The following is a 138,250-nucleotide window of genomic DNA, read 5'->3' on the forward strand; positions in this document are numbered from 1 at the left end:
CCGCCACCGCCATTTCCAGGCTTGTGAGAAAAGAAAAAAAAAAGACGTGATAGGCTACATAAAGATTTACGTAGCCTATCATGGCTAGGTTTAAAAAAAAAGACAAAAAAGACGTGATAGGCTACGTAAATCTTTATGTAGCCTATCATGGTTGGGGGTGGGTTTAAAAAAAAAAGCGTACGTATTTTTTTTACGCCGCCATTTGCATTCCTTCTTTTTACTGTATTAATCTATGTAAATATTTACGTAGACTATGACAGCGAAAATCAAGGGGAACGCAAATAGCATAGTGGGCACTATTTGCGTCCCCTTTTGATTCGCCGTTTTAGCCTACGTAAAGATTTACGTAGGCTAAAACGCTGAATGAAAAAGGGATGCAAATAGCACCCGCTACGCTATTTGCGTTCCCCTTTCTTTTCGCCATCATAGTCTACATAAATATTTACGTAGATTAAGACGGCCAAAAAGAAGGAACGCGAATGGCGGTGGCCGTAGCCGCCGCCATTTGCGTACGCAGTTGTTGTTGTTTTTACCCAGAGCCCTCCGTGGCCGGAAATCCGGCTGCGGACGGCTCTGTCCTGGCCGGGGCGGGCCTGGCCAGCTGCTCCGTGGAGCTGCTGCGGAGCACAGCCAGCCATTCGAGGATTCCGGAGGGAGGAATAGAGCGCCTCCCCCCCCACCATCAACATAATCTGCGAAAGGTAAGTCACTTTCATACATCCCTACGTGGAACGAAGCCCCCGCCTCTCAACCCACAAAAGGCACGCGGGACAAAATGCCCGCCGCCCCCACCCCACAAAAGGCGCGCGAAACAGAGCACTTACCTGCTCCCATCCACGCTGCTGTGTGAATGGTGGCCGTCCTGTGGCCGCCATTCACTTCCTCCTTATTCAGCCATGATAGGCTACGTAAATACTTACGTAGCCTATCACGGCTAACGCAGGGACACCATTTGCGTAAGTATTTACGTAGCCTATCACAGCAGAGGGGGGGAAACCCCAGCATACACAAATGGCAGTAGCCACCACCATTTGCGTACGCTGAGGTTTTTTCCCCCTGCCGTGATAGGCTACGTAAATATTTACGTAGCCTATCACGGCAAGGGGGGGGGGGAAACAGCCTATGCAAATGGCGGTTACCACCATTTGTGTACGCTGGGGTTTTCCCCTTGCCATGATACGCTACATAAATATTTACGTAGCCTATCACGGCTCAGTACAGGGACGCAAATGGCGGCAGCTACGACAGCCGCCATTTGCGTCCCTGCAGGGCTGCCCAGCGGCCAAATGTCCGGCTGCGGGCGGCCGGAGCCGACCAGCAGCTCCGCAGCTTGGCCGCGGAGCAGAGCAGAGCCGAGCCAGCCAGCCAGGATTCCGGGGGGGAGGCGCAGAGCGCCTCCCGCCCTGTCGAGGATTCCGGGGGGAGGGACAGAGCACCTCCCCCCACCAGCGAAACCCAGCGGAGCCAGGTAAGCGGGGTTTCGTACACCCCTAAATGTACCAGAAGGCTAAAAGATATGACGCCGGAAGATAAGACCCTCAGGTTGGAAGGTGTCCAATATACTACTGGGGAAGAGCAGAGGGAATTTCCAAGTAGCGCCAGCAAGAGTGAAGCGGCTGGGCCAAAGCCAAAATGACACTCAGCTGTGGGTGTGTCTGGTGGTGAAAAGAAAATCCGATGCTGTAAAGAACAATATTGTTTAGGAACCTGGAATGTCAGATCAATGAATCAAGGTAAGGTGGAGGTGGTCAAACATGAGATGGCAAGATTGAACATCAACATCTTGGGAATCAGCAAACTAAAATGGACAAGCATAGGCAAATTTAATTCAGGTGACCATTACATCTACTACTGTGGGCAAGAATCCCTTAGAAGAAATGGAGTAGCACTCATAGTCAATAAAAGGTGGGAAAAGCAGTACTGGGGTACAATCTCAAAAACGATAGAATGATCTCAGTATGAATCCAAGGCAAACCATTCAACATCACAGTAATTCAAGTCTATGCCCCAACCACTGAGGCCGAAGAAGCTGAGGTTGATCGGTTCTATGAAGACCTACAACTAGGGATGGACGACAGTCACTTACCTGATCCTGAAGCTTGCTTCGCGGTGGGGGGGAGGCGCCCCATCCCTCCCCGCCGAAATTCTGGCTGGGGGGGAGGCGCCCCGTCCCTCTGGCCGTGAAACGTTGTCTCCTGCTGGGACGCAAATGGCGGCGGCCATAGCTGCCGCCGTTTGCGTCCCTGCAGTCAGCCATGATAGGCTACGTAAAGATTTACGTAGCCTATCACGGCTAGATTTTTAAAAAACACCATGATACGCTATGTAAATGTTTATGTAGCCTATCACAGCTGACTTTGGGGAAAAAAGAAAAGTGCGTACGCAAATGGTGGCACCCATGGGCGCCGCCATTTGTGTTCCTTATTTTGGCACGTGTAGTCTACATAAACAGTTACGTAGACTACGGTGAAAATAAGGGCAACGCTATTTGGGTTGCCCTTATTTTCGCTGTAGTCTACGTAAATGTTTACGTAGACTACACGTGCCAAAATAAGGAACGCAAATGGCGGCACCCATGGGCGCCGCCATTTGCGTACGCACTTTTTTTTTTTTTTCAAAGTCAGCATTGATAGGCTACGTAAACATTTACGTAGCTTCTCACTGTGTTTTTTAAAAATCTAGCCGTGATAGGCTACGTAAATCTTTACGTAGCCTATCACGTTTGCTTGTTTTTGGGGGGTTTTTTACTTGGAAATGGCGGCGGCGGCGGCAGCTGGTCGGAAAACCGGCCACCGCCGCCACTGCTGCTGCCGAGCCGCCACCAGAGCCGCCGCCGCCAGGGACATTCGAACAAGGTAAGTCCCATCCCGGGGAGGGGGGGCAGACCGTTTCACCACCAATTTCGGGGGGCCGAATGCGCTGGCATTCGGTCTCCCCAAGATTCGTGGAGAAATTCTCTGACATCCCTACCTACAACACCTTCTAGAACTAACACCAAAAAAAGATGTCCTTTTCATCATAGGGGATTGGAATGCTAAAGTAGGAAGTCAAGAAATCACCAGGATAACAGGCAAGCATGGCCTTGGTGTACAAAATGAAGCAGGACAAAGGCTAATAGAGTTTTGCCAAGAGAACACGCTGATCATAGCAAACACTCTTTTCCAACAGCACAAGAGATGACTCTACACATGGACATCACCAGATGGTCAATATCGAAATCAGATTGATTATGTACTTTGCAGCTAAAGATGGAGAAGCTCTATACAGTCAGTAAAAACAAGACCTGGAGCTGACTGTGGCTCAGATCGTGAGCTTCTTAATGCAAAATGTCGGCTTAAATTGAAGAACGTAGGGAAAACCACTATACCATTCAGGTATGACCTAAATCATATCCCTTATGAATATACAGTGGAGGTGAGGAATAGATTTCAGGGATTAGACCTGATAGACAGAGTGCCTGAGGAACTATGGATGGAGGTCCGTAACATTGTTCAGGAGGCAGCAACGAAATCCATCCCCAAAAAAAAGAAATGCAAGAAAGCCAAGTGGCTGTCTGATGAGGCTTTACAAGTAGCTGAGGAAAGAAGGGAAGCGAAAAGCAAGGGAGAAAGGGAAAGATATACCCAACTGAATGCAGAGTTCCAGAGAATAGCAAGGAGAGACAAGAAGGCCTTCTTAAATGAACAATGGAAAGAAATCGAGGAAAACAATAGAATGGGAAAGACTAGAGATCTCTTCAAGAAAATCTGAGATCTCAAGGGAATGTTTTGTGCAAAGACGGGCATGATAAAGGACAAAGAAGGCAGGGACCTAACAGAAGCAGATGAGACTGAGAAGAGGTGGAAAGAATACACAGAAGAACTATACAGGAAAGATCTGAATGTCCCTGAAAGCCATGATAGTGCGGTCACTGAACTTGAGCCGGACATCCTAGAGAGTGAAGTCAAGTGGGCCTTAGGAAGCATTACTAACAACAAAGCTAGTGGAGATGACAGTATTCCAGCTGAGCTATTTAAAATCCTATAAGATGATGCTGTTAAAGTGCTGCACTCAATATGCCAACAAATGTGGAACACTCAACAGTGGCCACAAGACTGGAAAAGGTCAGTTTACATTCCAATTCCAAAGAAGGGCAATGCCAAAGAGAGTTCAAACTACCATACAATTGCACTCATTTCACATGCCAGCAAGGTGATGCTCAAAATCCTACAAGCTAGGCTTCAGCAGTATGTGAACCGAGAACTACTGGAAGTACAAGCTGGGTTTCGAAGAGGCAGAGGAACTAGGGATCAAATCACCAACATTCGCTGCATCATGGAGAAAGCAAGAGAGAATTCCAGAAAAACGTCTATTTCTGCTTCATTGACTACTCTAAAGCCTTTGATTGTGTGGATCACAACAATCTCTGGCAAATTCTTAAAGAGATGGGAGTACCAGACCACCTTACCTGTCTCCTGAGAAACTTGTACAAGGGTCAAGAAGCAACAGTAAAAACCAGACATGGAACAACCGATTCCAACCGATTTGGAACAATTTGGTTCCAAATTGGGAAAGGAGTACAACAAGGCCGCATATTGTCGCCCTGCTTATTTAACTTATATGCAGAGCACATCATGAGAAACACCAGGTGGATGAATCACAGGTCGGAATTAAGATTGCTGGGGGAATTATCAACCACCTCAGATACGCAGATGATGTCACCCTAATGGCAGAAAGCGAAGAGGATCTAAAGAGCCTCTTGTTGAGGGTGAAAGAGGAGAGTGCAAATGCTGGTTTGAAACTCAACATTACAAAAACTAAGATCATGGCATCTGGCGCCATCCATTCCTGGCATATAGAAGAGGAAGAAATGGTAGCAGTGACAGATTTTATTTTCTTGGGCTCCAAGATCACTGCAGACGGTGACTGTAGCCATGAAATTCAAAGACGCTTGCTCCTTGGGAGGAAAGCTATGGCAAGCCTAGACAGCATAGTAAGAAGCAGAGACATCACCTTGCCAACAAAGGTCTGTATAATCAAAGCTATGGTTTTCCCAGTAGTACTTTCAGCCCAACCTACCTCACAGGGTTGTTGTTGTGAGGATAAAATGGAGAGGAGGAGGATTATGTACGCCACCTTGAGTTCCTTGGAGGAAAAAAGGTGGGATATAAATGTAATAAATAAATAAATAATGTAAAACTACTGTAAAAGCTGGACTATTAAGGAAGGCTGAGTGCCAAAGAATTGATGCTTTCGAACTGTGGTGCTGGAGAAGACTCTTACGAGTCCCCTGGACTGCAAGGAGGTCAAATCAGTCAATCCTAAAGGAAATCAACCCTGACTGCTCATTGGAAGGACAGATACTGAAACTGAAGCTCAAATATTTTGGCCACCTAATGCAAAGAGAAAACTCACTGGAAAACACCCTGATGCTGGGAAAGATTGAAGGCAAAAGGAGAAGGGGACAGCAGAGGATGAGATGGCTAGATAGCATCACCAATGCAATGAATATGAACTTGAGCATGCTCCGGGAGAGAGCAGAGGACAGGAAGGCCTGGCGTGCTATGGTCCATGGGGCCACGAAGAGTCGGACACGACTTAACGATTGAACAACAACAACAACCGTACCTAGTTGGTAAGGATGCACATTCAGAAGGGAATCTGGATGTACCCCATTGAAAGTAACAATGCACACAACATCGGCATTTGAATGGAGATGTCTCCTTTCCTCACTGTGTTACTTTCAGTGGGGTGCACATCCAAATGCATATCCTCACCCACATTCTACCCCAACTAGTCATGCATGGATATGCACAACTAGAGCTGGACTGGAGTGAAACTCTTGCTACATAGCAGTGACAGCCATGCAATAAAACTGCCAAGACAGTGTGGCAAGTAGGGAGCATTCACTGATTTGGCTTGCATGATCACCACAGCCCACCATGGCTTATTAGCTGTGGTGGGTTGCAGCACCCGCAGGTTGCCAATCCAAGCCCTCACCACAGCTTCTTATTACATGTGAACCCAGTGAGGGTGGGTTGTTGGGGTGGTTGACAAGCCACCCAGAACCCGTGGACTGTTTTAGGGTTGTGGGTGGCTTGTCAACTGCCAGGTTCATCTGTAACAAGAAGCTATGGTGTGCCCTCACCATGCCCCAGATATTCAAAATGGCAGCTGCCACTACAACAAAAATGCCTGTGGGAAAATTCACCCATGGTGGCTTTTCATTACATGCAAACCTGGCCAGTGAGTACTTGGGTAATGGGGGTGCGTTCTATCATTTTCCCCATTCAGAATGTGGGCACTGTTGCCTTTAATGAGACTGTCACTTAGCCGAATCTGAATTACCACATGCTGCTATGACATCATCAAGTTTGCCATGTGATCCGTGACCAGCTGGGATTGCACAGTGAAGAAACAAGGTGACATTTGGTTGTTTGAAGACACCAAAGCAGCTGCAGATTGAGGTACAATTACTGTGGACAAAAAAAATGTTCATAAGACTGGAAGGGGGGCTATTTCATGGACCCCATTGCCCCTTGAAATGGCAACTTATGCTCCAAAACTAACAAAAACGTTGCACAGCACTAATTAAAAAAAACTTCCTTGGGCAGCAGGATTGTTAAACTGTAGTGTGGATGACATCTGGGGGTCTTTCCAGATATACCATAGATCAATGAGAAGCAGAGGCTGGAGAGTGATTGCAAGGACACAATCCTGTTTCACTTAACTGCAAAGCAAAACAGTTAGAAAGGGCTAAAAATGATTGTGTAGGAATTCAGACATTTATTGAAAATTAACTGTTTGTAGGAAATCATTATTTTAAAAAACTCCAAAACTAAAGGATCTCTCTGAAGAAGAGTTAGCTACGGGAAGCCACCATTTTCTCAGTCTCAGCTCCCCATTAGAATCTGGTGATAATATTGCTAACATACCTTGCAGGGTTGTTGTAAGGATTCCTGAGATAATGTGAAACACTCCAAACATGAATATCTTCTATTTATTATCTTATTTGTTCATTACATTTGTATCCTGCCTATCCAACAAACGGTGCTCACATTATTAATTGTATTTAAGTGGGGAAATAAATTTTATAGAAATTGGAGCCCATTTTAATTTCAGAACACTGGATGTCTCTCTAGAACAGATTTCCAGCTGAGTAAAGTGGAGTCAAGGGAGTAGGAATGTTTTTAGGAACTAAACAATAATGCTTAATGTGGTAGCAAGCATTTTAAAGTTAGAAGCATTACTTTTAATTTCTCATACTCCTTTTCAGGCGAGCAGGTTACACGAAACTTCTCCCCCACTGATCCAGCTTTTTCCTTATTTGGTTATACTTTGTTTAACAACATTTGGGGCTGCCACAATATGTTCTACAAGTCAAGGTATGGAAGAAAAGAAAGGCCATTGTCATGGCATATTCCAAAGATGAAAGCTGTTTCCTGGCTTGCTTTGTATCCTCCTTAATTACGTAGCTATGCAACTTATGTGGCAGCAAAGTGTGCCTGCTGTCTGAGGCCCCAGGTCAGCCAAAACAAACACAAGGGCAGCGAGAATTAAGGGGAAGTGAGATAAGGCAGCCATAAACATTCTGTCCTCAGAGCACCCTCTTCATCCAGTGAAGACAAATGAGGCACTCAGCGGGCCTTGTTGACGCAATCGCCGACACTTTCCAGGTTTTCAAGATACTGATAAGACAGAGAAAGTTAAAGCAGCTGCTCAAAATGGTTTACATTACTCCCCTAAATTGATTTACGTATCAAGTCCAGGAAGCTGCCAGCAGCAAAAGATGTACTCCCACTGCAGTCTTACATTCATGCCTGCATGCCTAGCCCCAGTGTCTTTATGGGACCAAGTCTGCCTAACTGGATGCAGCTTTACACTGGTGCCGAATAAGAATGCTTAAGCATAAGCACGAGTAACCCCAGGAGAGTGAAGATGCCACAGAAGCATAGCCCAGTTAAGAAAGACTACATGGAATGTTTTCTTTTTTGCTCCGTCCCCCTTATATGTGTGATCTTTGTAATGTTAGGTCCAAAATTAAGATGGGGATGCTGTGTGTGTGTGTTCTCGCATGAGTTCATATGCATGACAGAACTGTGGGAGAGGGTCAGCTTGAAAGGTTGCTAGAGCTCCCTCAAGGACACCTGCGAAGGAGAGGTCCTTGTATTAAAGCTACATATCCTTCCTAGTTGTTCAGAACAGAGCTTCAGAATGGGAACCAAACCGGCATCTCCCTCCTAGCTTATTAAGCCCAAAGGCCTGGTCCAAGACAGTTTCTACACAGAATGTCTACCTTTTGATACCTCATCCCAGAGAACAAAGGAGAGGATCTCCTACCACAGGGTAGGAAACAGCCTGCAGCTGTAAGAATGAAAGAAGAACCAAGAGGCTGGTACAGCCTACGCCAATTACAAGAGTCTCGCTCAAAGGTCTCCGGTTTCACATGCACCTGGGCCAAGCACCCCAGCAGGGCTAGCTGGTTCTGAGGCCTGTTCCCTTGGTTGCAGGCTTACCTAGCAGCAGTGTCTGGATCTGGGAAGCCAGTCACCATAATACCTTTCCCAAATGCCCTTGAACATCCAATACCACTACGTTTGGGTTTCTGGGGCATGGTGGGAAACAACATGGTGGGGGGCTTCCCAGTTTCAGCTGCTGCTGCCAAGTACATCTGTGGCTGGGGTGGAGGGGATTGATGGACACCTTGCCAGGGTTCCCCTCAAATCTTACCTGGCAGCAACAGCAGCCGCTGAATCTGGAAAGCTGCCCATGGCTGGTGCACAGAGAAAGCTGATGGCACAGATAACTCTGTCATTGCTTTGTTCTTCCTGCTCTCTCTACTGTCTATGCAATTTACTTTAAATAGGCTTGGCACCTACAGAACATGAAACAATACATATTCTTGGATCAAGAACCATTAAAAAGGTTGTAAGCAAACTTTCAGATTATACCTTCTTCAGGCATAGGTGGTCAGATAATAAAAACAGATATTGTTACATGAACAAGAGGTTGGATATCTGACAAGCCCTGCAGCTGTTGGAATGAAAGAAGAACCAAGAGGCTGGTACAGCCCATGCCAATCACAAGAGTCTGGCTCAAAGGCCTCTGGTTACACATATCCATCAGAGACAAAAGAGTGGACGAAAAATATGCTGGAAGAAGAGATATGGCTACAAAGATTAGGGCATTTCTCCATTGCCAACTCTATGAGCATCCAGGCCTTCTTGTAAGGTGAAGAACAAAAGAGTCCTGACATCAGCAAAGCTGGTGGTGGTTCAACTTAAAACCAAAATGAGAAAAATATACATTCAGATCAATTTGAAATTAGTAGCTGGTGGCTGGTAGACTATGGGATGCTGTGCCCTCTCAAAGAGAAATTCCATCCCTCAAAACATGAAGATGCAATCCTATGCATGCCTAGACAAAAAAAAAAAAAGACAACTCCCAGCATGTTGGGAGTTGTAAGGCTTTTTCCTGTCTAAACATGCATAGGATTGTGCACTGAGATGATGTTTATATCTGAACTTCTTCCTCCTGCTGTAGTGTTTCCCACCTGGATAGCCAAATTTGGCATCCTCCAGACCAGACTATAGGTAGTCCAACAGACTGGAAAGCACTAAGCAAAGTTAGACACAATTTGAATAAAATAAAATGACAAATGTATCTAAGAGGCATCTCTTCTCATTTTGTTTTGTTGGGCCTACACAATCAATAATACTTTTCAAAAGTTTTCCCTCTACTGCAGTATTTCTCTCTCTCTCTCTCTCTCTCTCTCTCACACACACACACACACACACACACACACAAAATGGATATCATTATGGCATACTCCAGAATTCCACAAAATCAATGCCCCAGCTCTGCAGTACCTTTCTTTTTGAAAATTTGACAGCCCTCGAATTTGGGAAGGGGAGGGGAACAAGCTCACAGGGTCAACTTTTCCCACTATTGCTTGAAAGACAGGTAAAGGTAAAGGTGTCCCCAACCAGTCGTGTCCGACTCTAGGGTGTGGTGCTCATCTCCATTTCTAAGCCGAAGAGCCAGCGCTGTCCAAAGACGCTTCCGTGGTCGTGTGGCCGGCATGACTGAACACCGAGGTGCACGGAATGCTGTTACCTTTCCCGCCGAAGCAGTACCTATTTATCTACTTGCAATTTCTTGCTTTCAAACTGCTAGGGTGGCAGAAGCTGGGACTGAAGACGGGAGCTCACTCCGTCACGCAGCACTCGGGTCTCGAACTGCTGTCCTGCCAACCTTCCAGTCTGCAGTTCAGCATCTTAACCACTAAGCCACCGCGGCCCCATGCTTGAAAGACAGACCAAAGTCTAAATAATGGTAATCTATATCAGTTGTAGCTGGCATACATCTTCCTATGGGAAAGATGATGTATTTGTAAAAATATTCCCCGTTGCAAACAAATTCAATCTGGTGACTAACCCATATTCACTTAACTATTAAATACTGCTCTGTAAACAGTATTTTGACATGGTGTTTTCTACAAACCTTGTGATTTGTCCTGTAGCAATGGATAAACAGTTTTCTTGCCAAGTCATAGTGGATTAGCTACAGCACTGGCAACGCTAGTGGGATATGTGCAAGGGTACGACTTACAATAGATATTCCCAGCTGTAACATAAGATGGGATATTCAAGATGAAGCGACATGATTTGAAAGAACATTTACATTCTGTGGAAATGATGCCCAGCATTTGGATAAAGCAGAAGGGCACGTTCAGCGTCACGCCTGATCTAACATCAAAGCACATGAGCCAAAAGCCCTTGGTGCTTAAACACCAAAGATTCCACCACAGAGCTTTAGATACACATGCAGATTTACTCTAGAATGGGAGGTCACCAACAAGGGTCAAACTACACATGACATGGGACACCTGTGATGAGTTGCCTGAAGGTGTTTTGTTGTTGTTTGGAAGTGAAATGCCAACTTGGAGGGCTGTGGATTTAATTGCAGCAAGCAACTGTGCTGGGCGAGGGTGCTTAACCCTTTCCCTATGTACATTTTTGTGATCAAAATCACACACATACATATCAAGCTGCTTCCCCACCTGCAGTTGAAAAAATACAAGCCCCTCATATTTCCCTCATTGGTAGGAAAGCAATTTCAGGTGTGTGTGTGTGCATGTGTGGGTGTTAAATAGCTAACCATGTGCTGCCCTTTCATGACCCCTTCCCCCATCAGAGCTGCCTCACTCTGCTTAATGGTCAGCCTAGCTCAGATCTCATTAGGAAAGCATTCTCAATGGATTCTCCTAGGCATGTGCTAGAGGATTTGTTCTGGGGCATCGCTGGGCTGTAGGCAATGTCCTTGAGAGTATAACCCATAATGAAATGAATGATTGCTTTATCAGCTGCCAACTGCTCATGCAGGACATTGTTTTCCTGACATTTCATCCAATTGCTGGAATGAACCCTGGCTTTCCTGGCTCACGGTGTCAGGGTATGTTAAATAGGATGCAGCGGATGAACATCTAGAAGTACTTCTTTCTTTTCCCAGCTCATTTTCATTGGGACCTCATGTGTGACCTCAATAACTGCCCAGTCAGCAAAATAAGTTTTGTGAAAGCACTGTTCCCTATCTGTTGATTGAGATTGAAATTTCTGTCTCTAAAATACCTGCCACATCAGTTTTACATTGACTCTTTCCTTAGAACTGCAGCTTTAGGTTGCCATGTGTCCTTGTACACAGAGGACAGTCCCCTATTTGAAGGACTGTTCTGTCCATTTCTGGTTTAAAGATAGACAACTATAAGAACCGTTGCCCATCAATAGTTAGCACTGTACAGCAGGCAGGCACACAGGTTAACTGATCACAGTCTTCGATGTTATGGTGCAATGAACTGCATTTCTGTTTACATTATAACAATTGTTTCTAAATTTGTATCTAAGTGTATACATTAGCGTATGTAAATCAGTATCTTCCTTTGCCCTCTTTTTTGTTGGAGTATCTCAGATTGCAGGGCGGGGTCATAGAATCATAGAATAGTAGGGTTGGAAGGGGCCTACAAGGCCATCAAGTCCAACCCCTTGCTCAATGCAGGAATCCAAGTCAAAGCATCCCTGACAGATGGCTGTCCAGCCTCGTCTTGAACGCCTCCAGGGTGGGAGAGCCCGCTACCTCCCTAGGTAATTGGTTCCATTGTCGTATTGCTCTTATAGTCAGGAAGTTTTTCCTGATGTTCAGCCGGAATCTGGCTTCCTGTAACTTGAGCCCATTATTCCGTGTCCTGCACTCTGGGATGACTGAGGGGAGAGATGATAGCACTCTTCAAGTACTTGAAAGGTTGTCACAGAGAAGAAGGCCAGGAGCTCTTCTTGATCATCCCAGAGTGCAGGACACGGAATAATGGGCTCAAGTTACAGGAAGCCAGATTCCGGCTGAACATCAGGAAAAACTTCCTGACTGTAAGAGCAATACGACAATGGAACCAATTACCTGGGGAGGTGGTGGGCTCTCCCACACTGGAGGCCTTCAAGATGAGGCTGGACAGCCATTTGTCAGGGATGCTCTGACTTGGATTCCTGGATTGAGCAGGGGGTTGGACTCGATGGCCTTGTAGGCCCCTTCCAACCCTACTATTCTATGATTCTATGATCGAGAAGAGATTCTGGCCTTCCTGTCTGTGACAACCTTTCAAGTACTTGAAGAGCGCTATCATATGTCCCCTCAGTCTTCTCTTCTCAAGGCTAAATATGCCCAGTTCTTTCAGTCACTCTTCATAGGGCTTTGTTTGCAGTTCCCTGATCATCTTTGTTGCCCTCCTCTGAACCCTCTCCAGTTTGTCTGCATCCTTCTTCAAGTGTGGTGCCCAGAACTGGACACAGTACTCCAGATGAGGCCTAACCGTGCAGAGTAGAGGGCAACTAGTATTTCCCAGGATTTGGAAGCTATGCTTCTATTAATGCAGCCCAAAAGAGCATTGGCCTTTTTTGCAGCCACATCACATTGTTGGTTCATATTCAGCTTGTGATCGACAACAATTCCAAGATCCTTCTCGCTTGTAGTGTTGTTGAGCCACGTATCCCCCATCTTGTAACTGTGCATTTGGTTCCTTTTTCCTAGGTGCAGAACTTGGCATTTATCCCTATTAAATGTCATTCTGTTGTTTTCTGCCCAGCACTCCAGTCTATCAAAATCACTTTGAATTTTTTTTCTGTCTTCCAAAGTATTAGCTATCCCGCCCAATTCTGTGTCATCTGCAAATTTGATAAGCATTCCCTGCACCTCCTCCTCCAAGTCATTCATAAAAATATTGAAGAGCACTGGACCCAGGACTGAGCCCTGCGATACCCCACTCATTACCTCTCCCCAGTTTGAGAAGGTCCCATTGATAAGCACTCTTTGAGTCCGATTCTGTAGCCTACTGTGGATCCACCAGATCGTTGTTTCACCTAGCCCACTTTGAGCTAGTTTATTCATCAGGATATCATGGGGCACTTTATCGAAAGCTTTGCTGCAGTCGAGGTATATTAAGTCTATAGCATTCCCACAGTCCACAAGGGAGGTGACTTGATCAAAAAATGAGATCAGATTTGTCTGGCAGGATTTGTTCTTGACCAATTCATGTTGGCTTCGCGTCATCACTGCATTGTTTTCAAGGTGCTTACAGATGGATTGCTTTATCATCTGCTCCAGAATTTTCCCAGGGATTGATGTCAGACTGACTGGTCTGTAGTTCCCAGGTTCCTCCTTTTTACCCTTTTTGAAGATAGGGACAACATTAGCCCTCCTCCAGTCATCTGGCACTTCCCCCGTCCTCCATGATTTCTCAAAGAGAATAGACAGCGGTTCTGAGAGTTCTTCTGCCAGTTCCTTTATTACTCTAGGATGCAGTTCATCTGGCCCTGGAGATTTGAACTCATTCAAAGGAATTAGGTATTCCTTGACCATATGCCTATCGATCTCAAGCTGCAATCCTGCCCCTTCAGCCTGTACTTCGCCTTTGCCAGGGGGGTCATAGACCCTCTTTTGGGAGAAGACTGAGCCAAAGTAGGAATTGAGTGATTCCTAAGTGATTCTTTAGGTGATTCCTAAGTGGCCGTGCTGTTTGTGGGCAGGAACTCTCCTTTGCCTCTGTATAGTGTGTGCAAACAAAGGTCCCTGGCAGTGAATATAGAAGGAACACCAAGGTACAGGCTTGTTTGAAGCAGAGCATACAGCCAATTACCTCAAGATTGCATTCTAACAGCATGCATTGTCTTTTTGAAGTCACTGCTTATTCCGCAGAGCAGGTTTGTGACCTAGGCAACATACCAACCACAAGCTGCCAGTAATTTCATTCCAAATCTAAAATTGCAATTCACTGTTATGACAGCAAAATGTTGTTTAAAACACGATTTAAAACAGAAATATGCATTGTCAAAACATTTGTTGTATATAACTCGTCCCTTCTGTTTCAAAAATATGATTTGCTTCCCATGACACTCTATGAAATTCCACAAGACACACAAAAGCAGAAAATATCATTGTTTGTTTTGGCTGCTACAACCTGAAGGACTCTGGTGACAAGTATCTTTTGTTTCTCTTCAGAGAGAGTCTTCTCAGGGGGAAAAATTAGCACTGCCATCTTATCCATTTCAAAAACACATGGTATGATGGCTCATTCTCGGTGCCTGAATGTGGGCCTATGAACGCAAAGGACACTTCCACGCAGATAGTTTTGCAAGCAATCATTTCTCTGAATCAGAGTGCCATTCAACAACAGACTAAATAATTGGGTTGGAGAAATTTGTTACAACAAGTGCTGTTCAAGATGGAGTACTAGTACCATCAATATGGCAAGGTAAGTTAGCACCATGCTGATAGAGTGACAATAGCTGTTAACCCATACAATGAGGGTACTTCCAATTTGCCCATCACCTCTGCTGATGTCAGCAAGTCTAGAACAATCCTTAGTACCATTAATCACAGGTGGTAGAAAAGCAGAGGAAAATAATATTTTCATAGGCACAGGGGAGGCAGAAAATATATCCGGCTCTTCCTAAACACCTCCTTCCCCCAAAAGTGCTGCTATTCAGCTAGGGCTCTGTGAGTTTTCTATCTCAGGGTTGCTGGTGAACCTGAATTAATTAAAATACCAATATGTTAACTTGGTTTAATGCAAGGACCTGCTGACACAATCACGGAGAATGTGGAAGCTATGGGAGAAGCATCAGTCAGAAAGGCTTCTGCCATCCCTCTTACTCTAGGAATTTGGTGCAAATACTACAATGCTTCTCCTGCACCTGATTAGTCAGAGATAGGAATGGTGGAGAAATCCACTGCAGACTCAAATAAGGCTGGATTCTCAAGAATCCAACCTGTGAAGTCTGCAGCAGACCAACCCGATACTCACTGGCAGTGGCTCTCCAGGGTTTCAGGCAAGATTCGTTCCTAGCCCTACCTGGAGATGCTGGGGATTGAATCTGGGATCTTCTGCATGCAAAACATGTGCTCTACCAACTGAGCCATGGCCCTTCCAGATTGACTGATCTGATTGACTGATCTGATTGATTCTTTGCCTGACTGATAACTCTGACCAGCACTAGGCAATTGGATCTAGCTGCCATTTAAATTTCTCACAATGCCCTGGAATGATGTTACTTCAGTGGCATTGTGGGGAATTTAAATGGCAGTTGTATCCAGCTGCCTAGTGCTAATTAGAATGTCAGGCCAGAAGGGGGGGGGAATTGAAGGGTGGCCCTGGGCAGACCTTGGCAGTGGGCCCTGCCAGGGCCTTGGGGTCCCAGCAGCTGCCCAAAGCTACCACATGCTGACACTGGCCCTTCATCAATCCTACCTGGCAACCCCGGCCTGTTCCTATCTCTGACTAGAGATGTACGAACCCTCCGATGTCCAGTTGGGTGGGAGGGGGCGTCCACAGCAGGGAAATCCGGGCTACTTCGGGCCCTGTGGATTTCCTTGGAGCCTTACTATGTGTGTTGAATTTTGCGGGGCGGTTCCCCTCCATTCTAATCAGCACAGTTACAGGAAAAATATGGCCCTAAATTGTGTCGTTTACTGCATTTGCAGCCGTAAAGCACTTCCTTCTATGTAAATTGCAGCTGTTTACGCTGCAATTTACATAGAAGGAAGTGCTTTACAGCTGCAAATGCCATAAACTACACAATTTACAGCCATATTTTCCCGTGATTGGCTAATGGCAGCTGCCATTAGCTGACTGAGCCATTTAGAATGCAGGAGAGCCATTGGCTCTGGCTGGGGAGCACTGCGCTACTGGGGCCAATGCTCTGACTCAATATAAGACAACTGCATATGTTCCTACCATTGCTGCCACTGCTGTCCATCCCAACCACCAGGTAAGCCCCCTGGGTTCCTGTCATCCCTGCCACAAAGGTCAATCCCAGTCTTATCAGTAGCCTTATCAGTATCCAACCACAATAGATCTGTGGTTCAAGGATCAATAAGGTCTAGTTAGCAAGGGAGCTGTCTTGCAAAGGGCACATGAAGAGAGATATTGCTTTAGCAGGAGCTAGGCTCCAAATGAGCAACTTTATAGAAGATGTTGTTTCCCACCCCTTTCCTGGTGTGCTATGCTCTGAACCCCAATCCGGAGCATACCTCCTCCTCATAAGTAGGGCTCAAGGATATTAGATGTGCTGCTAGACAGGCATGCACCTCCGGCTCTGGGCTTCTGTCATCTTTGTCCAAGGGGTGATCCTAGTGGGCTTGGAGCAGGAGGATGTGGCTAGTCCAGTTGCCTTCATTCTCGCAACACCACAGACTCCTCAACTGGATCATTGCTCCTGGTGGTCATGTTGGGAGGGCTACCAGCATCATCCAACTGACCCTAATCCTCAAAATTATTAGGATCAGTGATAGGATCCTCCTCCTCCTCTTCCCCCCTTCATGGATCACTGCCTCGTTGTGGCGAAGGGGCTTGCGTAACTCAGTGAAGCCATAAGCTATGCCGTGCAGGGCCACCCAAGACGGACAGGTCATGGCGGAGAGTTCTGACAAAATGTGGTCCACTGGAGAAGGAAATGGCAACGCACTCCAGTATTCTTGCCAAGAAAACCCCATGGAACGTATCACAAGGCTAAAAGATATGACGCCAGAAGATGATCCCCTCAGGTCGGAAGGTGTCCAATATACTACTGGGGAAGAGCAGAGGGTATTTCCAAGTAGCGCCAGAAAGAGTGAAGCGGCTTGGCCAAAGCCGAAAGGACACTCAGCTGTGGATGTGTCTGGTGGTGAAAAGAAAATCCGATGCTGTAAAGAACAATATTGTTTAGGAACCTGGAATGTCAGATCAATGAATCAAGGTAAGGTGGAGGTGGTCAAACATGAGATGGCAAGATTGAACATCAACATCTTGGGAATCAGTGAACTAAAATGGACAGGCATGGGCAAATTTAATTCAGGTGACCATCATATATACTATTGTGGGCAAGAATCCCTTAGAAGAAATGGAGTAGCACTCAAAGTCAACAAAAGGGTGGGAAAAGCAGTCCTGGGGTACAATCTTAAAAATGATAGAATGATCTCAGTACGAATCCAAGGCAAACCATTCAACATCACAGTAATTCAAGTCTATGCCCCAACCACTGAGGCCGAAGAAGCTGAGGTTGATCGGTTCTATGAAGACCTACAACACCTTCTAAAACTAACACCAAAAAAAGATGTCCTCTTCATCATAGGGGATTGGAATGCTAAAGTAGGAAGTCAAGAAATCACTGGGATAACAGGCAGGCATGGCCTTGGTGTACAAAATGAAGCAGGACAATTGAGTTTTGCCAAGAGAACACGCTGATCATAGCAAACACTCTTTTCCAACAGCACAAGAGGCGACTCTACACATGGACATCACCAGATGGTCAATATCGAAATCAGATCGATTATGTCCTTTGCAGCCAAAGATGGAGAAGCTCTATACAGTCAGTAAAAACAAGACCTGGAGCTGACTGTGGCTCAGATCATGAGCTTCTTGTTGCAAAATTTCGGCTTAAATTGAAGAACGTAGGGAAAACCACTAAACCATTCAGGTATGACCTAAATCATATCCCTTATGAATATACAGTGGAGGTGAGGAATAGATTTCAGGGATTAGACCTGATAGACAGAGTGCCTGAGGAACTATGGACGGAGGTCCGTAACATTGTTCAGGAGGCAGCAACGAAATCCATCCCAAAGAAAAAGAAATGCAAGAAAGCCAAGTGGCTGTCTGATGAGGCTTTACAAGTAGCTGAGGAAAGAAGGGAAGCGGAAAGCAAGGGAGAAAGGGAAAGATATATCCAACTGAATGCAGAGTTCCAGAGAATAGCAAGGAGAGACAAGAAGGCCTTCTTAAATTAACAATGCAAAGAAATGGAGGAAAACAATAGAATGGGAAAGACTAGAGATCTCTTCAAGAAAATTGGAGATCTCAAGGGAACGTTTTGTGCAAAGACAGGCATGATCAAGGACAAAGAAGGCAGGGACCTCACAGATGCAGATGAGATTAAGAAGAGGTGGAAAGAATACACAGAAGAACTATACAGGAAAGATCTGAATGTCCCTGATAGCCATGATAGTGCGGTCACTGAACTTGAGCCGGACATCCTAGACAGTGAAGTCAAGTGGGCCTTAGGAAGCATTACTAACAACAAAGCTAGCGGAGATGACAGTCTTCCAGCTGAGCTATTTAAAATCCTAAAAGATGATGCTGTTAAAGTGCTGCACTCAATATGCCAACAAATTTGGAACATGCAACAATGGCCGCAAGACTGGAAAAGGTCAGTTTACATTCCAATTCCGAAGAAGGGCAACGCCAAAGAGTGTTCAAACTACCGCACAATTGCGCTCATTTCACATGCCAGCAAGGTGATGCTCAAAATCCTACAAGCTAGGCTTCAGCAGTATGCGAACCGAGAACTACTGGAAGTACAAGCTGGGTTTCGAAGAGGCAGAGGAACTAGAGATCAAATCGCCAACAGTCGCTGCATCATGGAGAAAGCAAGAGAATTCCAGAAAAACGTCTATTTCTGCTTCATTGACTATGCTAAAGCCTATGATTGTGTGGATCACAACAAAATGTAACAAATTCTTAAAGAGATGGGAGTACCAGACCACCTTACCTGTCTCCTGAGAAACCTGTACGAGGGTCAAGAAGCAACTGTAAGAACCAGACATGGAACAACCGAGTGGTTCAAAATTGGGAAAGGAGTACGACAAGGCTGCATATTGTCACCCTGCTTCTTTAACTTATATGCAGAGTACATCATGAGAAATACCGGGTTGGATGAATCAGAGGTCGGAATTAAGACTGCTGGGAGAATTATCAACAACCTCCGATATGCAGACGATACCACCCTAATGGCAGAAAGCGAAGAGGATCTAAAGAGCCTCTTGTTGGGGGTGAAAGAGGAGAGTGCAAAAGCTGGTTTGAAACTCAACATTAAAAAAACGAAGATCATGGCATCTGGCCCTATCACTTCCTGGCATATAGAAGGGGAAGAAATGGAAACAGTGACAGATTTTACTTTCTTAGGATCCAAGATCACTGCAGACGGTGACTGTAGCCATGAAATTAAAAGATACTTGCTCCTTGGGAGGAAAGCTATGGCACACCTAGACAGCATAGTAAGAAGCAGAGACATCACCTTGCCGACAAAGGTCCGTCTAATCAAAGCTATGGTTTTCCCAGTAGTAATGTATGGCTGTGAGAGCTGGACTATAAGGAAGGCTGAGTGCCGAAGAATTGATGCTTTCGAACTGTGGTGCTGGAGAAGACTCGTACAAGTCCCCTGGACTGCAAGGAGGTCAAATCAGTCAATCCTAAAGGAAATCAACCCTGAGTGCTCATTGGAAGGACAGATACTGAAGCTGAAGCTCAAATATTTTGGCCACTTAATGCGAAGAGAAAACTCTCTGGAAAAGACGCTGATGCTGGGAAAGACTGAAGGCAAAAGGAGAAGGGGACAGCAGAGGATGAGATGGCTAGATAGCATCACCGATGCAATGAACATGAACTTGAGCACGCTCCGGGAGAGAGCGCAGGACAGGAAGGCCTGGCGTGCTATGGTCCATGGGGTCACGAAGAGTCGGACACGACTGAACGACTGAACAACAACCTCCTCTTCCTCCTCCATTTTCAGGGTTGTCCTTCCAGGAAGGTTATGAAATACACCACCAGGGTTCACTAATGGAGGAGGGGAGAACATCAGAGGGCATGCTGTCCAGGAAGCCCTTATACCTGTAGCCAGCCTTAGATTAATTGTGCCCAGGATAGAACACATCAGGGACGGTCATGCACCAGCCCTAGATGCTGTCCATGCCTCCTTTGCAAACCATGATAAGAGGATTGATTCAAAAGAGATGGTTTAGTTGACTAGGGGAAAATTAATGGAAACACAAAATGAGAAAACCAGTGATAGCATCCCTTTCCTAGCTAACTTCTAGATAGAAGACCGAGGCACACAAAAATTAATCTTCCTGGTTTCACGTCCATTCTAGAATTATTCAGGGGAAATTCTCCATGCTGTTTCAGCCTCCATGCGAGCCTTTCTCTTAGCTCTTAAAGCCTTTCTAATGAATTTTGAATAATTTGGGGGAGAGGGAGGGGAGTAGATGATTTCAGTCTCTCTGCACTCCAAACATTTTTCCGTTTGACGGTTCTGCCAACATTGGGGCGAGATCTGTGATGCATTGAACTTATGCAATAGAAGTCACTTTTGAATGGCCTTTGCTATTCAAAGGCAGATTTTGCTATCACCCTGAAGAAAGGCCAGTTCATATTTGATTAATTTCCCATACAGACATGCAGGGTACATACACCCAAGAAATTTCATGTACATTGCCAAATATGATAAAAACACACTTCTCTGTTTCAGCATCTGTTTACCTGGCAAAATAGACAAGGTGTGTCCATCACACATAATGGTGCATACATGCCTGATGCAGCAAAATGTCTGCGACCAGTCCTGTGGAAATCAAAGAATGGTGGAGGGACAAAAAAGGGGACAAAACAAACAAGATGGGGGGGGGGGGGGAGAATCAAGAGTGGATCAGTGGAGGCTGGTGGCTCCGATTTCGGTGGGGCCATAAATCCATTCTGGATTTCAGTCAGAACCAGCAACAACTCTAAAGGAGCTATCCAAGGTAAGGAACCCTATCCCCAGACAGATCCAGTACCTTGGATAGCTCCTGTAGAATTCTGGCGGGTTCTGGCTGAAACTCAGAAGGGATTTACAGCCCCACTGAAATTGGAGCCATCAGCCTCCACTGGAGTGGATACAGAGAGGCAGTGGCCCATACCTATCCAAATGTATAGCTCCTTTTGTATCAGGGAAATGTGGTTTTTAAAGCAGCACCACACCCCTGTTAGACTGGACTTTTGAGAAAACTGCAGTGGGAAGGAACGTGAGGGGGGGAATTTCCTTCTATATCAGCTATATTGTTGACAACCTGTAGCAAAATTGCTGTGGTTAAAAAGTGTGAATTTGCCCAAAGCTTCCCCTCACCCCCGCCCAATGCAGTCCCATTTATTTTGAGCTGTCAAATGAGCAAACAGCATGAGCGGTTAACCGACAACAGGAAAATTGTCTACTAAGAGGTCTGCCAAAGCCACAAGGACAGGACCGAACTTCCAAACTCTCTCATTTCACCTGGTAAAAATAAACTTTCCTTTGCCATTTCTTATGCTTTACTGGACCTCGCACTGACCAGAGAATATGCAGGTCATGTAATACTGGAAATATTTAGATTACACTTCACTCTTTGGAGCCCCAGGGTTCTTTTGTCTTCGCAAGGTTGCAGTTTGGTGGATGAGAGGCTGTGCTCCCTACAAGAGTCCTGCAACTCCAAGCATTCCCCAGCCAGCCATGGCTGGCTGGCTGGGGGTTGTAGGAGTTTTTGCTATCTAAACATACATAGGATTGCGCCTTAAGTAACTTTGCTGAATTCGTTGGAAGTTTACAATCTGCTAGTCACATTTCTGGTTATAAAGCATGGGGTGTAGAACTCTTTTGTGGTAGGATACTAGATTGCCCTCCACCAGACCCACCACAGACCAGATGAGGTCAGGGGGCATGACCTCACCCCGTGATGTCACACACCTGTTCCCTCCTCCATTCTGGAAGGAAGCTCAGAACTGTGCCTCCTCCCAGCACAGAGAGAAAGACCAGGCCACCCTACATCCTCAATGTGTGAACAAAATGCTGGACTAGACGGACTCCCGGATCTGATCCAGCATGGCTCTTCTTATGTTCTTAACCTCCAATTAAATAGTAGCTCTTTTTGGGCTTATCTTTCATCAGTTAAGCCTTTTCATGGAGTCTTAAACCATGTACAAAGGATTCCACACCCTCATCTCCAACTGTTCATTACAGGCTGTCTCCAGGTTTTGGGGGGCCCTGCCCTCAACATCCCCCCCCAGCATCAACCAAGCCCCCTCAGCATCACTCCACCTTCCAGTGGCAATACTGCTGCTGCAGCCACCAATGTTGCCATCCCCCTCCCTTGATCACAAGGTGACCTACCCTGCAGAGATGGTGCTGTAATGGCTGGGAGTGGAGTGGCACAGGTTCACGTGTGAGGAGTCGAGGCGGGTGGCAATGCATCAGCCCCAGTGCAGCCTCCCAAGGCCCGTGGGCCCCATTAAATGTAACGTTGGGCTTGTTTCATCAGCTCTGTGCACACAGAAGTACATGGAAGTGGGGTGGGTGGCAGCAGACGCAACTCGCCTCCTGCACCAGCACCACAACAACTTCATTCTACATAGTTTTAGAACATGTGAAAAGGGCCTTAGTCTAATCCTGGTCTGAACTCAGTTATTACAGACTTTCATGGGTCTTCAGTCTTGTCCATTACATTTCACATCTGTGTGAGCTGTAGATGACAATATACAAATTTCTGTACTCATACTTGCACAGAAATGAATGCAGAAAGGTTACAAAAATTAGGCTATTTCGGTCTTTATCCACTGGAACTATTGACAGTCCATAACTGCATAGGAGGCACAGCTGGAAAGGGGTGGGGGAAAGCCAGAGTGAGCAAATGCTAAAGGTGCCATTTGTGAAATAAAAATTCTGGTAGCTTGGGGTGGAGGGAGGGGGTCCAAGCCTAGAGTGGTTTGGGGTTGTGTTCAGGTGTGGGTTTTTTGCAGGTGTGGCATTCATCAAAAAAGCTAGCTATTCACCAAGTTGTATTAAACATTCCCCATCAACACCAACACCCAGTGGTGGCTGATGACTCTAGTTCTGGAAGGGCTGTGATTCCATTCAGGGTTTTAGTTACCACCAGCCAAAACTCTAATGGTGCTGTCCAAGGCACTGAACCCATTTTGGGGATGGGGTTCAGCACCTTGGATAGCACCTTTCAGGACCTTGGATAGCACCACTAGAGATTTGGCTGGTGCCAACTGAAAGCCTGAATGGTATCACAGCCCCTCCAGAACAGCGTTCCGTGCACCTTGGTGTTCAGTCATGCCGGCCACATGACCACGGAAGCGTCTTCGGACAGCGCTGGCTCTTCGGCTTAGAAACGGGGATGAGCACCGCACCCTAGAGTCGGACACGACTGGTTGGGGACACCTTTATCTTTTTTTTTTAACTGAAAACCTGAATGGTATCACAGCCCCTCCAGAACTGGGGTCACCAGTTGCCACCACCACCGACACAAAAAAAAAAACTAAGAGGAAAAGGGTCAGCCTTCTCCCCTTACTTTTCTCACAAATGGCTCAAACTAAAAGCAACCCCTGGCTTGGCTTGGGGCTTTTTTTCAGGTCAATTGCAAACCCGAGCAAGTGCCTGCTCATAAAACATACAAATTCTTTTTCTATTTTAGTGCATCATTTTCACTGTTTGTGTATGTAAGACAGAATTTGCACCCTCAAAACAAAACTGTCTTTTCTTTTGTGACATTCCAGATTTCTTCTTCTTCTTCGTCTTCTCCTTCTCCTTCTTCTTCTAGGGATTCCACTGCATAGCTGGGACTTAGGAGCCAGAAAGTGCACAATGAAGAAGATATAACAGTCAGTGCTCAAAAGCAAAGAAACAGAAAAGTTGTGCTGCCCTCTAGTGTACCTTGCCGTTTGCAGGAGAAAAATAATAGGACTGAATACACTGGAGGGCATTAAACATGCAGAGAGAGAGAGAGAGAGAGAGAGATGTGGTACTTGGAAACTAAGAAATTATAAAGGGAAAGGGAAAGCAAATCCTTACTAGAATTAATCCTTAGGATCCCTCTTTGGTCTGAATTTAGACACAGTGAGAAAGAGGATAATGTGCATTTTGAATAAAGTAAAATTGCCTTATTGAAGATAATTTGGATGAATGAATGGATGAATTTCATTCAATCCCAATTGGTGCTACAGCATTTAATTAACTGAGCTCTGAACGTCTCTGATCCTTGCAGTATATGTTTCTTGCAACTTTGTGCCATGCTAAACTAAATGGCTGAATTGGGACATCACACTAAACCAAAGCTCAACATAAGAAGAATGAGCTTCAGGTTCACATGCTCCCCAACTCTTCTCCTTGGGCACAGCCATGGGGAGGAAATCAGAAGCTTTCAGTTCCAGTTTCAATTAACCACGATTTAGCATTATGTTCAAACCCTAAACTATGATTAATTCCAACTATAATTTGTTGAAACAAGCCAGTTTCATAAACCATGGTTTGAAGCTGGCTTATTTTAAACAAACCATAGTTAAGATTAACTGGGTTTGGATGAGATAACAAGTATAGTTAATCAAACATGGAAGCAAAAACTTCTGAACTCACAGCTGCATTGGAGGAGGATGGAGAGTGTGCAAGCTCAAGGCTCACCAGGCTCATCACACTAACTATGGTTTAGTGTGATGTCCAAACCAGGCCAACAGGTTGCAATATACATCCTTGGGGGAAACACACATATACACAATCAAACAATCTTAGTCAATTGGACTTACTTGCAGATAAGTGTGAATAGGATTGCAGCCTTAGGCTAATATCCTAAGCAAACATACTGGAGAGTAAGTGCCATTGAACTCCATGGGACTTTCTTCAAAATAAACATGATTAGAAGTAGTTGATTAGAACATAATTAGAAGATTTAGAAGTGGAGTATTAAACAAAAAGGGTAGAGGTGCACTGAATGTTTCCTACACTGAAAACAAATATACATGCACAGGGAAAGAAGATAGGACATTCACACTGTACACCAAAGAAATAGGGAAGATTCTGTTTAGTGCAATGGGCAATATTACAAAGAAGCTATTCTCTTTTCTTTTCTGTGCTTCGTAATAATTACAGCAATGTTATAAACACAGTCAGATTGTCAGTGGGTTGGTTTTTTTTTTAATCAAAGGGATTTCTGCCTTTGGCATGTGTATTAACCACCCAGACACATTAAATTGTTTATAATAATAGTCATTCAGTGTGCAGAAGAAACACATCAGCCAGAGACAGAGGTGGTCCTGATAAATCATCACATGTCATCTGAAATGCAACGATGGGGAGAGCGATGTTCTACCATCCATAAAAGGCCCCCCCTCATTTTACAAGACTCTGTAAAGTGGACGTTCTCAGACTGTATTCTGTAGACCACTGGTGTTCTACAGGCTCCATTCAGGTGGTCTGTGGAAACGCTGAGGATCAATCAACAGTATCTGAACTTGGCCCCGCACTTGATTTATTCTTTCTAAAAATGGAGATCAAGGCCAGGGGTGGGCAACTTTTCACCTTTAAGATGTTGTTGGACAGGATGATGGGAGTTGTTGCAACTCTCATCATGCCTCACAATTGGTTCCGCTGACTTGGGCTAATGGGAGTTGCAGTCCAACAGTAACTGAAGGCCACAAGTTGCCCAGCCCTGATCTAGCCTATTTTGACCAGGGCCAGATTGGCTAAGAAGGCCTCTGATTTTCATAACATCGTGCTGGTGCAGTCTGTTATTTTAGTTTATATACTGCTTAACAAAGACATTTACCAAAGCTGTGTACAATAAAAACGTGAGGTTGGATCCAGACTTAGTCATACTCAGAGTAAACCTATTGAAATGCATGGGATTGAAGTTAGCCATGATTGAGTTAAAACCTATTGATTTCCATGAGTATACTCTGAGTACAACTAAGTCTGGCTCCAACCCATAATTACCTGTACAATTTTTCCTAACAACTTATCAGTCAACAGGGCCCTTCTCGGTGGCCTGACCTAGGATCTGAGACTTTTGTAATACAATGCTGGTTTTGACACTTGAGACAGTTTTGACTCAAGAAGAGAAATATTATTAAAATATGACTTATATACATGCTTTGATTGTAGGGGAATAGTGTATTAAGTGATGTGCCAAGACCCCCAGCAATTTTCAAGTGGCCAGTGAAAAAAAATTTGAGAACTGCTGCTGTAGAGTGTATGCCAGCCATTATTAATAATAATTCCTGTTAACACTTTGAATGTGAAGAATGCTTTGAAACCTATCTTTGTTTACCAGTTAAATGGGCCCTTCTTCAGTAATTGTGGTTTTAATGTTCTATATATTTTAAATTGTTTTATTGTGTGTTGTTTGGTTTTAATTTTTGTGAACCACCCAGAGAGCTTCGGCTATTGGGCGGTATAGAAATAAATAAATAAATAAATAATCCTGTTTATAATTATTCCATTTTACACAGGAGCAAATGAGACACAGAAATGGGCCACACAGCACATGCAGTGGTTTGACTTGAGGTATCTCAGGCAAAAATCCACTAAACCACCCAGGCCCATTCTTCAGATTATGAATAACCATTTTGCATTTCTCCAAATTTACATTACACCATTTGTCAGCTGCATCACAAGAATTATTACATTTGCATTCCACTCCATCACAGAGCAACCAAGAAGTAGTGAAAACCAAAACAAGCAACAGAAAGAACATGTCAAAAATGATGAGGCCAAGGAAGAAAGAAAGAAAGAAAGAAAGAAAGAAAGAAAGAAAGAAAGAAAGAGAACTCCACTAAAACCCTTTACAGAACAGATGAAATTCGCTAACAGAATTGCCAAAACGAAAACATTGTTACGCAAAGGAATAGCAATGACAATGACTTTACTTTTCTGTCTAGAATGGAGAGAAATGTCAAATATGTCTAACTGTAAACAGTTCGAAATAGCTCTGTATTTACAGATATAGTTACCCAAGCATATGTTACCAGATCAAGGATTAAGTGCACTGTGGAAATCATGGTTAAAATGCAGACATCTCATCTGGCCTTGTACTGACATAAACACATATAAATTTATTCTATTTAAATAATGAATTTAAACCTAGGAACAGAAATATTTCAGTTCATATTAGAGCTCTGCCAAATATCTGCCTGTTTCAATTTAGGGGTGAAAGTACTGCATTGCGGGGAGGGATTGAAATGTTTGTCAAAACGCCCTGCCTTTGCTTAGCTTGATTTGTTGCCTGTTTGTTCCTTGATAGGCTGCTGCTTCAGAGCCATTTAGGGTGCAGTCCTATGCAAGTCTAGAGAGAAAAAAGTCCTACAACTCCCAGCATGCTGGGAGTTGTAGGACTATTTTCTGTCTAAATATGCATAGGATTGTGCCCTTATTTCTTAAATTGGGTCTTCTTCCTAAGACTCTCTTGGGTCTTCCTATCTTCCATTCTGTTGCCCTTCATGGCACCCAAATCCCAGTCAGTGGAGAAGCCACAGGAAACATAATGATCTCACAATGCTACGTAGCCAATCAGATTCAAGTGTGAGGGCAATGCTTCCGAAATCAACACTGAATGCCCAGAATTTGAATGGTGAATATTGTTGCTACCCTTCAGAGTACACCCTCTGAAAGACAGCTAACATATTACACCCCTTTGCAGACCTGTTCATAGGCAATGGAAAGGAGGACCAATTGGGGTTAATTTCTGGGGGGAGGGATGTACAAATGGATGTAGTTTTACTCATCTTACTTATGTGGTGGGGGGATGGGGGAAAGCAGTAGCCACTACAGTGGCTGCCTTCCTTGACAAGACTGAATGGAAGGTAACCATTCAGGCGGGGCTAGCAATGGCAGCCACACTTTCCTTCCTCCCCAACAAATCACGCTGTCCGCCCTTCTGTCCATTCAGAGTGAGTAAAATGTGATACAGGAAGCTTTCCCCCACCCTGATGTTGCCCTCAATGATGTTGTCAAAATATCAAATCTGACTGGCTATTGGCTTTGTGATGTCATCATATGGCATCCCTGATTGGCTGGGATCATATTCTAAAGAAGCAGCCCCAGTAGAAATTAAAATAGGGTGCTGAAGCAGCTGACAATGAACAGAAGGTGAGAAAGCACAAAAATTGTATGTTCAAGGTGGGGGTCTTTCAGGGAAGATTCGAGAGCCCCCCAACCCCTTTTCATGACCAAAATGTTAGTTCCTGGACATTTAGCACAGCCCTAGATATAAATGAAAACTATGCATGAAGTACCACAAGCTTGCATGAGCTCCTGCTCATTACAATGAAGCTTGTGCTAGAGAATGTCCTCATAGATTATGCCCCTTTGGGTCTGCCTGCCTTCCACTCAATTGCCTTTCATGGCACCCAAACTCTTAAGCCTGAAACAGCCACTTCAGATTGTCTCATGATAGCACCACCTCCAACTTCAAGCAGACACATGGCCAAGCAGAGATGCAGTATATCTGAGAAACAATGTTTACTGTATTCCTGAAGGACAAACTATACATCAAATGCAAATGCACTCATTAAAACCCCAATAGCTGCTTCTTGTAGGGGTGGGGGAGACTTCAGGAGGAGGTTATGTGCTGGGAAAAAGTGGTGGGAAGGGAAGGGGTGCTTAACCCTTGCCTTGCATGCCACTTTTCCATTGCAACTCCCCCTTCACAGCAGATCTGCCCTCCCCTCCCCCAGCCACTGGAGTTCCAGTCATATATCTGCGAGAGTAACTGGAACTTTACAGGATGGCAAAAGCAGCTGAGGAAGTGTGACATTTGTTTATTTATTTCAAATATGTCTATTCTGCCTTTCCATTAAATGATGTACAAGGCCACTTACATCAACATTAAAGCAGTAACATTAAAGCCAGCATAGTAATTATGTTTATAACACAGGACAACATTAGCATTAATAAGAAGTATTTTTTTATTAATGACATTTATATACCACCTTATGTGCTAAAAAGCCATCAAGGTGGTGTACAATGTAAATAGCAAGAACATCCGCTGGCTATACATCTACCTCCCCAAAAGGCCTACCAAAAACTTGCCACCCGAAACCCATCAACAAAGAAGCCAAGCGAATTGCACTCAGGAAGAAGTCCCACAATCAAGGTGCCATTACTGTGAAAGCCCTCTCTTATATAATTACACACACACCCTTACCTCAGATGGTGGTGGTGGCAGAATGACACACACAAAACATGGCCTCTGAAAATGATCGGAATGAACAGGCAGGTTCATACATTTTACAGTGGAAAACCAGGGAATAGTTCACACATACACTTCCTACTTCTTCTCGGCTCCGAAATGCCTTTACAAAATGTTTTCCCATTGAAATAGCTGATTAGGTGGGTTGAATAAATGTGTTTGCATATCAGGTGCAGGGCTGGCCCAGGACATTTTACTGCCTGAGAGAAGGGCATGATGGAGTCCCCTCACTAGTCCATGTACAGCTGCTGACTGGCCTGGCAGTTTGTCATGCCCCCACTGGAGGAATCCTCCTCTGAGGAGGAGCCAGAGCTCCCAGAGACAGCTAGCACCAAGAAACCACCCATGGCAGGAGACATGGGGGAGCCTGGGTCCTCACTGGAGAAGACCATGGTTCCGTCCCCACAGGAGGAGGGGAGTTCCGCCACTGAGGCAGAGGCTGGGTGACCAGTAGGCCAGTACGGTTCCTTTAAGGAGAAGTGCCAAACAGAAAGAAGGGCTCCTCAAGAGGAAGAGACTCCTTAGAAGCAAGGCCTGTAACAAACTGCAGCTGAGCCCTGGGTGGGTCTCAGGAAGCTCTGGCAATATAAGCCTGCAGTATCAGTCTAGCCATTGTTGGAAACAACTTCTTCCAGTTCCTTGTTCCTCTGACCTTGCTCTGTGATGGAACTTTTGTGCTACTGACCTTGGACTCCTGCTTGACTCTGTCTCTTTGACTGTCTATTGGATCTGGCTTCTTCTCTGTGTTTTGACCTTGGCTGTTTTCTGACCTCTCTCTTGGAACTGTCCCTTTTGCCTGGTAAAACTGCCTTCAACCATTGCCTGTGTACTGATTTGCTTTTGGGTTGCCCCTTAGTTTAACTTAACACTGAGCCTGGACATGATGGAATCTTACTTCACTGCTGACAATGTGATAATGGCTTTTGCCACATTATCAGGCAGCAGGCTAGTTTAGGAGGCCCAGGACAGTTTATGTGGCATACAGAGCTCTGACCCCCAATGGAGGGGAACAGCCAGGGAGTTCAGGAGGAACCACTGCCCCCTCCCCCATTTCAGCTGCTTAAGGTGGCTGCCTTATTCTGCCTAATGGTACGGCAGACCCTAAGCAGGTGAAATTTGTCCCTAAGAGACCCATATGGCTTAAGTTAGAAAGAGAACAACCTAAGTGGTGTGTGAACTCTGGTAATAGAAGATATGCCAGTGCTGTGAACACTGGACTTTAACCCCCTCCCACTTAAATACTTCAAATCCTTTCTAAGTGATATGTCATAACTGAAATGAATGTTGAATAAATGGATGATCCACCATCCCACCCACTATGAATTATCCGCATATCACATACAAGCATCGAAGGAGTTAAATTGCTCTTATCACATGCTGGTGGCTGCTCAATTCTTTGCTGCTGATACTAGTAGGAGAGGAAGTACTACTGCTTTGTGACTCTTACAACTGTAGTGAAGCCAGTGGAGAAAGAGCGCAACAGAAAGTTGCATCAGTTCACTTCTTCAACAGTCTGCGGATGCAAAATTCCAATAGTTTTAAATGCCGAATAAAGAAAACAGATGACCTATAATCATGAGGGAGAGGGGAATAATTAATTTAATGAAAGCATCTCTGAAGAATTTTGAGTTGAAATAAGCATCAATGTGTTAAAGAGGGGAAAAAACACCAAATACTAACAACATACTGAGAAAATGACTTGATATGGAGAACTGTCCCTTCAAATATATTCATTTCAAAAATATTTAGCCATGTTTCTGTTTAAATATTTTTATTATGTATGTTAGAAAGAGAGATAATTAGTTGGGCTGTGCCGAGCATTCTCCAGTTCTGCTGTTCAGGCTGAAAAAATGATACTCTAGCAGCATAATTCTGTATATGTGTATTCAAAAGTAAACCCCGTGGAGTTCAATGAGACTTACTCCCAGGTACATGTGTGTAGGATTGCAGCCTTTGGGGAGAATATTTCCTGAAAAACATCTTGATTGTGCAAATATTCACCTTTTTCATCCTGTTTGGTGTCATTATTTCCTGTTGCTGCTGTGACACCATTTTTTCTCCTCTGGCTAATCCTTCTTTCTACTTCCTGGATTAGCCACATGCATGACTCCAGCCAATCACCATATAGTGAACAGGATGATGTCATGACACAGCATAGCCAATCCGGTTTGGCTGTGTGATGACATCACTGATGGCAAAAGTCAATTGGGGGAGCAAGAGGGGGCAATATAAATGAACAAACGTTTTTGCAAGCAATGCCAAAAAGTCCATGAAAAATGTGGGTGTTTTTTGACATAGCAGAAAACTACCCTAAAAATGGTGAATAGTTTCGGCTCAGCCCTCATAATGATGATTATTTTATTAAATGTCCAGGTAATAAATGATTATATACTATACCAGTTAACTGCTGCAGAGTGCGCTGCATCAGGCATTTCTGTGCCACAAAAGTACTTTTTGAGTTTGTGCCTATAAAGATAGAAAACAAAGAAGCATTACCTAACCAAGGGGCCATATAACCCGAAGGCATAGTGTCAGGGAATTTCAGCTTTAACATCTACTGCTTCAGCTTCCTCATTTCCATTGACCTAGGATGAAAACATTTCTCTCCCTTCGCAACTAATGCTCATACTCCCAGTCTCATGTAACCCTCATCACAGTGACAGGACTCATGTACCTTGCACAGTCTCATTGCATGATCCTCTGCATGGTTGCAGAGGTTTGTTTCTACTGTGTCTCGGTCCCAGTGCCCTTACATTTTAGCAGCCCCATGACGGGTGCCATCTCTCAGTACATTTTTCAAGAGCAGGAGAGAGCAACCGTTTTGGGGTGAATGGCCGCGTTGGTGGCTGAGGAATCCTTCAGGGGCTGCACTAGTGATGGGGCTAGCGAATGGCAGGGAGAGACTCTCTCACTCACTCACCCCCTCCCCTCCCCTCCCTGCATGCCCCGCCCCTCGCCTCATGCTGCTAAGCTGGTTGGGAACAGCTGAAGATCTCCCAGTGCCATTTCTTTCTTTCTTGGCGGGAGCCCTCCAAAGCGGCATCTGATAAAACACATAATAAAAACTGATGCAGTCTAAACCAGCAAGAACAGCTAACATATCAGGGGAAGACGAAAGCAAAATAATATGTTTTCAGGGCCTTCCTAAAAGCCTGCAATGATGGGGCCTGGCAAACCCCCAACGGCAATTTATTCCAGAAATATAGGGCCACTGCAGAAAAGGCCCTCTCTCATCCACCTAACTGCTCTCACAGGTAGGTAAATGAGAAGGGCTCTCTTGCCGATCTTAAAGTATGAGCAGGCTGATATGGGTGAAGGCAGTCCTTCAAGTAATTCGATCCCAAACTGTTTAAGGCTTTAAACGTCAAAACCAGCACTTTAAATTGGGCTCAGAAACACACCAGTAACCAGTGCAGCTGGTGCAGTATAGGCGTTATATGACTGAACTGCCTCACCCCCACCAACGCTCAGGCAGGAGCATTCTGCACCAACTGAAATTTCTGAACTATCTTCAAAGGCAGCCCCACATACAGGGCACTACAGTAGTCCAGCCTGGACTACCAGGGAGGGGGGAAGTCCATGATTTAAATGAGGAGGATGGTGCATGGGGAGGACAGTGAATGGGGATGACTATTGTGGGTGACAGGGAAGGCCTCTGAGGGCAGAGGGCAGTCCATGGGCCTCTGGTTACTAACACGTGTGATCGAACTAGGCTGCTCTTAACACGTGTACATTTGCTTACCTCCAGTGAATTATCTCTAGCCACTGCGTAGAGGTGCTTGTAAGCACCTAAAGAGTGAAACACTCTGAAACAATACACAATTGTATTCCAGTGAGAAGGAAAAGTGGACGATGTCTAAAGAAGCCCGGGTGGCTGCACAGGGAGCTCTCCAATGAGGTGAGACTTTAAAAGGACATGTGTAGAAGATGGAAGGAGGGACATAGAACCAAGAAGTGGCCTGAACCTTGTGTCAGAAAAGCTAAAGCCCAGAATGAGCTTAGGCTTGTGAGGCATGCTAAGAATAAGAGCTTCTGTGGCTATTATCAGAGGAAGAAGGAAAACAAGGAAGAGGTAGGGCTACTCACTGGAATAATTTGTGAGTGTGCCTTGGTATTTCACATTTCAGAATCTCCCCACCCTCTTGAACTCTTTACTCCTTCAGAATTTTTAGCCATGGATCCTACCTGATGTTTCTCTGAAGACTTCTTTCTATCAGCTTTCCTAAAACCCAGAGTACATGTCCAACTATGCTAAGTTTTCATAACCTTTGCTATCATGAATTCCAAGGTGATATGCTCACTTTCCCCCACTTTTACTTCCTTCATTAGCCAGTTATTCCCTATAGGAGTTTATTCCATTCTGAAATTTCTACTTGCGTGGAAGAAAGATGGGAAGAACTGGATCAAAAGCCGTAGGACAAGCGGTTACACAGAGTTCTGTACAAAATTCTTAAGCAGTAGACTTCAAATTCCAAACTTGGCGTTACAGTTTACTTGGGGGGAAACAAAATGTGGCTTTAGCAAGCTATTTATAAAAATACTTTAAAATATTCTAATCCATTGCAATAAACTATGCAAACAACTAAATTGTCAGTCTAACAGCAGCTCTGTCTTCCACTCTTCTAATCCAGGCTGCTTTTTCTTCAAAGCCTATTTTTCTACTACGCTACATAAATGTGTGTCTTCCAGTTTGCTGTGCATTGAGATGGATTGCCAGTTTTTGGCAGGGGCAGGCAAATCTGGATAAGAGGGGGAAAGTCTGTTAAGTTTTGCTAGAAATGAAGCAATAGTGCCCAGGTTTCCAAGAAGTGCCCACTAGAGACTGACAAGGCAATCTTAGACATGCTTAATTGGAAGTATGTCCCACTGTATTGCAAGTAGACTTGGCCTACAAGTCTCTACACATGCACCTGGGAATAAGTCCCATTGAATATAGTTGGATTTACTTTGGAGTAAACACACATAGGCCTGCACTGTCTAGCTGCAATCCTGCATACTTTAGGACTGTTTTGCTCTCAGCTGCCTTCAGTCAGATCTAAGCAGTCTGACTATATAGAGAATTGTAGCCTCAGTATCAACATGATCCTTTCAAGATAGTATTCAAAAAGTTCCTAATTTCACTTGAATTCTTTTTCAGTATGCACAGGATACCCTCATCATTAGCAAAAGCTTCTCCATGGTAAAAACAGAGAAAGGAGCTGCCCGAGGTGAGGCAAGGTACCATCATTGCTTTTTCATGAAACATTGCTGCTTATTCTGTGGGGAAACTGATGTTCATTGTTCACACATGCACACACATGGTTCAGGAGCATCCCTTTCCCCCTCCTCAGTACTGACATCTCATGAAAGAAGTTGCCCCAGGATTTCTGTGAGGCTGTGCATCAGTTTAAAGGCCTGTATGCTGGATGGACTCTTTGTTCTTCTCTTGGCAGCTTCCAGGACAAGGTGCTGTGCTGTGTATTATCATTCTGAAACTGTGCTGTTGGAGTCGTTAGCATCAACAAAGATTATGTCGCATAGCACAGAGGCCTTCTCTGTTCCTAAGCAAGCAATTCTTCCCAATGGAGGTTGAAGCCAAACTGATATTTTGGCATACTCTTTTGAAAATACACAACTGGTACATTTCCATTTGCTGGGAACTTGACATTGCATTGTAGTGAATCTATCTTATCGCTATGTTCTGGATGTAAAATGGAACAATTGTTCAGTACAGCCAAATCCTGTTTTTAGGTGCACAGGGAAATGCCATTATTCTCCCTGTAACAGATTTCTGGTTTTCAAATTACAGGACAGCGTACAGTACCCTTCCCAACTTGGGGAAGTTGTAGTTGTAGTTTTGAACTACAACTCCCATCACCCCAACCATTGGCCATGTTGGTTTGGGGCTGACGGGAGTTGTGGTCCAACACATCTGGAGGCCACCAGGTTGGAGAAGGCTTCCCTACAGTGCGGGTTTAGGTGTACCTACATCCCAGTGAAATCAAAGGACTGAAGTGCAGAACTGCAACCTTTATGGAGTGGGGATCATTAGGAAGCCATGCAGCATGAGGAAGGAAATGAATGAAGTATAGGTGAAGATGGCAGTGACCATCCTGGACAGCCTTACTATAGGCCTTCCTGGATCGTGGCATTTCTGCCATGCAGAGCTAAAAGAATGACTACGGGTGCTATCCTATGCATGTTTAGACAGAGTTGTTGTACTTTTTTCTGTCTAAACATGGATAGGCTTGTGCCTTTGGGCATCTCTGTTGTTGTTGTTGTTGTTGTTTTTGTTGTTGTTGTTCAGTCATTAAGTCATGTCCGACTCTTCGTGACCCCATGGACCATATAGCACGCCAGGCCTTCCTGTCCTCCGCTCTCACCCGCAGCGTGCTCAAGTTCATATTCATTTCCGACCTGAGGGGCTCATCTTCCGGCGTCATATCTTTTAGCCTTGTGATACATTCCATGGGGTTTTCTTGGCAAGAATACTGGAGTGGATGGCCATTTCCTTCTCCAGTGGACCACATTTTGTCAGAACTCTCTGCCATGACCTGTTCGTCTTGGGTGGCCCTGCACGGCATAGCTTATGGCTTCACTGAGTTACGCAAGCCCCTTCGCCACAACAAGGCAGTGATCCATGAAGGGGTGGGCATCTCTAAAAAGGTAAAAAGGTAAAGGTGTCCCCAACCAGTCGTGTCCGACTCTAGGGTGTGGTGCTCATCTCCATTTCTAAGCCGAAGAGCCAGCGCTGTCTGAAGACGCTTCCATGGTCATGTGGCCGGCATGACTGAACACTGAGGTGCACGGAATGCTGTTACCTTTCCCGCCGAAGCGGTACCTATTTATCTACTTGCAATTTCTTGCTTTCGAACTGCTAGGTTGGCAGAAGCTGGGAGTGAAGATGGGAGCTCACTCCATCACGCAGCACTCGGGAGGGAACTCAAGCAGAACACAACCGGGTAATTTGATGGCTCATTATCTGTGATCTATTTAAAAATGGAACAAGGGGCATTTAGTGCAAGAGATGTCCTCGAGGATCATGAAGGAGCAATCTCAATAGCAGGATAAAAGCTCCATGTGAAGAAAGCCTTCCTTTGCGGTCAGAATTGCAGCAGCCTTCCCCAATCTGGTGCTTTTTTTCACAGGGCAGAAGGGGAGAACTCATTGTGGGGGTGCCATTTTGGCAGCATCTCTTTGTTGAGTGCAATGCATAATTCCCACTGGAGATTCACTTTTGAATTCACAGACACCTTCCAATTCCCTCTCTCATAACACACGTCAATTGAAATCTTAGTTTATTAAGGTTGAATTCACAGTTAAAACTATTTTTTTCCCTGATTTGAAGTATTCGTACTTTTTGACACGGAGACATCCTACATCTAACAATATCTCTAAACTAGGACATTGTTGCAATTTTTAAAAAAGGAAAATACCAATTTAAATTTTTGCAAGCAAATTCAAGTTTGGTTCTCCACCCCCCACCCAACTCATTGCAGTTCTGTTAGAGAGTCTGTGTTCTAGTGGTTAGAGAACTTGGGAGACCCAGGTTCAAATCCTCAACTCAGCCATGAAGCCCACTGGATGTTCCTTGGGTCAATCTCTCAGCCAACCTACCTCACAAGCTTATTGTGAGGGCAACATGAGGAGGGAGAGAATCATATACGCCACTTTTAGCTGTTTGGAAGAAAGTCGGGATATAAACATAATAAACAAGCATGCACACAAACAGATCCATTGCTTCTATGTATGTGATACTGTTACCTGCTCTATGTCTTTGTGAAAGGATAGCTATTATGCTTTCTGAAAAATAGCCAAGGAGTTATTTATCCCATAATACTTGGGGGAGGGCTTAATGTTGGGCTGTGAACATTTAGGAAACAATGGGTGGCATACTATAAGTCATGTTAGTCCTACTTAGAGTAGACCCATTGAAATGAATGGGACTTAAATCAGACTAAAATTGGATACAACCCAATGCATTCCTTCCTGCTCAATCCTCTGGTTTACTCAGAAGTAAGTCCTACTGAGTTGTATAGAACTCACTCCCAGGTAAGTATATATAGGATTGAGCCTCAGTGTGACATTATGAAAATGTATTTCTGTTTTTCTGAGCACTTTGGGCTAAGATCCTCTCCAATGCGAAAAATGAACAAAACCAAATAAGCAGGAAGCTGAAGAAGCCATTTTTCTATTGGTGGAATACAGGAATCCCCCCCCCCCCGCAAGAACTCCCACCACATAAAAACATATGAATTGAATTTGAAATGGGAAGTCCCAGATTCTTGGCATGCATAAAAAGCAGGACAACCTTCAAAGAAAAGAACCCATTCATTATTGAAACAGGAGTCTTTCCATGCTTTTATGGTCCACATTTGTTTTATTTTGTATGTGGGAAGGGGATTACTCCTTAGCTGTTATTTTACTGGTCCAGCTAGCCTAAATGTGTTCGATCAGGTAAACAGTGCTAGGGTCTGAAGAACAGGTCAGCTTCAAATTCTGCTAGGCTCTGCTCTGGTTATACACCTGACCCCCAAGATGCTGCTCCAAATCTTCACCTTCCGTCCTTGCTCTCCTCCTGTCCTGTTGGGTTCTACTCCGCCTCAGCAGTCCCTGCCCAAGGAATCAGAGTACTGTTGTAAGATGGGGCGGGGGGCGTTCTAAATGACCCTATGAGTCTCTGGGTGTGAAAAGAGGCTGCCAGAATGGGCCAACCTGGTTGGGCAAGTGTAGCCTGACAGATCCCCTACTATTATGGAGATTAGCTGAGTGGTAGCCAGGGTCAGAGATGGCTGTGGGCCAGGGCTGCGGAGCCACTTTCAGCCAGAGGGGCAGATTCACTTTTTGGCGATGCTTTCAGCTTGGGGGCTGCATTCCAGGGGTAGATGGGGTCACCAAAGGCCAAAAGTGCTGGGGCCAAGATACTAAATGGATCAGCATATTTTAGCTTGATGTTTTTGCTGCTAGTCCCTAAGCCTTAGGAGAGGCATTTCAACCTTTTAGAATGGAGGGGGGGGGACTGCCCGAAAGCCAGGAAACCACCGAACGACCAGCGGTCAGGGAAAGGAGTGTGGCCATCTGGGGAGGGGGACTGGATTTGGTCTGCAGGCCTGAGGTTTGACACCCCTCCCATAAGTAGACTGTTCTGAAAGGGGCCATGCCTTTCTCTCCCTGCTCCCTATGGCCTGTGCTACTTCAGAGGTCTGAGAGAACAGCAGAAGCAAGCGAAGTCTGCGGCTGTGTCAGTCTGTGCTGGAGCTGGAGCTGAAATGGAGGCAGATGGCGGACTTTGCTCTCTGCAGGAAACCCTGTGGCACTGTGTGTTTCCCTGGACATTTGATGGGGAAGAGGAACCTGCTGGAGTGCTACTGGAGTGTGAAACCTTCTCTAACGCTCACCTTGCATATATGTGTAAATAAACCATATATAGAACACAGGAACACTGTAAGTCTCTAAGTGACCTCCTTCTAAGGAAACCGAATCCTGGGTAAGCTCTGGAGCCCCTGAAACCTCTCACTGCTTGGAAGTGGGGTGCACATAGAACAGTCTTTTTGAAATCCAATGTTAGCAACTTCAGTGCGTGCATGTGCATTAGATGCGCCCAGGCAGTGTGTCTCTGCTAAACAAGACTTCTCTCGAGACAGAAGTGGGAGATTAACGCCAAGCTTTTTAACATGCTTTAGTGACCATTTCTAATATTTCTCAGAAATCCATCTCTGTTGCTCCATGGAGCCATGGCACTCCCTTCCATGCAAAAATGCATCAATACTGCAGTCGTTTAAACAGACAACATTCCATTCCCCCTTTGTTGCTTTAGTCTTTTCAAACAACGAACCCTTTAAGGTGCCTTTTGTGGAGCACAAAAAAAAAATAAACAAAGCCTTTTGAATTCCCTCCTGGTTTTTCTAATAGGCTCTATAGCCTGTGTCCAATGGTACATGGGACAAGTTGTGCATGGATGACTCTCTGTTTCACAAATGTGAGAAAGTACTGCTCAGGCGTAACTCAGTATTGCTCCGGTACCAACGCACCTCACTCTAGATTTGTCATTGGGAGTCTGCTGCAGGTAGCCTCTGAGTTTGCATTGGCCACAGAACACCGAGGGGTTAACCGCAAGTTACAGGGGACAAGGGCCGACACAAACCCCCAATCTGCGTGCCCCCAATACTTCCCCATTGATATTCAGCATTTGTGTGGGCCGTCAGCAAGCCACCCTACCACACTCATAGGCCTCCCTATTGTAATGCGCAGGCCCAGATCTCCTCTCTCGCTCCATAGGTGGGTGGGCTGGCAGGGCCTCGCCTGCGTAGGAGGATGCAAAGACACCAGCCATGGCATGGGTGGAGGAGACAGAATGGGTGGCATGACTTGGAAGGAGAAGGGGCAGAGGCAAGCTGATGGCACTGGAATGGTGGCTATTCTCTCTTCAAAGAGCCTCCAGGGGATCATCCACTCTTTGAAGGACTGTCCAAATAGTCTGCCATGAAAACGCCAGCGCAAGCGGCATCCCTCTAGGAGTCAGTAATGACTCGGTGCTTGCACAGGAGGAACCCTTCCTTTCCAAATTCCCATTTAAAGATCAAGAACCATAAGAACTGTGGCCCATCCACAGTTAGCATCTGGACAGCAGACTGAACAGGCCGGTCCACAGGTCACCTAGTTGCAGTCATCCACCAACTACACTGAGATGTCATCGTTATTTCTACATTTGCATCTATACATATAAATGAGCACATGCAACTTTTATGCAAATCACCACCCTCTTTTGACTTCTTTCTTGGTAATGCATATTCTCTTTTCGGTGATTTATAGGTGGCCACCCTACCTGGAAACCTTGGCAGCTGCGTGTCCATACACTTTGCACCACCAGGCCTGATACTTTGTGAAAGAAACGTGTGGTGTAACGCCATTGCTTTCAGTATCATCTGCGTGTCCATACACTTTGCACCACCAGGCCTGATATTTTGTGAAAGAAACGTGTGGTGTAACGCCATTGCTTTCAGTATCATCTTGTCTCTGCAAGCAGTCGCCGATCAATTAGAGTGAAGGTGGGAAAGCACTGATGTCATGGGTGTGGCACTTTACACAAAACGTTGTGGTTTAATAGATCATAATGTGAATGACATATGAAAGGGGCAGGAGGGATCTTTGTGTGTTTAAGGGCCCAATCCTATGGGGATAGGTGGCCACCTCCAAACTTGGAGGCGACCACCTATCCAATGCAGGGCAGGAGAAGCACGGAGGGGATTGTTCCCTCCACGCTCCTCCTGCCCTGCATTTGCGGCTAGACAGCCGATTTCGGCTGTCTAGCCATGGGAAGGCGGAGCAGGACAGGAGGCTGCTGGACGACACATAGGGTGTGTTGCACCAGCATTTCTGCCTTCCCCACTCCAGAACACCCCCCCGGAACGCCCTGTTTTGGATGCTCCGCGCTCCTCTTCCGAGCGCAGAGCACGGGGCGGTTCTGCGCTGCCTGCAAGGCAGCACAGAAGGTGGGGAAGGTTGGTTCTCCAGGAAAACCATATATCCTATGGCCGTCTAGCCGCTGACTAGCGGCAATAGGATTGCCCCCTCCGTGTGCACGTGTGTGCAGTGCCAGCTCTAGGTTTTTGAGGCCACTTGGGCAAGGCACCCTCAATGCTCCCTCCCCCCATCAGTGAGTCTATCTTCTCATTGTCACCATCTGGTCTTGCTCCTCCACCTCTTTCTCATCGCTGCTACCACTTTCATGCTGGACAGCCAGAAGGCCACTGTGCAAGGAATCAGTGGTATCTACTGCTCCTCATCACCACTGATGTCTGGGCCAGAGCAAGAGACAGGTGAACAAGCAAGTTCCAGTGGTGAAAAGGAGAAGCAAGTCCAGGGAGCTCTTGTTGGTGGGCCCCTGCTGGGGTGTGGGCCCTTGGCAGATGTCTAACCATGCCTACCCTTGGTGCCGTCCCTGTGTGTGTGTGTGTGTGTGTGTTATGGATGTGTTGCATGTGAAATCAGCATTTGTGGAGGTTGTATGAGGAACTGAGGTTGCCCCACTCATTTTTGCTTTGGACGCACCTGAAGGTTATCATACAATCATAGAATAGGGGCCTATAAGACCATCATCATTGAGCCAGTGTGGTGGAATGGCAAGAGTGTTGGACTAGGAGCTGGGAGATCCGGGTTCTAGTCCCCACTCGGCCATGGAAGCTCACTGGGTGCCTTTGGGCCAGTCACAGACTCTCAGCCCAAACCACCTCACAGGGTTGTTGTTGTGAGGATGAAATGGAGAGGAGGAGGATAATGTAAGCCGCCTTGGGTTCCTTGCAAGAGGAAAAAAGGCGGGGTATAAATGCAATAAATAAATAAATAAATAAATAAAGCAAATACGGCTCTCAGGCTGAAACATGTTCCCCACTCCCAATGTAATCATTACAAATTTATTTCTTCACTGAGGATTTCTAAGCAATGCTTTTGGCTACTGAGAAAGTCTAGATGGATTTTCGAGAGCTGATACTCTATGTAGATGACACAGTACTTTGGTGGCCTTGAGGGAATGGGTAACAATATTCTGCAAAGCTCTGGAGACCCAAGTCTGAATCCCACTTAGCCATGAAGCTCACCAGGTATCCGTGGGCCAGTCACTATCTCTCAGCCAAACCTACTTTACCAGGATGTTGTGAAGATAAAAGGTGGGGGGAGAACCATCTATGCTGCAACCCAGAGCTCCCTGTGATATGAGATATAAATGCAAATAAAAAAATAAAGTTCATAAAGCTTCTTACACAGAACAGCTTTTCCCCTGAGAAACCCAAGTTGAGTGGGAATTGGGAATATTTGTTTAATAGATGTCCATATCGCCATAGAACTTTGTTGCCCTCTGTTTCTGATGTCCAGGCAAGAGTGTCATTACTTATGTAGGCAAAATGGCACCACACACATGCAAAAAGGAGGTATCTGCAGACTAGGAGGAACTCTGTGGTTTGTAGAAGTACTACCAGGGAAAAAAACCTTAATGTTGGGGACCCCTAAATGAGGAGACTGAGTGCCAAACCAAATGTTTCTCAAATCCATTGATGCCAATGGAGATGGGGAGGGTTCATTTTGGAACCCCCACCCCAACCCTGTTGGGGGGTGGAATTTCGGGACAAAATGGAAGGGGGAAAGCTTAAATTCCCCTTCCTGAGCACCAACCTCACAATCTGAATCAGGGATGGGTGCACTTACACTAAAGTAAATAATCCAATCACATGACGAACATTGAGTTTGGCCCCGAGCTTGCTAAGTGGCTATGAAATGCTGACAGACGGGACAGGGTGGGGAGAGAGAGAACAGAATGGAGTATCATGGAGAAAGGCATGGTTGACTGATGGAAACACTGACCAGGAGCATGCCACACTGCAACATTTTACTGCAGGTCCAACTTATCAAATTTTCTAAAGACGCTTGTACATGGTCTTTCTCCTGAGAGAAGATAAAAGGCATTAGGGATGCATCCAGATGATGCTTTTATTGTGCAATCGCCCTGTCTCATTCATGGAATTTTATGGTGGGTCCAGACATTGCCATGTTCCATTGGTAACCCTCCTGTGTTTTCCTGCCACTTTGTCCATCTTTTTTCGTACTAAAAAAAAAATCCATTAAGGAGGGAAAGATGGAATCGCTCTGCCCTGTTTTTTCATTGGTAGTGCTAGGAGTCTTTCATCTGGAAGCACCCTGGTTAAGATCCAGAAAAGAACATGCTTGAGTCCCAACTGAAAATCAATGAGAGGTGCAGTCCAAATTCTACTATATTATCTGAGATTGACGCACTGGTATGTGCGCATAAAACTGCAGCATTATGCTCTGAACTGCATATTTGGTACATTCATTTAAATGGGACTTAAGTAATGGGATTTTCTCTAGACTGTGCCTAAAAGCAGCTGCTAGATATTGGTGAATGCTAGTAGACATGGTTTATATGTAGTTCAAGATGATGTGTCCTACTGCACATTTGCTCTTTGCCAAACCCCAAGTGCATCAATAGACAGGATACCATATTCAACAGGACACATCATTTAGCAAATGCTCATATCTGTAGAAGGGTGATCAACAAATTATTAATATATTCATTAAAAACATGGATGGCCAACTCCCCCTGCACCCAGCATACAATAAAATAAATAGAACCAATACAATAAAATATCATAAAACAGACAAGCATTTTTAACAGCAAAGTGTAAAACAAAGCATTAAAAAAAATTGAAGTTTTTTTTATGTTCTACATTCCCGACTTAAAGAAGGCACTGACTGGAGAGGGCTTTTTTCCCCCTTTCATTTAGACAGTTGATACACTATGTTGGCAGCTTTGCAGGAATATGCAAAAATATTTCACAAAGCCCTGGATTGTTCTGCAGGTTTGGAGGGGGAAAGTACTCAGAAAAATAGAGGATCTATCAGGATTCAAAATCTGGCAGCATACACAGAGAATAAAAATGCAAATATAAGTCATTCGGTTTAGGAGATCAACTTGCATGCTCTGTATTTAGGAAAGGGGAAGGAAAGGACAAAATATATGATGCTTCCTCCCCAAAATAAATTACACAGTAATTGCATTGTTGCCTGTGTCATTGCAGACTACAATGTGGTAGCCATTGAAGTTGGTAATAACTCAGGCAGTGCTTACATTTCAGCAGAGCCTTTGCCTGTGTCTTCTCTCAAACATAACACTGTGACTAAATATTTTATAAACACATCAGTTTTTGTTTTAAAAGGATGGATTTTGCCTGGCATTCAAATATCCTTAATACCTCAGATCCCAAACTGCTATATATAGTGACATCCGGAGAGTGACTCAGGCTTTGCCGTTGAGACTAAAAGGGCAGCGCGTAGTGTCACCACACAGGCAAAAGTGGCCATTAGAAAAGAGACCAACACTAGGGAGCCATGGTCTGTGCGGCCCTGCAACCTGCACAGATGGGGACCTGGTGGTGGAAACATTCCTGAAGTTACAGGATAAGCCTTTCCCCATCGATAGACTCTTCCATGCCCGGTATGTCGCTCCTACTCCAGGCACACTCAGGGCCAAACTAAAGACGATACATTAATTGTGTAACTGTATTTCACATGTCTGCTTCCCCCCCCCCCTTAAAAAATGGCAGCTTCAGGGGATGGCAGGTTTCTGGAACAACACCAAGCACCATGTTTGAGAGCAGATTAAAGATTGCTTTTCATTCAGCAGGGGCCTTGTGGAAAAATAAGAGGATGCCCAGAGAGAAGACCTCAGCAGCACCCCTCTCCTTGTTCCACAAGGACTTGGGAGAGAAGCAGCAGCAGCAGCTTGCCAAGGAGTGGGGAGGAACTGCGAGGGAAACCTAAGGCAAAAGGCCAAGCAACAGGGTGCACCAGTCTCCAATTTCCCCTGCCGCTCCATGGGGTGGCACCTCTCTCAGGTGAGATAGGGTGGGGGCTGGATACAATTCACGGGTTGTTAGGCCATAGGCTTCTGGTTCGCCACTGTGGGAACAGAACGCTGGACTAGTTGGGCCTTTGGTCTGATCCTGCACCACCCTTTTTATGTTCTTATTAATTGGACACTGATTTTTACAGGTCTAACTCAGCAGTGTGAGTATCTCAAATGTACATGTTAATGAGACTCAATAACTTCAGAAATCATTTGTAATTACAGTAATAAAGAACTTTTTTAAAAGTGTGTGTTTGTTTTATTTATCGGTAGTACTTATAGAAATGGAATTGGCGTAACATACATGTTACAAGACAGCCTCCACGCTGATTCACTGCAACTTGGATGCACTGTCTCCTGTGATGAGAGGTCTGTGAAGGTTCAGGAGTTGGCTATCCTTGCCCTCGAAAAAGACAACGAGCAGTCATTCTGGGCAAGTGCTTGTTGCCTGAAGTGATCAGTCATTACTTGATTCCTCTTTGCCATTCAGAAAGCATTTGTCCATCTCAGTTTAGCAGTGTGTGTGACTGAGTGTCTGCGGCTCTGTCTACCACAGGGTGGCAGTAAACACTCAAGGATACATGAAGGAATGTTGAGAGAATGACTGAGAAGGAGAACTCTCAGCAGCCAAGCTACCTCATTTTAGAGGACTAATCTTCACTATTTTTCAAGCAGGAGCCACTTTGGCTCCAGACACCACCAGTGAGGCCACCAGGGGGAGGGCTCTTCCTGGGCCATGGAGGGCTCCCCCCCCCAGCCCACCATGTCAAGTGGCAATGTTTTGCACCAGACCGGTGTGAAGCCCTTTTCGGGCCTCTCCTCCCCATTCCCTTCCACATCCTCAAAGCAAGGCCTCATCAGTTAGTGACCACCAGGTGGACAAATTCCAACAGGCTCACTTGGCCCTTGGATCTGTTCTCATCACTGAGAGAGGGCTCTGCTCTGCTCAGTGCTGCCAAATCTCCCATCGCAAGTCCACGTTGCTCGTTCGCTCTCACCTGCACACTCAATTTTCCCTCCACTTCCAGCCCCTCCACAGTGCACCACTGCAGCTAGCCAGTCCCATTCCTCTTGGCCTCTTGGGCTCCTTCCCTAACTGGCCAATTGCTCCCCCACCCACCCTGAGGCACCTTACGGTGGATGGACAACAGGTCTCCTGACTCACCACCCCCAAAGCCTCCTCTGGTAGCCCAGATACTAGCAACCACCCCACTGCTAATGAAAAAAGCAAGGCAAACCTAGACAGTCCCTGCTGAGAGTGAGCCGCTACTGCAGAGAGAGAGAGAGAGAGAGAGAGAGAGAGAGAGAGAGTCTGTGGCTGCCTTTACACTAAAGAAAACCCCCGCAGTCCTCTCATTCTGGAGCCTTTCTGCATTTATTGCAGGCTCCCAGACAGCGACTATGTGATTGCTGAGAGGGGAAGCTTTAATTTTCAAGGTTCCATAGAACTCAATGAAACAGCGCCATCTAGTGGCTGTTTTAATCACACAACATTCCAAGTTTAAAAAGATAAGTTCATTAGTTCTGGATCTATTTGAGACAGAATAACCAGGAAATACCTCTGGACGTTCTCTGGAAGTTGACGATGTCATGAAAAGGACCCGCAAACTTCTGTGAGTGAGCAATCTCAATAGCAGGATAAAAGCTCCATGTGAAGGAGCCCTGAGTGTGAATGAGAGAGAGTGAGAGGGGGAGCCACACTTGAGATGACTGGGAGTAGTCTAGGGCCATGTAGTGAAAAACAGTGTTCTAGAGTGTTCTGTGCCAGTTCCCCTCTTTCAGTTTGCCTCTGAAATAAAAGTGAAAGGTTCAGTGAACCTGGAACTAACCTCTCCAAACTTATATAAATGGTTCCTTTCTTGAAACTGTGGGCTCAAAGGTTTGGTTTTTATAATGCTGAATGAATATGTACAACTGCATTGTGCATCAACCCAATCATTTCAGTGCCATGTACAAACAGGGGGAAAGGGAACTTTGATATGTCTCTATGCCTGTGTGTGTGTGCGCGTGCGTGCGTGCGCCTAGGTGTAAATGCCTGCTCACTTTTGCCTCTGGCCCCACTCATCACAGGAATGTGGCCCCATCCTGAACAAGTCTGCATCAGTTCCATTCACAGTACCGAAATAAAGGGTATGCTTGCACCAGTTAAATACTGTAGCAAAGTTATAATGATACAGAAAGTGCCAACCCTGAACCTCTGCTCAATGCCCTGAACAAGCCCCTCAGATCCGGAGAACGTATAGTTAAATATTTATGCACATTCCTGGCTTTTTAAAAAATATGCTTTTAAGATTGTCTAAATATATATTTCACCACACAGGTGATCAAGGAATGCTTTCTTATTGTTGCTTACAAACTTTGGGTTTGCACTCTGTTTGAGCTCTGGACCTACCTTACCTGAAACCACATTGCAAGCTTAATTCTTGGAATGCCATCCTAGCCACAGCATAGGCAACCTCCTCAAATGCAAAAGCTTTGGCTTTTTGTCTTTCTGACAGCAGGGATGGGCAGATTGTGGCCCTCCAAACATTTTGGTCTTCGACTTCCTTCATCCCTTGCCAGCATAGCCAGTGGTGAGGGCTGATGGGAGTTGTAGGCCAAAACTTCTGGAAGACCACACATTGCTCACCCCTGTTCTAGAGGTGCCTGACTAGAGACACACGTAAGGAACTGCAGCTCCTGCCAGAAATGTCTGAGGAAGGAGTTTTCCAGTACACTAGAGGTAGAGTCAAGGGAACATTCCCCAGATAGCCATGCCCCTTTCCCTGACTCCCCCTTTTCCTCCAACCATCGATAGTATGATGGTTTCTTGGCTTTTGTGCAGTTTTTCTCATTGTAAAAGGTTGAAGTGCCTCTCCTAAGCCCATGAGACTTTCTACATGAAGCGTTTATTATGCACTCATGATTCCTCACTCACAGTAGTTTGTGGGTGCTATACACAACATCGGCATCTTCCAGAGCCTCTCCCATTGTTTGCAACCATTATAGGGGTTGTTTTTTCCCCTAACGAGGAAAGTCTGGTATTTTTATGAATGGCAGCATGGAACCCTGGTGTAGTTGTGCAATTCTGTTCTACCAGAGTGCCACCAAGTGGTTGTGTAATGAAACATATAAAAAGGTAGAGAAAGAAAAACTCCAGGAAAAAAACTGTGTAAAGGAGCCAATCTTAATCCCACAATGAATCCAGAAGCAGAAGCCTCGGTAACGTGGCGGATTAAAAGCCTCATGTAGAAAAGCCCTTAGTGACCAGCAGTAAGAGTTTTACGGTAAAACATGCTGTTATTTTTGGCCCTGCCCCTTTTGCCATTGGCCCCGCCCACCACTGGAATGCAGCCCCCGAGGGCTTCTCCAAAATGGAATTTGGCCCTTGGACTGAAAGAGATTCAACACCCCTGTTCTAAAGCAAAAGGCACAATATCCCATTTGATACATACAGGGGTGGCCATGCATCCTACTTTCCAGAGGAGAGTCCTCTATTTGGAGGGGTGTCAGGGGACAGTCCTCTCTTTGAAGTCATCGTCTTTTTGAAGGACTGACAGTTGCAAGATCAAGAACCCCAAACAGTGAGAGCAGGGGCCTTGACATTAGTTCATTTCAGTATTACAATACGAAACTGTTTAATCCCCAGGCATTGCATGGGGTGGGGAGAGATGAGGCTTATTCTGAGAGCCAGGGCCTGCAGGAGAGGCCACCACCATCACCGGGGAAGAGGCGCGCCTGCTGTTGCTGGGCCTGCTGCTGCTGCTGCTGCTGCCGCCGCCGCTGCCACTGCCACCACCACCAGGCCTTCCCTGGAGACTTCTGCCTGGCAGACCGCCAGTCCCTGCAGGACCAGGCCCCCAGGTACCGAGCCAGCTGTGCTGCTCCACCTGCCCTCCCTGGAGGGGCTACATAAGCTGGCTGGCTGAGGTGGCCTGGGAGAGCCAGGGCCTGCAGGAGAGGCCACCACCACCATCACCAGGGAAGAGGTGCGCCTGCTGCTGCTGCTGCTGCTGCTGCTGCTGCTGCCGCCGCCGCCGCCGCCGCCACCTGGACTTCCCTGTGGACTCTGGCCTGGCATTATTTTTAAGGGAATTTTTAATTGTTGTGTGTGTGTGTGTGTGTGTGTGTTTTCTTTTTCTTGGGGGATTTTGTTGTGTTTTTAGGGGTGGGTAGCCTGCCTGATAGGCGGGAGTGAGGGGGCATGTGTCCACCTGATGGAGGCAGTGGGGGGAGTGTTGGGGGCCAGAACATACCGAGGCTGGGCGGCAGGCGCTGGCGGAGCGCTAGGGGCAGGCCATGCCAGGTAAGGGGAACAAGGGAGAGATGTGTAGTATCTGTCCCCTGCTCCGGGCCTGTCCAGAGCCAAAGGATGGCTGGGGGAGGCGTGACCCCATCTTCTGGCCTTCGTTTGCTGCTCTGCAATGCCAGGTCTGTTACCCAGAAAACCTCCCTCATCCATGACATGATCCTGGATGAGGGTGCAGACCTGGCATGTATTACGGAGACCTGGCTGGCCGAGGCTGCTGCTCCAACCCTCGCAGCCATGTGTCCAGCTGGATTTTCGTATGCACAGCAGCCGAGGGCTGGGGATCGGGGAGGGGGAGTGGCTGTTATCTACCGAGAGTCCTTGGTCTTCACCAGACCCCCTCTCTGGGAGACCAAGGTTGCTGAGTGCATGTACTGGAGGTTGGGCCCGAAGGGCAGTCTGGGGATTCTGCTCGTGTACCGTCCACCCCGCTGCATGACTGACTCCCTGGCCGAGGTGCTTGAGGTGGTCTCTCATGTGCGTGTGCAGTCCCCTAACTTAATGGTGTTGGGGGACTTCAACGTACATTCGGAGGCCATCCTCACAGGAGCACCTCGGGACTTCATGGAGACCATGGCCTCCTGGGAGCTGCACCATATTCTAACTGGGCCCACCCATGTAGCCGGTCATGCACTAGACCTTGTGTTTGTTTCTGGAGAAGTGGGGAGTGATCTGGAAGTCGGGGGTATATCCACCACCCCCTTGTCATGGTCAGATCACTATCTGGTGACGTTGGACTTCTCGGTTCCACAACCCCTCCGCAGGGGTGGAGGACCCATTAAAATGGTCCGCCCCAGGCGTCTTATGGATCCAAATGGATTCCTGAACGCGCTTGGGGATTCCCTGGGGCATGCCAACGGCCACTCGGTCGAGACCCTGGTGGGTGGCTGGAATGCCGCAATCACTGGGGCATTAGATCAGGCGGCTCCGAAACGCCCTCTCCCCCTGAACAGGGCTCGGACTGCACCATGGTTCAATCCGCGGTTACGAGCTCTGAAACAGGAGGTGAGACGGCTAGAGCCCCGGTGGCGGAAGTCTCGCTCCAAAGACAATCAGACACGGGCTAAAGCTGTATCTTCAGCCTATCACGTGGCAGTGAAAGCAGCAAAAAAGGAATATTATGCTGCCTCCATCGCGTCTGCAGAGTGCTGTCCCAGGAGGCTGTTCCAAGTGGCCCGGAGCCTGGTCGGTCCTGTGGCTCCGGAACCACTGGAGCATTCTAAGGCCTCCTGTGAGGCCTTGGCAAGGCACTTTGCAGATAAAATTGATCAGATTAGGTGTGTTACTCTGCACGCTGTGGATACAGTTAGTGAGCAAGAGGCGGCCTGTGGCAAACCGGTTTTGTGGGATTGGTTCCAGCTTCTTCCTCCTGATGAAGTGGACATGGTGCTTTCATCGGTATGGCCGACCACCTGCTTACTTGATCCTTGCCCATCTTGGCTCATTATGAGCTGCAGAGGGAGACTGGGTGAGGGGATCAAGGCGGTGGTGAACACCTCCCTTGAGGAGGGAGTGATGCCATCAGCCCTCAAGGAGGCAGTGATAAGACCGCTCTTAAAGAAGCCCTCCTTGGATCCTCAAGTTTTGAACAACTTTCGCCCAGTCTCAAATCTGCCATTTTGGGGCAAGGTGATTGAGCGGGTGGTGGCGGTGCAGTTGAAGGCACACTTGGAAGAAACTGATTATCTAGACCTATTTCAGTCGGGCTTCAGGCCTGGGCATGGGACAGAAACAGCCTTGGTCGCCTTGGTAGATGATATGAGGAGGGCTCTGGATAGGGGTGAATGCTCCTTCCTTGTTCTCCTCGACCTCTCAGAGGCTTTTGATACCGTTTTGATACCACGGTATCCTCCTGGACCGCCTGGAGGGGTTGGGCATTGGGGACGCCGTATTGCGGTGGTTCCGGTCCTTCCTATCTGGCAGGTACCAGAGGGTAGCACTGGGAGAGGAGGTTTCGGACCCTTGGCCACTTACTTGTGGGGTGCCACAGGGTTCCATCCTCTCCCCGATGCTATTTAACATCTATGTGAAGCCGCTGGGGGCCATCATCAGGAGGTCTGGGGTGCAGTGTCATCAATATGCGGATGACACGCAGCTCTACCTCTTGTTTAAATCTTCACCAAGGTTGGCCGTAGAATCCCTATCCAAATGTCTGGAGACGGTGAGTGGCTGGATGGGGAGGAATAGGCTGAAGCTGAACCCTGACAAGACTGAGGTACTTTTGGTGGGAGACAAGAGGAGTCTGGGGGCTGTTGACCTGGTGTTGAATGGGGTACGGCTACCCTTGAAAGACCAGGTCCGCAGCCTGGGGGTCATTTTGGACTCCCAGCTGTCCATGGAGGCTCAGGTGTCAGCTGTGAGCCGGACAGCACTGTATCAACTCCATCTAATACGGCAGCTGCGCCCCTTCCTTCCCGACCATCTGCTCCCATCGGTAGTACATGCCCTGGTCTCCTCTCATTTAGACTACTGTAATGCACTCTACGTGGGGTTACCCTTGAAGACGGTTCGGAAACTGCAGCTGGTACAGAACGCGGCGGCTCGCCTGATTAAAGGCAGTCGCCAGTGAGATCACATCACTCCAGTGCTGAAGGAGTTGCACTGGTTACCAGTTGTTTTCCGGGCCAAATTCAAGGTGTTGGTTTTGACCTTTAAAACCCTATATGGTTCCGGCCCAGCCTATCTTAAGGAGCGCCTCCAGCAGCACCAGACAGGCCGCTTAACAAGATCAGCCTCAGATGGTCTTCTCTCTGTCCCATCAGCCAGGACAGCTAGACTGGTGGGGACGAGGGAGAGGGCCTTTTCTGTGGTGGCCCCCACTCTGTGGAACTCCCTCCCTAGGGAACTCCGTCATGCCCCCTCTTTAATGAGCTTCCGTCGTGCATTAAAAACGCTGTTGTTCAGGCAGGCATTTGGGGTGAGTTAGGGTATTTTAGAAAATGTTTTTATTGTAGAATTTTATTGTTTTAAACTGTTTTTATTGTATGTTGTACATCGCCCAGGGTGGCTGGGTGACCAGCCAGATGGGCGATTAATAAATTTAATAATAAAATAAAATAAAAATTATTCTGGGACCGCGAGAGGATTCTGCCCTCTTCTGTCTTCCCATCATCAGGTGGCCATTCCATTGCTTTCATTCAGCAGCCAAAGACAGGAATGATTTTTACAGTCTTCTTCCACCTTTGCGCTTTAAAAATAGAGCAAGCATGCTGATGTCATACTGTTGCTCAGCAACCTGTGCCGGTTGTGGTGTGGGGGTTTGGGTTGTTGTTTTTTAACGTCCCTGTTCTCTCCTTCCTTATTGGCCTTTCCAGCAATCAGTCTGCAACAGCAGAACTGCCTACCAATCTTGCAGGAGAAACCATTTTCAGGTGGCTGTTCAGAAGAGAGAGTTCACTTCAACTGTAGTAAGGTTCAAACTTCGGGAAAATATATGACTACAGAACTGTGATGAGGACAGAAGGTCTGCTTAAGAGAAAGGGTAAACAACACCAGCTCTTACCCCAAAGTTTAACTCCTTGAAGTTGAGCTCCTGTAGAAACTAGTGGCATATGATAATAATTGGCTTGCAATGCTAATTTGTCTGGCTCACAATATGCAAATCTGTTTCAAGGGCAGCTCCTTTGCCCTTGAAAATGGTATTCTGCTCACAATTTAAATCAAGGGTATTAAGAGCTGGTGTGTCTGTTTGGGGCCTGTGGGGTCTCCTCCTCAAGAGCAGAGTGTGCACCAGGAATCCAGTGTGAAAGAAACTTACATTAGCCAAAAGTGAAACTGCACGTAGCCAAAAGTTCTGGACAAGTAAGCATGACTGTTAGATTGTGCGAGACAATGACTGGCAGATGATGACTGGCAGATTAATGGTTTTTTTCTGACCTTTTGCTAGATTTTGTATCCAATCTGTCGTCAAATGTGCCTTTGTCTTTATCCAGGTATAAATACCCTGTGAATTATTTATTTATTTATTAAGTGAATCCACGTATTCTCTTCCATACATGTCTGTCTGTCTTTTGTCCAGCTGAACAATAAAAGTGAATGCTTGGAAATAAACAGAAGAAAAGATTTTCTTTGACACAAGTAAATGTGACCTTTACAAAAGGAATTTACATGGGATCACCCTGTTAGGAAAACGCAAACCTCCAACATTTGGGGGAGGGGGGATCCTTCCCTTGTGAACTAATTAGCCATCCCATTCCTGATCTTTGAACTAACCACTCCCTGTGACTCTCACTCTATCAGCCATCTACACTGTCAGGGTTTTTTCCCCAGATCCTGCACCTGCAGAGGACTGGGCAGCAAATGCAAGAGCCATGTCATGACAACAACTTTTCTTCTTCTCGGGCAGCAACTGCCACCTGTCTGGCAGGTGGCATTGCCAATAATGTCGCCATTACCTCCACTACCACCTCTTCCCCAAGCCCTAACTCCCAAGTAGCAGGGCAAGAACAAATATGTGCCGAAAAATATGAGCCATATTTCGGCAGTGGCGGCGGGAGGGGGCAGGATTCCTTTTCTGCTTTTAGTATTTGCAAATGATGCTTGCAAGCGGCAACTTAAGTATGACTCAAGTCAGGAGGTGGGTGGGAATCAACCACCACTAGCGGAGAGAGTCATTTATTTTATTCCAGCCCAACTCATCCCAAAGCTGGTGGGTCAAGCCAAAGAAAGGACAGCAAGTTGCAATCTTGTTTTCAGAATGACTTCCCCTGGATGAGGACACCATATGTCACAATTGCAACCAACCTCTTCATCCCAAAGTACATTTAAAATGTGGCGGGGCTACATAAATGCTATGAAAACTGAAGTGGAAGATGGTGTTCATTCCCATGTAACCAATCTGGAATAGAGAAAACAATCAACATATGACCAAGGGTAGAACAACCAAGGGTAGAACAAGAAACCAATTTAAAATGACAAGGAGATAGATATAGGGTAAACATTAGGAAAACATAGGGCACAATCCTAGTCATGTTTAGACAGAGAAAAGACCTACAACTCCCAGCATTCCTCAGCCAGCTGGCTGAGGAATGCTGGGACTTGTAGGTCTTTTCTCTGTCTAAACGTGCATAGGATTTCACCCTTAAAATATCTGAATGGATGGCATATAGATGCCACCTTCAAATGGATAGTTGTTTAGATATTTGATCCACTTTTGTTGAAGCCTATGTATAATTGCTATGCATTTCATATAAATCCATGTATGTATATTTTTAAAATGGGAAAAATAAAAAATAAAAATGTGGATGCCCACGGGCACCATGTTGGGGATCCCTTTGTGGTTGCCATTGGAGGTGCTTGCTGGTGCCATGGTGTCCATGGCTGCCATATTGGCGACCCCTGCTAATGCAATCTACCAGAGCAGCACAGATGAAAGCACAGAAGAGGAGTTCTTTGTGGGAAGAGTGGCTACAGAGTCCGAAGAGGACTGGACTCTTGCACTGGAGACTAATGGACAGGTTATCAGTTATACAATGGACAGAGGCGCACAGGTGAAAGTGCTTCCAGAGTTAATTGTTGATACATTAGAAGAAAACCACTCTGGATGAAGGGCAAAAAAAGTAAAATTAAGAGCTTACTATGGGGAAGTGATTTCCACTAAGGGGGTTTGTCAATTAGAGGTAAAGGTTAAGGATCATATAGTGCTGATAACTTTTGTAATAGCTTTGGCGAAAACTATGCCTATCCTAAGCCTGTCAGCAATTGGGATTCATTAAAAGAGTTGATATGGCAGCAAATGCAAGGGACAAGCTAACTGAGGATCAATATGCAGATGTCTTTGAGGGCACAGATAAATTAGGAACTGAGTACAAAATAGAGTTCGCAGAACCTCATTATCCAGTCATCCATGCCCCAAGAAAGGTCCCATTAGCCATAAAAAGGAGGCTTTAAAAAAGAACTTGACAGAATGGTGGCCTTAAAAATCATTGACAAAGAGGAGGAACCCACTGAATGGGTACATTTGTTAGACATCATAGAAAAAAAAAAGATGGCACCTTAAGAATGTGTCTAGATCCAAAAGAGCTTAATAAGTATGTAAATAGACCGCATTTTCCACTGCCCACGAGAGAGGATATATTTAGATTTAGAAAAATCCTGTTTCCCGCCTCCCAGCTGAGCAGAGCAGAGCAGAGCAAGCTGCTCCAGCTGGTCCAGGGACTACAGAAGCAGGCAAGCTCCCAGAGAGCGAGCGAACAGAGCGAGCGAACAGGGGGAGCAAACAGGAGTTGGCCAGGGGAGTTGCAGTGGTTGAAGAGACAAAGGAGACAAAGGAGACAGAGGCTAAGAGGTAAGTGGGTTGCAGGAAGCCCAGGGCGCTGCCCTTTATCCTTCTGACTGGCTGTGAGCTCACCAGGAGCTTCTGAGAGCTCCAACTGAATTGGAGGGGTGTGGCCTGAGTACTCCCAGCAGCTGACTGGGCAGGAAGCTTCAGTCTGTTTCCCGCCTCCCAGCTGAGCAGAGCAGAGCAGAGCAAGCTGCTCCAGCTGGTCCAGGGACTACAGAAGCAGGCAAGCTCCCAGAGAGCGAGCGAACAGGGGGAGCGAACAGGGGGAGCAAACAGGAGTTGGCCAGGGGAGTTGCAGTGGTTGAAGAGACAAAGGAGACAAAGGAGACAGAGGCTAAGAGGTAAGTGGGTTGCAGGAAGCCCAGGGCGCTGCCCTTTATCCTTCTGACTGGCTGTGAGCTCACCAGGAGCTTCTGAGAGCTCCAACTGAATTGGAGGGGTGTGGCCTGAGTACTCCCAGCAGCTGACTGGGCGGGAAGCTTCAGTCTGTTTCCCGCCTCCCAGCTGAGCAGAGCAGAGCAGAGCAAGCTGCTCCAGCTGGTCCAGGGACTACAGAAGCAGGCAAGCTCCCAGAGAGTGAGCGAACAGAGCGAGCGAACAGGGGGAGCAAACAGGAGTTGGCCAGGGGAGTTGCAGTGGTTGAAGAGACAAAGGAGACAAAGGAGACAGAGGCTAAGAGGTAAGTGGGTTGCAGGAAGCCCAGGGCGCTGCCCTTTATCCTTCTGACTGGCTGTGAGCTCACCAGGAGCTTCTGAGAGCTCCAACTGAATTGGAGGGGTGTGGCCTGAGTACTCCCAGCAGCTGACTGGGCGGGAAGCTTCAGTCTGTTTCCCGCCTCCCAGCTGAGCAGAGCAGAGCAGAGCAAGCTGCTCCAGCTGGTCCAGGGACTACAGAAGCAGGCAAGCTCCCAGAGAGCGAGCGAACAGGGGGAGCGAACAGGGGGAGCAAACAGGAGTTGGCCAGGGGAGTTCGGCAGGGGAGGTCAAGGGGGAGGCCCCTAACATTTTTTTTTTTTTTACTAACTTTTTTTCATTTATTTGTCTTGTAACACACACTTCCACACCAGTGGGACTCTGCTTTTAACCTCTACTGAGTAGAGGAGCAGGCACAGGGTAGTCTAGAACAATGACAAAGCTAGACACAAAAAGGGAAAAGAGGCAATGGAAGGACAAGACTCTCCAGTGGTGGTGACCTGCAAGGTGTGTGCAATGTTTGTTTTCTTGCCTGAGAACAACATGGCCTACACCTGCAACAAGTGCAAGTTGATCACGCTGCTGGAAGAGAAAGTAAGTGGACTGGAGCAGCGACTGTCAACCCTCCGGGGAATAAGAGAACACGAAGAGTTCTTGGACAGAATGGGAGAACTACAGCAGCAAAGGGCAGACCAGAAGCTTGAAGAGCAACAGCAAGATGAGGCAGTGGGAAATGCTGAGGTGAAAAAAAATGGAGTAGAGGATACTCCTTGGAAAACGGTGACAGTTAGGAGAAGAAGAACTAGACGCCACTCTGCACCAGTGGAAGCGGTGGAGCTGTGGAACCGATTCCAGGTACTTGCAGATGAGACTGGAGGACAGCCTGCAGAGGAAGAATCACAGGGGAACCTGCATGAGAGTGAGCAAGAGGCTAAAGGTCAGTCAAACAGAGGCGATGAAACCCAGGCCTACAAGAAGAAGAAGAGAAGAGTGGTAGTAGTGGGAGACTCCTTGCTGCGTGGGATCGAGACCCAAGTATGTCGCGAAGACCCGTGGACTCGCCAGGTATGTTGTCTCCCGGGAGGACAGATTAGAGACGTGACTGAAAGGTTGCCTGCACTCATAAAGCCCACTGACAGGTATCCCTTTCTTCTCATCCATGTGGGAACAAATGATACCGCCAAGCGGAGCTACGAAGAGATCACGTCAGACTTTGAAGCTTTGGGAAGGAAACTCAAGAACTTTGGGGCCCAGATAGTTTTCTCATCCATCCTTCCAGTAGTTAGAAGAGGGATAGAAAGGGAACGAAAAATACTCCGGGTGAATGACTGGCTACGAAGGTGGTGCCGACGAGAGAGATTTGGATTCTGGGACCACGGGCTATACTTCCTGGAAGATGGGCTGTTGGCTAGGGATGGGTTGCACCTCACAAAGGCTGGGAAGAATGTGTTTGGCCACAGCATGAAGAACTTAATCAGGAGGGCTTTAAACTGAATCCTACGGGGAAGGGAGATGTAATGTTGGGGGTAACAATGGACGTAGGCGCATGCACTGCAATGGAGAGAACAGCTCTGATAGCGTCCAATAATAGTCTTCAGACACAGGTAGGAAGAAAGCCAGACTATGAAGCACATGGTCTTCGATGTCTATATACTAATGCCCAGAGTATGGGAAACAAACAGAATGAACTTGAACTCTTAATACAGGAGGGAAATTATGACTTGATAGGTATAACTGAGACTTGGTGGGATGACTCTCATGACTGGAATACAGCAATTGAAGGATATAACTTGTTCAAAAAGAACAGGAGGAACAGAAAGGGAGGCGGGGTTGCACTGTATGTGAAAAATACATATCTCTGCACAGAAATACAGGAGGAGGAGCTTGGTAGCCCCATCGAGAGCATCTGGGTTGAAATAAATGGAGCAAAGAATAAAAGGAACCTGGTGGTCGGAGTCTACTACCGGCCACCCAATCAAGGAGAAGACAAGGATGAAACTTTTGAAAAGCAAATAGCCAATGTTTTAAGGAAGCATGATGTAGTAGTAATGGGGGACTTCAATTTCCCCGATATTTGTTGGGAGACAAATTCTGCAACACATGGCCCCTCCAGGAAATTCCTGACTTGTGTGGCGGATAACTTCCTCCTACAGAAAGTAGAGGAAGGAACTAGAGGATCGGCTATCCTTGACTTGATCCTAACCAACAGAGATGACTTAGTGGATAAAGTAGCAGTTACAGGAACTCTGGGGGAAAGCGACCATGTTGTACTTGAGTTCTTGGTTCTAAGGGAAGCAAAAGCCGAGTGTACTCAAACGCGTACCCTGGATTTTAGGAAAGCTGATTTTAATAAACTCAGAACAATGATCAGTAAGGTCCCATGGCAAGCAATGCTAGCGAGAAAAGGAGTCCAAGATGGGTGGGAACTTTTAAAAAAGGAAATTCTCAAGGCACAATCACAAACAATTCCAACAAGAAGAAAAGGTGGAAGACAACAGAAGAAGCCAATGTGGCTTCACAAAAAGCTTAGGGATGACCTGAAAACAAAAAAGGACACATATAGGAAGTGGAAAGAAGGCCAAGTAACAAAGGAAGAGTACAGGCAGGTAGCACAGAATTGCAGGGATGGCGTCAGGAAGGCTAAAGCGGACAACGAGGTGAGGTTAGCGAGGGATGCTAAAAACAACAAAAAGGCTTTCTTCAGCTACGTGCATAGTAAAAGGCAGAGGAAAGAAATGGTTGTTCAGCTATTAAATAAGGATGGCAAAATGATAACAGAGGACAAAGAAAAGGCAGAGGTGCTCAATTCCTACTTTGGCTCAGTCTTCTCCCAAAAGAGGGTCTATGACCCCCCTGGCAAAGGCGAAGTACAGGCTGAAGGGGCAGGATTGCAGCTTGAGATCGACAGGCATATGGTCAAGGAACACCTCATTACTTTGAATGAGTTCAAATCTCCAGGGCCAGATGAACTGCATCCTAGAGTCATAAAGGAACTGGCAGAAGAACTCTCAGAACCGCTGTCTATTCTCTTTGAGAAATCATGGAGGACCGGGGAAGTGCCAGATGACTGGAGGAGGGCTAACGTTGTCCCTATCTTCAAAAAGGGTAAAAAGGAGGAACCTGGGAACTACAGACCAGTCAGTCTGACATCAATCCCTGGGAAAATTCTGGAGCAGATCATAAAGCAATCCATCTGGAAGCACCTTGACAACAATGCCGTGATTACTCGAAGCCAACATGGATTTGTCAAAAACAAGTCCTGCCAGACAAATCTGATCTCATTTTTTGATCAAGTCACCTCCCTTGTAGACCGTGGGAATGCTGTAGACATCATATACCTCGACTTCAGCAAAGCTTTCGACAAAGTGCCCCATGATATCCTGATGAGCAAACTAGCTCGAAGTGGGCTAGATGAAACAACGATCCGGTGGATCCACAGTTGGCTACAGAATCGGACTCAAAGAGTGCTTATCAATGGGACCTTCTCAAGCTGGGGAGAGGTAACGAGTGGGGTACCGCAGGGCTCAGTCCTGGGCCCAGTGCTCTTCAACACTTGTATTAATGACTTGGAGGAGGAGGTGCAGGGAATGCTGATCAAATTTGCAGATGACACAAAATTGGGAGGGATAGCTAATACTTTGGAAGACAGAAACAAAATTCAAAGTGATCTGGATAGACTGGAGTGCTGGGCAGAAAACAACAGAATGGCATTTAATAGGGACAAATGCCAAGTTCTGCACCTAGGAAAAAGAAACCAAATGCACAGTTACAAGATGGGGGATACGTGGCTCAACCACACTACGAGCGAGAAGGATCTTGGAATTGTCGTCGATCACAAGCTGAATATGAGCCAACAATGTGATGTGGCTGCAAAAAAGGCAAATGCTATTTTGGGCTGCATTCATAGAAGCATCGCTTCCAAATCCCGGGAAGTACTAGTTCCCCTCTACTCAGCACTGGTTAGGCCTCATCTGGAGTACTGTGTCCAGTTCTGGGCACCACACTTTAAGAAGGATGCAGACAAACTGGAGAGGGTTCAAAGGAGGGCAACAAAGATGATCAGGGGACTGGAAACAAAGCCCTATGAAGAGAGACTGAAAGAACTGGGCATGTTTAGCCTTGAGAAGAGAAGACTGAGGGGAGATATGATAGCACTCTTCAAGTACTTGAAAGGTTGTCACAGAGAAGAAGGCCAGGATCTCTTCTCGATCATCCCAGAGTGCAGGACACGGAATAATGGGCTCAAGTTACAGGAAGCCAGATTCCGACTGAACATCAGGAAAAACTTCCTGAGTGTCAGAGCAATACGGCAATGGAACCAATTACCTGGGGAGGTGGTGGGCTCTCCCACACTGGAGGCCTTCAAGACGAGGCTGGACAGCCATTTGTCAGGGATGCTCTGACTTGGGTTCCTGCATTGAGCGGGGGGTTGGACTCGATGGCCTTGTAGGCCCCTTCCAACCCTACTATTCTATGATTCTATGATTCTAGTGAAATGGCTGGTGCAAAATATTTTTTCAGTTCTGGATGCATCCTCAGGATTTTGGCAGGTTCCACTACATGAGAAAATATTGTGTACTTTTAACACACCCTTTTGGAGATATTGCTTTCACAGACTCCCGTTTGGCCTAAAAGCTGCTCCCAAAGTCTTTCACAGGACTGTACAGCAAATATTTGATCAGATTGCTGGTGGGCTTAAACTTAACAAACATAAATGGAAATTCAGAGTAAAAGAAATCACCTACTTCTTGGGTGAAAGAATATCAGAAACTGGGGCACAAACAGATCCAAAGAGAATCAAAGCAATCTCAAGCATGCTACTGCCACAAGATAAAGAAGGGGTCCAAAGATATTAGGGATAGTAACTCATGTCAGTAGATATACTGAAAACCTGGCAGAGCATACCAGTAGCCTCACAGCACTCATAAAAAGATACTCAGTGGAACTGGGATGCCAACATGAACAAAGCTAAAAAGGTTAATTGAAACAGTTCCAGGGCTCAGGTCTTCTGATAGCGATGGGAAGATCAAATTGTCACAGATGCTTCCAAAGAGGATTTGGCTCAACACTCCTGCAAAAATATGGTTATCATTGGAGGCCAGTAGCATATGCATCCAGAGCTTTCACAGACACAGAAATATTATATGCACAAATAGAAAAAGAATCTCTAGCTTTGGTTCACGGACACAAACAAAATCATGTTTCTATATATGGGAGATCAGTTGAGGCTGAAACAGACCACAAGCCTTTGGTAACTAGCTGACATACCTCCTAGGCTTCAGATACTTTTCTTTCAGCTGCAACTGTATTATCTGTGATTGGAATACAAACTTGGTAAGGACCTGGTAATTGCAGACACTTTGTCCAAGGCAGCTGATATAACTGTTGTTGATGATGAAATGAAAATGTATATTGTGCATGTCAATGAGATATGACAAAATTACCCAGACTCAGATGAGATGTGGCAAAAACTTACTGTTGCTACTGCACAGGATAGGGTGTTGCTGAAAGTTATAAAAACCATCACCTGTGGTTGGCCAGTTCATTGTCTCCTTGCTCCATATTATCAACTCATGGCAGAGCTGTCAGTAACAGAAGGTATTTTGTTCATGGTTCAGGGGATGGTGGTCCCTACAACACTAAGAGCAGATATGATTGAAGGAATAGATGAAGATCATGTGGGCATTGAAAAATGCAAAAGGAGGTTTTGTATTGGCCAGGTACAATAGAAACCTACATAGAAACCTATTGTTTTCTACAATAGAAAATGTAGTTCATAAATGTAATAGATGCCAGACATATCGGCCTAAGAACAAGAAGGAACCTATGTAGATAGATGATGAAATACAAGGGCCATGACATAAAGTGGGAACTGATTTATTTCCCTGGCAGGCAAAGACTATCTGTTAGTTCCAGATTACTTTTTGTGCTACCATGAAATCACCTCATTGAATGGCCCAACTGTGTCACAGATTATTCAGCGCATTAGTCAATTTTTTTTCCAGCCTGGGATACCTCGCACAGTTATGTCTGACAATGGCCCTAAGTTTTCAGGGCATTAATTTAAAACCTTTTCCAGGCTGTATAGATTTTGGCACATAACATCTAGCCCAGGTTATCCACAGTCTAGTGGGCTTGTGGAAAATGGGGACAAGAAAGCTAATCCCTCAGGTGTAGACCCCTATTTAACCATTTTGAATTACAGATCAGCTCCATTAGCAAATAGTTTGTCACCTCCTGAACTGTTGTTTAACCGAAAGCTGCAAACTCAGTTACCAGGATTGCTGGAACCAGGTCAAGAGCACAATGCTGCTCTCTACAGGCATAACAGAGTGAACAAGACTAAGCAAGACTTATGCTATGATAAAGGGTCCAGGGCACTGCAGGCACCGAACCCGAATGATGATGTTTGCATTTTAAGTGGTTACACCTAGGCTCAGAATCCATGTGTATTGCATGAGGTGGCACCAAGATCTTACGAAGTACAGACTCAAGAGGGACACTTTTATCACTGCAACAGAGACATTTGCAACTTGTTCTGGAGTCAGGAGAAAAGGATAGGATGTAGGATCAGCAGAAGGCTACAAATGAACTGAATCAGGAAAGTGTTTCAGAAGACAGGATGGAGGATCAAAAAGAGTGTAATCCTACTATTGTTGCAGACAGTGGAGACTGTGGCTCCAATTTCAGTTGGGCTGTGAATCCATCCTGGGTTTCAGTCAGAACCAGCCAGATCTCTAAAGGAGCTACCCATTGTGCTGAACCCTACCCCCAAAATAGGCTCCATATAGATCCAACAGAATATGCAGAGAAGCAGAAAGACTTATTAAGCAATGTTGATTTTGTTGTTGTTCAGTTGTTCAGTCATGTCCGACTCTTTGTGACCCCATGGACCATAGCACGCCAGGCCTTCCTGTCCTGCGCTCTCTCCCGGAGTGTGCTCAAATTCATATTCATTGCATCGGTGATGCTATCTAGCCATCTCATCCTCTGCCGTCCCCTTCTCCTTTTGCCTTCAGTCTTTCCCAGCATCAGGATCTTTTCCAGGGATTTTTCTCTTCGCATTAGGTGGCCAAAGTATTTGCGCTTCAGCTTCAGTGTCTGTCCTTCCAATGAGCACTCAGGGTTGATTTCCTTTAGGATGGACTGATTTGACCTCCTTGCAGTTCAGGGGTCTCGTAAGAGTCTTCTCCAGCACCACAGTTCGAAAGCATCGATTCTTCGGCGCTCAGCCTTCCTTATAGCCCAGCTCTCACAGCCATACATTACTACTGGGAAAACCATAGCTTTGATTATACGAATCTCTGTCGGCAAGGTGATGTCTCTGCTTCTTACTATGTTGTCTAGGTTTGCCATAGCTTTCCTCCCAAGGAGCAAGTGTCTTTTAATTTCATGGCTACAGTCACCATCTGCGGTGATCTTGGAGCCCAAGAAAATAAAATCTGTCACTGCTTCCATTTCTTCCCCTTCTATATGCCCGGAAGTGATGGGGCCAGATGCCATGATTTTGATAGCTGTTATTAAAGTTAATAGCTTGTTTGTTTGTTTGTTTGTTTGTTTTAATAAAAAGACAGAGATGCGGGAATAGTGCACTGTCCCTTTAAGACTTGTTGTGCATCTATTGATGTTAACATGGAACTGTTTAGAATAGCTAGAAGTCAGCTCCAGATGGAGAGAGCTCCATGCGGCCCAGTAACTGAACTCTTTACTACGTAATTAATAAAGTTTCTTCTTTAAAGAACAACACAAGGCCTAGTTCACACAAAACAGCACCTCATGTGGCAAACTTGTATCAGGACTGTACCACTTCACTCAGACTGCAGGAAAGGACTCACATTATTGAATGCTCCTCCAAATTAAATAAAAGCAACAACAACAGCAACAACAACACATAAGTAAATTCCTGCACATAGAAAATTAGATGCGAGGGAGAAGGATTAGCTTTCTCTCTGACATACTAATATTCTACATGAGGGGAGTGGTTTGGAAGGGCATTCCAATCCTGTGACACACACACACACACAGAAAATCTGATGCGGTATAGTCAAGGCACACAGTTGCCACCTCATCAGAACTAGACCTATGCCATCCTCAAAGTTTCAAAGAAGCTGAACAGTTCCTTTTAAGGGAGTTCATAGCCTAGAAGAGTGGTGTAAGGAACTGTTGTACTGAGTTCTGACACCCACAGAGCAGTTGCATCTTCCAAGCTGTCCAAACAGAGTAATACTAGAGGTAATTTTTAGTATTTGCTGGAAATAGGGTGAAACTTTGCCTCAAGCATAATTGTCTATTTTCCCAGATGGTCCTCAAAGCTGTTATTTTGACGCCCCGTCAGATAGACAGTCAACCTGGACGTTTACAATACTTCAGGCAGCAATCCCATGCAAGCATATTTGGCAGCAGTAAGTTCCCTTAAAATCAAGGAGATTTACTTCCATGCAAATGCGTTTCGGACTGGGATATTACTGAAAACAAATCACTTCTGAAAACTGAATAAGCAATTATTTGTGCAACATATAATATCCACATGATAATTTTAAAAGGGAATACATTGCTTCATTTGTTCACTGGTTTGGATATTAAGACTTCCCAAGTCATTTTCCTAGCAGTTATGATGCATTGTTATTTATTTATAGCATTTTTACTCTGCTCTCCAGCCAAAAACGCTCCCCAAGATCAATCATAAGGCAGGCGCTGCCCTTGAGCTTACAATCTAAAAGACATGATGCACAAAAGGAAAAAGGATTGGGAGGGAGAAGGGAAAAAGCAAACCCAGTCACTAGTTCTTTGCTTCAAAGTTCGTATAATAACCAGCTGGAGTAGAAACAGTTCAAGGAGAGAGGAGCCAAAAGCAGCTGATCTTTCAACAGAGCTTCCCTTCTCTCCCTCTGCTGTAGCTTGCTGGAATGAGAAAGGCCCTTTGAAGAACACAGCAAACTATATTATTTCTAGCCAGCCTTCACCAGTGGTACCAAACGCCGTTACATGAGCACAGAAAATAACCAAATCTCTATGGCTAACAACATAGGAGAGAAAAATCTCTGGGAAAGAGGATGACAGCACAATCCTATGCGTATCTACTAAGAAGTAAATCCTCTTGAGTTCAATAGGGACTTACTCCTACTATATAGGACTACACATATACTGTGTATATAGGACTGCAACCTGTGTTAGGCACAATGTTTATACCCATTCATCAGAAAGCACGATGAAAGAACATTTTGCTGAATCCATAAAATGGGCATAATGAGGCATGCAGTCATATTTTTCTAAGTATCCCTGACAATCAGGGACATGCTTTGCGTGAACCTACTATTTCAAGCAGACTTTCAAGCACCCAACCTGGTGCCCTCCAGATGTGTTGGACTACAACTCGCATCACCTCCAGCCAGCATGGCAAATGGTTGTGATGGCTGGGAATTATGGGGTTTGTAGTCCAGCATATCTGGGGAGGGGTGGTTTAAAGCCACCACTCTATCCTTCATCACCTTTGTCATGTCCTTCATTTTTGCCCTTTAGTTCCTTTTCTTCTGGGGTGGCCAGATAGTGAGTTCATTGCCTGATAGTGAAACACTTTCAGAGACTTTTTGTGCCCAGCTACATACACTTTAGTCCTATCGATTTCATGAAGATTGAAGTATGAATGCATATCCACTCATAGGATTGCAACCTACTTTAGCACACAGCATTTCATGTTCCCATAGTTGCTTTGTTTTCTAGCAGCCCTACAATCTACCTTTTCCAAACTCATGAGTGTAATATTTGCATCTTTACAGATTCATAAGCCATTCGTTCACATTATGATGATGCGCTCCAACTTATAACTTGCACTCTGTATGGGAAGAGTGCTCAAAATTGCAAGAAGCTATTTCAAAAGAGAACTCTAGATATCTTCTAATGCAAGGTCTCCTGCTGAAGAGGAGCTTTCAAATTCAGCAGGCCAATATCAAGAACTATTCAGGCTGTTCACCTTCCATGAGCAGTCACAATACGTGTGTGAATTGTGTGAAGCCATGTGTGAATTGTGCCACTAGGCAGTGGTACCACCAGGGCAGGACTTTGGGACAACGGTCAGGGCCCGACTAAGCAGAACGTGCAGGACAGCCTTCAACACAGCAGAGCTGGCTTAGCACATTTTGAAGTGGAGTAATACATTTCAGTGGAGGCTAGTGTCAGTGGGGTTGTAAATCTGCTCCGGGTTTCAGTCACAGCCAGTCAGAACTCTAAAGGAGCTATGCTTTGCACCTTGGATAGCTCCCTTAGAGTTCTGACTGGCTCTGACTGAAACCCGGAGCGGATTCATCACCCCACTGACATCGGAGCCAAACTCCACTGATACACATTACCATCTAAAGAGCCCTCTCCACATAAGACCATCAAATCCAGAGTCTACAATTACCTGATGTTATGTCTCTGTGTCCCACCGATAACTCCTGGACACACCAGCATAGAACTGCTTCTTTCTTGGGAAAACATGTTGTTTACTTGCCTGCTTACTTTGTTCTGAACTGATGTACACAGAAACGGGGGGGGGGGGACCTAAAGGATTGTCATAGAATATACATGACACCTAACAGCACCACTGCCAATGAGGCAAAAGAACTTGCTTGCCAACCCCTTGCTGAGTTATCGTACTGGACTGCTGCAGCATTCATTGCCTGCACATATGTAGAAGGGAAAAAGAAAAGCTGTGCAAGCATGCTCTCTGCACATGTAGACTTCCACTTCCTAGTCTTTCCTATGGACAGCAAGAGAATGTCAGGCACACCATCAGAGATGCCACTGTGCATGTGCCAGGGGCACTGGACACTGGACTGGGCATGCCCTTTGAAGGCCTCTGGAGCAATGGGGTGGCAATCTCTTGATCAGTGTAGAGGCAAGGGGTGAATGGAGAGAGAGGGAGAAGAGAGAGAGGAAGAGGAGGAGGAGGAGGAGCCAGTGAATTTTAAGACTGTTGACCAGACAGTCTCATGGCCAATAGTAATTCTGTGCACATGGGAAGAGAGGTTTAGTATTTGGACACTGGTCCATGCACTGCCCATTACTGCCCTCTGCCACTGCCATGTTCTGCAGTTGATAACTGACATATTGCAACAGGTTCATGCAGAGATTCTTAGCATGGTGGTGCCCTTTAAAAGTGGCTCTGCACAAAAAGATTGTTTGGAGGCTGGAGCAGCAGTCCCTCTAACACATCCAGAACTGAAAGGGAGATGTGTCTTACTTTCCTTTAGGACCAAGCTATGTGCCATAGGTCAAGGGTAGAGCATATACTTTGTATCAATCATCAGTAGTATCTCCAAGGGCAGGAAAAGGCCCCTGCCTGAAATCCCAAAGAGCCTCTGCCAGAGCTTTTCTGCACAAGGCATTTATTGTGCACTTGTCATTCCCTACTCATGGTTGTTTACAGGTTCTTCAGATGAGGTTGTGACCCTCCAGTTTCACTTGTGTTTTTAAACAGCATTTTCAGTTATTTTTTTTTAGAGCGGGGAAAATGTGGTATTATTTGTGAAAGCAAAAGAAAATGCTTTTTCCACTTGTGTAATTGCACTATAGCACAGCACCATCCAGAGGTTATGCAGGAAAGGAAACGCTCTTCATGTAGTGCTCGGATCTCAGTTCTGTGGCAAAACCAAAAGTAGATACAGAGGATTAACATTCTTGTGAAGAAAAGCTCCCAGTCTATGCAAACAATATTGAATTAGATCAGCTGATAGGCTGACTCAGTAAGGCACTTTCCTATTATAAGTTCTGTCTGGCATATTTGCATTGAGTAAATCCCAGTGATCTCAAAGAAAACTGTTGTTCAGTAAATTGTAAAAGCATTGGTCAATATGTATTAATGAACAACTCTGTTTTTTTGTGTTTTTTTTACTGTTTTATTTTTTACCTTGTATCACCACTTTTGCCATTAAGAGGGCAAAATTTGTGTTCTCAGTTATTTTTGTTAAACACAATGAGATCCTGCAACATTTTTCATTTAAAAACAAATAACCTGGGGCAATTTGCAGTTTCAAGGCCATGACAGACTTATTTTTAGAATATTATAATATAACCGTGTTAGCCTTCTGTTTACAAATTCAAGGGTTAAGTCTAGCACACATACGTATAGACTAACCATTTTAGTTGTTCAGATATTTTAATAAATTAGCATGAGCGTTTGTGAACTGTTGTTGTTGTTGTTCAGTCATTCAGTCGTGTCCGACTCTTCGTGACCCCATGGACCATAGCACACCAGGCCTTCCTGTCCTGCGCTCTCTCCTGGAGCGTGCTCAAGTTCATATTCATTGCATCAGTGATGCTATCTAGTCATCTTATCCTCTGCCGTCCCCTTCTCCTTTTGCCTTCAATCTTTCCCAGCATCAGGGTCTTTTCCAGTGAGTTTGTGAATTACAACCCACTTAATCAGATGCTATAAGTGGAACTGTCTTTCACTCTGAAAAGTCAGTGAAACAGGTAGATCTGCAGCAAACATTCCATTCTCTTAAAGCAAGTTAACAAACTTCTTATTTTTAAGAACTTGGCTCTTGCACATTCAGTCATGCACTAAAAAGCCATGCAATTGGTTCGTTAAGGCTCTTAACCTGCACACCATGTAAACAGTAGAGATTTCCTACAGTCTCATGTGCAGAGCCTGCTTATGTGTGCAGAGCTCATGCATACAGCTCACCCACATTTTCCCTTGACCTTTCAGCCCCAACCCTCTTCTTCTATTAGTGGCAGACAAGACTGGCTGAGGACCACACTGGGGCAGCTCCAGTGATTTCCTGTTCTACTTCTATACTTTTGTTTCAGTTGGTTGGGGAAAATATTTATCTATCTATCTATCTATTTATCTATTTATTTATTACATTTATATCCCACCTTTTTTCCTCCAAGGAACTCAAGGCGGCGTACATAATCCTCCTCATCCTCCTCATCCATTTTATCCTCACAACAACAACCCTGTGAGGTGGGTTGGGCTGAGAGTCTGTGACTGGCCCAAAGTCACCTAGTGAGCTTCCATGGCCGAGTGGGAATTAGAACCCGGATCTCCCGACTCCTAGTCCAGCACTCTAGCCACTACACCACATTGGCTCTCCACATCAATCATTTGTGCCACATCAAATGGCACATCAAAGTTAATAGATGCAGGAGATGGAGACTGAGATAAGACAGGGGGTGGCTGGGGATTTGGGGCAAATAAAAAGGAAGTAACCTTTCCATTTATAGATGCAGAAAAGGCTTCTGATTGCCTTGAATGGAAATGCATTCCTTCAGTGATGTAAGAGGCTGGCATGGGAACTAACTTAAATACTTATTTATGTATAATGTACTCTGGACATGTATCATAAGTAGTTGTCTTTCTGAAACATTTAAGTTGAAAAGAAAAACAAGACATGGATATTCCTCATCTCCTCAGATCTTTCATCTCAACAATTGAAATATTAGCAATAGATGTTAGATCAAGGCATTACACTGAGACGAGTAACTTCTTCTCACTCCATCTAACTAGCTTGTTTCCCAGACTTGAACAGGTGTATCTGAGACTCACCAGATCAAGAGAGAATACAATGGCATTATGGACAGACCCGACTCAGTGATAGATTTGCAACCCTTTACTGAGTGTTTCGGGCTTCAAGAATTAAATTATGGGAAGTAGCCACTGAAACTTCTCTCAACCTTGATGACACAAATATGAAATTAAACAATATATATTTATTGCTCAAACAGTCTAAGAGAATAACAAGCTTTAACTAAGATGAGGCAGATTTGAAACAAGGGTGCAATCCTATTCAGATAGGCGGCCACTTCCAAACTTGGAAGCGACCACCTACCCAATGGAGGGCAGGAGAAGCATGGAGGGGATGGTTCCCCCTGCACTTCTCCTACCCTGCATTTTCGGCTAGACAGCCATTTGCGGCTGTTTAACCGCAGAAGGATGGAGTGGGGAAGGAGGCCGCTATATGACACATAGGATGTGTTGTACAGGCATTTCCACCTTCCCCGCCTCAGGACACCTCCCAGAACACCCCTTTTCAGCCACTCTGCACTCCTCTTGTGAGTGAGGAGGACAGGGCTGTTCTGTGCTGTCTCTGAGGCAGCGCAGAAGTGGGGGGAGGTCAGTTCTCTGGTAACCGACCTCAGAGCGCGGCCTCTGAGGTCGGTTCCTGGAAAACAAGATATCCTATGGCCGTCTAGCTGCTGTCTAGCAGCCATAGGATTGCTCCCTCCATCACTAAAAGTACAATGAAAATAGTAGCCAGTATATTGCTACCATAGTAAACCTAGGCTCTTTTCAATTTAACAGTCAATATCAAAGTTTCATATTTACTTAAACGGAAGGCATGGTGAGCAAAGCTGGCCTGCGCAGGTATGGTGGGTTTCTCATTCTCCCAGGATCTCCCAGACAAATCACACTCTGGCCTTTCATAACTCCCATGAAGTAGATGAACTCATCCTTAGTTTCAGACCTGGTCTTACCACTATTCCCATTGTTCTCAATACAGCCAGGTCTGCCATCAATGCCATCAATGCCTAGATAAGGGCTTTCCTGGTAAGCAGCTTACTGCTTTCTCTGATTGACCGACCCACGCATGGCAGCCTTCTTTCAGTTCCAAGAACACAATTAATTACTCATAGTTATCTCATAATATACATACATGGAACTAGTCACATCTACCAAATGCAATGGTCTTATCAACTCTACACGCTCAAAGACGTATTCCACTACAATACTACTGATGTTAAGATTAGGAATGAAGAATAGAGAATTTCATTTTATTTATTTAAAATACATATACCCCAAATTTTAGGACAATGCCCTTATCAGGCAGATTCCACCTATAGATAATACAGTTCCAAGAAAAAATCAAAAATACAAAACACAAGGTAAAAACAGTGTAAGGCCAGCATGAGGCTTAAGACCAGGGACGCTTAAGTATAAAAAACCAGATAAGCTTAAACATTTAATATATGCAGATGATGTTGCTATTTCAACAACCAATCAGGTGCAATCTTTTGGACAAATGATTAAATTTAACTCAGAGTTCTACAAAATTTCCAGATATAAATTAAATGTACAGAAATTTGATATTAAAAGTGATACAGTTATCAACCCAATCCTGTGGAAAGAGAGAAAAATACAATGCCTGGGAATATACCCACCATCTTACCCAGAGGAATTATTGAATGATAATAACCAAGTTTTGTACAGGGAAACAGTGGAAAATCTGGAAATATGGGGCGTGTTCACACAGGGTATTTGCTGTGGACTTGGAGCATTTTGAGGTTGTTTGGGGCACATGACATTGTGGCCATTCCGCAGCTACCTTGGAGGTTTTTTGATGAAAAGCCAGTTTCTGAGACTACTTTTCTGTTTTATTCCTTTAAATAGGCTTCTCTGAGCTTCTGGTGTTGTGTGCCTCTTCTCCCACATTTACTTCAGTATGAGAGCCCTGCCCCGGGAGTGTGTCTTTCACCTGCCCATGACCTTGCTGACCCCAGTCAAGGGGTGCATCCCTCCCAATTTTTTCCCCATTGTTTCTGCCATTTTTTCCCATTGTTCCTGCCATTTCTCAGCAGGCACACTGGAATTCAGAGCTCACACTGACTCCCTTTGTCAGTCTGTTAGTTGATATCTCTCTTCGTCTAACCTCCATCATCCCCACAAGTCGCTTGGGAGCAATATTGATTTTGGATAAACCACTAAAAGCGCTATGGTGTTAAAACATGAAATCACGACCGTGCTTACCCCCCCTCTATCGATTCCAAGGAGCAACCATGGGAGGTAATGGAGGGATTAACTGCAAGACAATGGGTGGGTGGTGCGCAAAAATGCGCACTAGCAGAATGTTGCCTGGAAGACAGCGAGAGGGGGAGGGGAGCCCTCTGTACTAGCAAGTAAGAAGCCTGTAGTCTCCCTTCTGAAAAGCTCATTGTCCATAATACAAGGGTGTGGGATAGCGAAAATGCGCTATAGCAAATTGTCTCTATAGTGGGCAGGAGGGAGAGGTTGAAGGAGACTCCTACACAATCCCAGTACCTCCTAAACGCTCAATTGGGCCATAAAACAATGGAGCAAGATAGCGAAAATGCACAATAACAAAATGTCACTCTATCACTGTGGGGAGGGAGGGGTCGAAGGAGAGTCCTTCACTTGAAATAGCACATTTACGAGACTCTATCCTTCCTTAAGGTCTGACAGCGCTTCGGCAGGGTGAAACTGACCCGCCACACACGACATAGGGTTGAGGTTTGAATGGGGAGGTGGTACACAGGGGAAAGCCATCACTTGTATTCATTGATACGACATAGAAAAATTTTACTTTAATGGGGCTCAGGAACAGTGCTATAGCGCTGATGCAGTTTAGTGAAGGATATATTAAAAAAAGAAATGAAAAGCAAAGCGAGCCAACAATGTTACCATACTGACTTTCAGAGGGATGCATAAGGGGGTGGGGGACAGTATAGGAAAAGTAGAGGACAGAACACATGGTTGATGGGGGAAGTTCTCTGATGATGCTAGACTCCACCCAGAAGCAGCACAAAAAGGCATATTCAAGCACCGTGCAACCATCACGGAGAATCTCCACGACACCAGCTTTGCACAGTTTTGTACCACTCTCCACGGGATAATTCACAGTAGTGTATCACCCAACAAGAAAGTTCAAAGCACCGTAAAAGCGCAGGAAATTGGAAAAGCAGTGCCGTGGAGATTCACCCATAGTGAAAATAATCTAAATCTTGGCTTGGGATGATAGCATTGTCAAAAATGAATGCACATCAAACATTTCTTTTTCTGTTTTAAAGAGCAATTCTGACCTGTAGATTCACTACTGGAGGGGGTTAGGATGGGGTGGAAGTGCCCAGTCAGTGGATCTGCAGAAAACTCAGAAAACTCAAGAGCCACTGTGCATTTTGCAGGGGTGAGGGGATTGCTCTCCCACCTTAAGAACATAAGAATGTGAGAAGACCATGCTGGATCAGACCAAGGGTCCATCTAGTCCAGCATTTTGTTCACACAGTGGCCAACCAGCTGTCAACCAAGAAACCACAAGCGGGACACAAGTACAACCGCACCCTCCTACCCATGTTGCACCTTGGCTGGTGTGAGCTGGCAAGTATTTAGAAGTGGAGGATCATTCCAACCCACTCCTCTTAGGATTACTCTACCCATCTCTTCCTGCTACAACATCAACTCCATTTTAAAATTATATTCAATTAAATTTGATCAGCTCATTTGGAATAAAAGGCCTGCTAGGTTAAAAAAGAAGCATTGCATTACCCAGTTCTGTTAAATATGATCACGTATTTCAATTGTTGACATTAGTTGATTTCTGACAAAGCTGTTTTTTGCTTTAATATTAAATAGAATCAGTTAGACATTCTAGCCTCTGCCTTAAGCTGGTGAAATTAAACATGCACCAGGATCCAGAGGAATTCCCTGCACAAACTGGCCCCTCTCCTTGATAGCAGAGGATGGTTGATGAGCTCGAGGTTGAGTCTGGAGAAGAAATGCTTTTAAAACTGGAAGTTTACTTAAATAGCATAACTTAAAACAATCATGGCTTCTACTAGTTACAGAGACAGAAAACTGGGAGAGCTTCTCCTAGCTCTATCCTGCAAGGAAGGTAGGAAAGGAAAGGAATGGCTTCCTTCTAGGCAAAGAGGAACATACCAACACAGAAAGGCGGGTGGGGGGAGACCAATTACCCATTGGTTACTAGGAAATGCCTACTACCTCCTCCCTAACCACTGATTAGGGATGTACGAAAGTCACTTACCTTTCCGCGGATTATGTTGATGGTGCGGGGGGAGGCATTCCGTCCTTCCCCCCAGAATCCTCGACAGGGGGGGAGGCAATCCGTTCCTCCCCCCCCGGAATCCTCCACAGCCGGCTGTACTCTGCGGCAGCTCCGCAGAGCAGCCGGCCAAGCCCAGCCAGGCCAGAGCCGTCCACAGCCGGATTTCCGGCCGCGGAGGGCTTGGAGGGGGGGAACACGTAAATATTTATGTAGGCTAAAACAGTGAATCAAAAAGGGACGCAAATAGCGCCCGCTACGCTATTTGCGTTTCCTTTATTTTTGCCGTCATAGTCTACGTAAATATTTACATAGACTAAGACAGCCAAAAATAAGGAACGCAAATGGCGGCGGCCATAGCCACCGCCATTTGTGTACACTTCTTTTTTTTTTTTTAAACCCAGCCATGATCGGCTACATAAATCTTTACGTATCTTGTCACGTCATTTTTTTAAAAAACCCAGCCATGATAGGCTACGTAAATCTTTACGCAGCCTATCACGTTGTTGTTGTTGTTGTTTTTTACAAGACTGCAAATGGCGGTGGTGGCAGCCAGTCGGAAGACCAGCCACCGCAGCTGCCGCCGCCGCCGCCCGAAAGATCCGCCCCAGGTAAGTCTCGTCCCGGGGGGGATCTGCGGGGGGGGCGGGGGGGCAGGTCATTCCGCCATGGAGTTTGGGGGGCCAAATGCACTGGCATTCGGCCTCACCGAGATCCGTGGCAGAATTCTCTGCCATCCCTGTCACTGATGAAGTGGTTCATTCTATTAACCCCTGACCCCCAGAGTTATCCCAAAACACTTAGAGTGCAAAGTCAGGTTAACCTTTTCATGCACATGCATCTCTTCCCCAAAATTCCTACTTCAGAGTTATTCTTCTGTTATTCTTCTTCCAATATTCCTTGCCATTGCAACCTCTTGCATTCTCCCAAAAGCTATTCCTAATAGACAAGGGACACTTTCAGAGCAGGATTCAACATGGCAGTGCAATTGGTAAGGAAAATCCAGCACACACACACACCCCAAGTGTGGTCACTTTTTACTTACACAGAGAGCTGTTTTGATTCCAGCCACAAGCTGGAGTCAAATTTTATTTAAAAAACATGTCATTCATTCCAAGCCTATAGAAGATATGTGACAAACACAAGACCAAACTGATGCCAATTTTATTTCCATTAATTTCAGTATTATGCCACTGATGATTCAATATAACAAGCAGAGATGCCGATTCTTTTGGGGAGGAAGGAAAAGGGCTTCTCTAGTCTACATAATTTGGTGCATAAACATTATGCAATCTCATTTCAAGACATTGTGACATGGAAGAATGATAGACTGAGTCTTCTCCAATATTTACTGTTCAAATCCTGTATTATGGATAAAGTTATATGTGACACAAGGATTAGCTGGGAACAAGCCACTTTTGAATTAATCTTAAGAGGGCCAACAAAGGCCAACTGATTATCAGCAATATGGGAGAAGATAAAGCTAAACTTATTTCTTTAAACCTAACTTCAGTGGCACTATACAGTCAGATTTAATTAAGATTTATAAATTATTGTAGAGGTGCAAATAACACGAGGCATTTTTGGATATCTGGTGGGGTCACGTTTAAATTCAACCCTGTTGGGAAAAGGTGGTTGATAATTCTAGATTATCAGTTTCAGAATTATTTTATTACCAGAAATAATTGTTTCAAGTCAGTTAAAAAAATAATGAAGCAGTAATACCATACTTTGGTATGGAACCTTCTCGGAGCAGTTAAGATAACAATGGTTAAGAAAGGAAGTCCATAAATGTTCCAAGTCTATTGGACTGCTCAACTAAAGTTTGGGCTATTGGGTTGGATCTCAACTTCATAGTACTTAAAGTAAACCCACTGAAATCAATGGGAGAAGTTAGTAATGACTAACTGAAGTCCCATTGGTTACAAGGATGATATAACATTGTGAAGGTTTGAGGCCTACAGAAGAAAAGAAAAAAGTCAGGTCTAGAGGCTTGGAGTTTTTTTGTTGGGAGGAGTATCTCTGAGAGGAGTAATTTCATTTCCCCAGTTAACCTTCAGTTTCACTTCCCCAGTTAAGTTTCATTTCTCCAGATTTGAAGCAAATCTGTTTGGGGAAAGAAGGGTATAAAAAGAGAGTCAGAAAGACCAGTGCCTGAAGAAGGAGCAAGAAGAAGCATCCTGGAGAAATCTAAGTACACCTAGGGTAAAAGAACTTGCGTTTTGCAACTTTTATTTTCTCTTAATGCCTTTTGTGTCACTTAGCTCTATTGCATAAATACCTTTAGTTGTACTTTGCTTGCTTTAATTTGCCAGTAAACTGTTGTGGTTAACACTCATGTGTCTGAAGTGCCAATCACCCCACATCTACAGACTAAACCCCACGTTACTGGGAAGGAGAAGTTTAAAAGAAGGAAGGTGGGACTCTTAAGGATGAAAGAGATTCTTAAGGAGTTGCTCAGGGGGTCCAGGTCATAAGGGGAACCCTGACAAAGATAATTCCCACTTTTGCAAAGCTTGTCTTTAAACTGGTAGTGTGTTTTCTCCTTTTTTAAAATTATAAATGTCTGGTATTCATCATTTTAAGATTTTTCTTTTAAAAGATGAAGAAAATTCCAAAGATAGCACACACAAAATAAGCTGAACCACTCTCAGATCATAAACTAGAGGCTTCCTTTTCTAAGGATTGATAAAAATTTATGAAAAGAAGGATAATGTTGGTGTGTTCAAACTATATAAAATAATTCAGCAAATAATTAACTAATAACACCCCCCACCACCCCAAATTAAACTTACTTTTTGTCAACATGACCTTACAGAGTGTGATCCATTTGAAGAACTTTGGGCCTTTTATCTCAAAATATGTGAATTACACTTTTTCTCCCACAATTCCCACTTCTCCCACAATACTACATTAAGGAAACAAGCAAACAAAACCTTACATTTTGTAAATGTGATTAATAAAAATATTGTGTATTTGATATTATACTCCACACACAGACAGGCCTCTTTTTTCCCCAAAGTATCAACATTTTGAGGATGTGTAATAATGCAGCCTTGAGGTTCCCATAGCAACATGTTTCATTTCCTAGGTGACAGTGATAGTATGGCGTCACTAGTGAACTAAACTATCTCTTGTAGAAACATGCTGAGTTTCGTTCCAGAGTAGCTATCTTGAAATAACTGTCCTCACCCAATTACCAGTGATAACATTAGTGAACTCTGAAAAACTTTGGGAACGCTCACTATTACACTCATTATTACATCACATACCCAGAAGAATTAAGGGTAAGAACAAAAAGCAATATTTAACCATTGATTTGTACTAGAGATATCATTGAAAAGCAAGATATAGACCTTGTTGTTGTTGTTCAGTTGTTCAGTCATGTCCGACTCTTCATGACCCCATGGACCATAGCACGCCAGGCCTTCCTGTCCTGCGCTCTCCCTGGAGTGTGCTCAAGTCCATATTCATTGCATCGGTGATGCTATCTAGCCATCTCATCCTCTGCTGTCCCCTTCTTCTTTTGCCTTTGTCTTTCCCAGCATCAGGGTCTTTTCCAGGGAGTTTTCTCTTCGCATTAGGTGGCCAAAATATTTGTGCTTCAGCTTCAGTGTCTGTCCTTCCAATGAGCACTCAGGGTTGATTTCCTTTAGGATGGACTGATTTGACCTCCCTGCAGTCCAGGGGACTCGTAAGAGTCTTCTCCAGCACCACAGTTCGAAAGCATCAATTCTTCAGTGCTCAGCCTTCCTTATAGCCCAGCTCTCACAGCCATACATTACTACTGGGAAAACCATAGCTTTGATTATAGGAACCTTTGTTGGCAAGGTGATTCTCTGCTTCTTACTATGCTGTCTAGGTTGGCCATAGCTTTCCTCCCAAGGAGCAAGCGTCTTTGAATTTCATGGCTACAGTCACCATCTGCGGTGATCTTGGAGCCCAAGAAAGTAAAATCTGTCACTGCTTCCATTTCTTCCCCTTCTATATGCCAGGAAGGGATGGGGCCAGATGCCATGATCTTCGTTTTTTTCATGTTGAGTTTCAAACCAGCTTTTGCACTTTCCACTTTCACCCTCAACAAGAGGGTCTTTAGATCCTCTTCGCTTTCTGCCATTAGGGTGGTATCATCTGCATATTTGAGGTTGTTGATAATTCTCCCAGCAATCTTAATTCCAACCTGTGATTCATCCAACCCGGCGTTTCTCATGATGTACTCTGCATATAAATTAAATAAGCAAGCGACAATATACAGCCTTGTCATGCTCCTTTCCCAATTTTGAACCAATCGGTTGTTCCATGTCCAGTTCTTACTGTTGCTTCCTGACCCTCGTACAGGTTTCTCAGGAGACAGGTAAGGTGGTCTGGTACTCTGATCTCTTTAAGAATTTGCCACAGTTTGTTGTGATCCACACAATCAAAGGCTTTAGCGTAGTCAATGAAGCAGAAATAGACGTTTTTCTGGAATTCTCTTGCTTTCTCCATGATGCAGCGAATGTTGGCGATTTGATCTCTAGTTCCTCTGCCTCTTCGAAACCCTGCTTGTACTTCCGGTAGTTCTCAGTTCACATGCTGCTGAAGCCTAGCTTGTAGGATTTTGAGCATCACCTTGCTGGCATGTGAAATGAGTGCAATTGTGCGGTAGTTTGAACACTCTTTGGCGTTGCCCTTCTTTGAAATTGGAATGTAAACTGACCTTTTCCAGTCTTGTGGCCACTGTTGAGTGTTCCAAATTTGTTGGCATATTGAGTGCAGCACTTTAATAGCATCATCTTTTAGGATTTTAAATAGCTCAGCTGGAATACTGTCATCTCCGCTAGCTTTGTTGTTAGTCATGCTTCCTAAGGCCCACTTGACTTCACTGTCTAGGATGTCCGGCTCAAGTTCAGTGACCGCACTATCATGGCTATCAGGGACATTCAGATCTGTCCTGTATAGTTCTTCTGTGTATTCTTTCCACCTCTTCTTAATCTCATCTGCTTCTGTGAGGTCCCTGCCTTCTTTGTCCTTTATCATGCCTGTCTTGGCACAAAACGTTCCCTTGAGATCTCCAATTTTCTTGAAAAGATCTCTAGTCTTTCCCATTCTATTGTTTTCCTCCATTTCTTTGCGTTGTTCATTTAAGAAGGCCTTCTTGTCTCTCCTTGCTATTCTCTGGAACTCTGCATTCAGTTGGATATATCTTCCCCTTTCTCCCTTGCTTTTCGCTTCCCTTCTTTCCTCAGCTACTTGTAAAGCCTCATCTGACAGCCACTTTGCTTTCTTGCATTGCTTTTTCTTTGGGATGGATTGAGTTGCTGCCTCCTGAACAATGTTACGGACCTCCGTCCATAGTTCCTCATGCACTCTGTCTATCAGGTCTAATCCCTTAAATTTAGAAGGTGTTGTAGGTCTTCATAGAACTGATCAACCTCAGCTTCTTCAGCCTCAGTGGTTGGGGCATGGACTTGAATTACTGTGATGTTGAATGGTTTGCCTTGGATTCGTACTGAGATCATTCTATCATTTTTGAGATTGTACCTCAGTACTGCTTTTCCCACCCTTTTGTTGACTATGAGTGCTACTCCATTTCTTCTAAGACTACACCTTCCGACCTAAGGGGCTCATCTTCCGGCATCATATCTTTTAGCCTTGTGATATGTTCCATGGGGTTTTCTTGGCAAGAATACTGGAGTGGGTTGCCATTTCCTTCTCCAGTGGACCACATTTTGTCAGAACTCTCCACCATGACCTGTCCGTCTTGGGTGGCCCTGCATGGCATAGCTTATGGCTTCACTGAGTTATGCAAGCCCCTTCGCCACAACAAGGCAGTGATCCATGAAGGGGACGATATAGACCTAGTTTGCACAACTGAACAACCCATGGTTTGTTAACCATGGGTTCTTTCGAAGCATGTGGGAGTGAATGAGTGTGCTGGCTCTTGGCTGCTCAGCTGCTTCCACTTTGTTAAACAACCCAAGAACAAACCATGAGCTAAAACTCTGGGTTGTTTCTCCTTCAGCAATCCCAAGTTCCGGGTTCAGACATCATGCAGAACAACCCATGAATGGGGCGTTGTAAGCACATATATATATTGTGTAAAATCCATTCCGTCTGTGTTTCAGGAGCCTTTAGTTCCATTATCTGCCCGTTGCCAGAATTGGATTTTTTTTTTTAGTTTCCGAATTTGTGCAAATTTGCATGTGCAAAAAACCGCAAATCCCCACAAAATGTGCATTTTCACACTTTAGCCTATGGGGAAAATTTGCATTTCATCTGTGTATGTTTTAATTTTTGAATTTTTCTATTTTTTTCAACTCATTTGGTTTCACTGCAGATTTCTCCAACATCCCTACATTCAACTGGTTGTGATTACAGTTCTATCTGTGTCTGTGAACCCCAGTAGTGCAAAGTTCCTGATCACAGAGAGGACTGTAAGCATGTTCAGCTGAGCACACTTACAATTTCCTTCAGGATTCAACCTCTAACTGTATATTGGAAAACAGTGGTTGTAATTTTCTCACCTGAGTTAAGCCAATATGTTAGGCCATATTCTGCAATGGATCATCTCACTTTCAAGACTGAATTAAAGACCACTCTTGGACTAACTAGGATAATCACCTCAGTGGTATAGGAGCAAAGCTGGAAAGTCTTTGTTGATCTGTGGAAGACGTCAGGCCAAGGCCAGCCCTACCATTAGACAGAGTGAGGCGGTCACCCAGGTTCCAGATGCTGAGAGGTGGCAGCAAGGTGCTGGAGGGAGCTATGGGCCTGCCCTGTGCCCCATAAGCTAGCCTGCTGCCTTTCGGGTGTGGTGGAGGATGCTGTCCCATTGACAATATTGAAGAAAGATTCAACTGCCAGTCAGCTTTTGTACATGGAATGGGAGGGGGTGCCATCTTGTCCTTTGTCTCAGTAAGCAAAATGTCTTGAGCTGGCCCTGAGTCAGGTAGTCATGAAGTGGGAGTTTTGCTGATATGCTATTTCAGAGCCAGAAGACAGCAGATGCTGCTACTGTGCCACATGCACCACACAGGGTCTTATACTCATCGCCATTCCCTCTAGACCAGGCCCTGAAATGGCGCATGAGTAAATGTCTTCCATGCTCAATAAATAACCCATATGAAAAATTGAGGGGGTTGAGGGGTTTTTTTTTTACATCAGTGCCACTCAGAGTCCCAGCATGTAGAAGAGATGCATAAATTAACAGTTCTTGATACTACTACATATGTGCCTTGTGGCAGAGCTAACATTGCTATGGGAACATTAATTTGGGAATATATAATTAAATCACAAGAGAAAATAATCATTGCAGATTGTGCTGGAGATGGCCGCCGCCAATTCCTGATTTGCAATCTGTTAATCCAGAAGCGTGAGGTCTCCAAAGGCGACAAAAATCTAAAAAAAGGGGGTGAAGTAGATCAACCATAGGGCTGGTGATTCTGGCCACGTTTGCACCTGTTCCTAATGCACTAGTTGCATGTGAGAATGGGTTTCAAACCCAACTCTCTCGTGCAATCTTAAAAGACCAACATAGCAAAACTTTATCAAGAAGGAAGGGAAAGAGGAAACTACCATTTGGACTGTGTATGTTTTTACAGTCTGATGCATTGCATATTTTTGTTCAACAAACTGTACGCTAGTTACTGGCATTAGTCTTTTCCAGTACAACTTGATTCTAGAAATGAAGTTGTTCTTCAGTGGTGTCTTATATACATAGTATAGACAATTTAGATATGTTCTGAATGATACAAAACACACACACCAGCATCTGGATTTTCCATGTCTGTGTTTAATTTCGCTGGAATTCAGCCGTACACTTGCAGAAACAACATGCCATTGTTTTCTGCACATTTTATAGCTTAGACAAACAGTGCCAGGGGAGAGTGTGTGACCTTTGTGACTGCTTGCAGGGCTACAGTGCAGGCGCATTGTTGTTCATGAGATTAAATGGTCTGAAAATTATAGGAATGGAGGTCAGTTCTTACAATCATCTAGGCACATGATGGCCACCTAGCATATGTTATATGTTGGCTCCCTATACATGGTAAAGTGGTAGTGGGCAGCACGTTCAAAATCGAGGGTGGCCATGTGTCCTACTTTTATGACCTTGCCATTGTGGCCATGAATTCTTCCTCCACCACCAGTGGAGGACAGTCCTCTATTTGAAGGGCTGTCAGTCCCTAGCTCAGTTCAGTTCAGTTTATTGCTTATTAACCAATCAGGCCATACATGTACAGAAACATAATCAAATGCCCCTCTTAAACTGAGAGTGACACCAAAATAAATACTAAGGAGGGTGATTATGACAAAGCCAATTAAAACATTTCAGAGGGGGCTATGAAAACATTTCACAAAGTCTAGACAATATTTATTGACTGTTATGACCCAGTGCTTGCACAGGAGGAACCTTTCCTTTCCTTATAATATATTAGCAGGCTTAATCTTCTATGCCAGTCAATAATTTTTGTTTCTCCCAAGCTGGTTGGACAAACTTGGCAGGGTCCTGTAGGTCGTATAGTAATCTGTACCAGCCAGTAATCATAAGGTTATACTTAGAGAAGATTTGTTATTGGACCCAACTGTTACGGGCTCAAGATACTGCTTCCTTAGCTCTGCATACAGGGGACAGTCAGAAGGGCATGATGGGCCTTGAGGTTGTCCACCAACAGCACCTGGACAGCAGCAGACTGAACAAGCACACGGGTCACCTGATCACAGTCTTCCCCACTGTGGCGAGATGTATCATATTTCTCTTTAAATTACTGTAATTATTTCTAAATGTGTCTATACATAGAAATTTACATATACAAATCCTATGCAAACCTGCATACTGTTTTGTACTCTTTTTTGGTGATGCGTAAGTGACCTATCGGAATCATCACTACTAAGCCAAGGTTTTCTGCAACTTGGATAGCTCCTTTAGAGTTCTGAGTGGTTTTGACTGAAACCCAGGGCGGATTCACCACCTCACTGACATCGGAGCCACCAGCCTCCGCTGGCTGAAGGACCCTCTGAAGCAGATTGGGGAGGTGCACAGGGGAGCTGCAGGGGGAGAGGAGCGCAAGGGGAATTCCCATCTCATGACATGGGATTTAAGCCATCACGTTTGCAATGCTTTCTGTATATCATAACCTTCAGTTCCAAGTCCTGTCCACAAATTGACTTTAGCATTCACTTAATATTTACCTGCACAAACAAAACTCTGAAATTCTTCTAAGCAAGCTATTATTAAGAACGAGAAAAAGCTAGTTGCCTTTTCTTACATAAAGCTGAAGAAAGAGGATTCAGGATTTATTGCAATCCAAGTCAGCCGCCTGACAGTTTGATCGAAGATGTCCAAATCCTAATCCACTTATTGAATATAAGGAAATGATTGCCAGCGTTCAATAACCAGCCCTCCACTGTTATGACCTTGCCATTGCAGCCATGAATTCCTCTCCCTGTTACTGCCAATCTCTGATGTATATCTGCATCGTTAGTGTCATTTTTATGGCCCTTTTAGGCTGTGAAATATTTGTTCTCTGTTCATAGCAGGCCGATTATATATACATAATGGTTCTCAGCAAGATGAACCGTTTGACCAAACACACCTTCCATGCACCTCTGATTATCCGGACTCTAGGGGAGGCAGCAAAGCTGCACTTGACAATATAACCTCAGTTGACCAAAGGGAAAGGTGAGCCTGGTTGGTTCACATTATTTGCCCAGACATCTGTTGGCCATCTGGCTTGTTGTCCCAGAGTTTGACAATGACAAAGGCCTCTAGACCTTGGCATATGCCGATGCTGCTGTGCTATGCAGGCTGCAGCATAATGTAACGGCCAGCATAGATCCGGTGGGGGCCTCCAGGGCCTCCTTGGCTCCTGGGCCAGCTAGGTGCCCTCCAAATCCCATCAGACCCAGTCAGCATGGCCAATGGTCAGGAATGCTGGGAGTTGTCACCCAAAACATTGGGAGGGCACCAGGTTGGGGAAGGCTGGCTTGAGCCATGCCACATCAGCCCAGGAGCCAAAGAAGCCCTGGGTCATCCCACAGGCTCCAGTGAAAGCATCCAGCTGGCTTAGTTCCTCTCTCTCTCCCTCCATCACCCTCCAGCGGACTCCAGGGATGAGAAGGCCTGATGCATGCCATTCAGGCTACAACAGGAGGCCTCTAGGCCAACCTTTCCCAGTCTGGTGCCCTCCACATGTGTTAGACAGCAATTCCCATCACAGCCAACCAGCATGGGAGTTGCAGTCCTGGAGGGTACCAGGCTGGAAGAGGCTCTACGAGGCCATAGTACATCATATCAACGACATCATCATTTTAATTACATAATAGCTGATCTGTGATAGCATTATCTTGTAAAGCAAGGGTGGGCAATTTGTGGCCCTCCGGATGTTTTGGCCTACACCCCCCATCAGCCCTAGACCAAAACATCTGGAGGGCCACAAATTGCCCACCCCTGTTGCAAAGACACTGTCAGCTGGGGACAATGATTGAATTATCACAAGCCCATCACACCACCTGATCATGCTGCTTAGTCGCCTCTCACTCATGCTCCAGAGAGCCAACAGCATAAACATAATTCAGTACGGCTGAGATGAAGAGAGGGTTCATTCTGGAATCTCTGGGGTTTTCACAAGAGCCATCCAGCTGTTCCTATGATATCATAATGTAGACGCAGATGTCTACCTGGGGGATGTGGCTGATGGCAGAGATGGGAAGCAATCTGGAAAGCTTTTTTCTTGTGAGCTTCATGAAAAGTGGAAGATAAAAAGGCCTGTCTCAACAAAAAGGGAAGCAGAGAGAAAAGATTCCAAGTGGGAAAGAAGACTAAAGGAAAGTGAACAAACCAGGTGAGAGTCCAGAATGAAATGTCTGTGGACCATAGACCACAGGGCAGGGCACACACACTCACACCCTCCACAGACCTTGGGCACTAGCTGCCATCAGTCTTTGAAATCTCTGTTGCTGAGAAGAGGTTGATCATATTTCTGCCTTTCCTTTAAAAAGAACAACAACACTAACCTGGATCTAGTGTTAGGCTTTGCGCTTGTTTAGGTCATTGCCATAACCTTGGGTGAAGTGGGTTACTCCAGAGGGACCACCCACCTAATGTCCTAGGGCTGATGTTCTGCCATACTTACAGACCCTATGACGGATACCTTGTTGTTGTTGTTTATTCGGTCAGTCGCTTCCGACTCTTGGTGACTTCACGGACCAGCCCACGCCAGAGCTTCCTGTCAGCCATCACCACCCCCAGCTCCCCCAAGGTCGAGTCCGTCACCTCCAGAATATCATCCATCCATCTTGCCCTTGGTCGGACCCTCTTCCTTCTGCCTTCCACTTTCCCTAGCATCAGCATCTTCTCCAGGGTATCCTGTCTTCTCATTATGTGGCCAAAGTACTGCAGTTTTGCCTTTAATATCCTTCCCTCAAGTGAGCAGTCTGGCTTCATTTCCTGGAGGATGGACTGGTTTGATCTTCTTGCAGTCCAAGGCACTCTGGGAATGGGCTCTGTAGAGGAGGGGTGTTGAATGTCTTTCAGCCCAAGGTCCAAATTCCATTTGGGGGCCACATTCCAGTGATGGGCAGGCCCAAAGGCAAAATTGGTGGGGTCAAAATACCAAAAATACCAGCATATCTTACCTTAAAGCTCTTAGTGTCAGTAATTAAGCCTTGGGAGAGGCATGTCAACCTTTTAGAATGGAGGTGGGGGAGGACTGCAAAAAAGATGGGAAAACACAACACAGTCAGTGGTTGGGGGAAAGGGGTAGGGCCCGTGGAAGGGGAAGAGAGCATGGCCATCTGGGGAATGCTAGAGGGCTGGATTCGGCCTTCAGCCTGACCAGATCTGGCCCATGGGCGTGAGGGTCCCCAACCCTGCTGTAGAGCATTAGGACTAACTATGGAGACTAAGGCGAGAGTCTCAGGCTGGGGAACTGCCAAACAGTTGGCGTGGAAATGAAGGAGCACAGATCACCCACATTTTACCTAACAAGGGACAGACAGACACAACAGAACCCCTAAAATACAAACAGCCACTGAAGTGTCGCACCCCCACGCTCACAGGCCTGTAAAGCTGCGCATTAAAATATAATGGCAAAAAAAGGGCACGGCAGAGTCTGTTGGCGAAGCCCGCAGTAAATCACAAGTGTATCGCAGCAAAAGCGAATTCGAAGCTGCACTGCTCCGTTGAGATGGAGTGAAAGTGGTGCCATGTAGAGGGGGCCTAACTGAAGCCTTTCCCAGCTGTTCCATCAACATGGATGTGTGTGCGGCTGGTTGGGATCCTTCCTCCTGTTCCCACTCCTGACCTCCACTTGTCCATCCAAAGGTCTGAACAGCATGGAGGCTCTCTCGGCACAATTGGGAACATTGCAGATGGAAGGGTTCCAACCATGGCATGGTGGTCTTTCTTCTGATATTCAGATGAACATGCTGAGATGGGGAGAGGAGGGAGCACACGCAATATCTGGTGTTGTATTTTAAAACTTTGCACAGCTAGATTCTATTTGGTTATTTTTATATTGAAGTTTAAAACTTTAAAACTTTTATATTGTATTTTATCATCTTTATTTTATGATTTTAATTGCAGTGAACTGCCCAGAGAGCTTTGGCTATTGGGCAGTATACAAATGTAATAAACAAACAAATAAATAAAATATAATCTCACTTTCACTCACACCATTCACCAAATGTTCAAAAAGTGTCATTAGGATAATTATTAATAACTCCCCTGATTATTAATAATATGTCCCTGATTCAAACACTTGGAAACTACATCTGAGTTGAGTTCAATAAAAACGTACGTATTTGAAGAGTTACACGAATGTTCTCTGAATGAAATAAACCCCTAAGGAAGCATAATATTGCATACAGTTCTATAGTTGTCCAGTAGAGGGCGATGGTGCACAAGTTCAAAAGTCGCTAAGTAAGAATACGTTGATTTATTTATTTTAAGATGCAAAAGAACATCGCTTTTGAAATATCTTTGTGCTTGACTTTAAAAACGAAAGAAAACACCCATATATTCCTTCTTTGGGCACTACTTGTTTTAAAATTATATAGCACAATTGGTTGGACAGAAGTACAACGTATTTGCAGGGTGGTTCCAGATGAGACTTTTAAGGTACAATCATATGCATATTTAGGTAGGAAAAAGTCCTACAACTCCCAGCACACCCCAGCCAGCCATGGCTTACACCTTTTTTTGTGTAAACACGCATAGGATTGCAACCTTAATCACTTCATCACCCTGCCTCATTCACAGAATATTTTTGCGGGGGTGGGAGGCGTCCAGATGACATTAGACTCTTTTACAGTTAGTGTGACAGTTCATCTAAAATAAGCCACTTTTGCATTCTTTTTAAAAACGGGGGCGGGCACAAAATAGTAATTCCATGTTTTAAAAACTTTCCGCTTCAGTCTGAAGAAGCCAAAGCACTTCAAAATGTGGTGAAAATTTTAAAAGTAAGATTTAGGAAGGGCATCTGCAGCCTGTGGCTCCAGCACAAATGCCATTTTTTCATCCCTTGCCACTGTTCTCCCAGCTATCAACTTAAGATCTCCCCACTCAATTTTAATAATAGAAAGAGAAAATTCATGCAACAAGGAGAAGGCAGTGAGGGGACATGTGCAAAATTGAAAGAAAACACACACAACCCTTTAGAAGGCTGCCATCGTTCATTGTTTTGCAAGTGGCAGAAGAGGAAGAGCCCAGAACCCCTTCTAAATGAGGCTTTTATTGTGTGCTCATGATTCCTCACTCCCAGTAGTTTGCAGATCCTTTACGTGACGTTGTCATCCTCCAGGGCATCTCCTGTGCTTTGCAACCATTATCACGGGTGTTTTCCTAACAAGGAAAGTCTAGTACTTTTTCTGAATGGCATTATAGAACTCTAGTATAAATGTGTAATTACACTATACCACTGCACCACCTAGTGGTTATGTAATGGAACATATAGAAAGGAAGAGATGAAGAGAAAAAAAACCTGGAAAAAAACACACGTAAAGGAGCCACTCTTAATCCTGCAAAGAATCAGGAAGCCGAAGCACTAGTAAAGGTGTGGGGTAAAAGCCTCCTGTAGAAAAACCCTTAAAAAGGTAAAGGTAAAGGTGTCCCCAACCAGTCATGTCCGACTCTAGGGTGTGGTGCTCATCTCCATTTCTAAGCCGAAGAGCCAGCGCTGTCCGAAGACACTTCCATGGTCATGTGGCCGGCATGACTGAACACTGAGGTGCACGGAACGCTGCTACATTTCCCGCCAAGGTGGTACCTATTTATCTACTTGCAATTTCTTGCTTTTGAACTGCTAGGTTGGCAGGAGCTGGGACTGAAGACAGGAGCTCACTCCGTCACGCGGCACTCGGGTCTCAAACTGCTGTCCTGCCGACCTTCCGGTCTGCAGTTCAGCGTCTTAACCATAAGCCACCATGGCCCCATGCCCAGAAAAACCCTTAGACATCCTCTATTTGTGGATAGGCATTCGCCACACAATAGTATCCCCAGAGCAACTCGGAAAGTATCAGATGGAGGTGATTTTTGACCATGCGTCACTGCTTCTAGGCTGTCCACACATACTCTCTCTCTCTCTCTCTCTCTCTCTCACACACACACACACACACCCCGCCTCCATTTCTTGTGTTTGTAGCTCTACTTCCACCACCCACCATTTCTCCTCATCAGAAAAAGAGAGACAGCAACAAGAAAGAGAAAGGGCCTGCTGGCAGATAGACTGGCCACTTAATGCATCAGCAAAAAGAGAGGACAAAAGAGGGTAGAGATTTGCATAAAATGTGCATCTGCTGGTTTATATGTATAGATGCACATTTTGAAATAGGGCTGCGCAGATAACCCCCCAACTCTCTTCAGAGGCTGATTCGGAGCTTCACATTCAGCCCCAATCTGCTTCAGACCAATTTGGACCTGATCCAACCCACTTCAGGCTCCAGATCTGAAGCAAGATTTGGAAATCTGAATAATTCAGATTTTACATTTTCTCATTGACTTGCATTGGAAAACGGAAATGGCCACAACTTCTTTACTTTATATGATAAATACATGAAATTTGGAGACCTGGCAGTCCCTACAGAGGTGATTGAACCTGCCAAATTTCTGGCAGTTTGGTCCAATAACTTTTGTGCTAGCCACAGGTACAATTTGCTTTTTTCAAGAAAATTTGTCAAAGCAAAGAGCTTTTTTATTTTTGCTTCCACATAAGTGCATGAATATGGGGACCTGGTATCCCCTATGGAGGTGACTGAACCTGCCAAATGTCAGACAGGTCCAGTGGCTTTTGTTTTAAGAAAAGTTTCTTTTTCTCAAAATCTAAAACAAAAGGGTAACAAAAAAACCAAAAAAACCAAGCCACACAAGTGATTAGAGAGATCCTAATCAGAGAGTGTTTAAGGTGACAATTAGAAGGTCACTATCCCTAATCTCTGGTGTAGGTGCAAAATGAAGTGCAAAATAACCTCTCTCCCCTGGTACTTTTCTTTTGTCTGTCTTGAATCTGCCACTATTCAGCTTCACTGGATGACCTGAGGAAGAAAAAATAAACCTCTCTTTGGCTGCAGTACACATTACCTGGGAGTACATCGCACTGAACTGAAAGTGAGTAGGTGTTTCTTGTATTTCTTTTTTAATGTAAGGACATGAACGTCGGGGTCATGGGGGTAGCCCCTTCAGAGGTAGTTGACGAACTTGCCCAATTCCACAGGTAGGTCCAGTGGCTTTTTCCACATGGAAAAGTTTCCCAGGGGGGATCAAAGTCCTACAGGAAGCTAAGCCATAGCTACCAGCAGTATTAGCCAGCCACCATTCAGGTGAGCATGTTCAAGGCTGGCACCGTCCCCTGGCAGTGGAGGAACCATGCAGCACAGCATGGGTGGCAAACGGTGGTGGAGGAGGAGGGCGGCAGCAGCAGCAAGGAGGGCACCGCATGGGCACTGGGCATGGGGCAGGCAGGCTGGCAGAGAGAGAGAAACACCCGCTCGAGGCTGGCACAGTCCCCCTCACAGCAGAGGAACTGTGCAGGACAGGCGAAGGTGGTGGTACCCCTAAGATGCTTCATATTCTGTATTGCGTAGTGCTTTGCCCCACAGTATATATTGGACTGTTTAACAGTGTACTGCTTTGGCCACACACTGTTTGCTTGTGCACAATAATGTGTATGCTGCACTCACACAGTGTGCACGCTCGCACACACAAGACCAAAATATTTTTTTGTTGCTGTTGTTCCTCAGCTCCTCCTCTCCCCCTCCGTAATCTTAAGCAAATTGTTACATTTCCCAGACAGGCTGTCTGGGCTTCAGAATCGTCCAGATCAGTCCAAAGTGATTGGAAGTAATTTGGATCGATCTGACCTGCTTCGGACCACTTTGGACCGATCTGGATCCAAACCAATTTGGTCGAAATCACCCTGATTCAGTTTGGAATTTGGATCTGGAACCGAAGCAGTGCACAGCCCTAGAAAGAATGACCATAATTTAAAAGAAATACAGTACATAACAGGGAAGATTAGCAGGTGGTATAGAAATGTAATAAATAAGAAAAAAAGACAGACAGACAGACAGACCGACAGGCACTCCTGTTCCGTCTGCTGTCCAGGTGCTAACTGTTGACGGGCATCTTCAAGGCCCAGCTCAGCCTTCTGATGGTTCTTTCTCTTTGAAGTGGACTTGGACTAGGGAGCCCTTCAAATAGAGGACTGCCCTCTATAAAGTAGGACATGTGGCCACACTTGCTGTGGACCATTGGAAGGAAAGGAGGAATTTGGTTCATCACGCTCACAGACAGGACCATAGCATGAAGAGAAGCAGGCAGGAACGGGTGTCTCAATGGCACAGAAAGACTTTTTGTGCTGGCCTTAGCTGGGCAAGGCCAGGTAAGAAATAGCACGTGGGCTCCGCATCAGGCAGCACAATGTCTTGGGCCAGGACCATTCCTAGCCTCTCCACAAAATGACCCATGCACAAGACCAGTTGCAGACTTGTCACTGAGAACATACATATCACTGCACAATGTATCACATCTCTAACTTCTACTCTTTCGGTCAGGAGGACTCTAGTAAATGCTAGTCTAAGCCAGAGGGGCTTCCCCCCCCCCCCCCGTTCTCTTCCTAAATTCATTTGTACAGGAAATGGCCAATTCCACATTATGCAAAGGTAAATTGGTCTGTTTCCTCCACTGTTTCACCTACTGTATTGCAAGGCAAGAACAGATGGGAATATATCAGTTGGCCGCTACAGTTTCCAACACTGCCATCTCCTACATACAGCATGCAATGAAGCCAGTCATTATTGCTCTAGCAGGCCAGCTTGTTGTGGTGGGAAAAACAACCCAGTGGTGAATATCTCCCTCTAGCCTAGACCAGAGGTGTTGTTATAATAAGGCCCACCTGGGCACAGGCCCCCAGCTCATTTGAGTTGTCCTAATTGCCATTTTTTATATTTTCCCATTGACTTGTATTGGAAAACAGAAATGGCCATAACTTTTTTAGTTTGTAAGAGAAATATATGAAATTTGGAGACCTGGTAGCCCCCATGGAGGGGCCTACCTCCATTGAATCTGCCCAATTTTGGGCAGTTAGATCCAGTGGCTTTTGTGCTAGTCACAGGTAAAATTTGCTATTTTCTAGAAAATCTGTCAAAGCAAAGAGCTATAATTTTTTTTGCGCTTCCACATAAGTTTATGGAATTTGGAGACCTGGCAGTCCCTATGGAGCTGACTGAACCCACCAAATTTCAGACAGTTAGGTCCAGTGGCTTTTGTGCTAGTAAAGTTTCCTTTTCTCAAAGACTAAAACAAAAAGTTAAAAATTGCCAAGCCACACAGGGGATTAGAGATCCTAATCAGAAGGTGTTTAAGGAGACCATTAGGAGGTCACTATCCCTAATCTCTTGTAGGTTTTTTCAGGGGCAAAAAAAACCTCTCTCCACCTACTTTTCTGTTCTTACATGCCAATAGTTGGGAGATTGCTTGCAATGAAATTTTAAAGGGGGAGAAGGAAGGGAAGAAAGAGCTCCACGTGAAATACTGGTATTTCACACAGCATCTGATTTTACTGCCCCAAACTGGAAACTTTGGCTTCTGCAGACGTTAAGTAGCTTCAGTACAGCAAAGGACCCAATCAGCCTTCACAAACTTCTTTCTCCCCCTCCACTTTAATTTCTCCTAAATACCTGTAAGACTCAAATTATTCCAAAAGGAAGGTTAAGACTATGTAGTGTCATGATCGAAGAACTGCTGAAGCTTTTAAATAGGTTCTACAGGGGATTTTTTTAAAATAAAAAAGCTATAAAAAGCTCTCAGCCACCTCATTTATTTATTTATTTCTGTACCACCCAATAGCCAAAGCTCTCTGGGCAGTTCAGAAAAATTAAAACCAAAAAGCACAGGATAAAACAATATAAAATATAAAAGCATTAAAACCACAACATAACAATACAACTAGAATAAAACCTAGCAGCAATGCAGAGATATAAAATACAGATTTAAAACACCAAAGCTAAAAGACTAGGAAGCTGAACTGTCTGGGGGAATAAAAAGGTCTTCACCTGGCACCAGAAGGAATACAACATAGATGCCAGGTGAACCTCTCTAGGGTGCTCATTCCACAGCCAGAGTGCTACAACAGAAAAGGCCCTCTCCCTGGTGGCCATTAACCTCATAAAGTTAATTTAAGTTTGTGCAGTCCTTGCAAACCCTCCACGGCCTCCTAAATTCCTCTGAAAGGAGCCACTTGGCTTACAGAATTCTCTCTACCCCGCCCATTCATTTCCAATCACCATTCTTCTTCTTGTCTTCCCTCCCCTATCCTGTTCTTTCTTTCTCTTCTTTATTCCACCCAGAGCAAATCTTGGGGAATTCTTAAAGAGAATACTCTCTGGTGGGCAAGAGAAGTTCTGAACTGTATTTGACTTTATACAAACAGACAAAAGGGTTGGTTTTTCTCCTTCTCACTCAAGTCTTTGAGAAAAGTGGGTTCACATGGTTGCAGAGAAACAAATCTGGGACTGTTTCATTTGTCAGTTGCCATTATCCAGCAATAGGAAGGGCTGCAGCTCAGTGGTAGAGCCCCTGCTTTGCATGCAGAAGGTCCCAGGCTCAATCCCCGGCATCTCCAGGTAGAGCTAGGAAAGAATCCTGCCTGAAACCCTGGACAGCTGCTGCTGCCAGTCAGTGTCGACAATACTGGGCTAGATGGACCCAGGGTCTGACTCATCATCAGGCAGCTTCCTATGTTCCTATGAACAGAAAGCTTTAATAAAGAGCAGGAGTTTTTGGTTTGTTTTTTAAGCGGAGGGGAGATGAATACTGCTCATTTATGCAATCCTACGTATGCCTACTCAGAAGCCCCATTATGTTTAATGAGGCTTACCCTCAGGAAAGCGTGCATAGGATTCCAGCACAAGTTACTTTTGCAGGGAGGTTTGCACCTTGATGTTCTGCATGTTTACTCAGAAATAAGTCCTGAGTTGTGAGCATGGTACTGCAAGCTTAATACAGTGCCTACCCAATTCCGTCCAATGAATGGACTACCTTTTCAGCTCAGTTCTATGCATGTTTTGTCATTTGCATTTGTTGGGGGGCAGGGTTATAGAATCATAGAATAGTAGGGTTGGAAGGGGCCTACAAGGCCATCGAGTCCAACCCCCTGCTCAATGCAGGAATCCAAGTCAGAGCATCCCTGACAGATGGCTGTCCAGCCTCATCTTGAATGCCTCCAGTGTAGGAGAGCCCACCACCTCCCTAGGTAATGGGTTCCATTGTCATATTGCTCTTACAGTCAGGAGGTTTTTCCTGATGTTCAGCCGGAATCTGGCTTCCTGTAACTTGAGCCCATTATTCCGTGTCCTGCACTCTGGGATGATCAAGAAGAGATCCTGGCCTTCTTCTCTGTGACAACCTTTCAAGTATTTGAAGAGTGCTATCATCTCTCCCCTCAGTCTTCTCTTCTCAAGGCTAAACATGCCCAGTTCTTTCAGTCTCTCTTCATAGGGCTTTGTTTCCAGTCCCCTGATCATCGTTGTTGCCCTCCTCTGAACCCTCTCCAGTTTGTCTGCATCCTTCTTCAAGTGTGGTGCCCAGAACTGGACACAGTACTCCAGATGAGGCCTAACCAGTGCTGAGTAGAGGGGAGCTAGTACTTCCTGGGATTTGGAAGCTATGCTTCTATTAATGCAGCCCAAAAGAGCATTGGCCTTTTTTGCAGCCACATCACATTGTTGGCTCATATTCAGCTTGTGATCAACAACAATTCCAAGATCTTTCTCGCTTGTAGTGTTGTTGAGCCACGTATCCCACATCTTGTAACTGTGCATTTGGTTTCTTTTTCCTAGATGCAGAACTTGGCATTTATCCCTATTAAATTTCATTCTGTTGTTTTCTGCCCAGTGCTCCAGTCTATCCAGATCACTTTGAATTTTGTTTCTGTCTTCCAAAGTATTAGCTATCCCGCCCAATTTTGTGTCATCTGCAAATCTGATCAGCATTTCCTGCACCTCCTCCTCCAAGTCATTAATAAAAATGTTGATGAGCACTGGGCCCAGGACTGAGCCCTGCGGCACCCCACTCATTACCTCTCCCCAGTTTGAGAAGTTCCCATTGATAAGCACTCTTTGAGTCCGATTCTGTAGCCAACTGTGGATCCACCGGATCGTTGTTTCATCTAGCCCACTTTGAGCTAGTTTGCTCATCAGGATATCATGGGGCACTTTGTCGAAAGCTTTGCTGAAGTCGAGGAATATGATGTCTACAGCATTCCCACGGTCTACAAGGGAGGTTACCTGATCAAAAAATGAGATCAGATTTGTCTGGCAGGACTTGTTTTTGACAAATCCATGTTGGCTTCGTGTAATCACGGCATTGTTTTCAAGGTGCTTCCAGATGGATTGCTTTATCATCTGCTCCAGAATTTTCCCAGGGATTGATGTCAGACTGACTGGTCTGTAGTTCCCAGGTTCCTCCTTTTTACCCTTTTTGAAGATAGGGACAACATTAGCCCTCCTCCAGTCATCTGGCACTTCCCCTGTCCTCCATGATTTCTCAAAGAGAATAGACAGCAGTTCTGAGAGTTCTTCTGCCAGTTCCTTTATTACTCTAGGATGCAGTTCATCTGGCCCTGGAGATTTGAACTCATTCAGAGTAATTAGATGTTCCTTGACCATATGCCTATCGATCTCAAGCTGCAAGCCTGCCCCTTCAGCCTGCACTTCGCCTTTGCCAGTGGGGTCATAGACCCTCTTTTGGAAGAAGACTGAGCCAAAGTAGGAATTGAGCACCTCTGCCTTTTCTCTGTCATCTGTTATCATTTTGCCATCCTTATTTAATAGCTGAACAACCACTTCTTTCCTCTGCCTTTTACTATGCACATAGCTGAAGAAATCCTTTTTGTTGTTTTTTGCATCCCTCGCCAACCTCAGCTTGTTCTCATCTTTAGCCTTCCTGACGCCATCCCTGCAATTCTGTGCTACCTGCCTGTACTCTTCCTTTGTTGCTTGGCCTTCTTTCCACTTCCTATATGTGTCCTTTTTTGTTTTCAGGTCACCCCTAAGCTTTTTGTGAAGCCACATTGGCTTCTTCTGTTGTCTTCCATCTTTTCTTCTTGTTGGAATTGTTTGTGATTGTGCCTTGAGAATTTCCTTTTTTAAAAGCTCCCACCCATCTTGGACTCCTTTTCTCGTTAGCGTCGCTTGCCATGGGACCTTACTGATCATTGTTCCGAGTTTATTAAAATCAGCTTTCCTAAAATCCAGGGTACGCGTTTGACTACACCCGGCTTTTGCTTCCCTTAGAACCAAGAACTCAAGTGCAACATGGTTGCTTTCCCCCAGAGTTCCCTTAACTGCTACTTGATCCACTAAGTCATCTCTGTTGGTTAGGATCAAGGCAAGGATAGCCAATCCTCTAGTTCCTTCCTCTACTTTCTGTAGGAGGAAGTTATCCACCACACAAGTCAGGAATTTCCTGGAGGGGCCATGTTTTGCAGAATTTGTCTCCCAACAAATATCGGGGAAATGGAAGTCCCCCATTACTACTACATCATGCTTCCTTAAAACATTGGCTATTTGCTTTTCAAAAATTTCATCCTCGTCTTCTCCTTGGTTGGGTGGCCGGTAGTAGACTCCGACCACCAGGTTCCTTTTATTCTTTGCTCCATTTATTTTGATCCAGATGCTCTTGATGGGGCCACCAAGCTCATCCTCCTGTATTTCTGTGCAGAGATATGTATTTTTCACATATAGTGCAACCCCACCTCCCTTTCAGTTCCTCCTATATAACAAGTTATATCCTTCAATTGCTGTATTCCAGTCATGAGACTCATCCCACCAAGTCTCAGTTATACCTATCAAGTCATAATTTCCCTCCTGTATTAAGAGTTCAAGTTCATTCTGTTTGTTTCCCATACTCTGGGCATTAGTATATAGACATCGAAGACCATGTGCTTCATAGTCTGGCTTTCTTCCTACATGTGTCTGAAGACTATTATTGGGCGCTATCAGAGCTGTTCTCTCTGTTGCAGTGCATGCGCCTACGTCCGTTGTTACCCCCAACATTACATCTTCCTTCCCCGTAGGATTCAGTTTAAAGCCCTTCTGATGAAGTTCTTCATGCTGTGGCCAAACATATTCTTCCCATCCTTTGTGAGGTGCAACCTATCCCTTGCCAACAGCCCATCTTCCAGGTAGTATAGCCCGTGGTCCCAGAATCCAAATCTCTCTCGTCGGCACCACCTTCTTAGCCAGTCATTCACCCAGAGTATTTTTCGTTCCCTTTCTATCCCTCTTCTAACTACTGGAAGGATGGATGAGAAAACTATCTGGGCCCCCAAGTTCTTGAGTTTCCTTCCCAAAGCTTCAAAGTCTGACGTGATCTCTTCGTAGCTCCGCTTGGCAGTATCATTTGTTCCCACATGGATGAGAAGAAAGGGATACCTGTCAGTGGGCTTTATGAGTGCAGGCAACCTTTCAGTCACGTCTCTAATTCATCCTCCCGGGAGACAACATACCTGGCGAGTCCAAGGGTCTTCGCGACATACTTGGGTCTCGATCCCACGCAGCAAGGAGTCTCCCACTACTACCACTCTCCTCTTCTTGTTGTTGTAGGCCTGGGTTTCATCGCCTCTGTTTGACTGACCTTCAGCCTCTTGCTCACTCTCATGTAGGTTCCCCTGTGATTCTTCCTCTGCAGGCTGTTCTCCAGTCTCATCCGCAAGTACCTGGAATCAGTTCCACAGCTCCACTGCATCTAGTTCTTCTTCTCCTAACTGTCACCCTTTTCCAAGGAGTATCCTCTACTCCATTTTTCTTCACCTCAGCATTTCCCACTGCCTCATCTTGCTGTTGCTCTTCAAGCTTCTGGTCTTCCCTTTGATGCTGTAGTTCCCCGATTCTGTCCAAGAACTCTTCGTGTTCTCTTATTCCCTGGAGGGTTGACAGTCGCCGCTCCAGTCCACTTACTTTTTCTTCCAGCAACGTGATCAACTTGCACTTGTTGCAGGTGTAGGCCATGTTGTTCTCAGGCAAGAAAACAAACATTGCACACACCTTGCAGGTCACCACCACTGGAGAGTCTTGTCCTTGCATAGCCTCTTTTCCCTTTTTGTGTCTAGCTTTGTGGTTGCTCTAGACTAGCCTGTGCCTGTTCCTCTACTCAGTAGAGGTTAAAAGCAGAGTCCCACTGATGTGAAAGTGTGTGTTACAAGACAAATAAATGGAAAAAAGTTAGTTAAAAATAAAATAAAATGAAAAAAAAATGAAAAAAAATGTTAGGGGCCTCCCTCTTGACCTCCCCTGGCCAACTCCAGTTTGCTCCCCCTGTTCGCTCGCTCTGGTCGCTCGCTCTCTGGGAGCTTGCTTGCTTCTGTAGTCCCTGGACCAGCTGGAGCAGCTTGCTCTGCTCTGCTCTGCTCAGCTGGGAGGCAGGAAACAGACTGAAGCTTCCCACCCACTCAGCTGCTGGGAGTACTCAGGCCACACACACCCAATTCAGTTGGAGCTCTCCGAAACACCTGGTGAGCTCACAGCCAATCAGAAGGATAAAGGGCAGGCCCCTGGGCTTCCTGCAGCCCACTTACCTCTTAGACTCTGTCTCCTTTGTCTCCTTTGTCTCTTCCACCACTGCAACTCCCCTGGCCAACTCTTGTTTGCTCCCCCTGTTCGCTCGCTCTGGTCGCTCGCTCTCTGGGAGCTTGCTTGCTTCTGTAGTCCCTGGACCAGCTGGAGCAGCTTGCATGAACTCTAGCTTCAGTGGTGAGGGAAAGGCACTTAGTACATGCTCAGAGTTTCTCCAAAACTTAACCCTACTTTTGAAAACAGACTCCTTGGATGAATCCTGGTGAAGTCTTGGCACAAATGAAGTTATGGGGGGAAGATACAATGAGAGCTTGTTCATAACAAGGAGGAGGTAGAGAAGAGTTGCACAAAACAAGACACCTCTTTTTATGAGGAGTTTCTGGAGGATGGTAGGATGAGGAGGGATGGTTGCATGGAGGGGAATAGAATTGGTAGGGGGAGAATGTAAGTGCTTAGTGGTGAAAGAAAAGCATTCTGCATATGCTCAGAGGCACTCTCTATTTAAGAACATAAGAAGAGCCGTGCTGCATCACACCAAGGTCCATCTCGTCCAGCACTCTGTTCACACAGTGGCCAACCAGATGCCCATGGAAAACCCACAAGCAGGACATGAGTGGAATAGCACCTACCTACCCATGTTCCCCTGCTGCTAAGTTTGGTGAAATGTAAATAAATTCTAGTAATTCTAAATTTGCATGCATGTATATCCTTCAGGAACTTGGCAGGTTTCTTGCCTGGGGGACACCTCTAATGACCTGTGCATTTTCATACAAACTTACCCAAAAACTAGGGAGGGGAAGGGAAGGCAAATCACTCCCTCCCCCAAATTGGAGAACTCCCCTTCCACATGAACTGTTGCACCTATCCTTCTGAAACTTTGCTGGTTTCTTACTTAGGGACAACTATAGGCTGTCTGTAATTTTCAGGACAATGCTCCACAAGGAAAATAGGGAGATAAGTATGTCCTCTTCTGGAAACCTCAAAATCTCAAGGCCAGCCTTGCACAAAAACTCTTGTGGCTATCATTCTGAAATTTGGCAGACATGCTCTCCTCTGATGGGGCAATGAATCTTGCATTTTTTATCCAATTCTTCCAAGAAATAAAAATATTATTGGCTGTTCCCTTTAAAAGAAAATCAAAATATAAACCCTGGACATATTTTTCTGACATTGGGCAGGTGTAATCCCCTTCTAGGGGGCTACTATGCCTGAAATTATCATCAAGTTCTGACCAAGAGAAAAAAGTTAGTTTTTTTCAAATTTCTCATGGTAGTCAACAGGAAGCATAAAGACTCATGTTTCCAAACCTTGACTCAGATTTGGTGCTGAGCTGAAGTGGTCTGAGTATAAATTGGCCCAAGCAGAAGTGGTATGTTTTCCAAAATACTGAATCGGGGTCTGAGTTGAAGTGGGGTGGGAGGTCAGTGCACACTTCTTTTGTATGTATGTATGTAATCTATACACACATGCAAACACACCACATGCACATACCACACACACACACATTAGAGGTGCGCTTAGACTCGGATATAAATTATATATATATGCAAACTTGTGTTATGGGCCTGCGCCCCAGATCTTTTAAGAACCTAGCAATGCCCCTGGCCTAGACAAGAAGGCCAAGATGGCACACCTGGTGGCTTTCCACATGTGCTCCAAAGCATCAATGAAAGAGAAGCACGTGTTGTGATGTTGTATGGAAGCAAGATGAACATGGAAGTGTGGTATTGCACTTCAGATCCATCGGCTGTTGGCATGGTGGGGCTCACCACGCACAGGGAAAACAGTGGCTTCCCCTCATGTAAATGCATCCTGTTCCTTATAAACAAGGAGTATTGCTCCTCAGGCCAGCAGTCCAAATCGGGGTCACGTGGGGTCCAAATCCAGACCTCTAGAGTTCCCCTGATGGCCATGCCCTCTTCCCTGGCAGTGCCCCCTTTCCCCCTACCACTGATAGGTCCCTTCTCAGGGCCAGCACAAGCGTTCCTGCCACCTGAGGTGGGAAAGCACACATGCACCTCTGCTGAGCCTCCCCCCACCCAGGCACCATGTCTCCCCCCACCCCACAGTCGCACACCACATCTCCCCTTCATACTTCAACTCATTCCCCCTTCATATTTTTCCAAATTTTGCAATGGAGTCCTCCAATCAAAAAATTCATATGTTAGAGGAAAGTGTATATTCATGAAAATGACATGAAAATGCATACATTATGAAAAATGATCCAAAAATGTGTATATTAGGCAAAATTGCATACAAAAATGCATGTGTTTGGAGAAATGCAGATAAAAATGCATATGAATTTGCATGCAAGCTTGTAAAAATAATTCTCTAGTTGTAGGTATGGCCCACAGGGTAGCAGAAGACACCCTTGATGCCTGGGAAGAAACTAAGCTAGCCACCTCTTTTCTCTCATCCCAGCGCACCACCCTGAAGGAATTCCTACTCAGAAGCTGTCACCACCACCACCACCCCACACACACAACCACACTCCTTGCCTGAACATATATGCTGGTAGGTCTTCAGACTCGTTCCAAAGCATTGCCAGTTAGGACTGAGAGCAACATGGATATTGACGTGTCTGTGCCAATGATGGCCCAAGTATTCACTTCTCAAGTCAGCATCTGGGTTTGGTGTTCATAACAGAGTTGCACCCTCTGAGGCAGGAGATCTGCTCCCACACTCTGAACAGAGAAACAATTCAAATTCTCAGAAAAATTTCCCCTCCCCGCTCCCATCAGAGCTTGTTTTATACTATCCCATTAGCAATCAAAGCTCCAAAGTGAACTTACATGAAAGTTCATTCATGTAATTTCGGACAAGAGTTCTTGTTAAGAACATAAGAAAAGCCCTGCTGGATCAGACCAAGGGTCCATAGTCCAGCATTATGTTCACACAGTGGCCAACCAGCTGCCCATGGGAAACCCACAAGCAGGACATGAGTGCAACAGCACCCTCCCACCCATGTTCCCCAGCAACAGGTGCACATAAGCATACTGCCTCTGATACTGGAGGTAGCATATAGCCATCAGGACTAGTAGCCATTAATAACCTTCTCCTCCAGGAATTTGTCCAATCCCTGTTCAAAGCCATCCAAATTGGTGGCCATCACTGTATGTTGAGGAAATGAATTCCACAGCTTAACTAAGCACTGTGTGAAGAAATGCTTCTTTTTATCTGTCCTGAATCTCCCACCAATCAACTTCATGGGATGACCCTAAGTTCCGTTATGCTGAGAAAGGGAGAAAAGTGTCTCCCTATCCACTTACTCCACACCATGCATAATTTTGTACACCTTCTTCATGACTCCCCTTCTGTTCTAAGCTTAACAGTCCCAGAACAGTTCCCTCATAGGGGAGTTGCTCCAGCTCCTTGATCATTTTAGTTGCCCTTTTCCTCACTTTTTCCAACTCTACAATACCAGTTTTTAGGTGTGGTGGTGAGAACTGTACAGAGTATTCCAAGTGTGGTTGCACCATAGATTTGTATAGGGGCAGTATGATATTGGCAGTTTTATTCTCAATTCCCTTTCTAATTATGCCTAACATGGAATTTGCCTTTTTTTCACAGCAGCCACACATTGGGTCCACATTTTCATTTAGCTGTCCACCACAACCCCAAGATCTCTTTCTTGGTCAGTCACTGCTAGCTTGGATCCCCTCAGTGTTTATATGAAGTTGGGATTTTTTGTCCCAAGACGAATCACTTTCCACTTGCTTACACTGAACCGCCTTTGAGATTTCTGTGTATATGAGTTTTTGCGCATGCGCAGTATCCAACTGCATCTTGGGAGCTGTAGTCTGGAATCACATAATGCATCGTTGTGTCATACATCACCATGTTATGTACCCTCCCTGATTGGTTGTTTCCACATGGTCTTTCTATGTAATGTTTATTCACCATCGCCAGACAATATATGGAAGAGAAATAGAAGGAATGGTATATGGAGGTGTATGCAGCCTACATGGCTGTTTCTTCAAACATGATTAGTTTGTGGAAAGAGTTCATATGCCAACCTTTCCCAAAAGGGTTTGACTGAAATCATCACATTTCCTCATGAAGGAAAAGGGTTAATCCAATGAATCCAGTGCATGCACAGAAATGCCTTAATTTGGATGCAGGCTAAACATGCTCCAAAGCTTGCAATCTATTCTGAATGTAATAACAAGTTCCTAAGACAGCAGTGGGAAAGACTGAAGGCAAAAGGAGAAGGGGACGGCAGAGGATGAGATGGCTAGATAGCATCACTGATGCAATGAATATGGACTTGAGCACGCTCCGGGAGAGAGCGCAGGACAGGAAGGCCTGGCCTGCTGTGGTCCATGGGGTCACGAAGAGTCGGACATGACTGAACGACTGAACAACAACAACAAAAGACAGCAGTCCAAGCTCACTGCAAAGGTGAGCATTACAAACGCACACGTTTCAATCAGCTAGCCAACAAATTATGAAATCTGGTAGCATTACTAGCCATAGAGTCAACCCCTGGTATCACCAGATTAAAGAAACTCAGGTAGAAGTGCTGGGAAAGACCTCACTGTGGGACCCTGAAGAGCTGTTAGCAGTCAAGGTGGACCATAGATAGACTGATGCCTTAATTTGGATGCAGGCTAAACATGCTCCAAAGCTTGCAATCTATTCTGAATGTAATAACAAGTTCCTAAGACAGCAGTCCAAGCTCACTGCAAAGGTGAGCATTACAAACGCACACGTTTCAATCAGCTAGCCAACAAATTATGAAATCTGGCAGCATTACTAGTCATAGAGTCAACCCCTGGTATCACCAGATTAAAGAAACTCAGGTAGAAGTGCTGGGAAAGACCTCACTGTGGGACCCTGAAGAGCTGTTAGCAGTCAAGGTGGACCATAGATATACTGATGGTCTGACTCGGCATCAGGCAAGTTCCTATTCAATGATCAACAAACCTGCTGGTTTAAGACCGGCATTAAGGCCATCTCATGTTGGCTCCAGCTCCAGCATGCCCGGAAATAGGAAGCTGTGCCTGATGCCTCAACTGATGTGCCCTGTGATCAGTGCCGATGTTGTGCAATGCCACAAATCGGGCTTGCTTACAGCTTACCCTCCATCCACTCACACTTCCCTTAGTCTTTCAGGCCCAAATCCAGATGGGGAGGACGGAGTGCCTGGGACCAGCAAAGATGCCCTACGTTGTCCTGGTGCTGTATTGCCTTATGGTTTATGAAGCATCTGGGTGTTACTGTTCTGCTAATAGAATCTTCCTGTGAGTTGAGTACAAACATGCATTTAGCATCTTATCTAGTTTGTCCCTTTGCTTGTCAGACTGGTGGGACCACAGTTCAAGGTGGCATGGCTGACACTTAAGGAAGGCTGTAAATGGCAGCAATATTTGATGGCCTGGTGTAAAAAACAAAATAAAACCCTCACTTCGCACTCTGCTCCTCTCTCAAGTTGTTCACAGCAGATATGTTTTTTATATGGGATTAAAACAACTTTATAGCATGTTCACAAAACCTGAAAGCCATGGTAAAGCAATCCTTTAACAATATTCTTGGCCCCTAATCCTGACCAACTATCATCATACTTTAGAATTAAGTATGGGGTTGTCTGGGGTTCTTAATTTTCCTAGATTTGTCTTCCATTTTAGGTTCTATAGAGTAGGGATGAAGATGTTGTTGGGCTACAATTCCCATCACTCCTGACCATGAGAACATAAGAAGAGCTCTGCTGGATCAGACCAAGGGTCCATCTAGTCCAGCATTCTGTTCACACAGTGGCCAACCAGCTGCCCATGGGAAACCCACAAGAAGAACATGAATGCAACAGCACTCTCCTACCCATGTTCCCCAGCAACTGGTGTACATAGGCATACTGCCTCTGATACTGGAGGTGGCATATAGCCATCAGGACTAGTAGCCACTGATAGCCTTCTCCTCCAGGAATTTGTCTAACCCCCTTTTAAAGCCATCCAAACTGGTGGCCATCACTACATCTTCTTGTAGAAAATTCCATAGTTTAACTATGTGCTGCATGAAGAAGTACTTCATTTGATCTGTCCTGAATCTCCCACCAATCAGCTTCGTAGAGTGACCCTGGGTTCTAGAATTTGAGAGAGGGAGAAAAATGTCTCCCTATCCACATTCTCCATACCATGCATAATTTTGTACACCTCTATCATGTCTCCCCTTACCCTCCTTTTTTCCAAGCTAAACAATCCCAGCTGTTGTAACCTTCCCTCATAGAGGAGTTGTTTCAGCCCCTTGATCATTTTAGTTGCCCTTTTCTGCACTTTTCCCAATTCTACAACTTCTTTTTTAAGTTGTGATGACCAGAACTGTACACAGTATTCTACATGTGGTCACACCATAGATTTGTATTTGTATTGGCATTTTTATTCTCAATTCCTTTCATTCTCAAGCTGTCCACCATTAGCCATGGTGGCTGGAGCTGATGGAAGTTGGAGTCCAACAACATCTAGTGGGCCACAAGCTCCCACACTATGCTCTAAAGAAACCTAGAAAAAAATTCACAAGTTCCAAGGGGTTATGCTATGTGGTTTGACCGGATCCTACGAACAATCCAAGGGCAAAAACAGTCAAAAGTAATATTTACTCAGCAGTTAAGCTTCAGTTTCATTTCCCCAGTTAAGTTTCATTTCTTCAGATTTGAAGCAGTACTTTTGGGTTTGGGGGAGGAGGGTATAAAAAGGGAGAGTCAGGAAGACCAGAGCCTGAAGAGGGAGCAGGAAGAAGCAGCTGGGAGAAGTCTAAGTACAGTTAGAGTAAAGGACTTGCATTTTGCAACTTTCATTTTCTCTCATTGCCTTTTGTAACACTCAGCAGTATTGTGTAAATACCTTGAGTTGTGATTTGCTTGGTTTAATTTACCAGTAAACTGTTGTGGTTAAACCCCAAGTGTCTAGTGCCAATCACCCCATGCCTACAGCCTAAACCCCACGCCATTGGAAAGGGGAAAGTAAAAGAAGGAAGAGATCCTTAAGGAGTTGCTCAGGGAGTCCAGGTCCTAAGGGGAACCCTGACAAGCATTCTAATACATATCCTTGACTTAGCACAGATATTCAAATGGATGATCACCACTAAGTATCCAGTGTTACAATGAATCCACAGATTTACCTGCATCATTTCATAAAGCAGTGCTCATTTTCAAAGCCTATGAAGTTTCGGTTTTAATAATGAATTGATCAATGGGTGTCTTAAAGAAATGAGTCAGAAGAAATGCAGCTATTCCGGGAGGTTACCAAAGAATTCGATCATATAGTAGAAACTGTTTGGAAAGGTAGATGGCAAAAAGGGTCTCAATATACATTCTGTAGCAAAGGACAGTAGGATCTGGGTGGTTAATGTTGTTTAACCTTAGGTAGGTTTTATATTCAAGATTTCCACAATATCAGTGCAGGCATATTTCATTATTTGCCAAAGAAGTGAACTGCACAAACTATGCAAGCACTTCTCCTGCTTCCATATTTTAATATTATCAGTGCTTGTATCTTATTCAACAGCTGCTACACTTGCCTCTCCATGACTCAGCTCCTTTTCTCAGAATGGAAAGGAAGAAGGAAAAGTCACATAAGGTAAAAGTCTCAATTTCAGACAATGTGCGATATGTGATACTCCTTTTATTAGGAACGTAAAAAGCAATTTATAGGAAAGATACATGGTGGTGTGGACAAAGAGCTTTAAGAAAAACAAACACAGAAGTTTTCCAATGACGTATTCTAGAGTTTATTCAAATTATAGCATCTCTCTGTTTGGATTTATCTTAGCAAGCACCATTCAATGACGAGTCCTGATAGTCTGAGTACAGGTATTGTATTGTATTGTATTGTATTGTATTTATTTATTTATTTATTTATTTACTTACTGACTGTGTACACATTCTCAGACCAGTAGAGCAGTGGAAGTAGCTTAGGGTGCTTCCAGACAAGGCTTTTATTGCGCAATCACCCTGTCTCATTCATGGAATTTGGAAGAGGTCCAGCCAATGTCATTATCCATTTGTAGCCCTCCCATGTTTTCCCATGGCTTTATCCTTTTTTTTTTTCCCCACCCCCAAAAATCCGTTAAGGGGGGGAAATGGAATAACTTCACATTGCCTTCTATTTGATAGTGCTAGGAGCCCTCCACCTAGAAGCACTCTTTGACTACATCAAACAATACAACAATAAAATCAACATTATGCATTAAAAAGAGCAAACCACATCCATAAAACTTTTTTTAAAAAAATCAAGGAGACTACCCCACCCTTTCTCCAGTGGCCTAAGTGCTTTTTGGACAGAAAATTTTCTAAAGGTTCCAAGCTATCTAGCTAAGGACAGCAGTTAGGGTGCCGCCCCAGAGAAGGCCCTGAGACCAAATGGACCTAATCTGTTATGTTATGCACCACCTACTCCTGGTACACTGACATTCCCAAAGGCCTGCTTATTCCTCTCTCCCTTTTAGGCCTCACACCTGAAAGTACACATGCATGGACAATGTTAGGGGACATTTTAACTATAGAATGGTGAGAAGGAAAAACAAATCTCTTTTTGACTATGGAGAGTTTCTTTGGGGAGTTTTAGCCCAGACATATCCAACCCACCTCAGAGTTGCACTCTTTCTACACTACAAATGTATGATGGTTTTAGATCACTTTTACTGACTTGGTTCCCTGCTCCCCAGGAAAGATAATAGTGGGAACTATAGTTTAGTAAAAGTGTTGAGAATTCTCTGTAAGAAATGGAGAGAGAGAGAGAGAGAGAGAGAGAGACCGACCTGTTAAAGATGTCTAGCCCCCATTATTTGTTTTATTTATTTAAAACATTTGTATCCTGCCCTACATCATTAAGATCTCAGGGCAGATAAATCAGATAAAATCAATGTAAACCATATAAAACAATAAATAATTTAAATAGCTAAAACGTATTAAGCTAACTAATACCAATTTAAAATCTAAAACAATAAAACAGTTGAAACAGCGTGCAAACTCAGGGAATCCAATTAGTCCTCAAAGGCTTTGGTAAGAAAAAACATGTTTTAACTTGATGCCGAAATGAAAGCAGTGTCTGCACCAATCGGGCCTCCCAAGGGGAAGGCATTCCACAACTGGGGTGCCACAGCAGAAAAAAGCCTTTACGTAACTATGTGCAGAACCTCAGGACCAGGGGCCAAATCCAGGCCTCCTGGGGGCCAAAACTGGCTCTCTGGGGTTCCCCAGAAGGCCACACCACCTTCCCCTGACCCCATCCACTTTCCCCCTAACCACTGACCCTTTGGTGGTTTCCTAGCTTTTGTGCAAATTTTTTATCCATTCTAAACAGCTGAAATGCCTCTCCTGTGGCTTAGTGACGGGCAATAAGAGCTTTCAGCTACAACATGCTAGTATTTATTTATTTATTTATTTATATTCTGGCCCCATCCCATTTGCCTGTGGCCCCACCTCCATCACCTTCAGCCCCACCCACCAGTTGAATGCGGCCCCCGAGAGCTTCTCTGAAAAGGTATTTGGCCCTTGGGCTGAACGAGGTTCCCCACCCCGGTCTGAGCCAGCCACAACCTCTATAGACACACATTCAGGTAAGGGATCTAAACCTTCACAGTCCACATGATATGAACCAGGCCTCTCACACCACACAGCAATTTTCGTTTCCCTCATAACCCAATTTCTGCTACAGTGAAACAAGCACAGAGTGCATTGAACAAAGTGATTGGGCTGTCTGGAATGCAAAGAGTGACAAAACAAGAAGAGTTTGCACAAAAATACATTAAATCCAGGCCATGGTCTGAGGACACATGCGTCCACCTTGCTGAAGCTTAGCAGGTTTGGAACTAGTCAGTGCTTGGATGGGAGGCTGCCAGGAACCCCATGTAAGTCATTATGAGTTCCATGATGGAAGGAAAGGTAGGATAGAGATGAGCTTAATAAAGAAATAAATACACCCAACATCTGGATTCTTATTCTCCAACCTGGTACTGTCCAGATGTTTTAAACTACAATTCCCTACATTTGGACTTAGAACTGTGTACAGAGACTACAATTCCCATTTATGGGAGTTTTAGTCCAATGTAGGTGGAGAGCACCAGATTAGAGAAAGCTGTTCTTTGCTGATTTGTTCTCTTTGGCACTACAGTTTTTACCCTGAAGACTCACTCTGATAGCACCACTTATTGGTAGCCTCAACACATCTTCAGCATTATGCAGCACTAAATATTTCTGCCTTTGTTTTTAATTTACTAATCAGTTGAGTGTGGCTTTTCTGCCTTTGTGAAACCATTACATGATCTAACTAGGACGTGGTAGCAATCCAGCAAAGCTGTCATCACCACCACCACATTTGTATCCTGCCCTGCCCCCAACGAGCTCAGGGTGCTGTACAGGAGATCGATGTAGGGTGGCCATGTCTCCTTCTTTATGGTCCTCTATTTGAAGGTGCCCTCTGTTTGAAGGACTGCCCAGTGCACGTCTTTTTTTAAGCTAAAGAACTCTAAGGAAGGAGAGCAGGAAGGACCCCAGGAGCAGTGAGCACCTGTACAGCAGGCTGTGCAGGCACACGGGTCACCTGGCCACAGGGTGGTATCTCTGTGAGATGTATTTTATTTTTATTTAAATTATAGTAAGATGGCTAAATTTCCATTTATACATATAACTTAGAATATGCAAACTCTATGCAAATCAGTACCCTCTTTGTCTTTTTTAGGGTGATGTGTTTCCTCTTTTTGGCGATTCATAAATCTCCACCCTAGGAAGGTAAGCCTGAAAGAGTGGTCAAGCTTCATGGTTTGGTAGCGATCTAAGCTCTGAGTTCCCCAGTCAGAGTCCAGTGCTTTAACCACTGTGCCACATTGCCTTATAAAATTATGTCCAGCACTAGGAGGGGGGAAGAAGGCTGCGGAGAACACATTTGGGGATATCTGTGATGATGCCCTAGAACCTTTTGAGGAACATGGTGATGGAAGCTGTGAGAGCACATTTCAAGAGATCATCAAGTGCTTGAATGGGGCCCCTGTTCTAGCCAATGCAGACTCAAGTAAACCATCTGTTTTGCATACAGGTGCCAACAAGAGTGGACTGGAGGCAGTGCCGCACCAAGAACCAATGGTGAGTGACCAGTTGGTTTTGAGGGTCTGGACAGATAGCCCACTTACCTGGGCATTTACAATAGTATTGATTCTAATAGTCACAGATGGGGTATCAAGCTGGAAGGTCCAACACAGTCAGAGATGGATTATTCCACCAACAGCAGGCTAAGAGCTAAAACAGATGTTACCTTAAATCTGCATCTAGCAGCAACATCTTTCACACTAGAATAGGTGCTGTTATTTGTTTTATTTTGGCCCCACCCCTTTTGCCTTCAGCCCCGCCCACCACTGGAATGCAGCCCCCTCCCCCTCCCGAGCTTCTCTAAAGAATAGAATTGAGCCCTTGGGCTGAAAGACGTTCCGCACCCCTGCCATAAACAGACACCCAGATGGAATCAGAATATAGCATCCCAAATGGCTCCACAGCGCTGTGATAGGTGCGGGTGCAGCATGCTTTCAGTCTGCCAGCCTCAAGCCTGATCTTTGCTCAATTACTTCCACAGAAGAGTATCACTTGGCACATTACTTTTTTGTGGCATATACTTAAAATAGAATTCAAGTTGCAACACAGCAAGCACCATGAAGCGGGGCATTGTCTCTGCCCAGATGGAGTTGGAATGAAGAAGAACAAAAGGTTTTAAATTTAAATTTGTATTTTCTAAGCTGGCTAATATACTTTGTATGCCTCTCAGTTTTACTGTATTGATGTTTTAGGTTTTATGCTGTTTTATTGTATTAAATATTTTATTTTTGTGTATATCACCCTGAATTGTCTTTTGGATGAAGGTGCAGTTTATACATTTTAAATAAATGCCTATTAAGTAAGACATATGTATGTTTCACTACAATTCTCAGCCATGCTTTTAAGGACTGGCTGCAGGCTAGGAATGGCTGCTGAAAGTCAACAGGTGCAATACCTGTCCATGATGCACTCATGTACAGATTCTAGCCAAGAAGTCATCTGAAGTTGCCCAATGCCCCCTGTTCCATGTATGAGCAGGGGTTTGAACCCAGGCAGTATCCAATGGTGTCATTCTGCAAACTCAAACAGCGCTAGTGGAACTCCACTAATTCTTTCCATTGCGCAAGTGATGTTGCACAACCGATTGTACAATGGGTTGCACAAGCATCATGCACAACCGCTTGAGTAACTGTGTTTGTGCAAACATAACTTTGGTTGGATTCTTCTCTTGCACATCGTTCAGAACCTGGTTTCCGCTAGTGCAAGATCATTTGCGCTAATGGAATGACACAGCTGGATACTGCCCCAGGCCTCCCCAGTGCAATACCTCCACGTTGTCCACTGCACCACTTTTCTAGCTTGTGCAATACAAGCCTTCTGACAGAAGTAAGATTAAGAGAGTTCACTCAGGTCAGGTTTGTGTGATTTATTCCAATCAGGCAATATGGCCTTATAGGAGAATTCAGTGCGAAGTTCCTAATTGCCAACTGCAAGGTCATCGATCTCTTGGCGCTGAACCTCTTATCCAGTTCCAAAGTAGATGTATAAATCGGGCCACCAAAATTTCCTTCTGTCAATCAATTCCTTGTGACTCCAGAGTTCTACTAACAAGGATTGCTTTAAAAACACCCCTTAGTTATGGAATTTCTAAGAAAATCATATATGTGCCCAATTCAAAGTTCAGATTAGGTCCAGTTCAGGCCCCTGAACAGTGGTAGACATGGAACAAAACTAGATGTGTTGTGACATGAATCTTGGCATTTAGCATGTGCGTTTTTAAAAATCCCACTGGGGGGGGGGTGCAGAGGGAGGTTGATTGCAGCAGGTGAAGTCGCTCTTTGCATTGGGAGGAAATCTCTCCCCCTCGCCCCCAGTGCTAATGGAGAACTTCCTCCCAAAGCAAATAGCAGCTTCAGAGGAGTGATTTTCGTCAGGATCACAGCCGGGAAGGGATCATGATACTCATCACATACCCCCAAGGCATTTTTAGAAACTTGCACATTCAGTGCAGATGTATTTAATGTTGCCTCTAGTTTGAACCTCAGAGGCCCAGCTCTGGGTGCTAGTCCTTACTTTATGCCATCCGCTGGAGGCATTAGATCTTATGGCATCCTTCTCACCACAAACTGGGTCCCCTGCATAGGACAGAGGCAAATGTGGAAGTGAACCCAATACACAAAATTGTATCTACCACATTAGAAATGTAAACAAACCAGAACAAATGGGGAGATGCATGGATTTTGTAAAAAGCTTTTGTCCCATTTTTTCCATGGATTTTTGGAAAATTTAGGGGGGGAAACAGGTTTCCGCATGCACACACATTTTTCCTGATTTACCCCAAGCCTTCACAACTCTACATAGGATCTATTGAGACCCTGGATATTCCTACCCATGTGCAATGCATCCAAAAAAAAAAAAGAGCCCCATGGGAGGAATTGCTCTCATGATGTTAAGCTGCCATGGGTCTATTGCTTATTTTCATCTGTTCAAATTCTAAAAGCAAACTATGGGTCTATTCCAATGATCAAACAACCCCCCGTGGCTTATTTAATCCTTTGTGTGCATTGAATATTTAAGGTGCAACTTGTCATGTCGTCAAAACTTGGGGACCATGGGTTATGAGAGGGTTGTTTAACCCTCACATAACCCACGGTCCTCAGGTTCGGGCGGCATAACAAGCTGTGGCCATGGCTTGAATATTCAAAAACTGCCTGGCACACAGTTAAACAAGCCATGGTGGGCAGTGGTGATCGTGAGAATCAAGTCAATGCATATAAAGAAGCCTTACTCAAAGACTGGACTAAATTCTGCATGTGATTTTCCCCCCAATTTTTTTTTTTAATCTATCTATCTATATAATGTTCTGATCTTTTAACACCACAGTAAAGCTGGAGAAGACTCTTACGAGTTCCCCGGACTGCAAGGAGGTCAAATCAGTCCATCCTAAAGGAAATCAACCCTGAGTGCTCATTAGAAGGACAGATACTGAAGCTGAAGCTCAAATATTTTGGCCACCTAATGCGAATAGAAAACTCCCTGGAAAAGACCCTGATGCTGGGAAAGACTGAAGGCAAAAGGAGAAGGGGACGGCAGAGGATGAGATGGCTAGATAGCATCACCAATGCAATGAATATGAACTTGAGCACGCTCCGGGAGAGAGCGCAGGACAGGAAGGCCTGGCGTGCTATGGTCCATGGGGTCACGAAGAGTCGGACACGACTGAATGACTGAATAACAACAAAGGTTTGTCTGCATGATTTTATCACAATTTGAATACGTACAACATGCATCACATATGCATTGCTTGCAACGGACATCCAGAAACCCATAGAAATCACATCTAGATTGGATTACTGTAATAATCTCATAAAGTTGCCTTTGCAAAGTCACCATAAGCTTCAGTTGGTTCAAAATTTGACAGCCAGGGTGTTAGCGGCTGCTTGGTTGCAGGAACACATTACACCCATTTTGCAACAGCTGCACTGTTTACCAGTTCATTTCCAGGCACAACTTAAAGGTGCTGCCAACTACCTTTAAAGACCGACATGGCTTGGGCCCAGGCTACCAAAATGACTACCTGCCTCCTCCCATACCATCCTGCCTCCTTCCTGCATCCTGACTGTGGCTTATGCAAGGCTTTTGGGGATGGATGGGAAAGCTTGTCCCAGGGCATAGTCCAAAGGCACGTGAGGCAGCCACCTTGATGCAGCTAAGCAGGTCTGGGTCTGGTCAGTGCTTGGAGGAGAGACCACCTGGGAACCGCATGTAGCCACCTTGAATTCCACAATGGAAGAAAGGTGGGATATAAATAAATAAATAAATAAATCGCATTCTCTGTCATCTCACCTAAATTGGGGAACGCCCCATCCCTTCCTCAGGAAGTCATTTTGCCCCCCTCTTTGCTTTCCACCACCTAGGTAAGTTTTTTAAAAAAATAGACGAGCTTTTTGCTTGCCTGATAGAGATTTTAAAGGATGACCCCACTTGATTTAGGTGATTTTATCAGCTGCCGTTATTTCAGCTTTTTAGCTCTTGTTAAAATGGCTTTCTTCACTATGGTTATTTTGGTGTTTTTTAAAAAAGAAGAAGATGCAAGCTGCCCTGAACATTGTTTAGCAGTGGAAGGGCAGGATATAAAATTTTCCAATAAATAAATAAATACACACATTTTTTACTACAGCGCAAACCGTACATTTTTTGAAGAGGTGAACGTTTTCTTGTTGCAGTATAGAGCACATCCATGTGAACCATTTCCTTCACTTAACTCACCTTCTTCTGTTCTTAATGCTAGCTGATTCAGAAGGTACGTTTTACTCTGGTATTTCAGATGAAAGAATTACCCATACCTCTGAACATCCAGTTTTGGGGGGTGGTTTAAGTAATGTCTGAGCGTCAAACACTCAGACGAGTCTTCTATGATTTCCTTTTGAGCACACAAATCTAACTAGTATTGAAATCCATGCATTTAAACTAGTGATGTCACTGAAGTTCATCACTACTAGTTCCGAGTTCAGTATACAAACTTGTCCATCTCATAACGTTTAGTTGTATTACAAATCAAGCACCACTTCCCCCTAGAAACCCTTCTCGGCTCAGAACATTCAGTGAGATTCTGCATATGTTTGGTCAGCACTCAGCAGACCAAGTGCTCAACAGCCATCTGCTTTGGTGCATATGCAGAAAAGCAAGCTTATGGATGTCAACTGCATATGCCACAGGCTTGTTCTTATCATAGAAGGCAAGGCAGTGAAAGCTCATTGTGAAGTTATATATGAATTAGGCTGCATTGGTCAGAGATTTTAAAAAACAATATATACGTCCTAAATAAAGTCCAGTTACAGCCTATCTTAGTAGAATATACTCTTGATTTACCATATACTGCACAGAATTAAAATGGCAACACTTGGGTCAGTTGCTCCAACCTCCAGCCATCATCTATTATTTTCCTATTGTTGCAGGAAGTCTTTTGCTGGATTTTTGCAATTTCTAGAAATCCAAGCAAGGTTAATAAATAAGATCACCTGTTTGAATTAAACAAAACCAGAGGGGGGAAATGTCCAAACAGGGTTCATAGAATAGAATAGTAGGGTTTATGCATGTGCCACTTCATTCAGTTAAATGTTCCCATATTGGCATGGGAGCCTAATAAATATTGTGTTTCCACAGAACACAAATGCTCTGTATAGACACAGCAAATTGTTTCAGGATAATCCATGCTGTATTGTAAAGCAGATGTCAATTGGGGAAAAATCACAACCACCATCTCTCTCTCTCTCTCTCTCTCTGTCACACACACACACACACACAAATACCCACTGTGACATTGTGGAACACTATATGCTCCCAATGGTTCCTACATTTACATTTTCACACAATTAGCAAACAGAATTCCTTTATCCACCAACAAGGAAAATAGAAATGGAAAATGCATCTTTGGAGGAAAAAAAAAATCTGATACATCAAGCCAGAACAGCATTCTTAGTTAAGTTCCATGATATTAAAATAGCCAAGTGCATACATGACTCTGGATTGGATACACTTAATATAGGTGTGCAAGCACAGCCAGTTTGATTGGGCTTGAATGTGTCCCTAAGATGGAAACAACACTTTATCTGCTCCCTGAAATGAGTACATCAGGCTTGTAAAATGTCATTCACCTGCAGTGAGTGCCCTGCATGCATACAGCCATTTCTGCACTGCCCAGCACAAGGCAGAGCTGAGCTGATGCATTCAGGGTGTGGAACCTCCCAGCTGCAAAGGACCAGCAACCTTCTGAGGCTTTGAAAGAGACAATCAGGACCATGCGCAATACCTTGGCAGCCACAAAGGGAAGGGGGGAAGAATGTGAGCAGAGCAGAGGATAGGCAATCACTTCCTAATTAATCATTTGCAAACTTGAAGTATATTGATCACTCATATTTTCACTTCAACTGTGTTTCCAAAATAAGGAAGGTGCTCTTAAAGCAATGATCACCATTACATAACCAGAAGCTCTGATGACAAGTATTGGTTTTACAGCCATCATACTTGCACCATGACAACATTCTTGATTAGCTTCCTCATACACTGCTAATAACCCAAGGCAAATGGCACTTCATCGACAACCAAACTTCCAGACTTATGCTCAATGGAAAATGTTTTCTGGCTTTGTTGTTGTTCAGTCATTAAGTCATGTCCGACTCTTCATGACCCCATAAAAAATACTAACTTCCAAGCAACGGCCAAAAAAACCCCCAACTACAAACCTAAAACCAACCAGAAACACTGCATAGGATTATGTATATAATTACATAATTCAATCACTTGCAGGGTTTTTCTGCAAGTGACTGAATCTATTTTCACAACAAATGAAATGGGGAGGATGGGTTTCATTATTTTAATATTAAGGTACAAGGAATCTAAAATGCACCAGGTATTGAAACCTCCAACAAAACCCTTCTAAGCAAATGGTGTGAACACCATGACTGCGTCATTGTAAGAGCACGCCAAGAACCGGACTGGATGCACAGAAAACAGGAGAAAACCCCACATCATATCAACCGCCCAGTGGCACATTCATGGTAGAGACTGAATTTCACGAATCCAGGTGGCATTAGCAACACCTTGATCCTCAACACCTTAAGAGCAAGACAAGCGACTCCATATTGGATGACACACATACATTCACTGCCTATCTGCTCTACGGTCAGGGTTTCTTTTGCACCTGCTATGGCAAAGCCACCATCTCAGTTCTGCAAAATTCACCATCTCAGCACATCAACAGCTGGCGCAACACCACCACGCAGCCCACGGGCGCCAACTTGATCTTCACCATCACCCCCAACAGTTTGGACCCCTACATGTGTTCCCCCATCCCCCATCACATTGTTTCTCTGCATCAGAATCATAAGCCCTGCAACATTGTATCTTCAGCTTTGAGTCAATTCTAGGCCCAGTTAGGCAGAATTAGCTGGAGAGAAAGAAACTAGCAGGTGAAGTGAAAGAACGAAAGCCAGCTGCCAAACTCCCTAATGCTTGGGGGTGAGGAGGGCCGATGTATTTCCCCCCACACCTGTCCAGCTTCTACGTGGGTGTTAAAGTGCATGGGGGCTCTTTCTCTCATACACACAGGAAGAAAAAAATGGAGCAAGGCAAAACCTCAACTTTCCCCCAAGTGCAATACAACTGGAGTATTTGGAGCTTGAGCACGATGCTACTGGCATCGGGGGGGGGGGGCTGCTAAAGGAAGCAGGGATGAGACACACACAGAGAGATCTCTCCTTCACAGAAACACCCACCAGCTCGGGCCCCCACCTCCAAACACACCGATCGCACCTACACGGCATTTTCCCAATGGCCGAGACAGGAGGAAAGGAACACAGAGACACACGCCATACGCAACTGAAATTTTAAAAAAGAGTGGGGAGCGATGAATCAGCCAACTTGCAGTTCCTTCTCCCGTCAGTCCGTCAATCAATCAATCAATCAATCAATGGCCCCTTTTCTCCGCCCCCCCCCCTCCGGCCTTTTAACCCTCCCAATCCCAAAAGTTCAACAGTGCCTCGAAAAACACACGAGAGAGAGTCGAATCACCTGGCTGGGGATGATCCGGCCTGTGTCTTGACTGTCCCCAGCCCTGTGCTCGCTCCTCCGGCTGACCTCACCTCACCGGCTCCCAAGCGCATTCCAGTGCTGGGATCCCCCTCCAGATCTCCCCCTCCCGGGGGGGGACGATTGTGGGCTCCCCGGCTGCCCCCTACCTTGCTCCTCGCTGTCCCCCAACTGGGGTTTGGGTTCCTCCTCAGGGAGGCCGGATCCTCCCCCCTCGGGGGTTTTGCGTTTCTTCGACATCTGGACGGTGTTTGGGAGTTGAGTTTTCTCCTCCCCCCCCCTCTCTCCAGGGAGATGAGGGAGGGAGAAAGAGAGAGAGAGAGAGAGAGAGAGAGAGAGAGAGAGAGAGAGAGAGAGACGCACACCAACCACCGCCGATGGAAAGGAGTCGCTGCTCAAAAAGAGGGGACGAGACTTTGGAGTGGCTGGAGAGCAAGGAGGAGGCAGGGACTTGGAGGAGAAATCCTACAAATCACAACCCCATCCGTGCAAGCCCCACGTCGAAAGAGGGTTGCCTGGTTATAGGAGCTGCCCCCACCTTCTCCTTCCACCCAGCCACCCACCCCGCTCCCCTTCCTCATTCAGCTAGTAGGTGGCGGAGATGCAAAAGGAAGAACGTGGGCAGTGGATGGGGCAGGCCTGGGGATGCGGGTTACAAGGAAGGAAACACACACCCCTGCTCGTTTCTGTCGGATGAGAACACCTGCTAGTGGGGGACGGGGAATGTCATTTAAAATACATTTTTAAAGCAAAACCAAAAATGCCCGATCCTTTTCGACGACCGTGGATGGGCCGGGGGTAGGGAAAGGGAAGGGTTCTGATGAGCCTGACGCAAGTGGAGGTGAGAAGAAATGCCGAGAGCGAGAAGGATCAATCCTCGCCAGAGCCTCCTCGGCGCTGCGCGGGGGCTGACTCGCCGGCAGGGGGTCCCGTGCTTTGGGAACCGGGATGGGGGATCGCGGAGCCGGGTAGGTGAAGTCCACGGAACGGAAGCGAGCGAAGGAGACCGATCTTTCTTACAGGATCTCTCCTACTGGGTTGGGGGGGGGGGGTTGCATTGTCTACTTCTGCTCGCCTCCTCCTAGCCCAGGGAGTTGCGCACTTAAGCCGCGATCCTAAGCAGTACTCCCTAGATTTAGCCTGCCCCACTTACCTGGAAGTAAACCCCATTGAACTCAGTAGGAATTACTTCCGAGTAGAGGCTTGGATAGGATTGTAAGTAAGAAAGACTGTGTGTTGGATCATCTGGCTCTTAGGAAGCCTTGCAGCTGATGCTTCGCAGCTAGCTGGGGAGGTTCAGCTGAACGGTCTGTCTGTCTGTCTGTCTCTCTCTCTCTCACACACACACACACACACACACACCTTTGTAACCCTTTCCATTCCAAACTATATGCACATATCATCCACACAGGCGCGCGCGCTGTTTTTCCAAGTCTAGTCCACTTTCGCTCGCCTTCCCCTTCCTGCCTCCCTTCCATCTGGTCCCACCTTGCAGTCCTAGGCTGATCGTCCTCTTTTCCCCGCCCCCACTTATTTTCTTAGCAACTTACCCCCAGAACTACGCAGTAAGCTTGATGTCAGCTGTTTCGCCCTCCAAGGCAACTTTGAGAGAAAGGGCGTGCCGGCCGTTTCAGTCCAGATGACCCAAAGGGGACGAGATCGGGGAATCGGTCGCCGCAAAAGCGGCTGGAGTTCAGGGACCCCTGAAGACCCCCGCCCCGCCCCCCGCCCCCAGGTTTTGCTGGCGCCAGCAGTCGGAGCCGCAGGGGGGAGAGCGCCTCCTTCCCCTCCGGGGCTTGGGGAGCATCCCGCGCTCAACAAGTCTTCCTTCCAGCGCGCATCCGAGGACCACGGATTGGCTGGGTCCCATTTCCGTCCGGCGGCCCCTTCGCAATCTACGCCGCCACCGCGCGACCGCGACCCCGCGGATCCCGAAATCAGCCGCGTTCATGATTTGGTCCCCCCCCCTTTTTTTCCCCCTCCTAAAAGAAAGAGACACGGTTGGGCTGTGTAGATCTCTTTGGGAAGACCGGTCTAGCCCCGGGATGGCGATGCACAGGATCTCGACGAGAGATTGTCAGGCTGCGCGGAAGAGTTCCAGAGTTTTTCTAAAACGCAAGAGGAGGGTGAGGGGTTGGCCGCATCTCACGTCCAACAGGAGGCAATGACGTGTGTAGCTTCATTGCTATAACAGCGCCAAGGCTGCAATTGGCATTCATTGAAATGATAAGGGGCTCTCAGACGTAAGCAGCCTGGACCTTTCAGCAAGAGACTTGGAAGCCAAGATGATTTGCAACACACACACACTCGCGCCCGCCCCAAAACAAATGCAAAACATTTTTTTTAAGCGTGGGGAGAGAGAGAGGAGAGAGAGGCTGGAAGAACGCGTCTGTGCAGCAGCCAGAGACAGAGACACTTCTGTTGGGCAGCGCAATTGTTCCTGCCTGAGGTCAGAAACCTTGCCAAGCCTGCTGGTAACTTGAAACTGACTACATTGGATTGAGACAGACTGAAATTGACCAGACTCCCAGATCTCTCTCTCTCTCTCTCTCTCTGTCTCTTTCTCTCTCTGAAAGAAAACAAATAGGAGTGAGGGGAAACTTCCCCCCAAATTAGAATACGCTCCTTTCTTCCTAGGAGGTTGTATCCAATGATAGTCTAACTTAAGTCCCATTCATTTCAATTGGTCTACTCTAAGTAGCACTAATATTGAATACAACCCAGGGTTCGCAGCCCTTTAGTAGTCGCGCAAGAGGCGGGTGAGGCTTTTTTCCTCCCACCAACATAATTGCCCCTCTTGAATCTTGCTGCCACGTAGAGAGCCAGTGTGGTATAGTGGCAAGAGTGTTGGACTGGGAGCTGGGAGATCCGGGTTCTAGTCCCCACTCGGCCATGGAAGCTCACTGGGTGCCTTTGGGCCAGTCACAGACTCTCAGCCCAACCCACCTCACAGGGTTGTTGTTGTGAGGATGAAATGGAGAGGAGGAGGATAATATAAGCCGCCTTGGGTTCCTTGCAAGAGGAAAAAAGGCGTGGTATAAATGCAATAATAATAATAAGGTGGCAGCAGTAAACCCCTAAGCCCTTATTGCGATGGGCTAAATGAGGCGTGGGTGGGTAAGTGAGACTGATTCCGATATGCTGTTAAGAAGCCCGCTGAAGAAGTAGCAGTTTCTGACTACTAACGGCCCCGTTTCTGGCTAGCTACCTAATGGTGCACCCAGTGGAGGCTGGTGGCTCGGATTTCGGTGAGGCTGTGGATCCATTCTGAGTTTCAGTCAGAACGAGCCAGAACTCTACAGGAGCTACCCAAGGTGCTGAACCTATTTTTTGGGGGGGCGGGATTCACCGCCTTGGACAACTCCTGTAGAGTTTTGGCTGGTTCTGACTGAAACGCTGAACGGATCCACAGCCCCACGGAAATCCGAGCCACCAGCCCCCACTGGGTGCACCAGCGAGAAGAGAAGGAAGGCACCCAAGTCGGTGACTTCCCACGCGATAAATCCTCAAGACTGGGAAGGTTTGCTTTACTCCGTGTCAGCGACGTGGGATGCCTGTGTATGGAAAGTAAACGAAAGACAAGAGAGCGTGTGTTTTGTTTGTTTGTTTGTTTTGTTTTGAAGAACCCTAACAATGCCAAATCGAGACCCGGGAAGGCACCGCAAAAGCGATTTTTTAAAAAGACGAACAAGCAGCCGGAGCGAGAAAGAGGAGAGAGGGGAGGGCAACCTCCGCCCACGCGCCGCCAGGGCCACGCGTCATCCCCGGCGAAAGTACAAACTCGCGCGCTCACACGCCGCCGCCGCCGCCGCCGCTCTCGCGCTCTCCCGACGACAGCTCGGGAAGATGCTCAGTAACCCAAAGAAACTGCCTGCCAACAGCACGCGCTGCTCCAGGATAGGAGCAAGCCCGGCCGCATCAGCTCTGCCCAGCGCCCCCGTTGCACGTCGCGGAAGCAACGCACGCGCGCGAGCAGACCCGCGTGCTCTACCTCAGTCGCCCCCGCCCCAAGGAGCCGGCTGTCGGGAGCCGTCCCTCCGCCGCCGCCGCCGCCGCCGCCGCTTCCCCGCTTCAAATCCGGAGACGTCCGGACTTCCGGCCGTGGAATGCGTCGGCGGCCGGGGCTCATCGTGCGCCAGTCCTCTAGAGACGGAGGCAGTAAGACGACGCCACGCGCGTTGGCCTCGTCCGCACGTTAAGCGTTCAGCCGGAGAGCAATAGCGTGGAACAGCTAGCACCGGTTTCACGTAGTAGATGGAATGGCAATTTGAGGAAACAGACGTGTGTGTTGGGGGGCGTGGGGGAGAAAACGCGGTAGGAGGAGGGATGCTTGGTGCCTTCTCAAACAGTTGCTCCTTGCTTGGGAAACTCTGGGGTGAGGCGCACCACCAAACTAAGATCATCTTCAGCGGTCCTTCTGCAGCAGCCCCTGCCAAAGGAAGTGAGGTGGGTGGCTACTAAGAAGAGGGCCTTTTCTGCCGTGGCACCCCGCTTATGGAATGAGCTTCCCACAGAGGCTCACCTGGCACCTACATTGCGCTTTTCCCCAGGGCCAGGTGAAGACCTTTTTATTTTCCCAGGCATTTTAGTCTTTTAGTTCTATTGTTTTAAATCTGTCATTGTATTGTAAATCTCTGCACTGGTGCTAGTTTTATTTTGGTTTTACTTTTATACTGTAGTTTTATACAGTAGTTTATACTTTTAAATTTTATATTGTATTTCATGATGTATTTTGTGGTTTTCATAGTTGTGAGCTTCCCAGAGAGCTTTGGCTATTGGGTGGTATAGAAATGTAATCAATCAATAGAATTTGGGGTGCTTTCCCAAATGCTCAACTATGAACACAGACAAGTGTTGCCAACTATATTCTTTAGGCTGGTACATGGTGGGAGGAACATTAATAGAAAAGTCCCCCTCCACCAAGAGACCACAAAAGAATCCTGGGTCAAAGACATAATGCAGGGATATGGAACCTGGGTGGTGCCTTTGAACAATAACTCCCATCATCTCTGACCATTGGCCATGATGGCTGGGGCTGATGAGAGTTGGAGTCCAACAACAACTGATCGGCCACAGGTCTCCCATTCTTCATGTAAGGGTATTCACCAACCTTGTTCTAGAGTCATGAAGGAGATGTTTATTCGTTTATTTACTTATTTAATTTATATCCTGCCTTTCCATCCAAAAATGGCACTCAAGGTAGCTAACAATAAAATAGAGATTAAAAATGAATCTTAATTAAAACATAACATAAATGCAATTAAGAACACAATAAAAACACACCAAAAGAAAGAAATAGCACCCAAACAATTAAAACATATTCAACAACAGACCAGTCAAAGGCCTGCCTAAATAAAAAATATCTTTGCCTGCCAGCAGAAAGACAACAGAGAGGGGCCCAATCTAGCCTCCCTGGCATGAAGTTCCAGAGCCTGGGAGCAGCAACTGAGAAGGCCTTTTCTTGCATCCCCACCAAAGATGCCTCTGGTGGTGGTGGGACCAAGAGGAGGGCCTTCCCTGAAGATATTAGAACCCAGGCAGTCTCATATGGAAGAATGTGGTCTTTCAGGTAACCTCATCCCAAGTTGTATAGTCTGGCATGAAGTTGAAGGTTTTGCAAAATTCATACAGGAGGCAAAGACCATGATTGATTTTTGTTTGATGAATAGGACCATAAGAAGAGCCCTGCTGGATCAGACCAAAGGCCTGTCTTGTCCAGCATTCTGTTCTCACAATGGCCAGCCAGATGCCTATGGGAAGCCCACAAGGAGGGCATGAGTGCAACAGCATTCTCCCACTCATGTTCTGCAACTGGTATTGAGAGGCTTAGGGCGCAATCCTATGCATGTTTAGAAGAGAAAAGGCCTACAACTCCCAGCATGCCCCAGCCAGCATAGGTGACTGGGTCATGCTGGGAGTTGTAGGCCTTCTCTCTGTCTTAACATGCCTAGGATTGTGCCCTTACTGTATCTGATACTGGAGGTGATATATAGCTATCACAACTAATGTATGCAAGTATTTCTTAGCATTCTTCTTTTTGCCTCATCACCAACCAAGGACCTTCCATAAACACAGTTCAATGTGCACACACTTGATTCCTAGTCGAAGGAGGTGGTGTCAGCCTAACCTGTCAGTCATCCTTACAAAAGAGCTTTTCATGACGTTATTTACTGACTTGGCAGAACTGGCTATATCATGCTTTAAAGGGCATAAGATTTAAAATCCAGACCAGAGAGACAAATATCAGTGCTAGGCAATCCCTGTTCTCTATTTGAGACAGTATGGAGACATTAGACAGCATTCAGCCTAGTGGCAGATGACTTGGGGAAAACAATCCAACACAAAGAGCAGCAGACTGACAGATGAAAGAATACGGTGTGAAGTTTCAGTCCCTCTCCCACAAAGGCTCAGATCAGGAATCTAGATCGCTAGAGATGCTCCCCAAGGGAAGGAGACTTTTGCTAGCGTTAGGCACGCTGAATCAATGTGTTGCACAGATGCACCTGAAAACAATATATTAGAGGGACACAGAAGGGGGAAAATGTATTTTGGAAGGGGCAGTTTTGTCCCATATGCAGATTCCTGAAAGAGAAACAATGGCTTGTTTCACATTGATGCATGCATATACTAGCCATATTTTCTCTGAAGTACATCCTATTGACCTTGATGGAGTTAACATTTGAGAAAGCATGCTTTAGGGCTGCAGCCTTATTTTAATCTCTGGTCTGTGATTCAGTTATAATCACTGGGGAAGTGATACATTGTGGAGTGCAGGCACTCATCATGACAATCCTCATAACCACGCCCCCAAGAAGAGTCCAAAAATGCTGGCAGCTGTGTTGATCCATGTAAAAAAAAAAAAAACATTTCTGCCAGTTTTCATCATCTCCACCAGGGGCAGATCTTTTGTGAAGCTACTGGGTCTTAATTGCCCATTCAGCTCCAAGCCTCTGCAAAATACTTTGCTTTACAGCACGGATAGCTCTCAACAATACATTGTTGCTGGGAAAATCCACTTATCCCCCAGCTACTAGAGGATTGCAGCTAAGCTCAGAGGGAACAGAGAAGTGGGTAGGGGGTATCATCATTCCTGCTTTAAAATAAACTCCTGGCACTTCGACCCTGGAAGCCCCGATTCCACTACACCATGGTTATAATGTATATTAGGAAAGTGTCTCTCCTTTGAGTATCTGGGGGCATGCAGCAATGGGGTGGGTGGGGTGGGGGATGAGCTACTTGTCTGCCCATGCTCTGATGCCACCTATGCATTCAAGCAACACAGTGTCTGTGTGTGCTGATTCTCATGCCAATTGTTGCTATTCAGACTAACAGGACCAGTGTGCATGATACAGCTTCACTCTGCAATGGTAGCACTACATCCATGCCGCTTGCCTCTTTGTAGAGCAGGAATTCCCAGTGTGCTGTGAGAAACTAATCAAATAATGTAAGGCTCCAGGGAGCCCACAACATCACCCACCCACCCACCCTCTAACACAGACAAAAAATCACCCACCACATCTGAGCATCATCCATTTGTGCTGGCCTCCTTCTAGTCTGCTTTCCTTGGGAGTGAGTAATTCTTCTGTATCTCTCCATTTGGTGTGATTGGACAGGTCAATTATTTCCCATGTAGAAATGTCGCACAGTTACCTGCTCTCAGAGGAGAGGTGCCCAGAATCATGAATCGTGCAGAAAAACAGCAGTGCAGGTGGGCTTTTCTGAAGGCAGGTTGTTCTCTTACTCTTACACACTCTCAAACTAACTCTTCTGAGGTGTGAAACTGGTGTGTGCCTCAAATAATAATTTAGGGGAAAATATGCCTTAGCTAATAGAATCTTGGGAAATGCGGGCCTGGAGGGGCGTTTTACCCCACTTCCTGTTTTCAGCACTACAGATGCTGGTGAACGCTACTGCCAGGGCATAGATTAAGGAATGTTCTACATTTCTTGTCAAATTTCATTTCATTTCTCATTGTCATGATACTAACCTTCACACACATCCCATACATACATGTCAGTTTCTTCGGACTGCAATGTTTGTTGACATCACATTTGCACAATTAGATCTGGACACTAGTTTGGTCACGGCCAGTGATCCAGAGTAAGACAAGGCCTTTAGAAGCTCCACATCATGCAAGGAACCACCAGTGGTTGGAGCAAGGTAGGAGGGCATCTCCATCAATCTGCCTCCTATGAGGATTCCAACTGCTAAACAGACTAGCAGGACCAGTGTGCAAAACAGCTATCAAGCCAGCTATCTGTAGGAAAAACCTGTATGGCAAGAGCAGCTCTGACCTCCTGTTGTAGATGACACTGTTATCTACACGACTCCTGGATTGTTTTGGGAGATGTACTGTATTGTAAAAAATCCAAAACACCAGGCAAATACTTGAACATAAGAACATATAGGAACATATGAAGCTGCTTTACACTGAGTCAGACTGTTGGGCCATCTAAGCCCAGTATTGTCAACAATGACTGACAACAGCTCTCCAGGGTTTCAGGCAGGAGATTTTCCAGGCCTACCTAGAGATGCCCAGGGTTGAACCTGGGACCTTCTGCATGCAAATCATGTGCTCTACCACTGAGCCACACCCCTCATAACATGCTGGATCAGATCCAGGTTCCATCTAGTCCAGCATTCTGTTCACACCATGGCCAACCAGCTGCCCATGGGAAACCCACAAGTAGGACATGAGTGCAATTGCACCCTCCTGCTCATGTCCCCCAGCAACTGGTACAGAGGCATAATACCTGTGATACTGCAGGTAGCATAAAGCCATTATGACTAGTAGCGATTAGTAGCCTTATCCTCCATGAATTTGTCTAATCCCATTTTAATTCCATAGTTCAACTATGAACTGTATGAAGAAGTACTCCCTTTTATCTGTCCTGAATCTCCCACCAATCAGTTTCATGGCAGCTTCTTGAAGCTTCTTTCTTCCATGCAGGACTCACCAAACCTGAAACTAAAACCAACCAACCACTCTCCAACCACCCAACTCCAGCCTTCATTTCCTCTTCCTCTCAGCTCCTTGTTTGTGCCTTTGTCTATAACCCTCAGCATACAAATCACCTACTACAGTACCACAGGAGGGCTTCCACTTTACCCCACTGCTGAGACCAAGACAGTCAGAACCTGAAAAGACAGCAGAGCATGTGTAAGGTACAGAAGTCTGTTCCTTGGTTCTAGGGCAGAAGTTCTAGGTGTGGAAGTCTACCTGCTCCTGCAGAGACAGTAAACAGTTTGATTCCAACATGTTTGTTAGGCATTTTGAAGACCCAAATGGTGGAAGGGTGGGATATATAAATCTGTTAGATGAATAAATTAAATTAATAAACCCCTCAGAGTTCAACAGACCTGAGGACTCCATCTCTGGGCCTTCCTGCCATGCAGGCGTTGTTGCATCTGGCTGCCTAGAGGCACCATCACAAAGTCAAGTAGGTGGAAAGTTGGCCATCTAAGGCAGGAGAAGCAAAGAAGTTCAGGCACTAGGTAGTCAAACAGGTACGGGATGGAGAGCTGATCAGTTGTCATGCAAATAAGCAGATAAACAGGTGTGGGCAATCTGATAGCAGCAGTGGTGGCTGGTGGCTCTGATGTCAGTGAGCTGTGAATCCACTGTGGGTTTCAGTCAGAACTAGTCAGAACTCTAATGGAGCTATCTAAGGTGCTGAACCCAATCTCCAAAATAGGTTCAGCACCTTGGATAGATCCTTTAGAGTTCCGACTGGTTCAGAATCCACAGAGCGGATTCACAGCCCCGCTGAAATCGGCACCACCAGCCTCCACTGGATAGCAGATTGATCTTTACCCAAGGATGAATTGCTCAGACTGACATGCCAGAGTCTCAGCACCAATTCAGACACTTACCTAGCCAGCAGGTCCTTTCACCGGTGAAGGATCCATGCATGCCCCTCCCCTTCACCATGCACTTAATGTAAGATGGGATAGGAACCCCCCATGCTTCTGCCATGTGCATATAGGGAAGATATGAGGAATGTGTTGTGCATATTAGAAATCATAAGATCAATTTCTTTTTTTAGCATCAGTTTGAGGCTTTGCCTTTCATGGCGCGGGGGGGGGATGCTATTCGTTTTTTCTTCCTGCTGTACACACAAGGGCCCAATTCATGTTCTTTGCATACACACACACACACACACACACAATAGGGAAGATCATGCAAATTGGGCCTGTACACAGAAGATCTCTGTGCAGAGGGCCCATGAAGGTATTGCTTAACAGAGGGAATTCCTCTCTTTGAAGGACTGTAGGAGGAGATTCCTCTATTTGAGGGCATCCTCGGTTTAAACAGAGTTGTCGTTCAACACATCTGGCTGTTCTAACCATTTCCAAAGCCAAACTCTGTTCCTAGGTTTTCTTTTAAAGGTAGAATGTCATATCAGCCTAGAAGAAGTCCTGTAATTAATTTAAAATTTCCCACAAAAGAGAACAGCAGAAGAATTCATGCCAATAATCTAGACGCATGCCTTTTAAAGTTTCTTTAGGTTTATCATGTCAGTTGCTTGCACAAATTTATTTCCTCATCTGTGTGTGTGTGTGTGAGTGTGTTTTTACCCTTAACATTTGGGGGAAGTGGGGGGACAGAGAATTTATTTAGATGTAGTGAATGGTTCCCCTTCATGAATCACTGCCTTGTTGTGGCGAAGGGGCTTGCATAACTCAATGAAGCCATAAGCTATGCCGTGCAGGGCCACCCAAGACGGACAGGTCATGGTGGAGAGTTCTGACAAAATGTGGTCCACTGGAGAAGGAAATGGCAACCCACTCCAGTATTCTTGCCAAGAAGACCCCATGGAACGTATCACAAGGCTAAAGGATATGACGCCAGAAGATGAGCCCCTCAGGTCGGAAGGTGTCCAATATACTACTGGGGAAGAGCAGAGGGAATTTCCAAGTAGTGCCAGAAAGAGTGAAGCGGCTGGGCAAAAGCCGAAAGGACACTCAGCTGTGGGTCTGTCTGGTGGTGAAAAGAAAGTCCGATGCTGTAAAGAACAGTATTGTTTAGGAACGTGGAATGTAAGATCAGTGAATCAAGGTAAGCTGGAGGTGGTCAAACATGAGATGGCAAGAGTGAACATCGACATCTTGGGAATCAGCGAACTAAAATGGACAAGCATGGGTGAATTTAATCCAGGTGACCATTATATCTACTACTGTGGGCAAGAATCCCTTAGAAGAAATGGAGTAGCACTCATAGTCAACAAAAGGGTGGGAAAAGCAGTCCTGGGGTACAATCTCAAAAACGACAGAATGATCTCAGTACGAATCCAAGGCAAACCATTCAACATCACAGTAATTCAAGTCTATGCCCCAACCACTGAGGCCGAAGAAGCTGAGGTTGATCGGTTCTATGAAGACTTACAACACCTTCTAGAACAAACACCAAAAAAGATGTCCTCTTCATCATAGGGGACTGGAATGCTAAAGTAGGAAGTCAAGAAATCACCGGGATAACAGGCAAGCATGGCCTTGGTGTACAAAATGAAGCAGGACAAAGGCTAATAGAGTTTTGCCAAGAGAACATGCTGATCATAGCAAACACTCTTTTCCAACAGCACAAGAGGCGACTCTACACATGGACATCACCAGATGGTCAATATTGAAATCAGATTGATTATGTCCTTTGCAGCCAAAGATGGAGACACTCCATACAGTCAGTAAAAACAAGACCTGGAGCTGACTGTGGCTCAGATCATGAGCTGCTTCTTGCAAAATTTCGGCTGAAATTGAAGAACATAGGGAAAACCACTAAACCATTCACATATGACCCAAATCATATCCCTTATGAATATACAGTGGAGGTGAGGAATAGATTTCAGGGATTAGACCTGATAGACAGAGTGCCTGAGGAACTATGGACGGAGGTCCGTAACATTGTTCAGGAGGCAGCAACGAAATCCATGCCAAAGAAAAAGAAATGCAAGAAAGCCAAGTGGCTGTCTGATGAGGCTTTACAAGTAGCTGAGGAAAGAAGGGAAGCGAAAAGCAAGGGAGAAAGGGGAAGATATATTCAACTGACGCAGGGTTCCAGAGAATAGCAAGTGAGACAAGAAGGCCTTCTTAAATGAACAATGCAAAGAAAACAGGGAAAAGAATAGAATGGGAAAGACTAGAGATCTCTTCAAGAAAATCGGAGATATCAAGGGAATGTTTTGTGCAAAGAAAGGCATGATAAAGGACAAAGAAGGCAGGGACCTAACAGAAGCAGATGAGATTAAGAAGAGGTGGAAAGAATACACAGAAGCGCTATACAGGAAAGAACTTAATGTCCCTGATAGCCATGATAGTGCAGTCACTGAACTTGAGCCGGATATCCTAGAGAGTGAAATCAAGTGGGCCTTAGGAAGCATTGCTAACAACAAAGCTAGCAAAGATGAATGTATTCCAGCGGAGCTATTTAAAATCCTAAAAGATGATGCTGTTAAAGTGCTGCACTCAATATGCCAAGAAATTTGGAACATTCAACAGTGGTCACAAGACTGGAAAAGTTCAGTTTACATTCCAATTCCAAAGAAGGGAAGTGCCAAAGGGTGTTCAAACTACCATACAATTGCGCTCGTTTCACATGCCAGCAAGATTATGCTCAAAATCCTACAAGCTAAGCTTCAGCAGTATGTGAACCGAAAACTACCAGAAGTACAAGCTGGGATTTGAAGAGGCAGAGGAACTAGAGATCAAATCGCCAACATTCGCTGCATCATGGAGAAAGCAAGAGAATTCCAGAAAAACGTCTATTTCTGCTTCATTGACTACGCTAAAGCCTTTGATTGTGTGGATCACAACAAACTGTGGCAAATTCTTAAAGAGATGGGAGTACCAGACCACCTTACCTGTCTCCTGAGAAACCTATACAAGGGACAAGAAGCAACAGTAAGAACTGGACATGGAACAACCGATTGGTTCAAAATTGGGAAAGGAGTACGACAAGGCTGCATATTGTCACCCTGCTTATTTAATTTATATGCAGAGTACATCATGAGAAACGCCAGGTTGGATGAATCACAAGGTCGGAATTAAGATTGCCGGGAGAATTATCAACAACCTCAGATACGCAGACGATACCAGCCTAATGGCAGAAAGTGAAGAGGATCTAAAGAGCCTCTTGTTGAGAGTGAAAGTGGAGAGTGCAAAAGCTGGTTTGAAACTCAACATTAAAAAAATGAAGATTATGGCATCTGGCCCCATCCCTTCCTGGCATATAGAAGGGGAAGAAATGGAAGCAGTGACATATTTTATTTTCTTGGGCTCCAAGATCACCGCAGACGGTGACTGTAGCCATGAGATTAAAAGACACTTGCTCCTTGGGAGGAAAGCTATGGCAAACCTAGACAGCATAGTAAGAAGCAGAGACATCACCTTGCCGACAAAGGTCCGTCTAATCAAAGCTATGGTTTTCCCAGTAGTAATGTATGGCTGTGAGAGCTGGACTATAAGGAAGGCTGAGCGCCGAAGAATTGATGCCTTCGAACTGTGGTGCTGGAGAAGACTCTTACGAGTCCCCTGGACCGCAAGGAGGTCAAATCAGTCAATCCTAAAGGAAATCAACCCTGAGTGCTCATTGGAAGGACAGATACGGAAGCTGAAGCTCAAATATTTTGGCCACCTAATGTGAAGAGAAAACTCCCTGGAAAAGACCCTGATGCTGGGAAAGACTGAAGGCAAAAGGAGAAGGGGACGGCAGAGGATGAGATGGCTAGATAGCATCACGGATGCAATGAATATGAACTTGAGCACACTCCGGGAGAGAGTGGAGGACAGGAAGGCCTGGCGTGTTATGGTCCATGGGGTCACGAAGAGTCGGACATGACTTAACAACTGAACAAAACAACAGTGAATGGTTATTGTCACCACAATCTGCCATGTGTCTTGTCACAATAGCTAGCCATAATTATGCAACAATCATCATCTTCACTGTAAAAAATAAAATTTTAAAAAGTCAGTTTGTTTTGTGCACGACAGAACTCAAATGCAAAAGAGTGCTAATTTTAGATGCTCTGCCATGGATCTATACAGCAGATTCCCCAAGCACAATGATTTTGACTGATGCACAAAGGGAACAATAGTCTGTCATTAAAAGTTAATTGTGATCAAAAGTAGTTCATTTTCATTATTTCTTTTCATTAAGTGGGGTAATACTATGAAATCAGAATCTGTCTTATATGTGTTGATAACAGACATCGGTGGACATTCTAGGGCTGATTGGTGTGCACACACACAGATGCACACATGTTCATCAGACAATGGCATAGATCAAACACTGGAGGAGGGGCCTATAGCTCAGGCGTAGAGCACATCCTTTGCATGCAGAAGGTCTCAGGTTAAACTTAAGAACATAATAGCCCTGCTGGATCAGACAAAGGGTCCATCTAATGCAGCATTCTATTTACACAGTGGCCAACCAGCTGCCCACGGGAAACCCACAAGCAGGACATGAGTGCCACACCAACCTCCCGCCCATGTTCCCAGCAACTGGTGCACATAGGCATGCTGCCACTGATACTGGAGGTATAGCCCTCAAGACTAGTAGCTACTGATAGCCTTATTTGTCCAGTCCAAATTGGTGGCCATCACTACTTCTTGTGGAAGTGAATTCCATAGTTTATGTGCTGTGTGAAGAAATACTTCCTTTTATCTGTCATGTGAAGTACTAGTTCCCCTCTACTCAGCACTGGTTAGGCCTCATCTGGAGTACTATGTCCAGTTCTGGGCACCAAACTTTAACAAGGATGCAGACAAACCAGAGAGGGTTCAGAGGAGGGCAACAAAGATGATCACGGGACTGGAAACAAAGCCCTATGAGGAGAGACTGAAAGAACTGGGCATGTTTAGCCTTGAGAAGACTGAGGAGAGAGATAATAGCGCTTTCAAGATAATAACTTGAAAGGCTGTCACAGAGAGGAAGGCCAGGATCCCTTCTTGATCATCCCAGAGTGCAAGACATGGAATAATGGGCTCAAGTTACAGGAAGCCAGATTCCAGTTGAACATCAGGAGAAACTTCCTGACTGTTAGAGCAATACGACAATGGAACCAATTACCTAGGGAGATGGTGGGCTCTCCCACACTGGAGGCATTCAAGATGAAGCTGGACAGCCATCTGCCAGAGTGCTTTGACTTGATTCATGCATTGAGCAGGGAGCTGGACTCAATGGTCTTATAGGCCCCTTCAACCCTACTGTTCTATGATTCTATGATTTTATGTGCCATGTGAAGAAGTTGTTGTTCAGTCGTTCAGTCGTGTCCGACTCTTCGTGACCCCATGGACCATAGCACGCCAGGCCTTCCTGTCCTGAGCACTCTCCCGGAGAGTGCTCAGGTTCATATTCATTGCATCGGTGATGCTATCTAGCCATCTCATCCTCTCCGTCCCCTTCTCCTTTTGCCTTCAGTCTTTCCCAGCATCAGGGTCTTTTCCAGAGAGTTTTCTCTTCGCATTAGGTGGCCAAAATATTTGAGTTTCAGCTTCAGTATCTGTCCTTCCAATGAGCACTCAGGGTTGATTTCCTTCAGGATTGACTGATTTGACCTCCTTGCAGTCCAGGGGACTCGTAAGAGTCTTCTCCAGCACCACAGTTCGAAAGCATCAATTCTTCGGCGTTCAGCCTTCCTTATAGTCCAGCTCTCACAGCCATACCTTACTACTGGGAAAACCATAGCTTTGATTAGACGGACCTTTGTTGGCAAGGTGATGTCTCTGCTTCTTACTATGCTGTCTAGGTTGGCCATAGCTTTCCTCCCAAGGAGCAAGCGTCTTTGAATTTCATGGCTACAGTCACCGTCTGCGGTGATCTTGGAGCCCTAGAAAGTAAAATCTGTCACTGCTTCCATTTCTTCCCCTTCTATATGCCAGGAAGTGATGGGGCCAGATGCCATGATCTTAGTTTTTTTAATGTTGAGTTTCAAACCAGCTTTTGCACTCTCCTCTTTCACCCTCAACAAGAGGCTCTTTAGATCCTCTTCACTTTCTGCCATTAGGGTGGTATCGTCTGCATATCGGAGGTTGTTGATAACTCTCCCAGCAATCTTAATTCCGACCTCTGATTCATCCAACCCGGCATTTCTCATGATGTACTCTGCATATAAGTTAAATAAGCAGGGTGACAATATGCAGCCTTGTCGTACTCCTTTCCCAATTTTGAACCACTCGGTTGTTCCATGTCCGGTTCTTACTGTTGCTTCTTGACCCTCGTACAGGTTTCTCAGGAGACAGGTAAGGTGGTCTGGTACTCCCATCACTTTAAGAATTTGCCACAGTTTGTTGTGATCCACACAATCAAAGGCTTTAGCGTAGTCAATGAAGCAGAAATAGACGTTTTTCTGGAATTCTCTTGCTTTCTCCATGATGCAGCGAATGTTGGCGATTTGATCTCTAGTTCCTCTGCCTCTTTGAAACCCAGCTTGTACTTCCGGTAGTTCTCGGTTCGCATACTGCTGAAGCCTAGCTTGTAGGATTTTGAGCATCACCTTGCTGGCATGTGAAATGAGCGCAATTGTGCGGTAGTTTGAACACTCTTTGGCGTTGCCCTTCTTTGGAATTGGAATGTAAACTGACCTTTTCCAGTCTTGAGGCCATTGCTGGGTGTTCCAGATATGTTGGCATATTGAATGCAGCACTTTAACAGCATCATCTTTTAGGATTTTAAATAGCTCAGCTGGAATACTGTCATCTCTGCTAGCTTTGTTGTTACTAATGCTTCCTAAGGCCCACTTGACTTCACTCTCGAGGATGTCCGGCTCAAGTTCAGTGACCCCACTATCATGGCTATCAAGGACATTACTATCATGGCTATCAAGGACATTAAGATCTTTCCTGTATAGTTCTTCTGTGTATTCTTTCCACCTCTTCTTAATCTCATCTGCTTCTGTGAGGTCCCTGCCTTCTTTGTCCTTTATCATGCCTTTCTTTGCACAAAACGTTCCCTTGAGATCTCCAATTTTCTTGAAGAGATCTCTAGTCTTTCCCTTTCTGTTGTTTTCCTCGATTTCCTTGCATTGTTCATTTAAGAAGGCCTTCTTGTCTCTCCTTGCTATTCTCTGGAACTCTGCATTCAGTTGGATATATCTTCCCCTTTCTCCCTTGCTTTTTGCTTCCCTTCTTTCCTCAGCTACTTGTAAAGCTTCATCAGACAGCCACTTGGCTTTCTTGCATTTCTTTTTCTTTGGGATGGATTTCGTTGCTGCCTCCTGAACAATGTTACGGACCTCCGTCCATAGTTCCTCAGGCACTCTGTCTATCAGGTCTAATCCCTGAAATCTATTCCTCACCTCCACTGTATATTCATAAGGGATATGATTTAGGTCATACCTGAATGGTTTAGTGGTTTTCCCTACGTTCTTCAATTTCAGCCGAAATTTTGCAAGAAGCAGCTCATGATCTGAGCCACAGTCAGCTCCAGGTCTTGTTTTTACTGACTGTATGGAGCTTCTCCATCTTTGGCTGCAAAGGACATAATCAATCTGATTTCGATATTGACCATCTGGTGATGTCCATGTGTAGAGTCGTCTCTTGTGCTGTTGGAAAAGAGTGTTTGCTATGATCAGCTTGTTCTCTTGGCAAAACTCTATTAGCTTTTGTCCTGCTTCATTTTGTACACCAAGGCCATGCCTGCCTGTTATCCCGGTGATTTCTTGACTTCCTACTTTAGCATTCCAATCCCCTATGATGAAGAGGACATCTTTTTTTGGTGTTAGTTCTAGAAGGTGTTGTAGGTCTTCATAGAACCAATCAACCTCAGCTTCTTCGGCCTCAGTGGTTGGGGCATAGACTTGAATTACTGTGATGTTGAATGGTTTGCCTTGGATTCGTACTGAGATCATTCTATCATTTTTAAGATTGTACCCCAGTACTGCTTTTCCCACCCTTTTGTTGACTATGAGTGCTACTCCATTTCTTCTAAGGGATTCTTGGCCACAATAGTAGATATGATGGTCACCTGAATTAAATTCGCCCATGCCTGTCCATTTTAATTCGCTGATTCCCAAGATGTCAATGTTCAATCTTGCCATCTCATGTTTGACCACCTCCAGCTTACCTTGATTCATTGATCTTACATTCCAGGTTCCTAAACAATATTGTTCTTTACAGCATCGGATTTTCTTTTCACCACCAGACACATCCACAGCTGAGTGTCCTTTCGGCTTTTGCCCAGCCGCTTCACTCTTTCTGGCGCTACTTGGAAATACCCTCTGCTCTTCCCCAGTAGTATATTGGACACCTTCCGACCTGAGGGGCTCATCTTCCGGCGTCATATCTTTTAGCCTTGTGATACGTTCCATGGGGTTTTCTTGGCAAGAATACTGGAGTGGGTTGCCATTTCCTTCTCCAGTGGACCACATTTTGTCAGAACTCTCTGCCATGACCTGTCCGTCTTGGGTGGCCCTGCACGGCATAGCTTATGGCTTCACTGAGTTACGCAAGCCCCTTCGCCACAACAAGGCAGTGATCCATGAAGGGGATGTGAAGAAGTACTTCCTTTTATCTGTCCTGAATCTCATTGGCTGACCCCTATTGGGTCCTAGTATTATGAGAAAGGGAGAAAAATGTCTCCCTATCCACTTTCCCCACACCATGCATAATTTTGTACACCTCTATCATGTCTCCCCCAGCATCTCCAGGTAGGATTGGGAAAGTTCTCTGTCTGACAGTCAGGGCCATTTACTGAGCTAGATAGATCAACATTCAGACTCACTACATGGCAGCTTCCTATGTTCACCACAGATATAATTGCCACAGTGTAAGCATTCCATGACATGAGATACCTTTTCTTAGTGACTCTTCTCAAGCTCTCCTAAACCTGAGGTATGCTAGTCATCTCATCATCTGGGTCATAGTAAAAAGGCCCTTCTATGACATCCAAGTGCCTCTGTCCCACCACCAACCAGAGCCTCAGTAAACATATATACAACTAGCATGCAATCTTTTGATGGCCATATCAAAACCACATGACTTAAAGTACTACCCAGAGCACATCACAGGTTTCATTGTCGAAAGCCCAGCCCTATGATACCATGACATTGCTCCGGCCCCACAGAGAGAGACTTACAGTAAGCATTCCTAGACCTTCATTACTAACCCAGGGCAATGGCAAACAATGGTGCAGCTAGGGTAGAACCTTGGGCCTGAGGTCTGGGGCCCCACAGCCCTGGGGGGGGGGGCAAATGACCACCTAGACCACCAAGGCAGCAAAAGCAAACCCTGCGTTATTCGTGTAGTCATGATGGTGCTATGATTTAAGTGAGTTTTAAAAAGTGAGCTGCACATGCTCAAAGTTTTCCTTTTTTTTAATCAGAGTCAGCCAAGAGGGTTTTTGTTTTTGCTCTAATAGATCAGAAATGTAGAAGCAGTTCTAAAGCATGGAATGGCTGAGAGTGGGGAGAGAAATGTTAGTTGTGTGCTTCACAACTGAAGTAATACAAAGGGAAGCTGTCTAAAGCTCCCACCCCCACAGTAAGACCATTAAGTTCTGGGTCTAAAATTACCCCGCTGTACCACTGATGCCAAAACCAAACTGATATTCAGAGAGGCCCTATTACAGTATAGGCGCAGGAGGAAAAATATAATAGAATATCTCCTGTGGCTACCTAGAATTTTGTTCCACACCCATTAGAGCGGTCTTCTACGTGTACCAGATCTTCTGCTTCTGCTTCTTCTTGTCATTATTATCAATGATTGAGCCTTAGTATACACTAGAGAACCCTAATCTCTGATTGAAACATTTCAAATAGCTTGGGAATTGGTTCTGCTGAAGTAAAAGACAGTCCCAAGGTATGTGCCCTGGGCTACCAGCTTGAAAGTGTAGCCAGGTTCATTTATCTGGTTCAAATAAGATTTAAATAGGCAAGTGTGGATTAAGATCCAAACTCTTCCACTTTTCAAGGTTTCTGCGGATTCATATGGGGTTTGGTAACTTGCTCTGTGGATTCACTAAAGTATAACTGTGTGGCTTTTCTATGCAATGTTTTTGGCAAAAGCTTGAGCATTTGTTCAGAAATTAACTTCTACATTTATTTTCATTTGCAAAATAGCCTTACAGGCTAGCATGCCAGATGGGTAGAACTTGGGTGATGGACGGAGGGCCAACGGCACCTCTACTTGGGGGTAACCCCAAAATCACCACTGTTTCATACTAGAACATAGTGAAAATAGTCCATTTGGGGCAGTTTATTCTACCCCCTAGCTATCATGGCTAGAATATATTTTTCTCCTACATGTAGCATTGACTGTCACACAATCTTGCTTTCTAGGGATTGCTTTCTAGCCTTGCATGGGGTCAGGGAGAAAAGCAAAAGAAAACAAGACTAATTATTTCTGCAAGAAACAAGTTTTTGAACAAACCAGAAATCAATCAGTCTGGAACATAGCACAGGATTAAATTCAGCACCGCTAGGTCCCATGTTTATAGGTATATCTCAGCAGCATGCCCTGCCTGACTGAATTTCCATTTATGTCCTTAGAGGTGAGAGAAGAAAGTTATATTCAGAATGCTAGTCCTCGTGGTGAACTATCCCTTAGAGAACAGTTTAACAGTCTTGAGTAAGATGTGAGGCATGACTGAATTTCTTAAAAGACAGATATAGAGCCTACTTTCATATTAACTTCATAGTTTTAAACTATGGAATTGTCCACATATTTTCCCAAATGTTATGCTGTGGTGAAGACAGGATACGATTTATTTTTTGGGATGCTTCCAAAATTCTTAAGTGAATTTCTTCCCAGTTTTTGGAGTTAATTACTTGCTCTTGTTTCTAAAGTGGAACTGAGGCATTCAAAATGCTCAGTTGTTTCATGTTCTTATTTCCAAACTCTGTAAAGTATATTGTGCATGGGTAGCTTACCACAGCCTTTAGTTCCTTCATGTCTTTTCCACTCTCTACAGCACCAATGTGCATGGATACACTGATAAAACACTCCTGGAAAAACGCTACCTTGATTGTACGCACAACTGCATCATGACTCTTTTTGTATGCAGTTCTACTGATGTGCATGTGCACTCGTGTGCATTGTTAAAACACCGTAATAGTGCAAATTTGATGGGACTGTGCATGAGGTTGTGTCGATTATATTTGTGTGGTGTTTTACCAATGTGTGGGAATGTATGTTTGTGTGCATTACTAAAGCACCACACAAAAATAATCTTGATGCAGTCATATGTACAATTAGGGCTGTGCAGGGACCCCCGATCCAAATTGGAAGCTGCTTCGTGGTTTCAGAGGTAGGCCTGATTCAGCTCGGGCTGATTTGGGCCCCCCTGACCTAACTTGGCCCTGAACCTGAAGCAGGATTCAGATGGCCGAATCCTGCTTCGGGGGGCCCCGACATCCCCGCTCAAACCCCCAGCTTCTTAACTTGTCGCTGCCTCCTCCTCCGTCACTGCCTCCTCTGCCATCGCCTCCTCCACCGCCGCCGCCTCCATCACATCCTCCATCTCCTCAATTGCCTCCGCCTCCTCTGCAGCCTCCGCCTCCTCCATCACTGCCTCCGCCTCCTCCTCCACCGCCTCCTTCTCCTCCTCTGTTGCCACTGCCGTTCCAGGAAGTTGCCATTTTTTAAAAAAAAAATATTTTTTTAAAAAAAAATTTAAAATGGCAACTCCCTGTAATAAGAGCCGGAGCGTGTCTAGGCCTCAGGATCTGGCGGCGGTGATGGAGGCGACAACAGAGGCGGCAGCAGCAGCAATGGAGGAGGCAATGGAGGCAGGGACGGAGGCTGCGATGACGGCAGTGGAGGCAGCAGCAAAGGAGGCGGTGGTGGAGGTGGTGACAGTGATGGGCAGCTCTCAGGTAAGGACCTGGAGGCACCAGTGCAGCTGGTTGGGGGTGCTGAAGCTCCGAAGCATG

At 45.3% G+C, this 138,250-nt stretch overlaps 1 long non-coding RNA gene across 1 annotated transcript; it reads right to left on the reverse strand.

The window, feature by feature from the left end:
* Nucleotides 1-28,853: 28,853 nt before the first annotated feature.
* On the reverse strand, nt 28,854-116,793 carry LOC146359732 (uncharacterized). The gene is made up of 3 exons (XR_014786757.1): nt 116,540-116,793; nt 31,699-31,767; nt 28,854-30,868 (listed from the first exon to the last, which is right to left on the reverse strand). It is a non-coding gene; the product is annotated as an uncharacterized LOC146359732 (long non-coding RNA).
* Between the last annotated feature and the right edge of the window lie 21,457 nt (nt 116,794-138,250).

The sequence above is a fragment of the Heloderma suspectum genome, chromosome 1 (genome assembly GCF_057233095.1).
Source record: "Heloderma suspectum isolate Gila_16-S chromosome 1, 16-S_ref, whole genome shotgun sequence".
In the NCBI taxonomy this organism is placed as follows: Eukaryota; Metazoa; Chordata; class Lepidosauria; order Squamata; family Helodermatidae; genus Heloderma; species Heloderma suspectum.